Source organism: Corythoichthys intestinalis, chromosome 2 (genome assembly GCF_030265065.1).
Source record: "Corythoichthys intestinalis isolate RoL2023-P3 chromosome 2, ASM3026506v1, whole genome shotgun sequence".
NCBI classification, from domain to species: Eukaryota; Metazoa; Chordata; class Actinopteri; order Syngnathiformes; family Syngnathidae; genus Corythoichthys; species Corythoichthys intestinalis.
Window position 1 is genome coordinate 56,495,677 of NC_080396.1, and position 144,179 is coordinate 56,639,855.

The 144,179-nt window shown below is 39.1% G+C and overlaps 5 protein-coding genes across 15 annotated transcripts in view; 4 read left to right on the forward strand and 1 right to left on the reverse strand.

Annotated features, from left to right (window-relative positions):
- The window catches only part of commd7 (COMM domain containing 7), a 19,077-nt gene extending 13,290 nt beyond the window's left edge, over positions 1-5,787 (reverse strand). For both annotated transcript variants that reach the window (XM_057829749.1, XM_057829748.1), the window contains exon 1: positions 5,622-5,787. In XM_057829749.1, coding sequence (XP_057685732.1) covers positions 5,622-5,705 — 84 coding nt within the window. In that variant the 5' untranslated portion in view covers positions 5,706-5,787. The remainder of the gene's footprint in view (positions 1-5,621) is intronic.
- Positions 5,788-11,417: 5,630 nt separating this feature from the next.
- On the forward strand, positions 11,418-68,905 carry LOC130911890 (DNA (cytosine-5)-methyltransferase 3B). 6 transcript variants are annotated; one of them, XM_057829533.1, is made up of 23 exons: positions 11,420-11,539; positions 32,144-32,235; positions 32,708-32,807; positions 43,833-43,977; positions 47,536-47,618; positions 47,718-47,837; positions 51,153-51,293; positions 51,450-51,608; positions 51,687-51,794; positions 54,988-55,129; positions 55,219-55,341; positions 56,442-56,486; positions 56,570-56,649; positions 58,628-58,740; positions 60,282-60,465; positions 60,615-60,699; positions 62,519-62,664; positions 62,744-62,834; positions 63,489-63,637; positions 64,058-64,143; positions 66,920-66,989; positions 67,080-67,198; positions 67,305-68,905. In XM_057829533.1, the coding sequence occupies exons 2-23, from the start codon at positions 32,204-32,206 to the stop codon at positions 67,444-67,446; spliced, it is 2,463 nt and encodes an 820-aa protein (XP_057685516.1). In that variant the 5' UTR covers positions 11,420-11,539; positions 32,144-32,203; the 3' UTR covers positions 67,447-68,905. The 6 variants fall into 6 exon arrangements, with proteins under 6 accessions (XP_057685518.1, XP_057685516.1, XP_057685519.1 ...); XM_057829536.1 differs by lacking the exon at positions 32,144-32,235 and adding an exon at positions 38,526-38,609 and having other exon boundaries at positions 11,512-11,539; positions 38,717-43,977; positions 47,536-47,626; positions 67,305-68,904; XM_057829535.1 differs by lacking the exon at positions 32,144-32,235 and having other exon boundaries at positions 11,418-11,539.
- A 4,951-nt stretch (positions 68,906-73,856) lies between these two features.
- On the forward strand, positions 73,857-97,564 carry LOC130910264 (DNA (cytosine-5)-methyltransferase 3C-like). Its single transcript, XM_057827401.1, has 18 exons — positions 73,857-73,985; positions 78,056-78,221; positions 79,054-79,122; positions 79,266-79,367; positions 80,386-80,460; positions 80,570-81,088; positions 83,678-83,722; positions 83,862-83,941; positions 84,363-84,475; positions 84,548-84,731; positions 85,056-85,140; positions 89,796-89,941; positions 90,477-90,567; positions 90,659-90,807; positions 90,878-90,963; positions 93,535-93,604; positions 95,068-95,189; positions 95,562-97,564. Exons 1-18 carry the CDS (start codon positions 73,983-73,985, stop codon positions 95,755-95,757), a joined length of 2,301 nt encoding a protein of 766 aa, XP_057683384.1. The 5' UTR covers positions 73,857-73,982; the 3' UTR covers positions 95,758-97,564.
- Positions 97,565-98,713: 1,149 nt separating this feature from the next.
- Positions 98,714-116,008, forward strand: LOC130912528 (microtubule-associated protein RP/EB family member 1-like). 2 transcript variants are annotated; one of them, XM_057830669.1, is made up of 7 exons: positions 98,714-98,767; positions 106,650-106,792; positions 107,431-107,576; positions 112,176-112,377; positions 113,940-114,049; positions 114,129-114,281; positions 115,156-116,008. In XM_057830669.1, exons 2-7 carry the CDS (start codon positions 106,672-106,674, stop codon positions 115,198-115,200), a joined length of 777 nt encoding a protein of 258 aa, XP_057686652.1. In that variant the 5' UTR covers positions 98,714-98,767; positions 106,650-106,671; the 3' UTR covers positions 115,201-116,008. The 2 variants fall into 2 exon arrangements, with proteins under 2 accessions (XP_057686652.1, XP_057686651.1); XM_057830668.1 differs by lacking the exon at positions 98,714-98,767 and adding an exon at positions 102,361-102,512.
- Positions 116,009-118,069: 2,061 nt separating this feature from the next.
- acss2 (acyl-CoA synthetase short chain family member 2) overlaps positions 118,070-144,179 on the forward strand; it is a 43,258-nt gene continuing 17,148 nt past the window's right edge. Inside the window, exons 1-17 of one of the 4 annotated variants that reach the window (XM_057824694.1) lie at positions 118,070-118,086; positions 118,879-119,026; positions 125,118-125,313; positions 129,901-129,992; positions 130,075-130,178; positions 130,247-130,319; positions 131,878-131,953; positions 133,196-133,301; positions 134,670-134,717; positions 137,471-137,608; positions 139,276-139,446; positions 140,869-141,002; positions 141,087-141,219; positions 141,289-141,345; positions 142,249-142,329; positions 142,412-142,520; positions 142,598-142,666. In XM_057824694.1, the coding sequence (XP_057680677.1) occupies positions 118,900-119,026; positions 125,118-125,313; positions 129,901-129,992; positions 130,075-130,178; positions 130,247-130,319; positions 131,878-131,953; positions 133,196-133,301; positions 134,670-134,717; positions 137,471-137,608; positions 139,276-139,446; positions 140,869-141,002; positions 141,087-141,219; positions 141,289-141,345; positions 142,249-142,329; positions 142,412-142,520; positions 142,598-142,666 (1,714 nt within the window). In that variant the 5' untranslated portion in view covers positions 118,070-118,086; positions 118,879-118,899. Of the gene's footprint in view, positions 118,087-118,445; positions 119,027-125,117; positions 125,314-129,900; positions 129,993-130,074; positions 130,179-130,246; positions 130,320-131,877; positions 131,954-133,195; positions 133,302-134,669; positions 134,718-137,470; positions 137,609-139,275; positions 139,447-140,868; positions 141,003-141,086; positions 141,220-141,288; positions 141,346-142,248; positions 142,330-142,411; positions 142,521-142,597; positions 142,667-144,179 lie in introns of those variants that run through there. The other 3 variants (XM_057824685.1, XM_057824703.1, XM_057824709.1) reach the window with 3 other exon arrangements.

Consider the following 144,179-nt stretch of genomic DNA (forward strand, 5'->3'; position numbering starts at 1 on the left):
ACTCCAATATTTCCTGACTGTAGCCGACAGCCTACAATCTACGCCTAGATATCACATGCATATAAAACTACATGTGATATGACAGACTAGGCGGCGTTGGTAAACAGCCGCCATTTTAAAGCAGTAGACTTCTCAGAAAGGCTCTGTTGTAGTGAACCTTCCTAGCGAAGCTAAGTAACTTTTTATCTAAAATACTCCTAAATCGGCAAAATCTGGACTTGAATCTATCTTTAAATGATGAAACAGTTTTAAAACTCACGTGTCGAAAGTACACAGAAGGGAACTAATGCAAAAACAGGAGCAATTTTAACAACTTTAACAGTTGATTCACAAAATTAAATGACTTCCAAACATAGCAAAGGTTACTATGTTTTTTTTGTTTTTTTGGGTTTTTTTTTTGTTTGTTTTGTTTTGTTTTTAAATGAAAAAAAAAAAAACATGAAAGGTAACACCAGTTACGTTGCCAAGTAACTAATTACTCTTACATTCGGGTAACTGTGTTATTAACTCAATAACTTTTTGGGAGAAGTAATTTGTAACAGTAATTAATTACTTTTTAAAAGTAAGATTAACAACACTGGTCATAAAGATGAAGTCTGCAGAATGAAAAGTGACGAAAGCAGAGATTTTATTCTGCCAATTTGTTGCCGAACACAATTTGCCCGCAACTATTGATCACTTCTCAGAATTAGCAAAAGAAATGTTCCCTAACTCAAAGACTGCATTAGTAAGTTAATTTTATCAATTAACCTTTTTAATTTATAATTGGACACACTAACAAACTACCTTCAAGTCAAACTGAATTGCGAGCTGAAGTGCCATGAAGTGCAGCCATCAAAAGACATGATAGAAATTGCCAAAAGTGCTACATACAATTATAATAAAAGTCACTGTTAAATTTTAGTAATCATGATGACCCTTGTGAGGAAAAGCGGCATGGAAAATGAATGAATGAATGAATGATGTAGCTAAAGATATTGATTGTTCTTTGATTGCACCAGGGCATAGGTCACTATTTGTAAGATTGCCAACGGCCTCGGGTTGACAGGTATGCAGCCACCCATTCCAAGTGAGCCTTCTTCACTCAGCCGGAAACACCTGACAGCCTATCAAGCAGATGGATGGCAACTCTTGTTCAAGCCTATCCCTTACCTGTCTCGCTGGCCTCCCACCTCCTCCCCAGTGCAGCTCCAGGTCCACAACTGGAGTAAATAGCTATACCTAGCCCTGCCTCCTCCCTCCAAAACCTATTGAGAAAGCACCATTTACCACCCTTGCCAGAAGTGGGTAGTAACACATTTTATTTACTCCGTTACATTTACTTGCATATGTTTATGAGAATAATGTACTTCTAAGAGTAGTTTTACAAAGCCATACGTTTTACTTGAGTAGATTTGGGAAGACGAAACGCTACTCTTACTCCACTACTTCGGGCTATACTGGTCGTTATATTTTTCCCCTTTATTGTACATATTAGATTTTACAGTATATTTTTTGCTAGCGACGCCTACACTGGTGCTACCAGTTTCACCAATGAGAAGTCGCAACAAGAATCACATGACTCCATTATACCAATCACACTCAAGTTTGCCGTTCTATGATCACGACGGCCTGTTCAATCACGTGGCATTTTTAAAGCACCGTAAGTATTTGGTATTTGACATGGAGCGCTGCCGTCAACATGACTCAAAAGCGCAGATTTTAACCTCTCTGTGTTTTTTGTTGGGCACCGACTGACCACGGAAAACCGGAGATATGATCCTTTTAGTTTCATTAGAGAAAATATGTTTTCTCCACGAGAAGGCACTCATGCTCTTTGGACAAATGCTGCTTCATTTCTTTATTTTTCTCTCCCGCCGGAACTCAATCCTTTTTTAAAAAAATAATTTCTTTGGCTTAACCCTTCACACTCCGTGCTGTACAAAGGGGGACGCCGGCGTCCCCTTGATTTCTGTGGGCCACAACGTCTGTTGTAGTCGTCATAAAGACGTTATTTTTATAGAGGAATGGCAGCTCTTTCATTCAACACCAGATAGCAGCATTGTCGCATGGTTACTAAATGAGTTTTCCTGAGGTGACTTTAAGTTAATGAGTTGAACTTAACTTCAGTGGCACATCATCAATTTTCTAGCAATTACATCAACAAAATGGAATCATAAGATAAGGCAGGGGTAGAATAGGGTGTAGAACACCAATAGAAGAGCATCCAGTCCTTAGGAGGCGAGTAGAAGCAGTGAATAATGCCAAGTCTGAAGAGGAGTCCACAGAAAGAGAGGACATAGATTCAGAGGAAGAAGATTTGATCAACGTTGTTGTCATTGATCCCCTCCAAGAAGGTAATAATAGGAAAAAAATATAGCCATTTATCATAAACATATCAAACATCAACATTAGACAAGATTTGAGCCCTCCAGGCCTACTTTGAAGAGTTACCCTCACTGCTGAATCAATAACATCTTGTATTATTGCCCATGAAAAATGAAAAAAATGTGTTTTTGCTATGTGTAAACTGCTAAATTCCATTATACACCTAATAGTTAGATAATACAGTGTTTCCCACAGGATTTTAGGAGACTGTGGTGGGAGGGTCTCTGACCATAGGATTTTTTGAAACTGTGGTGGTGGGCTGCATCGGAGTCGGACAGCCACACCATGTCATGCCACGGCGAATTTTTTTTTTTTTTCATTATTTTTTTCCCCCAAGAAGAACCATAACAACGATATATTTGAAATATTTCATTAGCTAGGCTAATGTTATAGCTCTCAGCTACGGTACATGTATGTAAAATGCATTGCTGAGTACAGCTACGTTACCCTATGTAATAATGCGCCTTTTTTTCTCGTAGCAATAGTACGACTTACATCTCGTAGTGACTCAGGGTTGGCAAGAGCCATATTTGACCCCCCCCCCCAAAAAAAAAAAAAAAAACCCTGATACAGTATGTCTGGAGCAGCAAAAAATTAAAAGCCTTGTACAAGCCTTATAATTATCAATACTAGCTATATTAGCCTACTATAAAAATGACTAAGTTGGCTAGAAATACATAATTAGCCTTCATGATTAAATGTTTATTTTCCCTGCAGTGGATCCTATAGCGCACCACGTGACTACTCTGTTGTACGATGACACCACAAGTTTAACTTCATTACAATATTAATGAATTGAAAGAATGTTTGTATCATGTTTGTCCTCCTAGAAATCCTATTAAAACAAAAAATATATTTCCCTCCCTCAACTTTTTCCATTTAAAAAAAAAAAAAAAAAAAAAAAAAAAGCTCCGAAGCAGCACTAAAGAGCCGCATGCGGCCCAAGAGCCGCGGGTTTCAGACCGCCGTCGTAGCCCTCCTTTTTTCTTTTTATTTGACCCTCATAAGTACTACATTACCACAACAATAACAGTCCTTCTGTCAACTGACCCATTTACAGGACAGGGGGAATTCTAATGGCCGTGTAAAGAGTTTTTCTTGATTCGGTGAGAAGGTGAATAGTTTTTTCCCCGTTGTTCGTGAACTAAATTTCCACACAAACGCACATCGAGGTACCATTAACTTAGCAAGGAGAGGTAAGAGAGTCATTTTTCGAGTGTCCTAGAGCTCGCGAAATTTGGGGGGGGGGGGGGGGGGGGCGCATTTATCCAACTTTCGTCAGCCATAATTGTCTGAAGTTGGCGCGTCGGTGTTGTGCCGAAAAATAGCCACTCCACGCGAAATGTCCCCCCGACGGGAGCCCCCACACGTCACTCGTACAAACAGCCTTTTCTTACCAATCGATGGACACGGAAACGACGTTCTTGTACCGTGAATATGTATCATTTTACTCTGCTTGAACTATTAAATACTTTACTGTGACCAACGCTCTGAAAATAGAGCAAGGCTTTATTTTGGGCCCCGCCTCTCCGCGCAAGTTCAATCAAAGTTTGCTTTCCGTCCAAGACGGCCGTCCACCGCTCACTTTCGCCGAAAAGTCCGATCGAAACTATTGTAATGCCCCGGATATGAGGAAGAAGGAGAGAAGTCTGTATTTGCTTACCCACTCGATTGTGGTAACAATAATAAAGAAAAACAATAACAAAATAACAGCGGGCTGCTACGACATGCGACCGCTATCTCTCGCTATCTCGCTCGTTCTCCCATTCTTCCTACTCGTTCCCCTTGCGTCTCTTAAATAAATAAATTAATTAAATAAAATACTACTCTAAAATGCTGCTCTCGCTGGCGCGGGTAGTAGAGTGGAGTGGGCTACAGCTGTGTAATCGGCTGACTGACGCATCTGATTGGTATCTTTTTTTTTTCGGGGGGGGGTGGGGGGGCGCCCAAACGAGACTGTGGCGGGCCGCCACAGTCTCGTCCATTAGTGGGAAACACTGTAATAGATTAAATGATTATATTTTACTTTTACATGATACTCATGTAGGAATTTAAAAATACGGTGTGAAAATGGCTATTCGTAAACAATAGAATATACAGTTGCAGTATACAGTATATATATGTTGTTGTTTTTTTTTTTTTTTCATTTTTCAGCTCGACCACCTGCCAGAGGTCCAAGGGCTGAGAGGGTGAGAGGTAGAGCCAGAGGCATGAACAAACACTTCCTAGATGTAAAAGATGAAGTTTTGTTTCATTAGAATGAATAGAAAACGCGATTGTTCAAGTTCCATGACAATAATGTTTATGGTTTACAAACTATTGTCAAAAGTTTTTGAGATGTAAATTACTCTGTGCTCAGTTGCTCAACCTCAATGTGCAATATGTCAAAACCTTACTGAGATTTATAGTATTTCAGTAACCAAGCAATGTGTGTTATTTTACATATTTGGCTTTGAAATTCTTCAATTTTAGCTGGTTATGACACTTTCAAAAATGTAAAAAAACAAAAAAATTTGAAAAAAGTTTCAATCATTTGATGATTTAGGAATAAAACATGTGCAACGAGGCATGTTTGAAGTGTTTTTTTGGTTTGTAAATACTCATTGAAAAATCAACCCCTAATTTCATAAAGGGTAGTAAATGTGTTTATGTAGTAGGTTATAGTCTTCCTCTTCAAAGTATAATAATAACAGTTCATAAAAATAACTTTGTACTGAGAAAAAAAAATACCATTTAAAAAAATAAAAAATAAATCAAAAATCGTAAGTAGTTACTCACAATCTTACTCATTGACTATTCTTTTTACCAAATACTTTTTTACTTGTGCTTGAATACATTTTTTGGATAATTATTTTTTACTTGAGAAATATTATTTTGAAGTAACGCTACATTTAAGTAAAATGTTTGGCTTCTCTACCCACCTCTGTCCCCTGCTACCAGCACTCCTCCATCAAAGATTCCTCCGGGTGACCAGGCACCTAGCCTGCCGTTTTGGCAATATACAGTACTGAAGTGGAAGCTTCAGCCTACACAACCTTATTAGTGGTATTTCCCCTACCTCTACCAACAACGCTGGAATTGATGACGTGCGATGCGCCCAACGACACACCGTGACTGCCATCATCTCTCTCACATACAGTTTAACCAGTGCACCCTGCGCTGCTCTCCCGTATGTCAAATTACAGTATTTGACGTCCTCCGCTAGCTTTGTTTGGGAAAAAGAGCAAGACGTCCGATAACATGTCGTGCTTTACCTCCTCGTTGAATTTGTTAAGGTTGTTGAAGTCTCCGCTGACAGAATGTGGTAAAGCATCTTTAGTAAAGTGAAGCTGCATCATTTTAAGATATTATAAAACTCTGACCGAACCCAGAAACATATTGAAATAGCTTCGTAGATACCACTTCCGGGTGCACGCAGACATAAGCACAGCCTCCGGCTTTGAATACTACGTCAACTGCCTTGCCCTTTTGGATGTGGCACAGTCGGCGCGTGGAGAGGAGAAATATGAATCTAAATGACAGTTTGGGGGATTCGGAATTTGGAAGAAATGTGAAAAAGGCGTTTCACCAGGGGGAGCCCAAAAAATTTAATAATTAAAAAATAATAATAATAAACAAACGGAAAATATATATATATATATATTAGGGCTGTCAAACGATTACAATTTTTAATCGAGTTAATTACAGCTTAAAAATTAATTAATCGTAATTAATCGCAATAATCGCAATTCAAACCATCTATAAAATATGCCATATTTTTCTGTATATTATTGTTGGAATGGAAAGATAAGACACAAGATGGATATATACATTCAACATACGGTACACAAGTACTGTATTTGTTTACAATAAATCAACAAGATGGCAATAACATTATTAACATTCTGTTAAAGTGATCCATGGATAGAAAGACTTGTAGTTGTTAAAGATGAATATTAGTATAGTATAGTATAGTTATAGAAATTTTATATTAAAACCCGTCTTAATGTTTTCGTTTTAATAAAATTTGTAAAATTTTCAATCCAAAAATAAACTAGTAGCCCGCCATTGTTGACGTCAATAACTACTTACACAATGGTAATGGATGCTGAAGCCAATGAAAGCAGTCGCACCCGAGCGCCAGCAGAGGGCGGAAAAACTCCATAAAACACAATTGACAAGTTGGCCTTTCACTATACTGACATTTAAATCTGTCTGAGCGGGGCTAGTGCGTTAATTGCGTCAAATATTTTAACGTGATTAATTTAAAAAATTAATTACCGCCCGTTATCGCGATAATTTTGACAGCCCTAATATATATATGTATACACACACATATATATGATCAATTATAATTATACATTGTTGTATATTATTATCGTATGGATTTTACATTGTTTTTTAAAATCAATTTATAGATATTTATTTTATGAATCAAATGAATTTATAAATAAATAAAATGTAATGAAAACAACATTAACACAATTGAAAGAAATTAAAACTCAAATACACACTAGGAATGGACCTCAAAGACGCTCTAAACTTTATTTATTTTAATGTCATGGTATTTTACACATTGCTTGCCATTGACGCTGATAGTCGTCCAATTGGGATGTGAATATTCATGTTTTATTATTGACTGGAGTAGACATCCAACTCATATTTAATGGGAGGGCTCGCATGGCAGCGATTATTCGTTGCCAGCGTCTCCCAGTTAAAATGGATTTGATGTCTTTCGACATCAATGGCAACCTTTGAGTTAAATGAATGCCCTATAAAGGGTTAAAGAGACAACAGGAACGCAAATGGTTGCCCTTTCCCTTCACCTGAAGCCAGATGGAATAGACTTCAACACCCAGTAATCCTTATTAGGATAAGCAATGTTGAAAACGGTTTGATGGTAATTGTCTTGCGGTTTCTTCAGTGCTATCATATTATCATTGTGTTGATTTTCAGAGAGGCAGCTAGAACACTCGGTACAGTCATTAATCACTATGCCAGAACCCAATACAGTGATCCCTTGCTACTTCGCGCTTCAAACTTCGCCCCTTCAGTCCATCGCAGATTTTTTTTTTCAATCAATCAATCAATCAATCAATCAATCAATCAATCAATGAATAAATAAATACAGATGATGCAGATAGTCTCCCTCTCCATCCTGCTGCTTTTCTTGGTCTGGCAGTGCACTGGAGTTGCTTGTTGAAGTTAAAGATGATTGACAGACATTAAGGTTTGCTCTTGCCAGAGATACTTGGAAGCCGAAACTTCAAAGCGCCGTATGCGTCAATCATCGTTTTGCTTGTTAAACAGTTGCTGTGGCAATTCATTGTGTGGAAGTGAGCAGCTTGAGTGGATTTGAGTGGACTCACTCAATGAAGCATTTAATACAGACAAACACTGTTCTACTTTATTCTTGTTTAAAAATAATTCGGTGGAACAGTAACTCATTTAAAACTTATCATAATTATTACATTCGAAGTGATTAAAACCATTTATCAAAATGTATATACATAAAAGTTTGTTTTAATTATACTTTTTGAGGGGAGTGATAAAATGTCTTAAGCGTATCTCTTTCCAATGCTAAATCTGAATAAATACATTGAACACACTCACACACACACAAGAAAAAAAAAACATTTTTGGGGGATGGGGCGCTACTTTGCGGTTTTTCACTTATCACTGCGGGTTCTGGTCCCCATTAACCGCGCAAATTGAGCTGTGCGTACATGCCCTCAACTGGAAAATTCCTAACCTACAGAAGGCTGCCCTCTACTGGCCAACTCCGATCTATAATTCAACTATGGGACTGGTTTTGTTGCCTGGTACACCAGACTCACCGCTGTTCCAGCTATTGAGTCTGGCCGCCATTCACGCGGATACAATTTCCAGGGCGGAGCAAGCCACAGCAAACAGACAGCGGAGTGGACCAATAAGCGACGGGCAGACATGACGTTAGTAAAATGGCGAGGGCAGGACGAGGGACTTGTGCGCGGAAGTAAACATACGAAGAGAGCGGAGTTTATTCAACATGGCTAGCACGAGACAGACTGTTGTCAATGACTCGTGTCGATGTGTTTTTGGTAATTTAAAACTGATTTTACCGTGGATTGGAACATATTCTCGGCTCTCCCGTTCACCATCTGTGAGACGACTTTCGACGCGCAAGAGTGACGTTGCTCGTGAAGAACACGTCACGCAAATAAACGAACCTGATTTGTCGATTGTTTTTGTACCTGCTCGAAAGGCCGTTAATGGGATGGTTCCCAGACTATTTCTCTCAGTGTTTGAAAAATACAGGGAGAATAGTCTGGCAGAGCCAGGCAACTGGTTTTGCATAAATCAGTACCAAAACACAACAAATGTGTTTTTTACTGGTGCATAAGTACCAAAACACAATAAATCCAGCAAGGTTTTGTTTGATATGTTGTGTTTTGGTACTGGTTTTGTAGGTAAAGGAACCAGCCGATGCTGGATTTCTTGAGGAATGATAGATACTGGCCCATGTTATGTGAACATACTAGGTTTAAAGACAATCTGTCAAATGGCAAAGGAGTGCGAATTCAAAGTTAGGTTCTACTCTTATAATAGGAAGAAGAACAACAACTACTTGAGTGCCACCTTGACAGGCCTTCATCCTATAAAAAGAGCTATAAGGACCACCGATAAAATATAATAGCCGGAATACATTAATTCATTCTTTGTAAAGTTATTTCAATAACGGTAAACACACAATATCAAACAGCACAAAGATAAGCAATATTTTTAGATCTAAGTGCTTCTTCTTAGGTATTGAAATTAATGTGACGGTCTACCAGAAGGATACACACTTATGAAAGGACAATTTTGCTCAAATTACCAAGGATCGTGTCATCAATAGTTATAGTCAATTATAGCTATTGTTATTGCAGTATTAATCTGTTTTAAGACTTTGATAATACTGAGACATCTAAATAGTAATTAGCAACAATGATTTAACAAAGTAATAATACATTTCAATGAGCAGGGTTTCACCCAATGCTTCACAATCCTGGGGGTCCACCAAGCTTTTCTTGCTAGCTGGTCTAAAATAGAGTTACGAAAAAAGTATACAAACGAATGCAGATTTTAACTGTGTCCGGTGATACGGTTGAAATATGTTGACCGTTTATGGTTATATGTAAACAAACTGCACAGCTCTATGCCATTGCGCAACATTTTTTTGACCTAGTGAGTGAGTTACCAATTTTTATTCCTTGGCCATGTTTGCACTTTTTTACTTTAATCTATTTTAGTTTTACAATTGACCACAAATGGATAGTTTTGAGATTTACTAGTGTTTAGGTTTAGTGAAAACTATTTATATAAATTATTATTATTAATTTGCCTGGAGAGAGCACAGTGGATGAGTGAATACTAATGGTATGTTTTTGTCTGTCAAAACTGTACTCATTCATCTGCTGTACTGTTTATCCTCACATGGGTTATTGGTTGCCTGCATACCAGACTCACCGCTGTTCCGGCGACTGAGTCTGGCGACCGTCCGGCGGATCAAATTCCCAGGGCGGAGCAAGCCCCAGCAAACAGACAGCGGAGTGGACCAATAAGCGACGGGCAGACATGACGTTGTTAAAGCGACAAGTAACTAGCGTGAGCGGAGAATGGAGGATTTTATTCAACATGGCTAGCACGAGTCATGTCGAGTCATGTTGACTTTTGTCAATGACTTGTGTCGAATTGTTTTTGGTCATTTAAAACTGATTTTACCGCGGATTGGAACATCAAATTGGAATATTCTCGGCTCTCCCGTTCGCCATCTGTGTTGTTGTAGAGACGACTTTCGGCGCGCAAGAGTGACGTTACTCATTAACAACACGTCACGCAAATCAACGAATCTGATTGGACGGTTGATTTTCTGCTTGCTCGAGAGGCCGTTAATGGGCTGGGTCCCACACTATTCTCACAGTGTTTGAAAAATACAGGGAGAATAGTCTGGCGGTGCCAGGCAAGGTTATTGGGATGCTGGAGCTCATCCCAGCTAACTATGGAGCAGAAGGTGCGATACACCATGAAATGATTGCCAGCCAATCGAATGGCAAAAGGAGAAAAAAAAACAATCATGCACAGACTCAAACCAGAGGACATTTTGAAGTGGTGAATCAGCCTTCCGTGGGAGTTTTTGGGATGTGGGAGAAAACTGGAGTACCCGTAGAAAACTCACGCAGGCACAGTGAGAACATGCAAACGCGACACAGGAAGGTCAGAGCCCAGACTGAACTCTTGATCTCAGAACTGTGAGGCAGACGTGCTAACCAATCATCCACAGTGATATATAACACTGTATTTTTATTTTTTCCCGAAAAAACTTGGTCTGCTGGTGGACTTCTCTCCCACCAGGCTTTGCACGAATACCTGATTTCAATAATGTCGGCAAGTTTTTACATTTTCAAATAGTCATTATAACATTCCTAGTTCAAACAGTAACAGTAACAAATATGCAATAGCAGTTTCTTGTTTTCCTCAGTTTTATGTATGTATGTATGTATGTATTTAATTTTAAAGGGGGGGGGGGCAATTTACAGTGTGAAATGGATAAAACTCCTGCCGCACATTATTATTATTTTTTTGATAGAGCCTGATTGATGTGTAGTGTTTATATGTAATATGTTTAAAACGTGCAAACGTGTCCAGTACATTGGGGAATTACTTCAGAATATAATTTGGTTAGTCTGTAGTTCATTACTACTTTTAACTATATTACAAACAACCCGCCTACTGGTCATATTCAGTCGGGATAGGCTCCAAAATCCCAGCCAACCTCATGTGGATGGTACACAAGATGAATGAATGAATGAATTAATGAATGAATATTAATAGACACAATTTACCTTCCTTTTTTCCTAACCTCAACTACTTCCTTGTCTATCTGTCAAATGTGGAGTTTAGTTAGCACACAAATTGTGCCACACCTGATGTAACCTGAGGACTGAAGTTCACCTGCGGACTAACTTTTCAAGTAAGAAAGACGCCCCGCCCCACACATAGGAGGCGGCCGAGATGAAGTTGAGGGGAAGGCAAGGCATTCAAAGAGAGCGAGCACGGATCTGCGGCAGCACGTTTTCGCTGCGTGATCGACTCGTGCGCGAAAGTATCCTACTCAACTTCTGGAAGTCTTCCACCGCGGGAAAGTGAAATTATTTCCCAGCTGGATGCTTATGTAAGTTATTTTCCACTCGTTTTTAAATATACCTTCAAATTGACTGCTGTAATATAATTGACTGGTTATGACGGTGTGGCGTGTTATATGCATGCGTGCATTACAGCACACGCGTGTTTAGAAAGTTGTTTTGCTCGAAGTTTGTTGCACTTGTTGCTTTTCTGATATCGGCAAGTGAATTAATTCAACGTTTATATTAAAACCTAGGTGGAAATTAAGATGCTGCTTTACCTCATTTTTGCTTTTTCACGCTGTTTGTGCACAGTCGCACAGGCGTGGGCCAACTTTTGAAACCTTACAGACTGATGGGCCCCGTGTATCCACATTGTATTCTCTTTTTCAAGAAGCTCGGTAAAAGCACTGATTTTAGTATGTGATGAAAGTATGGTGCCCTACTATAAGTTGTGACGGCATTGATTTAGTAAGGCCAAAGAAAAGAGCGTGAGAGACAATAACGAAGCTGTCATTGTCACTTTATCAGAAATAAATAAAACTATTTATGTATTTGTATAATCTAAGGGTAATTCAAATTCATTATAATAGGAAAATATTTTTTTAGTATCGTGAAAAACAGCCTAAAATGAAAACCAGAAAATAATATCATTTTCTTTCTTTTTTTTTTATTTTTTTTTTTTAACCAAAACATACATGTTCAAATATCTGTTTTAGGGCTGCAGCTATCGAATATTTTAGTAATTGAGTAATCGACTGAAAATTCTATCGATTAATCAAGTAATGGATAATTTTTTTTTTTTTTTTAAGGTAAAGAGCAGTTATAAATATACATGAGAAAAAAAACATTTGATCCAATATTGAACCATTTTCAGTCAATCAATGTCTTTATTTTCGATGTACATTGTTGAAAACACCCAACAATTTGGATTTAAGATGTGACTAGAATAAAAAAATTAACTGCTTTCACTCAAAAAACTTCTAGATCTTATTAAAAAAAACAAACAAACATATTTCTTACCTAAAAAAGTAATTACGCTTGATAACACACATCACTTGAAATCTACGTGTTTTTCCCACGTGTTTCGATTTAATTTCCATTTGTGTCAAGCTATTTTTAAGTTCTAGTTAAGTTATAAGTTAGTCTAAACTGTAAGTACTGATAGGATTTTGAGTTTTTGCAGTGTTCAAAAGAAATGTATGATACCTGCTGTATTGGAGCACATTAGGGACCAGTGCTGCTTGGTGTTTTATTCAGCAATGACTACTGAGCTAAAACTGACAGTTAGCTTTATTATGTTTTAATTTTACACCCTCATCACTGTACAGCGCTGTGTTTTTACAGATTAAATAAAGCCTGTATGTAAGACACGTAAGCCACGCATCGACAGTGGTCATAATCAATAGAAACCTAGCACTCCGAAGGGCTAACGTTACGTTAGCGAGTGACAGTAACGTTATATTCATTAGCGATGAGAAGTCTACTGCTTAAAGATGGCGACTGTTTACTAACTCTGCCCAGAAGCGGCTGAGTCTGTCAATTTGCATCTAGTCCTAAAGGCATGCGATATCTATGAGACGCGTCGGACATGACCTGCTACTAGGATCATGCGGGCGTAGTTTTTAGCAACGTCGGCGTAGTTTGTAGCGGCTGTCGGCTGCGGTAAGTTTTTTTTGTGCGTGTTTTATTGCTTCTTCTTCTACGCATGTGGCGTCAGCGCGTTGGTCCGCATTAAAAGTAGTCCGGGCAAAACGTGATGCTTAGAGCTGGCAAAATTAAACGATTCCTCGAGGTGAAATTACTCGGATCAGTTTTTAAACTCGAGTTGCTCGAGTATTCGTTTCAGCTCTAATCTGTTTTTTTGAATAATATATATTTGCCCACCTGTAATATAGCTCTGCGGTATCCATTCAAGACACACCGTCTTTCCACGCAGGCTGTCAAGTGGATGCCACGGCAACAGGTGGCACTACAACCGCCAACTAAAATTAAATGTGCACATTTACTCCTCAAAATGTAATCGCGTAATAATCCAATAATTGTTTACTACGTTGTAGACTTGTAACAATTAGTTCTATTGTTTACATTGTTCAAAATAAAAGCACTTAAAGTCATTTTTCCTGCCATTTTTAGACGGAAAATTATATGAATTTAGCACTTCAAAAAACTAACTGAATCGAAATTACATTTTAGTGTACCGTTACATTGCTAGTGACATAACATTAATCTGGATTAGGGCAGCAGCTATCGATTATTTTAGTAGTCGATTAATCGAGGAACTACTTAGTTCGGATAATCGAGTAATCGGATAAGGAACATAAAGAAAATTAAAATACCTGACCTGAGCCTCAAACGGTATCAAACAATGAATAAATGAGGATATATGTCCAACAAAAGAACAATTGGCTAATTTACATATCAAAAGTCCGCGATCTTAAATGCTGTAAAATGCCAACTTTTTTTTTTACAATGCTCTAAATAAATACAGTTCAAACTCATATTCCCACAAAAAATAGCTGAATATACCTTTACACTAAATTACGAATGCATTAAAAAAAAACAACAACAAAAAAAACATTAGCTCAAACAAAAACTTAGCTTATCCTGGTCTTAACGGGGAGAAGCTGCATTCTGCCATGTGAAATGAGGCAGACTAGTGGGCAGTGTATCCCTCTAAATGAATACCCAAATCAATAAAACTAAATGCAAACACTTTCAAAACAAACCATTGCAACGCCACTTTAATTAAACGAATACTCGAAGCAGCAAAATTAAAACTGAATATTTTTTTTCTAATCAAATACTCGAGTTAATCGATTAATCGTTGCAGCACTAATCTGGATAGATATATAAATCGAAGGCCCTTCTGTCAGATGGAATTGTGGAAGATTTGTGATATCAGATATGCAAAATCGTACCATTGTCCAAAGAATCGATATTGTGTCGTATTGTAATGAAATGTGTTCAAACTGAGGGTTTAGGGTCACTGTCTGTGTAGTGGTTGATTTGCCCAAGGGCGTAGGTTTGGTCTCAACATTGGTAGGGGACGATATAACAGCATAACCTGCATGTACACTTTTTTCTGGGGACGCAACATGATTAAGACCAAAGAGATTGGTTGAACGGGCGGCAGGGCTACATTTCTCACAAATATGAACCTAATTAATTGATAGCCTAATATGCAAAATAAATCTGTATTGACTTCGACTTTCATGTGTATTGGTTCAGGTGATACACCGTTCGATTCAAACCTATGTTTTCAAAAACTACTAAGAAACATTTTGAAAACTTGCAACTCGAAATTGCAATATTTGAACATAAATTATAATAACATAGAAATAAAAACAAACTTGTTAATAATCTCTATCTCAAGTATTAATCCAAGAATGCAAAAAATAAACCTTGGTCTTAAAATCCACTCAACATTGTTTGTCTAAATAATTAAGTTAAATATATTTGAAAAAAATTCTTAGAAACACAAAACATAAAAAAACATAAAATACATAAAACATAAAAATGGAGCCTTCCTTCAGGTAAATAAAACACTACTGCTTTTGTCCACAAGCACAGCCAAACTCAACAAAAAATGAAAACTTTTTACCTTAATTTTTTAGGATTAATGTGTAATCATCGAAAAAAATGTCTTAATGTAGAAAATAAATTAAAACACTTCAAATAAATGCAAGTCATCAGCCAATCAAACGTGTGTTTGAGGAGAAAAAACTAACCAGCACTTTCAGCGAATGAAAAGGGGTAAATGTAAGTCTAAACATAATGAAAAAAATTCACTAAATAATGATAGAGTCAATCCTATCCTTACAACATATGGGAAGACAATCTAAATTACCTATTCAACTGAACTCCTTATATAATGTAAATAAGTTTGCCTAAAAGGTGGTGGGGACAGTTTGAGCACCCTGAAAAGATGGTAGTGTTACAGTATGTCCCTACCGTTCCTATGCAAACCTACGCCCTTGGATTCGCCGGACTTCGGCGCAGGCAGTGCGGGATCGATTCTCATTTAGTGGTGGTGGGTTGTGAATGTGAATGGTCGTCTGTCTATGCGTGTACCCGACAACTGACTCGTCACCAGTTTAGGGTGTAGTCTGGCTTTCACCCAAAGTCAACTGGAATATGCTCCAACACCCCGGAACGCTGACAAGGAAAAGTGGTGTTGAAAATCGGTAGATGGATGGAACAAGGAATGTACTGTTACAGAGATCTGGATCAGTACATTGATTGGTTAAGCAACAATCCAATTAAATTGATTGAAACGCAAAACATCGATCAACATAGTCATCTTTTATACATGCCTTTTTGTTAAAAAAAAAATTTCAAATGTCTGAAATGTTTCAGCAACAAAATTGTGAAATACAGTGGTACCTTGACATACGATTGCATTAACATACAATCCTTTTGACAGCCGACGTAAAATTTGACTCCTCCTTTATCTTGACATATGACGACATGCTTTAAATACGACGATTTACAACAATTTCAGCTATTTACAGCTATTTCATTGTTTTTCTGCAAAACGGTAGCACGGCAGATTTTCTCCAATGTTCGTTGGCCAGTCTTTAGAAGTTAAGGTGACAATTATTATTATTGTAACATTGGCAAGGAAGTCGCCAGCTTCGTCAGGTTTTTAATAATTTATTTCAAAACTTGTGCTGCACAACATGGCTACTGTCTGCCGTAGCCGATGCCAACAACAACAGAACATGAAAAGTGAAAGTAAAAACATTAACGCACCTCTCATTCTCTCGTCATTCACAGGGTACGTTTAAGAACAACATGCAAAACACAACAGCCACATTAGAACCCGATTTGTTAGATTATCATTGTTATTATTATTCCAATTTGTATATTTTTTGTAATTTTTTGTTTTGCAATGTTTAATTGCTATTTATAATTGTCCCTGCAGTATTTATTAAGGATTTGGTATGTCTATAGTTATACAAGCCTATAAACACAGCCTATATTCAAGCAAAGTGTTTATAATCAAACTGCGTAATGTTACCTAAAACAATTATAGCTACAATCTTAGGAATAAAAATCATAATGGTGTTACATGGAGATCGAACGATTTATTTTTTTAGGTTGTATTTTATGTAACAGTTTGAGAAACACTAGATGTGGAAACTAACCCTGAACCCCGATATTTGTCAACCTTAAAGCAAATTTGAAAATGTACAAAGGGGATGGAGGCTCTCCATTTGTCACAGATGCAGGAAGTACATTTTGTTTGGCAGTCACGTGACACGCCCATTTAAAGAATGTCTGCCATTTTGTGGAGTTGACCGAGCATAAAGTGATCCAAAAGTACATGACTGACAAGGAATGTGACCCCTAGAGAGATCCAGAGCCCCCACCTCGACAATCACGCACACACATTTAGGAAGTGAACAATCACCTCCATAATCTCCAGCAACTTTGATGTGGACCCCCTTCCTTTAATTCCTCCTACCCTGTGATGGGCCCCTCTGGTTTTGTCCTCCATCCTTCCTTCAGACCCACCGATACATTGTTGTTGTGCCCGTTGCATTTCTTAGATTAAACATATATGTAATAAGGTTTCAGAAGTGAAATACTGTATGATTACACTGCTATTTAATCTATCATATGCTAGTGAGGACCGATGCTGGATTTGTTGTGATTTGGTGCTGGTCTTGCAAGTAAAGGTGCAAGACCAGCACCAAAACATAAGAAATTCAGCATATGTTGAATTAAATTGCAAGGAATGGAAGCCAGACTTTGGCTACAACTACACTAGGAAGGATAACGGCCTTAACGTTCAATTTATTATACTATACGGCATGTCGCTACACTAATGTACCTCTTGTCCAGATATTTTATTACATGAGCAAAGGAGCCAGCTAAAACTGCGAATGGTTTAGCCGCCGGCTACCAGTGTAAAAATCGGAGCCAACGGAAGTGACGTCATGAAGGAGGCCATTGCTGTCTTTTTGTGTGGCATTATGACATCGTAAACAATGAAGGCAAATGGTACAGATGCAGATTTTCTGCCCCTCTTTTTACAACTGAAAGAGCTTGTAAATTTTACTCTTGAATATTTCCGGAGAATACTTCGATCAACGGCGAAAAATAATAAGCTTCTGGTCCAGAGGTGACCCGCGCAGACGATGACGTCACACGGGAGGCTGCTCCTTTCGCTTTCGCTGCATATCTCATATTGCTAAAGCTTGGGATCCAAATCTTTACTGTGTTGTACTGTATTCTCTGTGCTTGTTTTTTCTTCCCAAGGCTGTGCTACATCATCATACCCTACCAATGATATCACTGGTGTATTTTCGGTGGCGACATGAATTTTTAAATATTGCAGTAGTTATGATGCAGTGATATAATGTCGTCAGACACACACACGTTCCTCCTATATACAACAATTTTGAAGAGTAGCACAACATTGACTTTGCCTTTCAAAAGAGTATTTTGCAGGGATGCACCAAAAAGTTTGAGCCAAGAACTTGAGATCGTTCTCCAGCGACTGTGAATCAGTGCAGACTTTCAAGACAATTGTATGTGTGTCAAATGGGTGAAACATCCGGACATAGTTCACGATGCACCCTTTAAAGCATATGCCTTCCTTGGAAGGTGTTAAGTTCTTGTGCTTAAAAATCAATGGCCACTTAAATTACAGTAGTATGCTGGCTTCCTCTAGCTGTTTGTCAAAAACTATTTTACTCTACATATTATACAGTGCTGGCCAAAAATTAAATCATTATCATTTTACACAAAACTCCAAAAAAGGTATTCGCACCCATTGTAAAATCATGTGATGCGTCTCTAATTTGGGTAATTAACAGCCCCTGTTACTTACCTGTGGCACATACAGTAACAGGTGAGGGCAATAACTAAATCACACGTGCAGCCAGTTAAAATGGATTAAAGTTGACTAAACCTCTGTCCTGTGTCCTTGTGTGTACCACTTTGAACATGGAGAAAAGAAAGACAAAAGAACTGTCTGGGGACTTGAGAAGCAAGTTGTGAGGAAGCATGGAAAATCTCAAGGCTACAAGTCCATCTCCAAAGACCTGAATGTTCCCGTGTCTACCGTGCGCAGTGTCATCAATAAGTGTAAAGCCCATGGCACTGTGGCTAACCTCGCTAGATGTGGACGAAAAAGAAAAATTGACGAGAGATTTCAACGAAAGATTGTGTGAACGGTGGATGAAGAACCTCGACTAACATTAGAGGCGTGCAAAATTTCTGATTCTTAGATTATTCGCAATTCGGCCGCGGAAGATTCGACAACGATTCACAAACATCCAAATTCCGATTATTGAATTATACCAGGTAAAGCAGAACTAAAACACAGTCAGCGCGGTCTTTAGGACGCAATGAGGAACGGACCAAGAGCAAATATCATGTTCAACTCATGCCGCTAGATAAAAAAACAAAAATACCTCACTGCGGCCGACAGCTGGTTCAAACAACGCCCAGTTGCTAGTCGCTACAAACATACGGCCACATACGGCAGTCGTAGATATCAAATATATGCAGAATTGGATGCAAAATAACAGACGACTGCAGTGTTAGAACATATAAAAAGAACTAGATGCAAAACGACAGGCTTGCCGTTTTGTAGTTACTTAGTAGTAACAGCCGCCATCTTAAAGCAGTAGACTTCTCTAGACAGCTCTGTTGTAGCGAACCTAAGTAACTTTTTATCTGAAATACTCCTAAATCAGCAAAATCTTGACTTGAATCTATCTTTAAATAATGAAACAGCTTTAAAACTTAGACATGTTGTAAGTAGGCAGAAGGGAAATTGTGGAATAACGGGAGAAATTTTATCAACTTTAACAGTTGATTCACATCATTAAATTAATTGAATGTAGTTTAAAGCTGCTGATACAGAATGGGGACTTGAGTATTTTATTTAATGTTTTTAACTGTTAACTTGATACTTAAATATTAGTTTGGTTTAGCCTAATATGATTTTTAAACTATTTTGGAACTAATGTACAAAACATTAAAAGGGGGGGTTTGGGTAACACCAATAATCGATTTATAATCGAATCGGAGCCTCTGAATCGTAATCGAATTGTTAGGTACCCAAAGATTCCCACCTCTTACTAACATCCAAACAAATTCAAGCTGTCCTGCAGTCCGAGGGTACAACAGTGTCAACCTGTACTGTCCTTCGGCGTCTGAATGAAAAGGGACTCTATGGTAGGATACCCAGGAAGACCCCACTTCTGACCGAGAGACATAAAAAAGCCAGGCTAGAGTTTGCCAAAACTTACCTGAGAGAGCCAAAAACGTTTTGGAAGAAAAAAGTAGCACTTTTTCGGAAAAGACATCAGCATAGAGTTTAAAAAGAAAAAACGAGTCCTTCAAAGAAAAGAACACGGTCCCCACAGTCAAACATGGCAGAGGTTCCCAGATGTTTTGGGGTTGCTTTGCTGCCTCTGGCACTACACTGCTTGACCATGTGCATGGCATTATGAAGTCTGAAGACGACCAACAAACTTAACAGCATAATGAAGTGTGAGAAAGCTGGGTCTCCCTCAGAGGTCATGGTTCTCCAGCAGGACAATGACCCAAAACACACTTCAAAAGCACTGGAAAATGGTTTGAGAGAAAGCATTGGAGACTTCTAAAGTGCCAGCAATGAGTCCAGACCTGTATCCCATAGAACACCTGTGGAGAGATCTGAAAATGGCAGTTTGGAGAAGGCACCCTTCACATCTCAAAGACCTGGAGGAGTTGGCCAAAGAAGAATGGTCTAAAATTCCAGCAGAGCATTGTAAGAATCTCATTGATGGATACCGGAAGCGGTTGTTCGCAGTTATTTGGCTAAAGGTTGTGCTACCAAGTATTAGGCTGAGGGTACCGATGCTTTTGTCCGGCCCAGTTTTGGAGTTTTGTATAAAATGATAATGATTTTTTTTCCCATTCTCTTTTGTGTTTTTTCACTGCAAGCGAGATAAATGAAGATATAACTACCAAAACATTTGTAATTGCAATCATTTTCTGGGAGAAATTGAACATTATCTGACAGAATTGCTTGGGTGCCAATACTTTGGCCAGCACTGTATATATTTTTTATATTACTGAGGAGGCAGTGCCATCTATAGACTCCACTCACCAACGTCACACAATGACGTGTCGCTGTATCCGGCCGCCATATTGTCCGTCATTGTTTATCCGTATTCTCAATGGTTTCAATTTGTCGCCCAATTTATAGTGCAATTCACGGAAGCCCCCGTGCTTTCAGATGCTGTAAACTCATTGGATGCGTTGCATAAAAGGAGTTATGTGGAAAAGCTTCAGTCTACCCATTCGCCAGATCCATATTTGATGCCTAAATCGATATTTTTCGACCCGCTGTCTTGCCTGACATCTGCTACCCTGATATCTACAACTATCTTGTCCACAGAAACTCAGCCTATTCTCACGAAACTTTGAAAAACGTTAAGAGCAGCACTCTAAGCAACATTACCCCGTGTGACCCTTTACTTCCAATTTTCTAAAATGGCGACAATCAATTTAAAAAAAAGTTGACTGCGATGGCCGACGCTTCAAGGATAGGTGGATATTGGACTATTTCTTCAATAAAATACGCAACATCTGTGTCTGCCTCATTTGCAAAGAGACAGTCGCTGTTTTCAAAGAGTTCGATGTGACGCGATATTACTAAACAAGACATGCTGATATGTACAACATTACAGGGAAGATATGCAGCGAGAAATTATAGCAACTTGAAGCTAGTTTAATTTCACAGCAGCATTATTTCGCAAGAGCCCGAGTGTCGAAAGAGAACGCCACAAAGGTGAGATTGTTGAAATTATGAATTAAAAAAATAATAATAAAGCAAATGTGACACACAGAAGGGCTTGCTAAAATTTGTTTAAATATATTGTTGTACGTAAATTAGCCAAGGTAGCCCCCACATTTTTACCACACCAAATCTGGCCCCCTCTGCAAAAAGTTTGGACACCTCTGTTTAACTGATGATTCGGAGACGAGGCCAGCTTCTTTCACTTGGTACCAGCTAAATATTATTCAAAAAATAATGATGGCGTTAGAAATAAACATCTTGAATTTGAAACTCTTATGTTGTCGCCGATTAGCCTCGCAATGATCTTAATTGTGGTTGTCAGCCCAAAACCCTCTAAATATATATTAAATGCATCTTACCAGATATAAAATGACTACTACATAATCTGTGGTGATCGTTTGGTGCCCAGTTTTCTCGTCGAATTGCAGCAGTTCATCTCGCTCTCTTCTCCGGGTCTCTCGGAATACGGTAGAACTTCAAGTCTCTCCGTCTATCTTCTCTGTTACTGCAACCAACCGCCACACACGCCATCACCATTTTGATTATTACTGTTAACGAGCAGAAAAACACGCCATAATAGGATGAATTTACGTAGCGGTAATGCTTAAACACGACGTGCTGACGGACAATATGGCGCGGAGGTGTGGCTGTGACGTCATGTGAGTGGGGTCTATAGGTGAAGTTTCCCCAGTATCCCTAATTATGCTGCAATGACAGGCTTTATACAGTATTTTATGCTCTACTTAACCCTTTAACAATGGATGTGTCGCCAGTGACACATTTCCTCATGCGTACTTTAAACTGCTGTAACTCCTAAACGGTTTGCGCTACCGAAAAAAATTCAACGGATCCTGAAAGCTGAGACGTTGCGCTTGACAGCCAAACGGGTGTCATTGCTGTGATCTCACTCTCCTACCGCCAGGAAACCAGTGAATCAGCTCTTTTATTCTCTGACGTGCTGTCAGTGGCACATTTACGGATGCGACCCGCAACAGACACATAGAAGAAAAGTCAGGAGAGTGGTAAAAAACAGCAAAGAACGATAGGTTTTATAATTTAAAATAACAGCAAGACGGTCATCCAGGACAATAAAACCTCCACAGAGATTTAGAGAAGAGTTTGGGAGCAAGGGGGCAACGGGATGAGCAAAGTTTGGTGAAGAAAGGTATCGATTGTTTCTCTGTAGTTGAACCTCTCTCTGTACTTTTCTCAAGCTCATTTTTACTTTGTTCATGGTATTTTACGTATACACCATGTTTGTATTGTGCGTTGACTTACAGTACAATATACAGAGTGTAAATGCGCAGATGTGCGCATGGCAATCCACTATGTATGATGCGTGCCTCGTTGGCATAGCATCCGTATTTGAACAGTGTAACATTGTCAGTCTTGTTGAAAGCATATATTTAAAAAATTATGTTCATGTATGTGCAGTAATCCATACATTTTTGGTACTATACAGCGTCTGTGACTACTACTACTTTGCTACAGTTTGTGTTGTGATGAGGAACAGCTATACTGTGTATACATACATACATCATGTATGTGTATATATTCACTATTTTGCACTCTTGGTCTCCTGTATGTAACCTGTTTTGACAATAATATGTAGAAAGGACAAAAAAGCCTATGACCATATCTGCTTTTGGTTTTTCTTTTTTTCAAAATGATCAAATATAAAACATTTCAGTCTCATATTTTTCTGTTTAATGTTAATCCCATTCCCAAAAAGTTGAATAAATATTATCATGCTTCAAAATGTTTCGTCGAGCATTTTTGGTTGTCAATGGGACATCAATATTAATTTTTTTTTTTTTTTGGGTCCAAATTGTTGATTATAGTTGGTCAGTGAAGAAAACACCAATTTGGACATGAAGGTTATGGTGTGAACAATTTTTTCTTTGAAATATAAAGGCAACATCAAAGTCATTCAAATTCGGCCAAAATTCAGCCAAAATAGGCTTAGGTGTGAATGGATTAATTTAACTTTTTTTAAAAGATGTAGGCAAATCCATGAACGTATTAAACCTTACAATGACATGGATACTCTACAAGTTGATGTCAAAGTAATACCTTAATCTATTTGTCCTGAGCACAAAAAGAGATATTTAGTGAATAAGGGAGTCTGTGTTAAAAGAAAAAAATATGTGAGGATCACTGCACAGATAAACCTGATCATTCTGGTCACTATCAATGCCAATTGATTTTTTTATAGCATTTCATACCCACTTCGGAAAAATGTTTATTTATTCATTCATTCATCTTCTGAACGATCATCCTCACAAGCTTACTCCGGGCAGGAGGCAGGGTACACCCTGAACTGGTTGCCAGGCAATCACAAGGTACCTATACACAAACAACAATTCATGCATACACTCACACTTATGGACAATTTGGAGTGTTCAATCAGCCTATTATACATGTTTTTGCAATGTGGGAGGAAGGCGGAGTACCTGGAGAAACCCCACACAAACAGACAAACTCCACTCAGGAAGACCTGGACTGGGAGGGAAAAAAATTGTGTGTATTTGGGATGTGTTTTTGTCTCTGAACATAAGATAATGGCTCCTTAAGGCCTGCTGGGCAGGCCTGCAAACACACAGGTGCGCACGAACTAAGACACACACTAACACAGAGTCACGTGTTGACATATGCTACTCATGTGCATGCAGGCTGAACAAAATTAATCCTCAAACAATGCAAAGAAGAATGTGGCGAGAACACACTGCATATCCTTTTTTTGTGTGTTATTGCAAGTTCCTTTCAGCGTGTCAGTACTTGTTTTTTGTAGTTTCTTCAAGAAAACATGTCACTTTTATCAAGAGATAGTGGACACACTACTGCCACAAATCTAGCATGGCTTTTTACAGAAATTATCACCAATAAATATAAAAATGAGAATGTTAGTTAAGAATGTTAATAATGTTAATGCCATCTTGTGGATTTATTGTTATAATAAACAAATACAGTACTTATGTACAGTATGTTGCATATAAATATCCATCTTGTGTCTTATCTTTCCATTCCAACAATAATTTACAGAAAAATATGGCATATTTTAGAGATGGTTTGAATTGCGATTAATTACGACTAATTAATTTTTAAGCTGTGATTAACTTGATTAAAAATTTTAATCGTTTGACAGCTCAAATTTATCGTGTTAACGGGCGGTAATTAATTTTTTAAATTAATCACGTTAAAATATTTGACGCATTTAATGCATGTGCGGAATGACCTGCTCATGCATTGCCTCAAACAGATTACAATGATGCCGTTTTTTTGCACATTGAGAGCTAAGAGGCAGGGAAAGGCGAGTGAACACAGGCGTTCATTGGACCGTGCCATCTATTGGCATAAGCTCTGGCAACTCCTTCAAACAAACATAAGTATTATTTAGTGAAAGCACAGCAAAAATAATATTCCTATCTCTCAAATAAATCTTCACAAAAAGAAAAGCGCTTCAATCTGTATTAATGAGGCTCAGACTTTGGACAAACAATTCAAACATTTCATTTAGCTGTCATTTATCTCGACAAATACACTGGATGGCAATATTTAGTCACAATATACAAACTACCAGAGGTCTCGTACGTTTTGAAGCAAGCACTCAAATGACCGTGAAGTACAATGGATGGAAAAGTAAACAGGGAACTACGGCGTCAGTCGAGGGACAAAACACACTCATTGGCTGGATTTCTAAGTATTTTAAAACTCGCCATTGACACCTTGTGGTGTGTTTCAATCACTACCTTACGTCTGTCAGTGTTTCCCCTAGGATTTTTTGAAGCTGTGGTGGTGGGCTGCATCGGAGTCGGACAGCCTCACCATGTCGTGCCACAGCGAATTTTTTTTCCTTCATTTTTCCCCCAAGAAGAACCATAACAAAGATATATTTGAAATATTTCATTAGCCAGGCTAATGTTGTACCTCTCAGCTACAGTACATGTATGTAAAATGCGTAGCTGATTACAGCTACGTTACCCGATGTACTAATGCGACTTTTTTTCTCGTGGCAATAGTACGACTTACATCTCGTAGTGACTCAGGGTTGGCAACCCAAACTGTTGAAAGAGCCATATTTGACCCCCAAAAAAACACACAAAAACTGATACAGTATGTCTGGAGCCACAAAAAATTAAAAGCCTTTTACAAGCCTTATAATTATCGATACTAGCTATATTAGCCTACTATAGAAATACGTAATTAGCCTTCATGATTAAATGTTTGTTTTCCCTGCAGTGGATCCTATAGAGAATGACGCACCACGTGACTACTCTGTTGTACTATGCCACCACAAGTTTAACTTCATTACAATATTAATGAATTGAAAGAATGTTTGTGTCATGTTTGTCCTCCTAGAAATCCTATTAAAACAAAAAAATATATTTCCCTCCCCCATCTTTTTCCATTAAAAAAAAAAAAAAGCTCCGAAGCATCGCTAAAGAGCCGCATGCGGCCCGAGAGCCGCGGGTTGCAGACCACCGTCGTAGTCCTCCTTTTTCCTTTTATTTGACCCTCATAAGTACTACATTACCACAACAATAACAGTCCTTCTGTCAACTGACCCATTTAGAGCACTGGGGGAATTCTAATAGCCGTGTAAAGAGTTTTACTTGATTCGGTGAGAAGGTGAATAGTTTTTTCCCCGTTGTTCGTAAACTAAATTTCCACACAAAGGCACGTCGAGGTACCATTAACTTAGCAAGGAGAGGTATGAGAGTCATTTTTCGAGTGTCCCAGAGCTCGCGAAATTTGGGTGGGGGGCGCATTTATCAAAGTTTCGTCAGCCGTAATTGTCTGAAGTTGGCGCGCCGGTGTTGTGCCGAAAAATAGCCACTCCACGTGAAATGTCCCCCCTGACGGGAGCGCCCACACGTCACTCGTACAAACAGCCTTTTCTTACCAATCGATGGACACAGAAACGACGTTCTTGTACCGTGAATATGTATTATTTTACTCTGCTTGAACTGATAAATCGTTTACTGTGACCAACGCTCTGAAAATAGAGCAAGGCTTTATTTTGGGCCCCGCCTCTACGCGCAAGTTCAATCAAAGTTTGCTTTACGTCCAAGACGGCCGTCCACCGCTCACTTTCGCCGAAAAGTCCGATCCAAATTATTGTAATGCCCCGGATATGGGCAAGAAGGAGAGAAGTCTGTATTTGCTTACCCACTTTATTGTGGTAACAATAATAAAGAAAAACAATAACAAGATAACAGCGGGCTGCTACAACATGCGACCGCTATCTCTCGCTATCTCGCTCGTTCTCCCATTCTTCCTACTCGTTCCCCTTGCGTCTCTTAAGGGGGGGCCTGCATAGTTACGAACATTAGGCTACAATACACAATGAATAGGTGTCCGCTGAACTCCTCCCACTCGGCTGCCGCTAGTTTGAAGCGGCCTTAAAAAAAAAATTTTTTTTATTTAAATAAATAAATAAAATACATCTCATTTGCCAGGCGTGGCGGCTTTCATTTTAGTGTGGCGGTGCGCCACAATCTGTTGAATATAGGGGAATCCCTGTCTGTGTTTCCCCTAGGATTTTTTGAAGCTGCAGTGGTGGGCTGCATTGGAGTCGGACTGCTTCACCAAGTCGTGCCACGGCAAAATTGCGTCATATCATGACATTTTTTTTTCACATTTTGCTTCCCAAAAAGAACCATAACAAAGATCTATTTGAAATATGTCATGAGCCAGCCTAATGTCATAACTCTCAGCTACGGTTCATGTACGTAAAATGCATAGCTGATTACAGTTACATTACCCTACGTAATAATCAGTGTTGTTAATTTTACTTTAAAAAAGTAATTAATTACAGTTACAAATTACTTCTCCCAAAAAGTAATTGCGTTAGTAACTCAGTTACCTGAATTTAAGAGTAATTAGTTACTTGGCAAAGTAACTAGTGATAATTTTCATGTTTTTTTTTTTCTCCAAAAAAAAACAAAAAAAGGTCACACAATGTGAAGTTTAAAGGGTTTTCGGGACAATTGGCCCTAGCCCAATTCTTTACCCTCCACTTAACTAGACACAAGGGTATTGCGATAACTAGATAGTAACCTTTGCTATGTGTGGAAGTCATTTAAAGTTGTGAATCAACCGTTAAAGTTGTTAAAATTGCTCCCGCGATTGCATTAGTTCCCTTCTGTCTACTTTCAACATGTGTAAGTTTTAAAACTGTTTCATCATTTAAAGATAGATTTAAGTCAAGATTTTGCCGATTTAGGACCATTTTAGCTTTAAAAAAAAAAAAAAAAAAGTAGGTTCGCTAGGAAGGATCTCTACAATAGAGCCTTCCTGAGAGGTCTACTGCTTTAAGATGGCGGCTGTTTACTAACGTATCATGTTGCCAGTGCTGCCGTGTCTATCATTTGCATCTAGTTCATATGTGATATCTACCGTATCATGTGGGCGTAGTTTGTAGGCTACAGTCAGGTATTATTGGATCCACCTAGCATCGCGTTTGCAACGGCGTCTTCCCCACTCCTGCTCTGCTCTGTCGTCTCCGTGAGTACGTCTCTCTGACTTTTTTTCTTCAACCAACTTAGTAACGCATAGTAACGCACGCTTTTCCCGCCTCAGTAACGGTAACGGCGTTGCCAAGATGAGAAAAGTAATTCATTAGATTACTCACTACTGAAAAAAATAACGCCGTTATATTGTAACGCCGTTATTAACAACACTGTTAATAACTAATTAACAATAGACTTTTTTTTCTCGTAGCAATAGCATGAATTACATTTCATAGTCCTTTTACTTTTATCTGGCCTATATGTACTACATTAACACAACAATAATAGTACAGTGGTACCTCTACATACGATCGCTTCGACACAGGAACTTTTCGACATCCGACGTAAAATTTGACTCGCCATTTGTTTCTACATCCGACGACATGCTAGAAATACGACGACAATGGCAGCACCGCAGACGAATGCACGGCGGATTTTCTTGTGTGACAAATCAACACTGGTTTAAGAAAAGGTTGGTACAGGTGGTGAAACAAGGAAAAAGTTGACGCTTACCTTCTAAATGAAGATGCAAATGACAGAAAAATATGAGCGTAGGGTGGGCATCCGTGAAATGGCTCAACAATACATCTCCACGGTCCTCCTCCAACCATCGTTCGCCAGTCTTTATAAGTTAAGCTGACAATTCTTATTGTGGTAACATCTCCAGAGAAATCGCCAACTTCGCCACGTTTTTATCATTTATTTCACAACTTATTCAAAACAAAAACCTTCTGTCTGCCGCAATTGACGGTGTTCTCAAGAAAACATTCAAAGTGAAAGTGAAACTCAAGCTCACCGGTCTGTCTCTGGCACGTCAGCCCCGCGGAGCGTTCAGGGTCAGCAAAAAACGTCCGCCACATTAGAACCCGATTCGTTACATTAATACAGGAATTATTATTATTATTATTATTCCGATTTTGATTTATATTTTATTTGTTTTGCTATGTGTAATTGCCATTTGTAATAGTACCAGCAGTATTTTTTAAGGATTTAGTGAATGTTTTTGGGCTGTGGAACGAATTAATGGAATTATAATGTATTCCTATGAGAAAATCCTGCTCGGCATACGACCATTTCGACTTACAAACAAGGTCCTGGAACGGATTAACTTCGTATGTAGAGGTACCACTGTACTTCTGTTAATGGACCAATGGCATAGGTTTGCATAGGGACGTTAGGGATATAACACTAGGAACTTTTCAGGATGCTCAAATTGTCCCCACCAAATGTTAAGCAACCTTTTGCATTATATAATGAGTTCAGTTATAGAGGTCATTTAGATTGTCTTCACATATTTTGTAGGATAGAATTGATCCTACCATTAAGTGAATTACTTTCATTATGTTCAGACTTACACTGACACAATTTGTTCCCCCTCAAATGCACGTTTGATTGGCAGATTACTAATTTCCCTTGTTTTCAATCTACTAGAAATAATTGAAATTATCTGCCAGTGCTTTAAGTAAATTTTACTCAGATTTCTTGAAATACGATTATGTTCATACAGCTATTTTAACACACTTATTTTAAGCAAAAAAAAAAAAACAAAAAAAAAGCTTTTTTTTCCCGTCAGGAATGTTCTTAATTCAACAAGTGATATTGTTCAAAACAATATTTGAAAGCATTTTCCCCTTGATTTTGGTGAAAAATGACCAACCTTTAGATGTATAGGCTTAATAAGAACAAATGGTAATATTTACCTAAAGTCAATTGAATAATCTGCCCCATTAATCTGTTAACTAGTCTTTAACACTCAAAACAAGATGGGGAAAATTATTCGAACAGATTTTTAAAAAATCATCGAATTAAAACGTTCTAAATTTGCAGTGTGAAAGTTGGTACATCAATACAGATTTATTTTTGCATTGACCATTTAGCCTGTCAAATAATTAGGTTCAAATTGGTGGTGAGAAATGTAGCCCTGACCCCCGTTCACCCAATCTGTTGGGTCTTATTACGGTAATGTCCGTCGACAGCAAAAAGTGTACATGCAGGCTATGCTGTTATATCGTCCCCACCAATGTTGAGACCAAACCTACGTCCTTGTAATGGACCCATTTCAAGGAGTAGGGGGACATTCTTATAGCCGTGTAAAGAAATTTACGAGTTTTGGTGAGAAGGTGAATAGTTTTTTTTTTTGTTTTTTTTGTTTTGTTCGTGAACTACATTTCCACACAAACGCACATCGAGGTAGCATTTAGCTCAGGAAGGAGAAGTATGGGAGTCATTTTTCGAGTGTCCCAGAGCTCGCAAAACTTTGATTAAAAAAAAGCGCATTTATCAAGGTTTCGTCAGCCGCGATTGCGTATATCCGTCTGCCGAAACAGCCTGATAGCAGATATAATAAGTATGCCTGCCCCTGTGCTATTGAACGCGTTGTTGATATTAGCGCGGCGGCGCTCTCTCCGCCTCTTGCCGCAATTTCATTCCAACTTGCTGTTCAGTCCAAGACGGCTGTCCATTGCTTACTTTCGCCGAAAAGTCCGATCCAAAATACTGTAATGCCCCGGCTGGGGGGAAGAAGGACAGGAGTCTGTATTGGCTTACCCACTTTATTGTGGCATCAATAATACAGAAAAACAATAACAAAATAAAAGCGGGCTTCCGTGACATGTGACCGCTATCTCGCTTCCCGCTACGTCACAGCTCCTCGTCCGAATGTCTCTTAAGGGGGCCTTGCAGAGTTACGGACATTAAAATACACAATGAATAGGTTGCCGCTGAACCCTTCACACTAGGCTGCCGCTAGTTTGAAACAGCCTTAATTTTTTTTTTTTTTTTTAAACATGTCTTTTGTACGGCGTGGCGGCTTTTATTTTGGTGTGGCGGTGCGCCACAATAATTCATATGTAGGGGAAACCCTGTACGTAGTTAAAGACACTGTGGAAGAACGGCAGGGAGCCCATGTGACGTCACCGCTCGGCGACATCAACAATGGCGAGCTACTAGTTTATTTTTTTGATTGAAAATTTTACAATTTTTTTAAGACGGAAACATTAAGAGGGGTTTTAATACAAAATGTCTATAACTTGTACTAACGTTTATCTTTTAAGAACTACAAGTCTTTCTATCTGTGGATTCCTTCCACAGAAAGAATTTTATAATGTTAATGCCATCTTGTGAATTTACTGTTATAATAAACAAATACAGTACCTTTGTACAGTATGTATAATATGTATGTAATATGTATAATAGGAAAGTCAATTACATGCAATGACATTTTAAGCCACTGGGGGAGGCAGTGTTCCGCCTGCGTCCCCCAATCTCCTCCCATGAAAATAAATATACATCAATTTATTCCTGAAACCTCATACACTTTCATTATAACATTTTCTCGTTTTTTAGTCCAAACCTGCATAAGTCTAAACCTTCTAAAATGCAGGATTCTAAATATTCTATGCTTCGTTTTTGTAGTAAAAGCCAAAATGAGCCGAAATTTCAAACTTATAAAAGCACTAATAAGTGCAAAATGACCAGAGGTATCTCATGCGCCATTGCTGAGGTGTGCCGCCTGCATCACATCTCCAACAGCAGCTAATGTTACTGTTTACATTGAGTGACGCTGGGCTGCAATAGGTGTGTAAACACCCCAGTTATGACGAGCAACCACTAGAGGGTGACATACAGGTAGTATTAGTCTAAAGGCCTTTACACACTAGCGTCAGCTCAGTGTGAAGACTGAAGAGCGGTCAACGGCAAGCGCAAAACGGGAGGACCAACGTTGCCTTACGTAGACGCTGTCAGGAAGTGAAAAGTGGCAAGCATATTTACTATAGTATTTTTCATTGTTGCAGAAAAAGACAGCAACTTTTCCTATATCAAGGAGTAGGGGGCATTATATTAGCCGTGTAAAGAGTTTTACTAGTTTCGGTGAGAAGGTGAGTAGCTTTTTTTGTTGTTTGTGAACTACATTTCCACACAAACGCACATTGAGGTACCATTTAGCTTAGCAAGGTGAAGTATGAGAGTCATTTCTCGAGTGTCCCACAGCTCGCGAAACTTTTAAAAAACACATTTATGAAGGTTTTCAAGATTTGCATATATCCGTCTGCCAAAACAGCCTGACAGCACAGATATAAGTATGCCTACCCCTCTGCTATTGGAATCGTTCTTGAAGTAAGCGCAGCGGCGCTCTAAAAAATAGAGCAAGGCTCTATTTTAGGCCCCGCCTCTCGACACAAATTAATTCAAACTTGCCTTTCCGCCCAAAACTGTGGTCCACAGCATACTTTCGCCGAGAAGTCAGCTCCCAAGTACACATTGAATGGGTTGCCGCTGAACCCTTTACACTACGCTGCCGCTAGTTTGAAACACCCTTTTTGTTGTTACTTCAGCAGGCTGCAGGGCAATGCTGCTGCGCGCTGCCAACTACTGAACAGGAGTAGAAGTCAGCCATGGATTGTTTATTTCCACCAAAAACACACATGTAAGGATCAATACAGACAGATTTTGAATTGATACGAGAATTGTGTGACGCAGTATCGCGATATATCTCAAAACTAATTTTTTTAACACCCCTATTAGTCAGAAATTATAACATTATTAATCTGTTCATTTCACTAAATAGTTGAGTGCTTCATGCTATTTATTCCAAGATAAAAAATGAAATTAAGCAGCAACGATTTCAATCCTATTCTTAATGTGTTGCTGTGAAGAAGTGACAAATTTATAAATCCTCCATGAAGTCAATAAAATGGTCATGAAATGAAGACAGAAATATATTGCTCATGTCCTATGCATAGATAATAACCACCATATTAATTGTTGGATGAGCTATTTGATCATCATTTCATTTATTTAGTTTGACAACTTTTTTTTATACATAATGGACAAAAAATACTTACACAATGCTTTTAAAAGGCATCACCAGTTTGAATGTTTGATTGATTTATTGACAGGTTTGTGAAGGGATCATCACCAGCAGCCACGGCAACAGCGATGCCCTCTGATCAGTACACTGCTGTTGCCATGGAGACGAACAACAACATGACCTCCATGGTGAGTCTCGTATATGGCCATGTTGTCGAAACTGCATCCAGGGAACATTAATGTACATGATAAACTGAATGTTACACAATATAAGATATTCTTTGTATGAAGATATACTCTAAATGTGAACAACACAAAGAATAGCTAGTCATTAAAGGTGCACTTGACTTGAATATTTTTACTCTATTTTTCATATCATTGGATGCATCTTACCTGGTTCGCAGCACAAATAAGATGTCATTTTCTAAGCCGTTTTGGATTGTCCTATTCTGGCTCCTCAGCAAAATCCTGTTTCTCATTAATATGCAGCTGACTTGAGTTAATTTGTACACTCTTTACTCTTATTGGCTATCGTTGGAGAACGTGTGTCGGTCGGAAGCTTGTGGGCATTAGGAATTTTTACACACCACGGAGACAGACTACAGTCTTCAAAAAAATGACACCAATCTTCGCTATAACAGAATTATACAAAAATAAAGCATTTACTCGATCCTCCGGGCTTCAACGGAGTTCTGTGTTTGCAGAGAGGTGTTTCCGTCAGGAGGAAAGCTTTTGCAAAGGCCTCCTGGTTACAAATGCACTATTTCTACTCAAAACATTCAGTCACTTGATGGCGACACTCACGCAATGCATGGAATTCATTGTCATTTTCTTGCAAATGTCGGGAGACAAAGCACAGGAGATGTGGGGGTTAAACTCGGATCAGATGAGTACGATGACGTTTGGCAGCAAACAAGCTGGTGGAAGTGCCTCTGGGCTGGCTAGACGGCAAGGAGCATTATGGAGGAAGTTTGTCGAGCGAGAACTTTTGAAATCCTAGCGCCTGCAGGTGCATTCAACGTCCAAACGTGATTGCAATCAAAGGAAAAACACTTGGATAACACACTTCAACCAAGGGCACACTTCCCGAGGAGCCGTCCCGACAAGTCCACGTAGTCGAGGACGTAAATGCGTCGACGAGCACAACATTCCGTCAACAGTTAAAGGCGAGTTAAAAAAATGTATACAGTATATGTATATGTATATATACTGGTCCTTCTCAAAAAAATTGCATATTGTGATAAAATTCATTATTTTCTGTAATGTACTGATAAACATTAGATTTTCATATACAGTGATCCCTTGCTACTTCGCGCTTCGAATTTCGCGGTTTCAGTCTATCGCAGCTTTTTTTTCAGTCAAAAAAAATACATATACAGTACATGCATAAAAAATTAAAATAATGGAGAAAATTTGTTGTAAAATCTGCCCGTTCCCTAACAGAAGGCAAGGAGAGCCCACCCAACTCATATTCCACCGCTCTGATTCGCTGGCCAGCATCACTCGGGAATATCGCAAGCTGATTGGCCGAGATGTTTAACCTTGCTGCTATCGAAGGAAAATGGCTCCAAAGTGTCCTCCGCCTGCTCAATCCTCTAGCGAACCCAAGAAGAAAAGAAAAATGATGACGGTGCACGAGAAAGTTCAATTACTGGACAAGCTTAAAGTTGGCCACAGCTATGTGTCTGTTGCACGCCATTATGGACTAAACTAATCAACCGTTCGTTACATAAAAAAAGACGGGGCGAAAATCTGAAAGACCGCCTCAATGTCGTTTTCTAGGCACACTAGGCGAGTGTGACTCCTCGCAACAAGACGATTGTAAAAATGGAAAATGCACTAACAGTGTGGATATTGGACTGTCGGGAAAAGAAGGTGAGTCTCGACACAAACACGAAAATCCAAAGCGCTGCATGATAGCTTCATTCCTGAAGGACAGTTGAATGAAGGTGGCGGTGATGCCAACTACGACAAAGATGAACCACAGCCTTGTACCAGTGCTTCAAGTGAAGAAAATTGTGGTTTTGTTGCCAGCAAGGGCTGGTTCGAAAAATTCAAAAAGAGGTTTGGACTTCGCAGCGTTACGTTGCATGGGGAGGCCTCCTCGGACGCAGCTGGTCATTACGTTGAGGACCAATTTACCAAATAACTTGAAGAGGGTGGCTATCTCCCGGAGCAGGTGTTTAACATGGACAAGACTGGCCTTTTTTGGACGAGGATGCCATCTAGGACGTTCCTTTACAAGGAAGAAGTGAAGAGGCGAGGCTTTAAGGCCCACAAAGATCGCGTGACTCTCAAGATTCTCAATAAATCATCTTTACCTTCATATCCATTGTTCTGGAGTTTTTTCTTCATTTATCAAGATCATCAGTGTGGTGAGTACATTTTATTCATCTTATGCATGTTATTGTATATTAATATTGCATGTACTTTTCTAACTAGTATACTGTATACACAAATATATATATATATATATATATATATATATATATATATATATATATATATATATATATATATATATACAGTGCCTTGCAAAAGTATTCGGCCCCCTTGAATCTTGCAACCTTTCGCCACATTTCAGGCTTCAAACATAAAGACATGAAATTTAATTTTTTTGTCAAGAATCAACAACAAGTGGGACACAATCGTGAAGTGGAACAACATTTATTGGATAATTTAAACTTTTTTAACAAATAAAAAACTGAAAAGTGGGGCGTGCAATATTATTCGGCCCCTTTACTTTCAGTGCAGCAAACTCACTCCAGAAGTTCAGTGAGGATCTCTGAATGATCCAATGTTGTCCTAGTCAAGTCTCCGTATAAATGCACCTGCTCTGTGATAGTCTCAGGGTTCTGTTTAAAGTGCAGAGAGCATTATGAAAACCAAGGAACACACCAGGCAGGTCCGAGATACTGTTGTGGAGAAGTTTAAAGCCGGATTTGGATACAAAAAGATTTCCCAAGCTTTAAACATCTCAAGGAGCACTGTGCAAGCCATCATATTGAAATGGAAGGAGCATCAGACCACTGCAAATCTACCAAGACCCGGCCGTCCTTCCAAACTTTCTTCTCAAACAAGGAGAAAACTGATCAGAGATGCAGCCAAGAGGCCCATGATCACTCTGGATGAACTGCAGAGATCTACAGCTGAGGTGGGAGAGTCTGTCCATAGGACAACAATCAGTTGTACACTGAACAAATCTGGCCTTTATGGAAGAGTGGCAAGAAGAAAGCCATTTCTCAAAGATATCCATAAAAAGTCTCGTTTAAAGTTTGCCACAAGCCACCTGGGAGACACACCAAACATGTGGAAGAAGGTGCTCTGGTCAGATGAAACCAAAATTGAACTTTTTGGCCACAATGCAAAACGATATGTTTGGCGTAAAAGCAACACAGCTCATCACCCTGTACACACCATCCCCACTGTCAAACATGGTGGTGGCAGCATCATGGTTTGGGCCTGCTTTTCTTCAGCAGGGACAGGGAAGATGGTTAAAATTGACGGGAAGATGGATGCAGCCAAATACAGGAACATTCTGGAAGAAAACCTGTTGGTATCTGCACAAGACCTGAGACTGGGACGGAGATTTATCTTCCAACAGGACAATGATCCAAAACATAAAGCCAAATCTACAATGGAATGGTTAAAAAATAAACGTATCCAGGTGTTAAAATGGCCAAGTCAAAGTCCAGACCTGAATCCAATCAAGAATCTGTGGAAAGAGCTGAAGACTGCTGTTCACAAACACTCTCCATCCAACCTCACTGAGCTCGAGCTGTTTTGCAAGGAAGAATGGGCAAGAATGTCAGTCTCTCGATGTGCAAAACTGATAGAAACATACCCCAAGCGACTTGCAGCTATCATTGGAGCAAAAGGTGGCGCTACAAAGTATTAACGCAAGGGGGCCGAATAATATTGCACGCCCCACTTTTCAGTTTTTTATTTGTTAAAAAAGTTTAAATTATCCAATAAATTTTGTTCTACTTCACGATTGTGTCCCACTTGTTGTTGATTCTTGACAAAAAATTTAAATTTTATATCTTTATGTTTGAAGCCTGAAATGTGGCGAAAGGTTGCAAGGTTCAAGGGGGCCAAATACTTTTGCAAGGCACTGTATATATATATATAAATACTTTTGCAAGGCACTGTATATATATATATATATATATATATATATATATATATATATATATATATATATATATATATATATATAAAGAATGTAATATACATTAAACAAAATTATCCTGTATCCAAGCAGCTGAACAGGACAGGTTTTAAAAAAAAAAAATGGGTGGGGGTCGCTACTTCGAGGTTTTTCACTTATCGCGGTGGGTTCTGGTCCCCATTAACCGCAAAAAACGAGGGATCACTGTATTTTACATTCATTACACACAACTGAAGTAGTTCAAGCCTTTTATTGTTTTAATATTGATGATTTTGGCAAAAAAGTCAAGAAAAACCAAAAATCCATATCTAAAAAAATTAACATATCATGAAAAGGTACTCTAAAGCTACTAACCTAATCATCTGAATCAACGAATTAACTCAAAACCCCTGTGAAACATTCCTGAGGCTTTTAAAAAATCCCAACCTGGTTCATTACTCAAAACCGCAATCATGGGCAAGACTGCCGACCTGGCTGCTGTCCAGAAGGCCATCACTGGCACCCTCAAGCAAGAGGCTAAGACACAGAAAGAAATTTCTGAGCGAATAGGCTGTTCCCAGAGTGCTGTATTAAGGCACCTCAGTAGGAAGTCTGTGGGAAGTAAAAAGTGTGGCAGGAAACGCTGCACAACCAGAAGAATGACCGCACCCTGAGAAAGATTGTGGAGAAGGGCCGATTCCAGACCTTGGGGGACCTGCAGAAACAGTGGACCGAGTCTGGAGTAGAAACATCCAGAGCTACCGTGCACAGGCGTGTGCTGGAAATGGGTTACAGGTGCCGCATTCCCTAGGTCAAGCCACTTTTGAACCTGAAACAGCGGCAGAAGCGCCTGACCTGGGCTACAGAGAAGCAGCACTGGACTGTTGCTCAGTGGTCCAAAGTACTTTTTTCAGATGAAAGCAAATTTTGCATGTCATTCGGAAATCAAGGTGCCAGAGTTTGGAGGAAGACTGGGGAGAAGGAAATACCAAAATGCCTGAAGTCCAGTGTCAAGTACCCACAGTCAGTGATGGTCTGGGGTGCCATGTCAGCTGCTGGTGTTGGTCTACTGTGTTTTATCAAGGGCAGGGTCAATGCAGCTAGCTATCAGGAGATTTTGGAGCACTTCATGCTTCCATCTGCTGAAAAGCTTTATGGAGATGAAGATTTCATTTTTCAGCACGACCTGGCACCTGCTCACAGTGCCAAAACTCCTGATAAATGGTTTACTGACCATGGCATTACTGTGCTCAATTTGCCTGCCAACTCTCCTGACCTGAACCCCATAGAGAATCCGTGGGATATTGTGAAAAGGAAGTTGAGAGACACCAGACCCAACAATGTGGATGAGCTTAACGCCGCTATCGAAGCATCCTGGGCCTCCATAACACCTCAACAGTGCCACAGGCTGATTGCCTCCATGCCACGCCGCATTGAAGCAGTCATTTCTGCAAAAGGATTCTCGACCAAGTATTGAGTGCGCAGCTGATATAATTAATTGAAGGTTGACTTTTTTGTATTGGTCAGATGAAATATGCAATTTTTTTTAGATAGGAATGTTTTCCTTGACTTTTTTGCCAAAATCATCAATATTAAAACAACAAAAAGCTTTGAACTACTTCAGTTTTGTGTAATAAATCTAAAATATATCAAAGTCTAATGTTTATCAGTACATTACAGAAAATAATGAACTTCAGCACAATATGCTAATTTTTTGAGAAGGACTAAAAGGACTATATATATATATTTATATATAGTGACCGCACACGAGGTAGGCCTGGCCAGAAAGGAGCTCGGGACGCCAAGGTTTCCAACATACAGCTTCTTTATTCAACAAAAAGGTGGGTTTCCCCAAAAGAAAGTGGCCGAAATGTGGCACAATAAAACAACAACTTAAACATCTCCAAAAAAGTCAACTTAGGTTTGTTCTCAAAATAATTTCTTCCAGGTCTTTCTGTCCTTCTTCTTCCACGCCTCTCCTCTCTGCATCTGGTCGTCTCTTATATACTCCAGGCCGACTGCAATTAAGTGGCTTAAGCAGCCATGCAGCATGCTGGGAAGCGTAGTCTTTGGGCTGGTGGCCATTTTGACAGGATTCTTCAGCTCTGGTAAAATAATGTAACGGCCCTCCACTACCTGCCTCCGCATGATGTCATAATGTGTGTGCGGAAGGTTGAGAAGAGCAGACACTCGGGATGTAAGCTGAGAAAGCGGTAAAAAGCCCAAAAAGCAGACCAGAGTAGCCAATACATGGATTTGAGTGCATGTGTCACTATCATGTGCAGCCTCTGCAATGCCAAGCTTGCATACTGCGGCAGCACGTCGGCCATGAATGAACACCTGAAGCTCTGTCACCCAGGTATAATTTTGGAAGACGACAGGAGACAACAAGCTGGCGGATAGTAAGTCCATATAACGACATTTTTTATTGAAGACCGACAATTAGGGGCTAATGTCAGTATGTCAGGGTAATGTCGCTAAATAAGCAGCTACGTATTTACGTAGCACGTTGACGCCTCCGTTAAAATCAACAATATTGAAAGCATCTTGTGTTTTAGGATCGGTTTTGCAAATAAGGAAGTCCTTATTATTTTGCTTAATTTCCATTAAATTAAAATCAATAAAATAATTTATACTAATGCTTCATTGTAGCTCCCAGCTAAGGTACATTTATGTAAAGTGCGTAGCAGCTCACAGCTACATTACCCTTACGTAATAATGCGACATTTTTTTTCTCGTAGCAATAGTACAACTTAAATCTCGTAGTCCTTTTTTTTATATGTATATATTTGCCCATAGTACTCCGTTGTAGTGTCGTATCAACGAGCCTCATTAAAGGGGAAGCTCAGAATTTTTTACATTAGGCTTAATCTTCGAGTTCGCGGGGTTTAATTAGTCGGTGGAGTTGATTTCACCAAATTCCGTGCAGTTAGTTAGTTATTTATTAGTTTCAGGGCTCCGGAGTGGCTAAGCTACAGCAAGTCCATTGGCCCGTCCTAGCATGCCAATAAAAAACAACATATACATGCATGAAAATCACCGATGACCCATGCAGTCAATAGTGATGGCTATGTTTTCACGATGAAGTTATTAAAATTTACCATTACATGTCAACAACTGTGGTATGAACAGCAACATTTGTAATCCAGCAGCTCTGTAGGTAACAGGTTGCACAGCTGAGTGATATATTTTTTCCACCAGTGTATTTGTGTAGTAGCCAGCAGCAAGTATCCACAGTTTGTATTGTTCCTCGTTCTTCACAGGGATTTGTGGAACCTTTCATTTGCCCATTTCTTCTGTCTGTTTCTACAGCCTCTAAATGAACGTTTCACTATGTTGCCGTTCTTCAGTCAAGACCGTAGACTGATGCTGTATTGGAGGAAGGTGGTTTTCCAACCTCCGACCCGAAAAAATATAATTGGATTGCCACTCGAACTGGGAGGCCCTAGTTGCGGTGTCAGAAAAATAAGTACCCCGACTTTACAAGTTGCTTCAATCAGACGTCACTCGACAAACTGCGCTGCCCGTCGATAAGCAGACCGTCAATAGTAAAACTAAAGAAGGCAGTTTACAGTGTGGCCTATTAACCTTAGCCATAGACTTCACTGGACACCCCTGCCATGCATACTCCCCCTTTTTGCCACATTGCCCCAAGGCCTTGGCCAATTGGGCTTGGGATGCAAGCTCAAGGCTGATCATCCTGCAGCTGGCCACCTCTGGAGAGGGTGTATAGTGTGAAAGGTCGAAACACTCCATGACCCAGTGGAACACTACTGATGATGTGTACCCACAAATTAATTCCCTTATGTTTACCACCAACATTCATCAAGAAGTTTTTTGCCTGTGCCCCCACAGGAATTTTAACATCCGGTTCTGTGTTTTCTGGAAACATGACCTATTGACTTGACACGGGAAACGGGGCGAATTCATAGGGGGCCTATTTTCAAAAACTTAAAATTGAAATATTTACAAAGTCAAAGCTGCTAATGACCTAAAACCAAAACAGTCTCCATGAGCAGCGGCATCAAAAAATTCAAAGTCGTTCCCTTATAAAATCCCGATTAATTTTTTTTTTTTATATAAGTATAACACAACTTAAAATGGCTATAAAAGTCTCAGATTTTACACTAGATGCACAAAAATCACCAAATGCAGAGATAATCACCTATGTTTTCAGGATCAATAGCAATATTTAACATATCATATACGTTTTTGACCAAAATAGCAACTTTTTAAAAATTTATTTACTGCAAGTTTTCAACAGCTAATAAATGACTCAATTGACATTAGAAACGTAATACTTGCAGAACATACTTGCAAAACATGCAGAATCAATAACAAATAATATGTAAATAGATTATAAATAAATTTGATATACAATCACAACTTATTATAGAATAGAATAGCCCTTTATTATCATTATACACTATATACTGTTTGCGAAAGAGGCTAATGGCCGCCTGGCATAACAGGAGCTTTTCTGGGAAAAATTCTTGTGAATAAATGCTTAAATCCCCGAATTCTTCATAGATATGGACGTAAAACAGTTTCGATTCTTGGTTAAAAGCAAAGAAACCATGCAGTTAGCGTTTATTTTACGTACATTGACGGAGTACAATAATATCGGCAAATACGGTATTGTATCGTTGTCCAAAGAATCGATATCGAATCATATCATCATTAAATTGGTGATTTAAACACCCAATGTGCAAATTTTTCTATCAGCCTTTAATGAGGCTTTGCTTTCTGGTAGCGTGAATAATAAATCCTCAGAAAAAGGCTACTCCTTTTATGATTGCAAAACTGAACGCTCATGAGCTCCCCAGGAATCTTTTAGCAGGAAAGCTCCCCACAATGAAATGTTGTCGTGGCCGTTAGGGCTTGTTCCTCTTTTTCGCTCTCATAAATCACTTCAGTCTGGAGAGGGAACTGAGGGAGGGGGTTGTCTTCCTTCCTTTCACCATCTGTTCTTATTTGTTTTCGATTTTCAACGCCCCCGAAAATGTAAAATACAAATTATATACAATAGTCTGTCACTTTGCATTTAGCCTCTTGTAACAGAACAGCAAGTTGGCATTTCTGTGAACAAGTATTTATTCTGTGCACACTATACAAATATCCATCTATCTCTTCAGGGTCAGCGTGTGCTGGAACCTAGTCAGGTGACTGTACCACTACACCATCAGCGGTTGGTTTTCCAGGTTGAGGCCACTGATACTTCTTTTCCGTTCATCTCTTTTAGCTGATTTTTACTTACTGACTTTCTACTGATGTAGTTTTTCATTTAGGTTGATCAGCATCTCTGTTGATAGCACGGTGCAGTACCTGCAACCTACAGAGGTTGCACAAGTTGTCAATCTCTTCAAGATGGCACATCAATGCATGCCGTTGCATGAAGGTTTGCTGTGTCTTCAAGCACAGTGTTAAGTGCATGGAGGAGATTCCAGGAGACAAGTAGCTACGGTATCTGCTCCTTTGTGCAAGGAGAAATGGCCTCCAACAAGCCACTGTTGTGAATGTTTCTGACCTAGCAATCAGAAACAGAGTTCATTTGGGTGGCCTGAGTGCCCAGCGTCTTGTAATGGGCCCTTGTAATATCTTGATAACAATAAATGATGATCAAATCGACCATGCGGACTTGTAGAATTTGAAAATCTGAATGAATGCATGAAATACAAATTAAGCATTTCGCTAATTGATTCATTTACCAGCTTTCAATTTAACATAGTTAACAATTGTGCATTCAGTGTAAATGTTAAGTATCTAAAAATCTCTTGTCAACGATAAACATTCAAGTATAAACACTTAAAACGGCTTGTATGGCTTGAACGATGTACAACATTGTAAATATTGCGATGGCCACTGTGCAAAAATGTCATTGCAACACAAATTACTTACAGCAAGAGGGGCTTCATAGGACCGAGTATCAGACATCTTATTGTTAAAGACTGCTGTGACATGATCACTCAACAGTGTTTAATGCAAGTTCCTACTGCGAAAAACTAGCATGTTAACCATTTCGTTTGATTTTTTTTTTTTTTTTTTTTTTTTTTTTTTTTTTTTAAGAGCATTTCTGAAATGCAAACACACATTAAGCTATACTGCTCTAACTCGTATCGTATGCCAATGAAACATTTAAGATTTTAGGATGGCAGTAATGGCACAGAATAAAACAAGCACATACAGAATAATAGCTGTGGCCATTAAATGGTCGTATTAAAGGCTACACTTTTGGATTATACTTTATGCTGAATGCTGAACTAATCCACTGTAAATAGTATGCTCACTTAAAGGACTGCATTTGTTTAGATTTTATTTAGAATAATTCAGTAATTTTGTTTTATTTTTAAAATGTATTTTTTACTTAACATTGTACTTATGTTCCTTATGTCCCCCCACCCCCCATTTACAGTTTTCGAACTGCTTTTGAACTACCGGTAATTTTTTTGAGCAGCGTACATGTAGTAATTATCTTGACAGACCTATGGTATCACATCTCAAGATTGCAATCTCATCTCTGTCTTGCCGTGAGAGATTGTCCAAGCGTCCCTGTCAAATTCGAAAATGACTGCTCAAATATTCTCTGTTGTGCTCCTCAAAAAATGCGTCTTTTTTACCTTTTCACACGTCAAACACTGCAAAGATTGTTATCCTATTCAGTATAGCACACAACCATTGGCAATCAAAGGTGCTATCACACATTGAGCCAAACTAAATGTTTCTGTTCGGCTTCCTCGACTCACATTCCTTGCTCGCAGGTCTTCCTTAATGTGCCACTCCTCAAACTAAAACATGTTTTTTAATTTTTTTTTTTTTACTTTGTCTCTTATGTCCACTAATGCTATAGCTATTACAAAATTTAGAAAATATTCCATTAATGCTCAAAAGCTATCAATAACAATGACAGCAGTACATCAATATTAACCTTGTGCAATGAATACATTTGTGGATGTGAAACAGCAGCGTTAAATGTATGAATTGCTGCTTTTCGTGTATATATTATAACGTATATTGCAGAGGTCATGCTGCAGTTCATTTACTTCTGCTTGTGCTAAATTCACAAGGTGGAGGTGAGCCCACCACCGCCTGAAAGCTTGTCAGAAAATGACAGTGGCGTGGAGTTGACGAATGAGAGCAGCCCACTGGCAGCGGCCGAGCCACCATCACCTTTCAGCCCTAAACAGAATGGGGATGCCGCGTCACCTCGAGGTAAACCCCTTTTACTTCCGTTTTTTAGCTTTACTGAATTAATTATTTCATTCCTAATTTTATTTTTTTGTACAAATTTTAAAATATTCATTAAAAATGTCTTTCTCAACTACTTGGTTCTTTTGAATGTCTTTATTTATTTAGTATGGTTTACAATATGGAATTTATATTTTATTTACATTTGTACAAAATCTAAGTTCAGTTATGTTTATTATTTTATACTTAGTAATGTAATGTTGATTGTTTTTTTTTTTTTTAATTAATTTTATAAAACAAAATATGTTCCTTGCTTCGATTAAGTGGTCTCAAACCAAACACACAAAGGGCAGCAGTGGGTGCGGGTTTTCGTTCAAACCCATCAAGGGGACACCTTTTAACCAATCTGGTGTCTTAAAAAGGGCAATAGTTGATTGCAGTCCGGTGCTGCTTGTTTCAGCAAAAAACTCATTAGTTAAATTGTCTGTGCTGGATCTGTTGGAATGAATATCCGTAACCACTGCGGCTCTTTGTGGAATCGGTTTGAGACCGCTACTTAAATTCCTTATACGTTCTTATCAGACATAACAGTAAAAAACATTGCAATTTTAATCCCAAAAACAATTTTCATAATTGAGAACTTAATTTATATTTGAGGGCATGATTCAACCCCTAGGAAGTCTTGTGAGGGGTACTCCGGAAGTATGGTGCACAACTTTTATGTCTGCACTTGACCATGGCGATGTCCTTCATTGGCATTCATCTGCTCATTGTCTTCATGCATTGGATACAGTCTACAATGAAGCATTGAAATTTATTACAAACCTGAGATCTCTTACCAATGCTCTTTAGAGAAACTCACTTGTAGAAACTCACTTGTTTCTATTGACTGTACCAAAGGTACGCACTAGGGATGTCCCGATCTGATCACGTTATTGAAAATCGGGCTGATCGCGTCATTTTTCAGAGGATCGGAATCGGGTGAAAAGTATGGGGTTTGTAATTTAAAAAATATACAGTATTTATGTTTTCTGCTTCATGCTCGTACAGCCTCTCACTCTTCCTCCTGCTGCTTTTCTTGGTCAGCAGTGCCCTGGAGTTAGCTATTTAAAGTTAAAGATGATTGACTGTGGTATAGCTTTGATCTTGTCAGAGAAGCTTGGTAGCTCTGCCATCAAAGGCCATAAATGTGTCAGTCATCGTTTAGCTTGTTAAACACCAGCGGTAGTGTGCTGTGGCAACTCATTGAGTAAGTGAGAGGCTGTGTCCCAAGCATTTTTCTACATTGTTCTTGTTTAAAAATAATTCACATTATGAAGTCAGCACGGCGGGACATTAACATGTTTAAAACTTTTAGTTTTTTTATTTTGAACAACACTTTTTTCATTATTGGATCGGGACTCGGTCTCGGCAGATTCTCTAAATCAGGTGATGAAATATGTGATCGGGACATCCCTAGTCCCTACTGCACTATGTAGCCGGGTTTTTAGCTATACTGTCCCTTCTGCATGGAATGAGCTGCAAAAAAACTTAAAATTACAGGATCTGTTGTCACTTGATACTTATAAGCAGGGGTGAAAGTGGCTAGAATTTCTTCCCGGAACTCCCTAACATAAAGTTTGGCACAGAGCCCTTTTTTTTTAAACCTCCTAAAACCACAGAAATGCTAAAACTGCTTTTGGCACAGTTATAACACACAATAAACAGAACAGGTTTAACAGTGGTTAGCACATTCCCCTCAAAGTTCTGAGATCAAGGGTTTAATCCCGGGCTCCGGCCTTCCAGTGTGGAGTTTGCATGTTGTCACCATGCCTGCGTTGGGTTTCTCCTAGTGTGCGTGAAAGCAGGCGTTAAATTCCCGGGTCACAACACGATGGTTGATGACATAAATACAGTATCAGGACGGGCTGGCTCGTCACTTCCTCCCTCTTCGCAGTAAGACGAAAAGCGGTAAACAAACATCGCAATTATAAACAGGGCAAGCTGGAAATGAATAAATTAAACTGAAAACATAACAAAATTAAAATGTCAGTTATTACGTTCGGGTCGGGCCGGGGTTCTCCCTCGCTAACTCTTTAAAATAAATATATATTTATATATAAATGTATACTAAAACGACGTATGGATGTTTAAGGAATACTTGTTATCAAATAAATAATTTGGATAAAAAAGAAAAGGCGCTCTATGGTCATTGCAGAGCCAGAGCGTGCCATGCGCCCTCTTTTTAATCTTCCCCTCTGCGATGCAAAACCACATCTGTTTATTCATATTGAACAAACTTTTCCAGCGTTATTTCGTTGTGTAAATGCATTTATAATGATCATAAAAATATGTAGACTATTTAAACATTAAGAAAAGTTGTGTTTTTTTTTCTGCCAACTGAGAATTCGTTACAAAAGGCAGGCTTTTATGCACAGGCATTGTCACTAAATGTGATCACACGGTCCGTTTTTCCAAGCAGCAAGCAGTGCTCTGTCCAGGTCTGACTGGCACATCCCTTCCCTCTCCTCCTCCTCCTGAGTCCTCACAAATAATACATAGAATTTTATGTTTTTTTTTCGGGCTCGGGCCTACGAATAAAATATAAAATTTCATTTTTTTCCAGGCTTGGGCCTACAAATAAAACATAACATTTAGAGTTTTTCAAATCAAGTTAATTGATCGGGCTCGGGCCAGGTCGGGCTTTAATACCCGCGGACCCGGGTCGGGTCGGGCTGAATTTTTTTAGGCCTGGTCTTAACTCTTGATGACCTTAAATTGGTTGCAGTTACACGCTCCCTCCGGAACTAAACACGACACGATTTGACCAACATTGTGACAGCCAATGCTGACCAAAAATGATGTAATGTCCAGGTTATAAAATCGCACCAGCAGCCCTCCTCGCACAGAGAGCGCCAGTGGGCAACACGGGACAAGTCTGTGAAAGCGTCCAACCCACTTCATTCTTGGGACATCTTTTCATGCGTGAAAGCAATGACGAGAGTAAATCCCGCGTCACCTTACACGGGAATTTCGCTGGATATCAGTATGTGTGAAAAGGGCTACAGGCAACGCGACTTGTCAGATAGAGACGCTGGGAAGAACTACGTAGAATGAATGAATAATAAAAATCAGTGGAAACGGATGATGCTAAACAAGCTCTTTATTAGGCTTGTTGTTAACACTTGTGTAAATCTGACTGTAGTAGATTGTTCTTATTGAAGATGCGTGCGTGGCAGATTTTTTTTAACATTGGGTTTTGACAGTTGGCGATGGTGGAACGGCGGAACCATCGTATTTCATGGCGGATAGCCGATCCGGTACGGCAATCCCACTTTCACCCCTGCTTATAAGGCTTTTCTGAAAGACTTGGAAGCAAGTAGATTTGTCTTTTTTTTTTTTTTTTTTTTTTTTAATTTTACGAACTGTTTTTTGTGCTTGGCTTTTAACTGTTTTTGTTAATGCAACTCTATGTTTCTGCTGCTGCCTGTGTTGGCCAGGACTCTCTGTAAAAGAGATTTTTTATCTCAATGAGACTTTTCCTGGTTAAACAAAGATTAAATAATATACATATATATGGTTGGACTTCCATTTCCTTTTCAGATGGTAACTTGTGTCTGGAAGAAAGGGCCAGGACCAGGAAGCGGCCCGGGGGCCAGGACAAGGCCTGGGACCCGTATAGTAAAGTATGGGTGTGGGTGTAAGCTGATAGTACGATAGACTTAACCAAAACAAAAGATAACACTTCTTGTTTGTTCTGTATGTGTATATGCACGTGTGTTCAGGACAAGTCTCAGCTGGCTTTAAGGCCACGGCCGCGCACCCGAACCATTTTCCAGGCCAATCTGAAGCCTCACGCAAAACCTCGCAGACAGACACGCAAACATCAGCCTGCTGCTACCATGGTAATGATTAAAAAAAAGACCATAAAACGCCCCTTATTTGTCTTACACTTGGCAAAAAAAAACAAAACTAAACGATAGCGTGATACATAGTCAGGATGCATGAAATTGATGTCAAATCGATATTAATAGCCAAGAAATTCCTGCTTTTCAAGACCCATACCGATAACTGATGATCTCGTACTGTATTCTTACAATTTGGAAGGTATTAAAGATTAGTTAATGTGTGCTAAACATGTCCCCGGTCGTATCAAGTGATAGGAAATCATGTCAGGTCACATCTTTTCAGAGGGTTGGAATAAAGTGAAAAAGATTTTCAAAAAAGGTTTTCTCAGCAAGATGGAAGGTAATAATTAATTAAATTATTCATCAATTACCCAGATACATATTACCGTAATTTCCCGAATATAATAATAATATATATTAAATTATTATTATATAATAATATTTTAATATAAAATTTTTTCCCCCAAATCATCTTGTAAAATCATGGTGCGCATTATAAACAGGTACATGGATGGAGACATATAAATATATATATATACATATATATTTTTTTTTAATTATTAAATTTATTAGGATCATGGAAGCTTCCACTTGGGGAAAATATATACATGCAGTATATCCTGTATATACATAATATAATAAAAATATACAGTACTGTATATATATATATATATATATATATATATATATATATATATATATATATATATATATATATGTGTGTGTGTGTGTGTGTGTGTGTGTGTGTGTGTGTGTGTGTATGTATATATGTATATATATATATATATGTGTGTATGTATATATGTATATATATATTAGGGCTGTCAAAATTATCGCGTTAACGGGCGTTAATTAATTTTTTTAATTAATCACGTTAAAATATTTGACGCAATTAACACAGAGGCCCCGCTCAGACAGATTTAAATGACAGTACAGTGAAACGCTCACTTGTTGTGTTTTATGGAGTTTTGCCGCCCTCTGCTGGCGCTTGGGTGCGACTGATTTTGTATGCTTCAGCACCCATGAGCATTGTGGAAGTAATTATTGACATCAACAATGGTGGGCTACTAGTTTATTTTTTGATTGAAAATTTTACAAATTTTATTAAAACGAAAACATTAAGAGGGGTTTTAATATAAAATTTCTCTAACTTGTACTTACATTTTTCTTTTAAGAACTACAAGTCCCTCTATCCATGGATCGCTTTAACAGAATGTTAATAATGTTAATGCCATCTTGTTGATTTATTGTTATAATAAACAAATACAGTCCTTATGTACCGAATGTCGAATGTATATATCCGTCTTGTGTCTTATCTTTCCATTCCAACAATAACTTACAGAAAAATATGGCATATTTTATTGATGAGTTTGAATTGCGATTAATTGCGATTAATTACGATTATTTAATTTTTAAGCTGTAATTAACTCGATTAAAAATTTTAATCGTTTGACAGCCCTAATAGATATGTATGTATATATATATATATATATATATATATATATATGTATATGTGTGTATGTGTGTATATATATGTATAAATATATATATATAGATATATGTATATATATATATATATATATATATATATATATATATATATATATATATATATATATATATATATATATATATATATATATATATATATATACAACTGTTTAATTACTCCCGTTATTCCATAATTTCCCTTCTTTCTACTTTCGACGTGAAAATTTTAAAACTGTTTTGAAGATAGATTCAAGTCAAGATTTTTCCGATATAGGAGTATTTTAGATAAAAAGTTAATTAGGTTCGCTTGGAAGGTTCACATTGTACTCAACTAGGATTAGTCAAGAGGCACAGGCCAGATTGCAGTCGTTAACAAATTATTTATTTTTCTGTAACAAATGCGCCACGGACCGGTGGATAGGGATCCCTGCTATAAAACACTATCCAGTTGGGGATGTTTTTTTTTAGCTTGCCTCTGAAGAATTGTCTTTAGTAATCAGAAAATGCTTAATTTCGCCCCCTGTCGCAGAAATGCCAGCTTGATCTGGAGAAGTGGGGACTGGTTGTAACTTTTTATTGAATCATCCAAAACTCCTGTTTTAGCCTTGTTACTTTGGCAAACGCTACTAAGCATAAGCTGACTTTTAGTCACATTTCAGCTGAAAGTTTTTGGCGGACAACTTTTCAGTTTTTGGTTACGATACTGCTTCAATGCCAATGGGCAAGCATTGGGCAATGGAATTGTATCTTTACATAAATTGCAAAAAGTGTTTCACCTGACCCATTTTTCTTACCCTTAAACAATTGCTATATATCTGAATAACAATATATATCAAGCTGGATACAATGGTTTTAGTACATCAGAAATGTTGTAATGTCACACAAGGTAAACAGGTCAACACCGCTTGACTGCAACACCATGGCGGACTCCAATGCGGCATCGCAATCTGATCGCAAATCAGTTGATATTCTTGCAATAATTTGAACTTTTCGGAAATTTTCCCAGTGACAATGAGAAAGATGTTGTGGATTTTTTGAAACGTTGTGTAGTGTTTTCAAATCAGACTACAACGATTTAGTATAGCTATGCAAAGGGCATGTATATACCATCATACCCAGTCTTTTGTGGAAAAAAACTGAAATGGGTGGAAGGATGGACTTGTGAAAAAAGCAAGAAGGTGTGGCCTCAAGACAGTGTAAGCACCTCGTGTGATATCACGCCCAAAGCTCTTTTAGCTCAGTGAGGCAGGCACACTTTCAATGGGGACTGTGTCAAAACTACTGGACAAAATGGGACTAATGGTTGCTAGTATGTTTGAAGTGATTACAGAGAGTATGTTTGGGCTAGTAAACTAAACATGACCATTTTGTCCTGAGTCCACCTTAACATGTCAAATGCTCCTGTTTGTCTAAATTGTTCCTAAAAAAATAGAAGAAAAATTGTACATGGGGATTTTTGGGACACTGTATAATTGATAACCAATTATTTGATGAAACTGATGAAAATTCAAATATTGTAAATCAATACATTTTAATAAACACATTTTATTTTTGCAAAAAAGGCTAAATTGATGTAACCAATATTGTTCAGTGTATTAAATGATGGAGTAGGCCTTATGTTGGTTTGTACATGTATATGTTATGTTCTACAATGTGCTTTTGGTTCAATTGGGCCATTGTGTAAGTTTGCAGATGCTGGATTTGTTTGGTTGTCTTGTGACTTCAACGTCTGATTGTGCCCCATTACTCTTGTCCATTTGGCATTGCTGTGCTTGCGTGTGAGAAGCTTGCGGACGTCTTACTCCTGTCTTCCTCTGTCAGTATGGCGGAACTTCTCTGGCGGTCTCGTCCAACGGAGTTCCTGAGGCTCCTTGTCTGGAGCTGCTCGAGCACGATTCCAAAGACTCGGCCCAAAGCAGTGGCACCATTGTGTCCAGTTGCGATGCCCATGTCGAATACAACGTAAGGACCAGCTTGTTATGAATGACCTCTGGAAAACCGTCCTCGTACTGAGTGTGTGTGTGTGTGTGTGTGGGGGGGGGGGGGGGGGGGGTTAACAGGCTACAGGGGCATTGTTTTGTGTATCTTATACTGTACTGTACATCTGGGTGTTTACAGGACAAAAAGGGCTTCAGCGTGGGTGAGCTGGTGTGGGGAAAGATCAAGGGCTTTTCCTGGTGGCCTGGCATGGTTGTGACCTGGCGGGCTACCGGGAAACGGCAGGCAAGCCATGGCATGAGGTGGCTGCAGTGGTTCGGGGACGGGAAGTTCTCGGAGGTAAGGAGCCGAAGCGACAGAGCGAGGTCCGCACTAGGCGTTACATTAGCCGACCAACAGTGAATGTCCTTATCACAGGTATCTGCTGACAAAATGGATTCCATCACGGCATTTGCGAAGTTTTTCAGTCAGGCGTCATACACCAAACTGGCGTCGTACCGCAGGGCCATCTTCCAAGTTCTGGAGGTAAACCTACGCCTTAAAATTCTAAATTTCCACCTGCATTCCAAAAACATTCATTGAATACAGGCATGATTGTGTATGTGATTTATATATATACATATATATATATATATGCTTGGCAAGGGCGACCAATCAAAAATGTACACTGCCACTCACATAAAGTCAGCGGGGATAGCTAATCAGTGGCTCCTTTTATATGCAGACAATTACGGATCATGTCAATATTCTGGTTTTGTAGAAACAGGTCTTATATGTATCTGTTTCCAACGCTAAATCTGAATAAATAGGTTTACAACACCCAAAAAAAAAAAAAAAATGTTCTTGCTACGTCGTGTTTTTTTTTCACTTATCGCGGCAGGTTCTGGTCCCCATTAACCGTGAAAAATGAGGGATTATTATTCATCATTTTTCATTATTATTATTATGAATAAAATGAAGTAAATTTTTTTATAATAGTTCCCTTTGGTAACACCGATCACACCATAATTCTTCTTACAACTGACATTTAGGAATTTGTCACCGTTCAACACACTATTAGAAAATGAAGTACAATAATGACAAAGAGCACACAATAATGCTATAAACCAAGTAAACCAATAGAGACATATTTACTCACAAAAACATACCTTAATGGCTGCACAATGATACCGAGGGAAATAAAGTCCAAATCTTGGGCAATTCAACAAGGAAAACGACAGCTATTAGTAGCACCGGTCCAACGGTGAAAACGAACACTGCTTAAAAGCTAGTGGGCTAATAGCCAGCTAACAGGCGATGGCATCACCAAGCCCGCGCCGTTTACTGTTTCTCTCTCTTCTTGAAATGTTAACTGGCGTTCACCCACACTTCTCAATGTAAAAGCAAGGCTCGAAACTAACAGAAAATAGCGCTGGCATGACATTAAATGTGACGTCGGCCACTGACGTGAACTTTGACTGGATTTTTCCAGTCGCTTTGGGAAAGCTTGTTTTAGTTACAATATGACAGTGCTACTTACTTAGCAATTTAGCAAGGAGCGGTATGAGACTCATTTTTCGAGTGTCCCAGAGCTCGCAAAACTTGAAAAAAACGCATTTATAAAAGTTTCGTCAGCAGTGATTGTGTATATCCGTCTGCCGAAACAGCCTGATAGCACAGGTATAATAAGTACGCCTGCCCCTCGTTGTCGAAGTTAGTGCGGCGGCACACCCCGCCTCTCTCGGCGCAAATTCATTCAAACTTTGCCTTCCGTCCAAGACGGCCGTCCACCGCTCACTTTCGCCGAAAAGTCCGATCCACACTACTGTAAGGCCCTGGATACGGGGAAGAAGCTAGGAGAGGAGTCGGTATTGGCTTACCCACTTTATTGTGGTATCAATAATAAAGAAAAACAATAACAAAATAACAGCGGGGTGCCTCGACCTGCGACCGCCATCTCTCGCTATCTCGCCCGTTCTCCCATTCTTCCTACTCTCTTCCCCCTGCGTCACAGTTACCCAATCCAATCGTATCTTAAGGTGGTTGCGCATATACGGACATCACAATACACAATGAATAGGTTGCCGCCGCTGAACTCTTCACACTAGGCTGCCACTAGTTTGAAACAGCCTTAATTTTTTTAAAAAAATGATAATAACAAAATATATGTATCTCATTTGCAAGGCTTGGCGGCTTTTATTTTGATGTGGCGGTGCGCCACAATCTCTTGTATGTAGGGGAATCCCATCAAGGGGTAACGAGACAATGAAGGACAGATGGGTGATATAAGAGGCAGCAGAATGGTCAATACACAAGGAGTAGGCAAAACAGGTGAAATCAATGGGTAATCACATGGGCAAGACATACTAAGGCAGAGAACCAACTCAAAGCATGACATACAGGAAGTAAGCTCTCTGACACTTTTGTCTCTGTCATCTGTATGTGAGCTAATGTCGTTGCTTTTTTTCAACCTAGATCCTGATTAATGTGGATGCTACACTAAGATGGAGACAATTTTTCTTGTTGTCTTCCTTTTTTTCCTTTTTTAGTCCACAATTAAGCTATTCGAAACAAATGTCTCTGCCATCTATTTGTTAGGTAATGTACTTTGTCTGCTGTTGTCTACCTAGAATGTGATTGATAAAGCTATTTAAATGCTAAAATCTAGGGCTACGCGTAAGTGGACGTTATTTGCTAATGCTATTCGCTAGCATCAACTGCAAATGTTAAGGTTAATCGTCATGCCACTCGTTGGATTTTGTGAGAACTACTGTATGTTGTATTTTGAGTGCGCATTGTGAATCTCGCATTTTTAGAAGAAATACATGGACGGATGGGGGGTTGGTGAACACACCAAACCTGTGGAGTCATTTTGTGAATTTACTGAGTTCACTTCTTAAATTGTTAAAAAAAAAATAGTATAAACAGAGTAATTGCTCTAAAACATTTGTCACTGAGGTTACTGTTTTGACTTTGTTGTCCATTGTTTATTGTTGTTTTTGTTTTTTTCAACTACTCCCTACAAATTCGGTACTTGTTTTACTTGGTCAAGCAAAGTTATGGTTAAAGTTCAATAACTGTTCTGTATATGCATAAATATATATTTATTAAAAAAATATATAAATGTATAAATCAGTGTATTTAATTTCTAATCTATACATTTATATAGTGAATGTTTCAATTGACTTTCATGGTCATCATGCATTAAAAAAAAAATATCAGCTTACAAAATTGGCTTTAGACAGCATTGACTGATTTTTTTATTTTTTATTTTAATCGGTTTCAGCTTTTAACAATTCCATATTGGTTGACCTCTAATACTGTAACTTCCTACAGCTGAAAAAAAACAGTTGGAAGTTTTTCTCTACACTAATGAAGTGATTTCCTCATGATTCCAAAATTATTCTGTTGCTTTTTGCTATTTATAACACAACGACAATCTGCACTCGAGTGACCATTTCGAAAGGAACATGCACCGAACACAATTGAATGCTTCCTTAAAAGGGAATAACCCGATAGCAGGTTACTTGGCCCTAACATAACATTTCCAGTGTGATGTTTAGAAGAGAAATGATCCATAACCGACGGATGTTTGATACGAGATAGAAATTATATAAAACTCTTATGGTATCATATTTTGCAATATATTTGCCATTTAAACCAATGCCCAGCTAAATCAGCGTACACTGTAGTTTGCGATCATTGAATAATTTGTGCTGTGTCATCTCCTTATGTCCAGATGGCCAGCATCCGGGCAGAAAAGGAGTTCCCTCCCTGTGAGTCCGACAACCCCGATGAGCAAGTAAAGCCCATGCTGGACTGGGCACAAGGAGGCTTCCTGCCCAAAGGCCAAGAGGGACTCAAACCCAAAGGTGGCACCGGTGAGCAGATGCCAATTGTCTACTGCCATTCCATATGTGCTGATTGCTTGACTCTGCATGCTGCTATGTGTGTGTGTGCGCATGTGTAGACGGTGCCTTGCTTGAACTGCAAGCCCTAGAAGTGTCGCTGCCTGAATATCCACCAAGTGCCAAGCAGCCCAGATTAAGTCTAAGCAAGAATAAGGTTGGCCCTGAGGAATCATACAGCAGAGGTAGGGTTACCATCCATCCCTTTCCGCTTTTCCCTTCAGGAGTCCCCACAGTGAAACAATCAATTGACTAGACCTTTTCAGCATCATACTGTATGTACTAATAGGTTAATGTAGTTTGGAAAACACCATCTTTGGGTCCACATGGTTAAAATCCGCAGCCAAACTAAAAAAGGCCTCTGGGGGATCTGTCTGCTGTTCCTTGATGTACTGGTACAGTTCATTTAGTGCCTCACTTCTGTTTTAGCTGTTGGAGCTAGGAGGGATAAAAACAACAACAAGTAGTATAGCTGTAAATTCTCTCGGCAGGTAGAAAGGTTATTTACGATCAACAGTGTTTGCAGATAACAGCAGCGTCACGACACAAGGCGTTGTTTATGTAGACGTAGAGCCCCCTGCCACAGGTCTTTCATCCCTCGATGAGAGCTCTGTCTGTTAGATAGCATCCAATATGCTGGTATTAGCTCTAATTTTATAGGCAAGATTATGCTCTTAGTGTAGGGAGTGATTTGGAGGCCTATATTTCTACGGGTTTAACAATTTAGATAAAACATTGTTACCTTGACCTACAATCTTTTGGACATCCGACGTAAAATTTGACTCGTTATTTGTCTCGACATATGACGACATGCTCGAAATACGCCGACTCATGACAGCGTCGCAATTTCAATGTTTCTCACAATGACGGACACACAGCAGATTTTCTTGTGAGAGAAATCAACATGGGTCCCGCATTAGTACCAAATTCGTTACATTGTTATTATTATTGCCATTTGTATTTATTAATTTATTTGTTTTGCTATCTTTAATTGTTATTTATAATTGTACCAGCAGTATTTATAAATGATTTGGCGTAAGTTTTTGGGCTGTGAATGGAATTAATTGGATTATAATGTGTTCTTATTCAACATACGACCATTTTGACATACAAACCAAGTCCTGGAACGAATTTGTAAATTAGTATGTAGGGGTACCACTGTATGACCCTGTGGGTCTCAGTGCTCAGAGCATTCCCTGCTTATGCGGTTCTGGTGGTCCTGCCCAGACCTAAGTTTCCTAGTGCGTCAGCGAAGTTGATGTGGTTGTGTTTGTGCTTCTTCTAGAACAAATGGTCAATGAAGTCCTGAAGAATAACAGAAGTATAGAAGGTAAACTCTTCTCTTAACTACGCACACTTTCTACACACTTTCTGTGCTGTCAGGTACTCATTTAGGGATTGTGTGTGTGTCAGAGTTCTGTCTCTCATGTGGCAAGATGGGGGCAGCAACTTTCCACCCACTTTTTGAAGGAGGCCTGTGCCAGACCTGCAAGGTAACAATGCAACAGTGACCAATCAAAACAGGGTAGTCAGTCAGGGTAGCAGATAGACAGCATAGAAGGACTCATATATGTACAACACACTTTTCCCAAATTCCCAATCAGTCATGTTTACAAAAAGATGGTAAATACCAACTGCTAGCTTGCCAAGCTGACTTACAGTGTATCACAAACGTGAGTACACCCCTCGCATTTCTGCAGATATTTAAGTATATCTTTTCATGGAACAACACTGACAAAATGACACTTTGACACAATGGAAAGTAGTCTATGTGCAGCTTATATAAGTTAATTTATTTCCCCCTCAAAATATAGCCATTAATATCTTAACCCCTGGCAACAAAAGTGAGTACACCCCTTTGTGAAAGTTGTCAATATTAACATACAACATGTCAACTGTCAATATTTTGTGTGGCCACCACTATTATCCAGAACTGCCTTTACTCTCTTGGGCATGGAGTTGACCAGAGCTTCACAGGTTGCTGCTGCTCTTCCACTCCTCCATGACGACGTTGTGGAGCTGTCGGATATTTGAGACTTTGCGCACCTCCACCTTCCGCTTGAGCATCCCCCAAAGAGGTTCTATTGGGTTCAAGTCTGGAGACATGCTTGGCCAGTTCATCACCTTTACCCTCATTCTCTTCAGTAAAGCAGTGGTCATCTTGGAGGAGTATTTGGGGTCATTGTCATGTTGGAACACTGCCCTGCGACCCAGTTTCTAGAGGGAGGGGATCATGTTGTGCTGCAGTATTTCACAGTACATGTTTCCCTCAATAGAATATAAGTGCTGCAGTATTTCACAGTACATGTTTCCCTCAATAGAATATAACTCTCCAACACCTGCAGCACTCATGCAGCCCCAGACATTCCCACCACTGTGGTTGACTGTAGGCATGACACACTTATCTTTGTACTCCTCACCTGCTCGCAGGCATTGATGCTTGAGACCATCGGAACCAAACAAATTAATCTACATCTCATCAGACCATAGGACATGGTTCCACTAATCCATATGCTTTGCTGACATATCTTTAGCAAACTGTTTGCGGGCTTCCTTGTGTGAAGAGGCTTCCTCCTGGGGTGACAGCCATGCACACCAATTTGATGTAGAGTGCGGCGTATGGTCCGAGCACTAACAGGCCGACCCCCCCACCTCTTCAGTCTCTGCAGCATTGTTGACAGCACTCTTGCGACAATCTTTCAAAGAAAGCATTTTGATGTGACGCTCAGCATGTGCGCTCAGCTTCTTTGGACGACCAACCCGAGGCCTGTTCTGAGTGGACCCTGCTCTTTTAAAATGCTGGATGATCTCAGCCACTGTGCTGCAGCTCAGTTTCAGGGTGTTGGCGATCTTTTTGTAGCCTTGTCCATCTTCATGTAGCGCAACAATATGTCTTTAAAGATCCTCAGAGAGTTCTTTGCCATGTGGTGCCATGTTGGAAATTTCAGTGACCAGTATCAGAGAGTGTGAGGGCCGCACTACAAATTTGAACACACCTGCTCCCTATGCACACCTAGACCAAGTAACACTAACGAGTCACATGACATTTTGGAGGGAAAATGACAAGCACTACTAAATTTGGACATTTAGGGATGTAGTTTCTAAGGGGTGTACTCACTTTTATTCCTAGGGGTTTGATATTAATGGCTATATTTTCAGTTATTTGGGGGGGGAATAAATTAACTGTTATATAAGCTGCACACAGACTACTTTTCATTGTGTCAGTGTCATTTTGTCAGTGTTGTCCAATGAAAAGATATACTTAAATATCTGCAGAAATGCGAGGGATGTACTCACTTTTGTGATACACTTTGGCTGTCTACATTTTGCTCAGTGCTCCTTAATGACAAAAAAACAGTTGGATTCCAATGTAGCACATACGATGGCACATGATCCCAGTAAAAATCTTGTCATCACCAGCTGCAAGCTACCTTTCCAACAAACCTGTTATAACAGTCAACTCCCATATAGGACGTGTATTTGGAGACATCCTACATGTATGACGATGACGGCTACCAGTCCTACTGCACAGTCTGCTGCGGCGGCCGTGAGGTTCTGCTGTGCGGAAACGCCAACTGCTGCAGGTAGGCCACATCCATTAAACTACTATATCCACACATTATAACATGCTACACTGATTTATATTAACTGAGTGTGGAAATGAAGGAGATTGAGGTATGAGGCAGAATACTGACTATTGTCGAAAACACGGAAGTACCCGCAATTCCGCACTACGCTACCATCTTGTGCACAACCATTCAATTCAATTCAATTTTATTTGTATAGCCCTAAATCACAACAAGGTTGTCTCAAAAGGCTTTGCAGAGGCAATATGATGCACAGTCAGAAACAGCAGATGAAATAAATAGAGATGAAGTAAATAAAGGTCAAGTCCTGGGCATCCCCCATCCTTCAACCCTCCATGTCGGCAAGGAAAAACTCCAAAACTCTCAGGGAGAAATGAGAAATCTTGGGGAGTACCACAGTCAGGAGAGATCCACTCCCAGGACGGATAGACAGGATGCACCCAGACTGCCAATGGGAATTAGCAGACGGAGTTACAGTTTGTAAAGACGCAATAGAGTAAAGGAGCAAGAAGAGGTCCATCTAACCACATCAGACGGAGGTTGCGACGAGGACGACCATCCAGCCAGGGGTCCGGATAGTCAGGAGGCTGCAGCTGAGAAAATAGCCCCTCCTCAGAGGGGAGGGGGGAAAGAGGACACCGGGTGACTAGTGATGAAGAGACTGGTCAACTAGATATTAACATTGGAAAATAGAAATAAAGTAAGACAAGTGGTAGGTAGAGTGAGAAAAAGGAGATAGAACTCAGTGGCTGTACTTCCCCCAGCATTATAGCTTCTAGTGCAGCTTAGACTTAACTGTGAGTCTAGTCCGACTTCAACTAGCCTGACCATAAGCTTTGTCGAATAGGAACGTTTTTAGTCGAATCTTAAATGTACAGACTGTCTCGGCTTCTTTAATACTAGCTAGAAGCTGATTCCATAAAACGGGCTTGGTGGCTAAAGGCTCTAGCTCCGACAGTACTTTTAGAAACCCTGGGAACTACCAGTAGACCTGCATTCTGTGTGGGAATTATGTTGTACCACCACAAAGGTTATTTGCCAAACCCTTCACTTTCTCATTCAAACATAAATGAGACTTAACAAATTAAACAAGCTAGCCAGTAATTGATAAATTTAATTTATTAGGAAATTTTAATCAGTCATGGTCTCTGGCTCATTACAATGAAATCCTGATAAATGATCAAAACATTTCTAACCATCGCAGCAACGTTTAAAGTTTTCAAGACATACAGGAGCTTCAAAGCAACAAAATAACTAAAATTGTGCATTTTTTCATCCAGAAGATGAATTTGACACCGTTATTGATTATTGTTAAAATAAAAAAGTCAATTAGTTAAAAGATTAAGTCTTGTCTATGTAGTGTATTCAAGTAAATATACTGTAGGTTGAACATGATTTGCAAATCATTGTAATGTTTTCTTTTGTTTAATGCAACATTTCAACTCCATTGGAATTGCTTATTAAAATACAACTACCTATACATTCCGACATAAAAACAACAAATAATGCGATGAGCATCCCATGCGTGCACTCAACAGGTGTTTCTGTGTGGACTGTCTGGACATCCTTGTGTGCCGTGGAGCATCAAACAATGCACGCTTCCTGGACCCTTGGCGCTGCTACATGTGCCAGCCACTGCTTACAAACGGTGCCCTGAAGCGCCGTCATGATTGGAGTGTCAAACTGCAGGAGTTCTTTGCCAATGACAATGGACAGGAGTTTGTGAGTTTCATTTCCTCAGATAATATGGGTTATATCAAGCCACATGTATTCAGTAATCAGCACAGATATAATTTCTCACCAGCAAACGGCAAACCTTCCACTTGACATAAGAAACCCAACATTTTTCTATTTGCTGACTATCCTTCCAGGAAACACCAAAGATTTACCCGGCAATCCCAGCAGAGCAAAGGCAACCAGTCCGAGTCCTCTCACTGTTCGACGGCATCGCCACGGGTAAGTGAGAGACAGGAGACCTCTACAGAAAGGTGTGCTCATCCAGAAGCGTATTCTTACTACCCCTAAAATAAAAATGTTAAGTATTATACAAAAACTTAATGTTTAAGAGTGCAATGAACAGAATATTCAATGAGGTGAAAGATAAATGAGTCACCATTCGATGAGGTGCCGCCATCAGGGAGAGAAGCTATAAGAGCTATTCCCTTGTCCATTTGAATGGATGCCTTCAACTCTTTGATGCGCCTCAAGACACAGAGCTGGATGGTGTCCATCTTGAGCACATGCGCTTTATGGTGTTATGGTGTTACAGTAAAGAATATGCCAATGACTGTAATTTTTAACATGATGTTCTGAACAAAATTACTCATAGCTGTAATCTTTTTGTATTCTGACAAAAAAAACAAAAAAAAATCAAGAAATGACACCCATCACCCTCTTTCCTTTTGGTCACCCGGAATTAGCAAGGACCGCTCTGCAGCCACAGAATGTGAATCAGCAGCAGAAAGGGGTCTTCAGTTGCCTGGCTCTGCCAGACTATTCTCCCTGTATTTTTCAAACACTGAGAGTATAGTCTGGGAACCCGCCCATTAACAGCCTCTCGAGCAGGTACAAAATCAATCGACATATCAGATTCGTTTATTTGCGTGACGTGTTCTTAACGAGCAACGTCACTCTTGCGCGTCGAAAGTCGTCTCCGCAACACAGATGGTGAATGGGAGAGCCGAGAATATGTTCCAATCCACGGTAAAATCAGTTTTAAATTACCAAAAACACATCGACACGAGTCATTGACAACAGTCTGTCTCGCGCTAGCCATGTTGAATAAACTCCGCTCACTCCGTATGTTTACTTCCGTGCGCAAGTCCCTCGTCCTTCCCTCGTCATTTTACTAACGTCACATCTGCCCGTCGCTGATTGGTCCACTCCGCTGTCTGTTTGCTGTGGCTTGCTCCGCCCTGGAAATTGTATCCGCGTGAATGGTGGCCAGACTCAATAGCTGGAACAGCGGTGAGTCTGGTGTACCAGGCAAGGTCCTCAGGGTCATGGCAAAGCAAACTTGGGGAAAGCAAATAATGGCCTTATTGTGCCAAATTTATTATAGAACTATGGGTAATGCCTTGTTTTCTGTTTTAAATTGACCAATTAGGAATCAGGAAACCAAAGACTATGTATTCCCCGTTTTTTGTTGTGGAATGAGTATTAAACGGAAATAGGCTTTTTTTTTTTTTTTTTTTTTTTTTTTTGAAATTAGAAGGAAAAATGAATGGCCAAGAGGTATACAGATTGAAAAGGCCTTAAAATTATGATGCACATGTCCTATTCCTAATGCAAGCCTTTGTAACCACGCCTGCCAACACCTTGGTTTTAAAGGGACTTAAAACCTCTGGTTTAAAAAAAATACATTTTACAAAAGAGCACAGCACACACCTTCAAATCAAATGGTACAAATGTGGACTCAACTTAAACTTGCATTGAACGGTTTGGGCGGTTCTCAGAAACCATTCTACCCCTAACACCTACTGTGCTTAGCACACTGCCAGTATCTTGAAACAGCTGAAATTGTTTTGCCGAATGCAAATGTTAAATTTTACAACATTTTTAACATGACATTAAAATGTCAGACTTATCACATTAAAATGTCGACTATACTGCATCCTCTTAACGAGGTACCCATATTTCATTTTAACCTGAAATTGAAAAATGTTATAAAAGTTAAATTTTCCACATTTGGTGTGATGCTGAAATTTTCTGTTGCAACAGCAATACTTTCACATGTCATCAGTTATTCGCATCAGTAATGTGTTTGTGCTTGTAGGCTACCTAGTCCTAAGAGAACTGGGTTTTAAGGTGGATCAGTATGTGGCGTCTGAGGTGTGTGAGGATTCCATCTCTGTTGGCGTGGTCCGACATGAAGGAAAGATCCAATATGTCCATGATGTGCGCAACATTACCAGGAAAAATGTAAGGCCAAAATGTTAACAGTACTATTTTCTAACATGGCATGCCATGTTAGACTTTAAAACTGTTCCTACATCCTCAGATTCAGGAATGGGGTCCATTTGATCTAGTGATTGGAGGAAGTCCATGCAATGACCTGTCCATTGTCAACCCAGCCAGGAAGGGACTCTTTGGTAAGTCCTGACAATGTATGAATATGGTGCAGTTGATGCACAGTTACCCCAAAGCAGAGAGTGGCGCTTCCCAAAACAAAAGAAAAATACACATGTAATCGACGCCCACCCTACAGGGGTGTATAACTGCCTAGATACAAAACAGAGGCTGAATAGGTGGTTGTCGTATCATGTCTCCAGGGGTTCAGATCTTCTGCGCTGAGAGGTACAGAGTTAAAGAACAGATGCTGGTATTCCTATTGCATTAACGTATTTACTTTGGCGTTTAAGAACAGTTTAGCCTGTAAGAACGCATTAAGGACAATGCATCTAGCATGTACATAATCATAAACTCTTGTTATCAAACAAATTTATTCAGTTGTTAAATTATCCACAAAAAAAAACATCTTGATATCAGGCTGATCAATAATATTAACTAGCATAGTAGCCTAAATATGTTGCGTGACATATGGGGAAAAAAATATGAACACTAGCACAAACATCAATTAAACATAGTACAGTGTGAATGTAAATGTACACCCGGGGTGTTTTGTGACTTTTCACCATTCAGTTGAAATGAGGAGGAGTCTCAAAACCTTTGACCAAGGGTGTATATAGAGCTGAAATGGGATGCTGATATGGTACCTAGATTCTCACATGGGTTTGTCATTCCAGAGGGCACAGGAAGGTTGTTCTTCGAATTTTACCGTCTACTCAGCGAGGCAAAGCCAAAAGAAGGAGAGAATCGTCCATTTTTCTGGATGTTCGAGAATGTTGTCGCCATGGGTGTAAACGACAAGAGGGACATCTCACGATATCTGGAGGTGGGTGATAGCATTGGTGACCGACCATCCAACGTGTACATATTCTCACCATTTACCTTTCATCTTAAAATAGTCTTGAAAGTAGTATGTTCACTTTTCTGATCAACCAAAACAAATCAACACTGTCACACAAATTAACAAGCATTTTTCTTGGCTACAATGAGGACCAACCAAGCAAGGAAACAAACATGCCAAAAATTACACGCATATAGACAATTTTTACAATCAAATGGACACTATTCCTTGACAGCAAATAGATGCCACCTGTAACCAGGACCTAACAATTACCTGTTAATAGATAATACCTGTCTGTCACTATTGCTAACACTGTGTGTCATTAAAAAAAGGTAAAATTTACTGTTTTTCAGTCAACACATTTGGAGGCGCTTATTAGAAATGAAATGTATACATTTGTTGCAGTGTAACCCTGTGATGATTGATGCCATCGAAGTCTCTGCAGCCCACCGGGCTCGATACTTTTGGGGAAACCTGCCGGGTATGAACAGGTGCGCAACAAGGTCTTGTTGTCCAAACACATGCAATATACTTAAATGATATTTTTTTCGCAAAAAAATACTACACATAATTATCAATTCCACCCATGTTGTGAGAATACAATACAGACGTCTATGTAAGCCTATCGTGATATGCAATAAGTCCATTTATCGCACGGTAAATAAAAAGGAGGGTGTTAATTTTCACGGCTGCGTTTTATCGCCGCGTGCGTGTACACGTGCGTGTTGATGGCATATGAGACTTCAGTTCCATCTAAGCCTGTCGCAATATGCAATAATTCCATTTATCGCGCGATAAATTAAAATGAAGGCGGTAATTTTTCCGCTGCGATTTATCGCCTCGCGTGCACGTGCGCGCGTGCGGCTGACGTGCTGTTAAAAGTTCGTTACCAACTGCGCAAAATGCATCTTCCTTCCAGGTCTGGCAAAAACTAGCGCCGGAGCCAATAGTTCCCATTATATCCTATTGTTCAACGTATGCCGGCCGCGTCAGTGCTCCGGAGTGACTGTGGACCATCTACGGCGCGCCGGTGTTGTTGACGTGTGGGCGCTCCCGTCAGGAGTGACATTTCACGCGGGCCGGCTACTTTTCGCACAACGCCGGATATTTACAACGAAGTCCGCCAAAACATTGTTACCGACTTGGCTGCTGCGAACAACCTCGCTTTGACACCGAACAGCTGAATGAAATTAAGAGCGCTGTGCTTCAAACTCGTCCTGTTTATGAAAGTCTGGTGTTGTGTAGTAATGAGCAGACTTGACTTCGGTGGTGCTTGCAAACTTTTTTAATGCGCCCACACACTAGATATCATGAAATGGCAAACTAGATGTGCCTCGTCCCATGCCATTGGCTACGTGAGCCCAGAGTGATTATGGGACACGTAGTCCATATACTACATATATGAATTCTAAACTATCATGACTGAATGGAAGTTAAGAAGGCCAAATCCATACCAGTGACTATAGATAATGTTGCAAATATTGTTAATTCAGTACGTGACACAGATGGATTCGGACCACAAATAGGATGTCTTGCTCATGTAGTAAACCTAGCTGCTAACAGAGCTGTAGCAGTCAACAGTGTGCCCTGCCTCACTTTACAAACAGTAAAGATTGTTCTCAGCACTTTTATACAAACTTTTTCCAGATCAGTAAGAAGTAAGCACATAAATATTATGCACTAAAATGCATGTTTATATGATGGCAATTTAATTTTTGCTCGTTAGCAAAAAATAATAATAATAATAATAATTGTTTTTTTTTTTTGTTTTTTTTTTTTACAGTGCATTAAATGTATTGAATCGGATCGAAAATCGTGTCCCTCGTATCGAAAATCGTACCGAACTGTGACTTAACTGTATCGTTGCATCCCTATGGAACACTGCTGCAGAGGCTGTGACAGGAAAAGTTTTCATTTGCCTAAATGCTGAAGTTATTAAGTGCCTTTTTTTTTTTTAAACACATTTTATTTATTCTGTGTTTTTGTGCGGAATCAATATTGTTGTTTTTTACTTAAGAGGCATGGTCTATTGTTTTTAATGATTTCTTAAAAAGTATTTTTGAATTTAGTCAATATCTATCGCGTTTAAATGGGTGAACTTGATCTATTAATATATAATGTATTCTCATTGTGTTATTGTAAATTAGTTTTTAAAAAATTGGGGGGCGCAATAATATCGCATATCGCAATAATTTATGAGAATAATTATCACACACTAAAATTTGTTATCGCGACAGGTCTAGTTCCATCCACAAATGTTTATTGGTCATCAACACGCCATAGAATTAAAAGTTCAGACATACAAAATAAGAAAACACATCTACTGTATATTAAACACTGTAAAACGTTAGCATTGCTACATTGAGTCTAATGGGGAAAAAAGGCAATGTACTAACGACTTTAGCCTGCTATAAAACATTGGCAGTCTTCTCCAAAACGCAAACTTGCGGTTAAAAGGTGACACTTGAAACATGGACAATCGACAATCGCTGGTTAAGAGCATTTGCGAACGAAAAAAAAAAAATCTATTACCGACACCACATGCATGACGAAAAGAGAAGTGCACTTTTTTTACGGAGTGTAACGCTTACGGTTAGTGGCTTAGCGAACATACTTCCAGTGAACGTTGCAAAATAAAAGCACGTCATGTTAAACATAAATAATGATTTCTCACATACGTCAGATTTTACACCTAAAATAGCTTTAAATGACACCTTTTATGAAAAATCTGATTGGCAATGAATAGTTTGGTTTCAAAGTTGCTAACGTACACTTTGCAGAACAAGATGACAGTCATTTTGGATCAATTACTGTGTAAACACTTTTGATGGACTTTAATCAATCAATCAATCAATCAATCAAATTCAGCGCTTAGCTAGCTTTCAAATGGCTCGTTATGCATTGTGTATGTTTTTTTTGTTTGTTTTTTTTTAGTATTATTTTTAATATAGTGTTTTATTTAAGAATAACAATTTATTGCATTTGAACGGGTGATTTATTAGGATGTATTTTCACTACATTAGTGGTTGAATTGTTTAAGAAAATTTACAATAATATTGCATATTGGCAATAATTTATGAGACAATATATTGCCTACTAAAATTTGTTATTGCGACAGGCCTATGTCTACGGATTTTAGTCCAGTGAGATTAATATATGAATAAATACAGTCTTCGTATCAACTTTGGTGGGTGTGATGTATAGTCTGGTGCGCCTAGTAGTCCAAAAATCACAGTAAATGAGTGTGTTCAATATCTTTTATTCCAGACCTCTATGTGCTTCCGGGATGGACAAGCTTGAACTGCAAGACTGTCTAGAACATGGACGAGTTGCAAAGGTGACTGAAGTGAAAGGATGGTGGCATTTTGAAATATTGTGACTATTTCAAAAATGAAAAATTTACAATGAAAACATTTTTTTTTTTTAGTTCGGGAAGGTGCGCACCATCACTACTCGTTCCAACTCCATCAAACAGGGGAAAGACCAGCACTTCCCGGTTTTGATGAATGGAAAGGAAGACATTTTATGGTGCACTGAGCTTGAGAGGTAAACACATTGGTAGATTGTATTGTATTGCATTGTAATCCTAGTCTTCGTCGCACCTTCTAGGAGCCACCATTTACACTTCTAACTGTGACAAAAACTTTTTCAGGATCTTCGGCTTCCCAGTCCACTACACAGACGTGTCTAACATGGGAAGAGGTGCTCGGCAGAGACTTCTAGGCCGGTCCTGGAGCGTTCCTGTCATAAGACATCTTTTTGCACCTCTCAAAGACTTCTTTGCCTGCGATTAGATGCCAACTCTCACCATCTAAAAGACCCAACTTATGACCTGCAAATGGACACCAACTTGACAAACACATTATACCTTGTCATCATCAAATCAAGGCTTCAACAACTAAACAGGCAATCTCAAATCAGGAAACAGACATTGTACTGTAACACAACATAACCAGTTACCAGCAAATGCAGTATACAGTGGGGAGAACAAGTATTTGATACACTGCCAATGGGTTTTCCCATTGGCAGTGTATCAAATACTTGTTCTCCCCACTGTATACACTGTCACCAACATTCTATATTTTTGCAATGACCAGCCAATAGACAGTGCCTCTTACTAGGACAGATAGCACTTGTAACCAGCAAATGCATACAGTTATCAACAAATACTCTGACACCAAAAAAGTCAAGCACACACCCAGAAAACTGTGACACCTATCATATTGGTTAGAGATTTCTCATCATAAAACAGCTGGAGATGCTACTGATGGTCTTGTCCCTGCTTTGGCCAGTTTGCCATTGTTTCATGTTTTATAGTTGATAGTAAGAATATAGAAGGAGGATTTTGCAAGAGCTTTGTAGAATACACTGATTGCGACTGGAAGATGGCGAGTTTGAGGTTTCGTAATATTTTATTACTACTTTGGCTGTTCCTTATGCTATACTTTTGTTGTAGTAGCTTGGATAAGACATGTTGACAGTTTTTATTAACTGCAGAAGTCTTAATGGTTGGACATTTTGGGGGGTATACTATTATCATGTTTAACAGTTAGTGCGTCTCCCCCAAAGTTCCAGGTGTGATAAAAATACTTGAAACAAGCCAATGCAAACAAAATAACAAAATCCAAGGGGCTATTTTTTGTGTTTTCTATTTTTTTCTAGAAGTCTTAACTGTTAAGAAGTATCTTGAAGCGATCGTCTGTTTACGTTAACGTGCAGTATTTTGCACCAAGTAGCACTAATAACCTAAAATGTTTGTGCTTAATCTTTTATTACTTATATTACTACTTTCATATTTTCAATTGTCATCACTGATTTTTTTTTTTTTTTTTTTTTTGTGGCTGTCACCAAAGGTTAACGTGCATTACCTCAAAGAAACCTTTGGTTTCTATTGTGTTTAATCACTGGAACTGTAGAACATTGTTTTTGCGATCATAGAACAGGTTTGTTCTTTGTGTGCTTTTTCTCATGTCATCAAGGGACCATAAGAACTGTTTACATGTTTCATTAATGTACCTCTTGTGTGTTCCTACCTGCTCTGTTTTTATGGGTTCTTGTTTTTAAGTACTGACGTCAGTTTTAGAGCATATTAATCCATATAGGTATCATAGCTTTTAGATTCTGATTGTTGATTGTTTGATTCATGTAAAAGAAAAAGATTTTTGCATTTTTATAACTTCATTGTAAGATGTAAAACAAGTTATTTTTTATATGTTGTGTTTATACTTAATAAAAGGTGGCTTTGTAGCTGTGTCAAAGCTAGTTTGTTGTATTAATAGATTATCTCTTAACACAGTTGTATCCCTCCACCTCTTTCTATACAGCTTTTTGGGGCTACACAATATGAAGGGCTTAAAAAACTGACAACGCCGTGCAAAAAATGCATGCATTCATTTTCATATATGCTATGTGGAACACTTATGTCAACCCCCCCAACCAAGTTTGACCAGTCATAATCAACCCTTGTGTTGGCATTCACCCTTCTAGATACTTGACTCCTTTTGGCTCCTGCAATTACATGGTTGTTAGTTACTTTATTGCCTTTTTTGTTTTTAAATAAAATAATTGAGACATTAGCCTCAATTACTGTTAGATAAGAATACATATAGCCATGTGTCAGGCAAATATACAGATGGGTTAGGATTAAGCCAATAATATGGCCAAAGTTTTTAAGTGTCTCCAAAAGCTTTGTTGTTTATCAGTTCAATGTAAGACAGTCAATAGTGGAGAAAGTTCTACTCTGTAACTGAGTTTGAAACTAACGTTTTAGTGCATTTAAGTAATCACAACTCACAGTTAATACACAGTTAATCAGTCAATACTAAATCTAAATCCAAGCATGGTTTTACATGTGTCGATTTGATTTTTAGAACTGACACTATGTGTGGGCAGCACAGTGGAAGAGTGGTTAGCATGTCCGCCTCACAGTTTTGAGGTTGTGGAATCAATCCCAGCCTCCCTGTGTGAAGCTTGTATGATCTGCCCGCACCTGCATGCGTGGGTTATTACTGGGCTGATTGAACACTCCAAATTTTCCCTTCGTGTGCGAGTGAATGTTTTTTTTTTTGTCTCCCTGTGCCCTGTGATTGGCTGGCAACCAGTGTCAGGGTGTACTTTGCCTACTGCCCATAGTTAGCTAGGACATGACTCCAGCACCCCTGATGTATACATGTATTATATAGCTTCTTATACGTGTAAAACTGGAGAAATGGCCTGTAAGCAGGATACATTGCCAGCAAATATGGGACCACTTCTCAACAGGTTGCATTTTATTGTTCCTCCTTTATAGCTTTGAAACAAATGACCACAATTACCAAATTTAAAAGATTTGTCTGTTGTTCTTCATCAGCCAATCATCAATCAATCTTTGATTTAAATGAATTATTAAAAATACAAGAAGGCAGTCACTTATGACATTCAATTACAATGAAACCAGAGATCTGAGCACTCACACACCCCTCTGCCATTTGTTTGGGGAAAAAAAAAAACACTTGACAGTGTGCCAACTTATGCATGTGATCACAAGTATCCACTATTCTGATGATATGGGTATACAGTATTGCAAACAACCTACAATACGTACTACACGAATTGCCGACATAGAAACTAATGAAAAAAACAACAAGAATCAGGTTAAAAACTGACCTATTTTAGTAGAGTGCAAAATATACAAATTACAAATCACGGCCAAAAAAGCACACAGCCCTTCCATACGGCCTGGATTTTAAGCTGCAAACAAAAAACAATCAAGCTGACGTGACATTGTGGTGGTCCTTGCCAAGACTCCCCTCTACTTTGACTTTTATTGTTGTAACACTTCCTTTTTTTTTTTTACGTGTAGCATTAGTACAACCTTGGCAGGCTGGGTGTGGCAGACCTGGGAATGCACCTGCAACTCATCAGCAATCCCCACTGCTTTTAAGGAGCGGCCTGGGCAGCAAGCAGGTGCCAGGTGATTCTGCCTGTCATCACTGGTACATCGGCCAACTAAACCTGCAGTTTTTGACTCTTGTTTTTGAACCCTTGGATAATTCTGTTTTTACCTTCAGGACTCATACCCAACTAAGCCTCCTATTTAGACAAAGCCACCTGCCACAGCCATTTACTGACCCATCACCCCCAACACCACAATGTCTTTGGATAATATCACTTCACACTCTGTTTCCTGGTCACACTTTGGTCTGCATTGGCTCCGCCTACCCTACCTGAACGGATGTGTTATATTTAGTAGCATTCTTATTGACTAAAATGAAAAAATTAAAAGAACACAATTGCGCTACTGTACTTAAATAATTACACTAAACTTTTAATCAAAAAAATATTTATATTAGTTAGGACCGCAGTGGGTGCCAGATTTTGTTCTAATCCATCAATCTGGTGTTTTACAAGTGCAATCAGTTGATTGCTGTCAGTTGCTTCTTAATTCCCCAGAAACCTCGTTGGCTAAACCAAGCGTTGGCAACCTTTAAAAAGAGCCATTTCGACCATGTTCCCACAGAAATGACAACACTGGGAGCCGCACGCAAATATTTACACTTGAAATGATTGTGTCAGCTTGACTTTATGTATATACCGTATATATACCTACATACTAGGGGTGTGATAAAATATCGAAACGGTGATATATCATGATACATTGTATCCCAAAAGGTTATCGATATGCTCCTGCCAAGAACCGATATATCGTTGGGGCGCTTGCAGGTCACTTTTTGTTCATTTTAGGGCATTTACAGGTCAGTTTCTGTTGAGTTTGAGTCATTGCCTATTCATTTGGGGAGATTCTTGGGTCAGTTCCTGTTCTGTAACCCAAAATAGACTGAAAGTGACCCATGAATAGAATAGAATAGAATAGAATAGAATAGAATAGAATAGAATAGAATAGAATAGAATAGAATAGAATAGAATAGAATAGCCCTTTATTGTCATTATACAGTTGTACAATGAAATTGTGGAGCTTCTCCCTTTACAGTGCAGGACAAGTCAAAATCTCGAAAGTGGCTTGCAAGAATAAAAGTATAAAATTTAAATAAATATAAAATATGTATGAGGTAGTCCTATGTTCAGGTGCCCCAAAATCAACACGAAGTGACCAAAAATCAACAGCAAATGGCCTGAAATGCGTACAAATTAAACTCATTGGTTGCCATTCACCGCCATGGAGGTTCAATTCGTTTGAAGTGGTAGGGCATTCGCTGCCACCCTCCCATCTTATACGGATTGGACGTCTACTAGTGATAAACTCATTCCAATTCACAGCAGAAGGATGAAAATAGCTTGTTTTTCTGTTTATTAGTTGTTTTGTAGAATATCCTAGAATGATTTTCTGACCAATGTATTGATAATCATCGTATCGCCATATTGTGAGTTCATCGTTATCGTGAGCTTTGTATCGTATCGTATCGTGAGGTACCAATAGGTTCCCCCCTCTAATAAGTATACATACTCTGCATAGGAATTCTTTGGTCCATGTTTCACCTAGCGGGTGTAGACATTTTCAAATGCCCATACTGTTTAGCCAATCAAATTAAAGTATCCTTGTGATGTCAGTTGTACCCAGTCTTGCATGCTGATGTCACGCTATTCATGCATGGCCATAGACAGATTTTACTCCAAAATAAAAATAGTAAAAACAAACAGGCTTTGCCAGTATTCCACAATGCTACTGTAGGCTTTGGGCTACAAGAACAGGAAAGGTAAATAGAATACAAATACAATAATCCACCAAACGTTTCTTTTCGCTCTTTCAAGTTTCTGAACAAGGCTTAGTGAAGACATGGCTGCACACAGTTGGGGAGTCAATCGTTCACACCTAAGAACGCATGAAAACTATTCGGCACGTTTTCTGGCTAACTGCTTAATGGCGGATGTGTTTGAGAAGTACAGGTTAGAAAGCAAAGAAACACAACAAGAAATAAGACGCTTCTTAAAGGATGGCACTGTGCCAAAAGAATCCGTCCACTGCCCAGCAGTTGAAACGGATGTGCTTGTCTGTGAGTCTGTGACAGAGTAAAGTGAAAGGCTAGCAGATTAATCGCTAACATTAGCCTATACAAAGCGTGGGTGCCTTTTTTAAGCTTCTTTATTACGGCTGTGTTTAAGTCAAGCAGCGTTTACGTGCTTCCCATCTTCAGTGCCTGCTGTATTCGTTTTATCGCGAAGACTAACAAACAATCAGTGCATTTCCCAATGAAAATGTTAAATCTTTTTCCAGTGTTCACCTTAGCTCGAAATGATAAGTCTGACGCCCACCCTGGCTTATTAACACAAAGTACTTGTAACTAACAACTTAGAAAAGATTTGTCAGTGGAACTATCTGATTCCACCATTTTGTTTTGCCGGGCAACCTTTGCATTAACTCCAGTACAAAAGAGGGTGGGCATGACTGATGTCACAAAATGGCTGGGCTCATAAGTGAAGTGCTTAAACAATATTTTCTCCATTATCAGGGGTCTGAGAAATGTGCGATTAAATACTTTGAGCAACTTTCTTTCACATCAAGGTCGTTAATACTAGGTGTTTTCTGTCCCTATAGCACTGTTTAAAAGTCATTTTGACCATTGAGCAGCTTATCAATTTATCAGTTGTCACTCAATAAATCTACTTAGTTTTAATACAATCAACTGTGAATATATACTTTGTATGTCCATTAAAAAACGTACAAATGGTTCCTTGGAAATAGTTTCGGCTGATCAGATCACGTTGTACGACCAATATACTCGGAAATCCAGGTTTTTTACGAGCGTGCTGTGGCTAAACAGAATGAAATGACTTGTCTTCAAACTTATTTGAATGAAACCTAACCTGCCTTTAATCCACGATCCCAGCCGGCTTTGTGGACATTTAAATATTAAATTCAGTGCAAAATGATCGAACAGATGTATTTGTGTCGACACAAAACATTGGTTTTGGGAGAACAGCGTTTGTCTTTTCTTGTGGAAAATCACTTCAGATGAAATCACATTTTCCGGCCAAATCTAACCAATTCCAAAAGGTTGTCGTTCTTTTTCTTGCAAATCTTTAGCACGTAAACATGCATTTACGTCGAAGCTATCTGCTGCTAGTGAGCATTATTTTCGCGAGCTTTTGGTTAACAATATCGACTTTTGGACATTTCGGCCTGAACAAATATAGAAATGATTAAAATGTTCCTAACATGTCAGGCGGAGATTTTTAATAGATAAAATGAAAGTGGCACAATCTGAAGTTTTTACGACTACTGGGGTTGAGGGGTGGGTTTATTGTTTGGGGGAAGGTGGGAAGGATTGGAGGTATCGAGGCCCCTCAGCATTGTGCTGGTTTAAATGTCCAGTCCACGCGGAGAGAAGCAGCCATGGTAAGCACAACAAAATGCATTTTCCTAATAAGTTTTTGAACTCGAGGATGTCGCCAGCCACATTGTATGGAGCGCACTATAAAACCAGTAAAAGTAAAAAAAAAAAAGTGTTTAAGCAAATATTTCACAATACTGCTAAGTTTTTAGTTGTTTTGCCGAAAAAACGCTGGAATTTATTTCGACGGATAACTGAAGATAAACGCTCACATTGATGGGTGTGATGCCATTTCAAGAAGTGTCTAGCGATATTTTACATTAGTTTAGCGTTTTTACGTAATCTGCGAAGAACGCTCATTGTTGACCATCTTATTTCAATCGATTGTTTACATTCGATTTTAGTTGCATGAGAACCACGTGCCTTTTTAGGCATCTGTTGTGTTGGTTATCCACGTTTGCCATCCGAATCGCGTATTTATAAGCATGTCGTTACAAGCATTTACTCTATTTTCTGCAAATAGTGTGCTTTTTGCCTTGGTGTTTTTCGGCGTGGACAACATCAGTGGCTATCTGACCTGGGTTCCGGTGACGTACTTTACACTCCATACAAGTGTGAATAAATTCTGACCGTGGATCAGTTTATCGAAGAAGCGTAAATCTTATTGATTCTATTGGTCGCAATGATACCCGCGCGATTGTGATTGGTCAGAAAACTCACTTCCGGTCGTCATCTTATATACAGTATACGTGTACAGAAAAATAAAGGGTTATAACATTTTGTACAAAAAAAAAAAAAATAAAATAAAAAAAGCACACACGCGAAGAACACACATTAATGTACCAACTTTCAATATTTCCCATCTATTTCCCACATAAACGCTCACACCCACACGACACCCCCCCCCCCCCCACACACACACACACAGGGTTTACAAAAGTAGTATTACTTTTTTGAAATACTGAAATTAGTTTTTTTTTCTTGTTTTTTTTTTTTTTTTTTTTTTTTAATTTGTTACTGACCAACTTTGAAGATCTATACCAGATAAGAAACTCTTCCATCCAATGTTTAAAACAAGGTTTTGAGCATGAAAGTTCGTGCAGGAATTAAGTTTTGGTTGTGCTGTCACCCTGTCATTTACACACTGGGCATGAATACCATCATTTCACAGTGATGGATGAAGTACTTACCTTTGTTCTCACTTAAGTAAAAGTTCAGATAGCCTACAGGTGCAAAAATGACTTAAGTAAAAGTAAAAGTTCAGCTCGCCAACAGGTGCAAAAATTACTTGAGTAAAAACACAAGTATCTGAGAAAAATGTAATCAAGTAAAAGTACAAAAGTTCTTGCTGTAAAATTTACTTTACAAGTTAAAAGTAAAGGTATTTCCTTCCGATCCAAAAATGTAATATACATAAATCTATCTATATACTTTACATTTCAATACACATACATACCGGTACATATATAAATACATACGTACAGTGTATCACAAAAGTGAGTACACCCCTCGGATTTCTGCAGATATTTAAGTATATTTTTTCATGGGACAACACTGACAAAATGGCACTTTGACACAATGAAAAGTAGTCTGTGTGCAGCTTCTATAATAGTTCATTTATTTTCCCCTCAAAATAACTCAAAATATAGCCATTAATATCTAAACCCCTGGCAACAAAAGTGAGTACACCCCGTAGACACTACGTAATCCCTAAATGTCCAAATTGAGTACTGCTTGTCATTTTCCCTCCAAAATGTCACGTGACTCTTTACAGGAGTGCTGTCAGCATTGCTGCAGAGATTGAAGAGGTGGGGGGTCAGCCTGTTAGTGCTCAGACCATACGCCACACTCTACATCAAATTGGTGTGCATGACTGTCACCCCAGGAGGAAGCCTCTTCTGAGGACTGTACACAAGAAAGCCCGCCCGTCTCATCAGACCATAGGACATGGTTCCAGTAATCCATGTGCTTTGTTGACATGTCTTCAGCAAACTGTTTGCGGGCTTTCTTGTGTACCGTCTTCAGAAGTGGCTTCCTCCTGGTGTGACAGTCATGCACACCAATTTGATGTAGAGTGCAGGGTATGGCCTGAGCGCTAACAGGCTGACCCCCCCCCACCTTTTCAATCTCTGCAGCAGTGCTGACAGCACTCCTGTAACGAGTCACATGACATTTTGGAGGGAAAATGACAAGCAGTACGCAATTTGGACATTTAGGGATGTACGAAGTTTGTAATGGGTGTACTCATTTTAGTTGCCAGGGGTTTAGATAGTAATGGCTATATTTTGAGGGGAAAATAAATTAACTGTATTATATAAGCTGCACACAGACTACTTTTCATTGTGTCAAAGTGTCATTTTGTCAGTGTCATCCCATGAAAAGTGAATGACCTACAGAGAGCTGGGACCACAGTAACAAAGGCTACTCTCAGTAACACAATGCGCCGCCAGGAACACAAATCCTGCACTGCCAGACGTGTCCCCCTGCTGAAGAAAGTACACGTCCAGGCCCGTCTGCGGTTTGCTAGAGAGCCTTTGGATGATCCAGAAGAGGACTGGGAGAATGTGTTATGGTCAAATGAAACCAAAATAGAACTTTTTGGTAGAAACACGGGTTCTCGTGTTTGGAGGAGAAAGAATACTGAATTGCAGCCGAAGAACACCATACCCACTGTGAAGCATGGGGGTGGAAACATCATGCTTTGGGGCTGTTTTTCTGCAAAGGGACCAGGACGACTGATCTGTGTAAAGGAAAGAATGAATGGGGCCATGTATCGAGAGATTTTGAGTGAAAATCTCCCTCCATCAGAAAGGGCATTGAAGATGAGACGTGGCTGGATCTTTCAGCATGACAATGATTCCAAACACACAGCCAGGGCAACAAAGGAGTGGCTTCATAACAAGCATTTCAAGGTCCTGGAGTGGCCTAGCCAGTCTCCAGATCTCAACCCCATAGAAAATCTGTGGAGGGAGTTGAAAGTCCGTGTTGACCAACGACAGCCCCAAAACGTCACTGTTCTAGAGGAGATCTGCATGGAGGAATGGACCAAAATACCAGTGAAAGTGTGTGAAAAGCTTGTGAAGAGTTACAGAAAATGTTTGGCCTCCGTTATTGCCAACAAAGGGTACATAAAAAAGTATTGAGATGAACTTTTGGTATTGACCAAATACTTATTTTCCACCATGATTGCAAATAAATTATTTAAAAATCAAACAATGTGATTTTCTGTTTTTTTTCCCACATTCTGTCTCTCATGGTTGAGGTTTACCCATGTTGACGTTACAGGCCTCTCTAATATTTTCAAGTGGGAGAACTTGCACAATTAGTGGTTGAATAAATACTTATTAGCCCCACTGTACATACATACACACATACATACATACATACATACATACATACATACATACATACAGAGATTTGAGTCAATATTCAAAGAAAGTATCAGAAAATTCATTGACTGCTCAGTTTTCTTTGAAAATGTGCAGAATGGGGGGAAAAAAAGCAATGTATAAAGCAGAAACAAAATAAGTGTGGTCATGCACACATTAATGGTTGATTGATCATAAAATGGTTTGCAATGGAAAGTAGATTATGAAATTTAACCCCTATACAAAATATCATTCAGATCTAACGTGTCGGGGGCGTTTATTAATGGATCCCTGTGAGTCCTTACCTAACTAAAGACTATTCTTTCTCGGGTCAGTGATAATGGTATATTTAAAATATTGCAAAAACACAACAGTCCATATGCAATACAAGAAATAAACTCGTGTGTATTTGTGTGAAATTTAGATTTAACCAATTTCATTTTTTTCTTTTTTTTTTTTGTTCAAATGCATTTATGCTTTTTTTGTCAGATTTCCATCCTTACCTCAACCAAATCCCCGTAGCAGCTGGTAAAATCTCAGCCTGAGCTAACTTCAAATTTTGAGAGCTCTATAGTGTGTGGTCTGTGTATCTTACTGTAAAGAAAACAGCTCTGCTGATTCATAAAAGCCTGTCACTGCCTTTTTCTTGACAAAGTATTTTATTTTCTTAATCTGATTCATCCTAATGAGCTCAATCTGGAGCAGGTCCCTGTAGCCAGTGTTTGTCTGTTTTTGACTTTTTTTTTTTTTCTTTCTCCAATTTGAAGGTTTTCATAGATGTCTGGGCTTTGTCAGGCAGTCAAGAAGAAGCAACAACTAGAACGGTATCTCCTGCACATAAACTGCCCCTCAAGAATGAACAAAAAGAGCCTGAAGAATCTACATGGGTCTTATGTGATTCCGACTCCTCAGGTTACACGGACCATTCGTCTGGTGGGATTTTTTTTTTTTTGCAATGACGCTATTCAAAGGCGTTTCAGAGCCGCACGTGAATGTGAACAAATAACTACACTACTAGGGGAAAAAAATATTTTCAGGAAATAAAGTCAATGTGTACATTAACATACAGCCATTACACAGGTTGAGGTCAATATTTAGTTTTTGTTCTGCAAAATTTGGAATCATTCTTACATGTGCAAGCATATATACTTGTTAATCAATCAGGATATTCCTGTCAAAACTGAGACATACTGAAACAAATCACATGCATGGCTCCAACCTCCACATCTCGATAACTTTTCACTCACCTTCATGTAAATCTAGTTATCTATGTACTTTCTATCACCAGTAAAATATTTTTTTCCTTCAAAAGAATAAATATTTAATCTCATAGGAGTATGACATTATCCTAAAAACACATTTTGAGCTCAGAATATGAGGACTTTTTTTCTAGAAAAAAAGTCACTTTATGCTTATAAAAGTGACTTTTTTTTTTTTAAAGAAGAAAATCCTGTCGTAATCGTCCTTTCCCCCAGAAATTACAAGACTACAGTGATATAAGACTGTGAATTTAATTCTTTATACAATATGGTTTTAATGTCCGATTTTTCTTTCCTAGAAAAATGACTTAAATATTGGAAAGTTAAACTCTTACTGTTGTCAAAAAAATACAACCTTAACCTTGTAATATTAAGCCTTTTCCAAAGACATTTCTCACAGGATTAATGTTGTTTTTGGGGGGAGGTGGGATACATCTTTAATCATGTTTTCTTGTTTGTTTGTTGGTTGGTTTATTTGTCTTTTTTTGTTTTGTTTTTATGGTCAGATGTGATCGAAGTCGAAGAAGAAGCAGAAGCAGAACAGATTCATATTGGCAATCGTCTCAAATCTGAAAGTAAGGTCTCATAAATCCAATAGTTATAGTATAGTATAGTATAGTAGTAGTATACTATAGTAATAGTTATTGTTTTATTCTTAAGAAAATTGGGTATTTACAATATCTACTTGGTACTTCAGCTTTCTTGTCTTTGTTTGCAGATGTCATAACCGCAAATGAACCTGTGGCGGAGATCATATATGTCATAGACAGTGACGATGCAAATGACGTCAGCGCCTCCGGTGCTATGGCTTGTGAGAATGGTATGACCTGTATACTGTTGTATTGTTTACAATGGACTTCAAGAGCATAGGCACATGATAATTGCTAAAAAATTTATCAAGGCACACCATTCGGGAAGTTCATGATGGTAACACTTTGACTTTGGTTGCCAGATAATGCTGAAGTGAAATTTGTTCTTCCGTAGCAACAGTCAATTTAAAATTTCCTGCTGTGCTCATTAAAAACTTATAACGGGTAAGTAGCAATACTCGTACAAACTTCGGTCTCAAGGTTGCATCACAGTGACGCCAATTTCACAGTTTTTCATTGAACATATCTATTTGACATTTTAGATGGGATATAATTGTTTAAAAAAACAAATCTACTGTAAACTACATCAATCGTACATCAGCAATTTACTAGTCAAAGACTTCTTACTGGTTACAAACAATTTTATTAAAGCTGGCTGTGCATTATTTTATTTGAATTATTTTCATTACGTTTTATGTCATTTTATCGGTTTTCCCAGACAATTTGCATTGAAATGCTAAGAGTGCCCTTTTTCAAGCTATTTTTGTTGGTCATTTTTGTAGACCTGAAACCTCACATCATGTTTGCTTGGTGAAAATTCTGGATTGTAAATAAACCCCCTCCAAATTTCAGGGCGTCTCTCTATTGGATTATTTCTAGTTAATCCTCACAGTTTCAAACAATACTAAATGGTCACTGTAATTCCCTAAACAAAACTGTGATAGTATAAATTAAGAAAGAATTATCAACTGCTTCGATGCAATTGTAATGTGTATTGTAGATTCAAGCCCTGAACCTCTGAACTCTGAGGTGTAAGTGCTTACCACTCACTACCACGCTGATTATAGTTAAAAGTACATAAATCTATCAATTTTTTAAAGTAATTACCCATACTATGGGAGCAAGCTGGGTGGAGGATGGAGGCTCGATCACAGAACTGGTATAGAAATATGGCATTCATACTAAAATTTGCGGCTATGGACAGTTTTCAATCTTCAATTTATCTGACATGTTTTGGGAATATGGCAGGAAACTGGACTACCAAGCACACAAACTATAAACGGGAAGACTCAAGCCAAGATTCAGGCCCGGAACTTCAGAACTGTGAGTCACAGTCCTCGTACACAGTTCGACACACAAATGACAAGCCACTTTTGCAGGGTCAACAGGCTAGTCAGTTTTAACAGATGATATCATGTTGCTTTTCATGAAGGTGGGACCGCATCAAACATTCGACAAAAAAAGAAACTTATAAAGAGAGCGAGTCACATCTCCTCAAGCGAACGGTCGGAAGCCTTGCAGAGCACAGCCAAACGGAAACGCAAGAAACGCGGCCCGAAGAAAGGATTCAAAACTGAAGCGGTATATTGTAAGCAAGAGGAGAAATATGACCATGAGAAAGGCAAAGGTGAGCGGAGGAGGTCCAAGGGAGGGAGCATTTCATGTGGCCTTGGATCAGATGGCAACCAAACACCTGATCTGCAAAAGAGGAAGTCCATCACCAAGGGATACAACAAAACTGAAGCGGTATATTGTAAGCAAGAGGAGAAATACGACCATGAGAAAGGCAAAGGTGAGCGGAGGAGGTCCAAGGGAGGGAGCATTTCATGTGGCCTTGGATCAGATGGCAACCAAACACCTGATCTGCAAAAGAGGAAGTCCATCACCAGGGGATACAACAAAGTCACCCCGTGCAGCGCCATCTACACACAGCCAGACCAGGCACGCCGAAGTAAGTTGTTTCTTACTCAAAGTACAGAGCATAGCCAAACATTGTTATTTCTACATACAGAAGTTGTGCAATGTGCTGTTTTTACGTAGGTTTCACAATATTTAAAACAGCTTTCACATGAATTCTTATACTTCTATTAATCTATTACAATAATTTTCAGACGATAGTTCCCCCCCCCCCCCCCCCCCCCCCCCCCGCTTTGAACCCTGTGGCTCATAGTTCATGGCGACTTGCATTTAGATTTTTGCAAGTTAATGAGCTGCATGTCTTTTGACGTAACTATTCTATAATACGTACAATGTGGATACCTGTGGTTTATACTCCAGTGTGGCTTATATATGAACAAATGTGATTATCTTGTAGAATTTGGTGGGTGCGGCTTATAGTCAGGCGTGCCTAGCAGTCCAAAAATCACAGTGCATTACTAATTAACTATCTGTACTTGCGCATTGTCTTAAATGTGCTTTTTGTCATAGATTCTCTTATTACAGGAGAGAAATTCCTGCTGTCCTTCTAACATACTGTACTTAGTTGGCCATGAAAGATGATTCTGCTTACGAAAAGAAAACTAACTGTGTCAATGGAAAGCCACTTATTCACACATATAATGGGTCCCCTGGTTTTCACCACGTTTAGGGACCTTGAATAGCGGAAATCTGTGAATAATAGGGAATGAAAATGTTGTTTTAACCCAAAGCATTTTTTAAAATACAATAAACATTTAAAAAAAAAAAAAAAAATCTAAATTCAAAGACATTAAAAAAAAAAAAAAGCATATCCACAAATTCATGGGTCCTACTTAAATAGTGCCCGGTCAATTTAAATTTGAAAAAAATACATATATACATTTTTTGTTTTATTTTAACATTTTTCCTTTTTTTTGATTAAATAAATATGTTTTAACATAAATATTTTTGGGTAAAAATCAACCAAATATTTATCTATTAAAAACACATAATGGTAAATTCAACATAGAAATACACCATTGGAGATCGCTTGCGAAATTGTTTGTTTTCTGAACCAAGTAAAGCCTGTATATTTGTTTTTCTTTTTCTAGATTAAATATATTTACAAAAAGTACGAAACGAAATTTAATGAAAAAAACAATTTAAAAAATATTAATAGAATATAAATACAGTGGGGCTAATAAGTATTTAGTCAACCACTAATTGTGCAAGTTCCCCTACTTGAAAATATTAGAGGCCTGTAATTGTCAACATGGGTAAACCTCAACCATAAGAGACAGAATGTGAAAAAAAAACTGAAAATCACGTTGTTTGATTTTTAAATAATTTATTTGCAAATCATGGTGGAAAATAATTATTTGGTCAATACCAAAAGTTCATCTCAATACTTTGTTATGTACCCTTTGTTGGCAATAACGGAGGCCAAACGTTTTCTGTAACTCTTCACAAGCTTTTCATACACTGTTGCTGGTATTTTGGCCCATTCCTCCATGCAGATCTCCTCCAGAGCAGTGATGTTTTGGCGCTGTCGTTGGGCAACACGGACTTTCAACTCCCTCCACAGATTTTCTATGGGGTTGAGATCTGGAGACTGGTCAGGCCACTCCAGGACCTTGAAATACTTCTTACGAAGCCACTCCTTTGTTGCCCTGGCTGTGTGTTTGGGATCATTGTCATGCTGAAAGACCCAGCCACGTCTCATCTTCAATGCCTTTGCTGATGGAAGGAGATTTTCATTCACGATCTCTCGCTACATGGCCCCATTCATTCTTTCCTTTTCACAAATCAGTCGTCCTGGTCCCTTTGCAGAAAAACAGCCCCAAAGCATGATGTTTCCCCCCCCATGCTTCACAGTGGGTATGGTGTTCTTCGGATGCAATTCAGTATTCTGTCTCCTCCAGACACGGGAACCTGTGTTTCTACCAAAGGAGTTTGGAGTGTGGCTGACTGAGTTTGTGGACAGGTGTCTTTTATACCAATAGTGAGTTAAAACAGGTGCTATTAATACAGGTAACGAGTGGAGCCTCGTTAGACCTCGTTAGAAGAAGTTAGACCTCTTTGACAGCCAGAAATCTTGCTTGTTTGTAGATGACCAAATACTTATTTTCCACTCCAATTTGGAAATAAATTCTTTAAAAATCAAACAATGTGATTTTCGGTTCTTTTTCCACATTCTGTCTCTCATGGTTGAGGTTTACCCATGTTGACAATTGCAGGCCTCTCTAATCTTTTCAAGTAGGAAAACTTGCACAATTGGTGGTTGACTAAATACTTATTTGCCCCACTGTAGGTGATAAAATACAAAAGGTAATTATTCATCCATCTTCTTTTGCGTTATCTGAGTTCTGGTCTTTACAAAACATTTATAGCATAGATAGAGAAGCAGAAAAAGAAAAAGGGAATTAGACAGTAGGGTTGGGCTTGATGGGGTCGTGATTAAAAACATGTTTCGAAGTAGTTATTTTATTTGATTTTACTAAATTTAATTAAAAACACAAAAAGGCAATAAAAAAATATGGAGTCTTTTGATGATATTTTGTACTGTAACTTCAGCAATGTAGCCTAACCTCTTTTGTCATCTGATGTTCATGTTGCTAGTAACCTAATGTGTCTCTGTGTGCAGAGGAGACTATTGAGAGGATTATGAATGGGAAACTGGACATTGAAGGTTTGTGTGTTCTGTCAAGAAATTCTTCACTGAAATCCGATCAGTACTTTACATGCACACGTTTTAATTTCAGCAAAGTCGAATCAGATGTCCTAGTTTGTGCTGTGTGGTAATGTGACATTAATCATTGCATTCGCAGGCTTCTGTTTGTGTTGCGGGAGTGACGAGGTGGAGATTTTCCACCCTCTCTTCAAAGGAGGTCTCTGCTTAAAATGCAAAGTAAGAAAGCCTTAACTAGCCTAGTTGCCAAATAATGGACTGGAAAACACAGTTTAGGAGTGGTTGTTACAGTTACTGTATGTGCATTAATATTCGCCAGATAACATCATTTCATACTTGAAGGTCGTCAGGCACGCGAGACACACAACATTTTTAAAAATAAAAAATTAAGTCACTTTCTACATTATTTTTCCAAACTGCTACCCGAAGCAGGATTGAGACCACTGACTACAGGGCACATACAGTATACACACATAGTGGATGAGTCACCAGCCAATGACAGAGCACATGTAGACCACGATGTAGACTCAGGAGCACAGGAGGGCCTGAACTGACATTTTAACCCTTGGATTCAAAGCCTGAAATAATCTTGTGATTTCATCCAAATGAAATGATCGAAGTCCACCATGCTTTGTTGCAGGACAACTTCACAGAGACCTTGTATCGCTATGATGAAGACGGCTATCAGTCCTACTGCACCATCTGCTGCTACGGCCTAGAGGTCATCCTATGTGGAAATGACGGCTGCTGCAGGTCCGAGTACTGTTCAACTTTCACTGCCATTCAAGATCATTTCCCCTTCAACATTTTATCTCTTCTCCCTAGGTCCTACTGTAATGACTGTCTCAACATCCTGGCAGGCCACGGGACTTTTGACTCGCTCAAGGATCTGGACCCGTGGATCTGCTACCTGTGTCAAGACCACCAAGACCACCGCGCTCTCATCCCCAGAGAGGACTGGAGCATTCGTGTACAGCAGTATTTTGCGAACAACAGTGGAATGGAGTTTGTGAGTCTTCACTTGACATCGTTTTGGCCCTTTTGTCGCCTTCTACTATATAGTTTTAATGCAATTTTCACTCAAAAGTCTTTTCCTCAGTGTTCATAAAGTATCTTCACATGTGCATACTGTTGTCATGGCCTTGCAAATGGCTGGCAAACAATTCTGGGTGTACCCTGTCTGCTGCCCATTGTTAGCTGGGATAGGCTAAAGCACCCTCACGACCCTCGGATAAGAGGGACGGAAGACGAATGGATTAATGAATATGTATGCATGTGAGTGCGAGATAAAGCAAGATTAAATGCTTTCATTATTTCTGATCTTCCTCTGTAGGAGCCTCACCGTGTTTACCCATCCATCCCCACTAATCTACGAAGACCTATCCGAGTTCTCTCACTTTTTGACGGCATTGCAACAGGTCAGCTCACACACACACTCATGTTGTAATAGTGGTCTTGAGCTAGGTGATATCCGATGTTAGTATGTTTTAATATCAGGTTTGAATATATTTCAATAACATTTGTGAGCTTCTTTCAACATCAGACGTTTTATGATCAGGTGTGTACTCTATGTGTTTCAGTGTCAGTTTTGAACATGTTTCTGTAACAGGCATGAACAAGTTAATATCAGAAGTGGATAGTGTACAGTGGTATGAAAAGGTATCTGAACCTTTTGGAATTTCTCACAGTTCTGCATGTAATCACCATCAAATGTGATCTGATCTTAGTCAAAATCACACAAATGAAAAAACAGTGTATACTTTAACTAAAACCACCCAAACATTTATTGGTTTTCATATTTTAATGAGGATAGTATGCAAGCAATGACAGAAGCGGGAAAGTAAGTAAGTGTTTAATATTTTGTGGCCCCCACTTTGGCAGCAATACCTTCAACCAGACGCTCCCTGTAGCTCCAGATCACTCTGGCACATCGATCAGGACTAATCTTGGAACATTCTTCTCTACAAAACTGCTGTAGTTCAGTCAGATTCCTGGGATTTCTGGCATGAATCGCTGTCTTTAGGTCATGCCACAGCATCTCAATAGGGTTCAAGTCTGGACTTTGAATTGGCCACTCCAGAATGTATATTTTGTTCTTCTGAAACCATTCTGAAGTTTTTTTTACTTCTGTGTTTTGGTCATTGTCTTGTTACAGCATCCATCCTCCTTGAGCTTAAACTGTCTGACAGATAACTGCAAAACATCCTTATAAACTTTTGAATTCATTCTTCCATGAATGATTACAAGTTGTCCAGGCCTTGAGGCATGAAAAAAGTCCCAAATCAGGATGCTCCCTCCACCATGCTTCAAGGTGGGGATGAGGTGTTGATGTTGGTGAGCCGTTCCATTTTTTCCTCCACACATGACGTTGTGTGGTACTCCCAAACAATTCAACTTTGGTTTCATCAGTCTACAAAATATTTTGCCAAAACCTATGTGGCATGTTCTAGTGCCTTTTTGCGAACATTAAACGAGCAACAATGTTTTTTTTAGACAGCAGTGGCTTCCTCCGTAGAACATGAACACCATTCTTGGCAATAGTTTTACATATAGTTGATGTGTGCACAGAAATATTGGACTGTGCCAGTGATTTCTGTAAGTCTTTAGCAGACACTTGAGGAATCTTTTTTACCTCTCTGAGTATTCTGCGCTAAAATATTGGCGTCGTCTTTGGTGGATGGCCACAGTGCCAAACTCTCTCCATTTGTAGACAACTTCTCTGACTGCCGATTGATGAACATCCAGACTTTTAGAGATGGTTTGGTATCCTTTCCCAGCTTTATACAACGGTAAACGGTGTTATACTTATATAGCGCTTTTCCACCTTTCAAGGCAAATAGACAATCGTTGATCGCAGGTCTTCAGACAGCTCTTTTGACCGTGCCATGATGCACATCAGACAGTGCTTCTCATCGAGACAATTCTTACCAGGTGTGTGTTTCATAGTGGGCAGGGCAGCTTTAAACCACTCATCAGTGATTGGGCGCACACCTGACTTAAATTGTTTGGTAAAAATTGGTTTCAATTGCTCTTTCGGTCTCCTTAGGCAGAGGGTTCACTTACTTATTTTTCCCCCTTCTGTCATTGTTTGCATGCTGTCCTCATTAAAATATGAGAATCTATAAATATTTAGGTGGTTTTAGTTAAAGCAGAAACTGTTTTTACATCTGTGTGATTTTGAGAAAGATCAGATAACATTTGATGGTGATTTTATGTAGAAATGTGAGAAATTCCAAAAGGTTCATATACTTTTTCATACCACTGTATGTTACAGTAACAGGTTTAACACATTTGGATATTAGGTGTGAACTTATGTACCGTAATTTTTGGACTATAAGCCACCAATTCTTTCTTCATTTTGAATCCTGCATCTTATAGTCCAGTGCGGCTTATTTGTTGATTTGTTTGGGTTACTAGGTAACACTTTATTTAACAGCAGCGTCATAAGACTGTCATGAGAGATGTCATTAAGTGTCGTTCAGTAAATTATGTCACTAACTCCATTTATGTCCAGGTTGGATTTTTACATCCATTGAAAAGTGAGATAATTTGCTACTAAATGACATCTTTTATAAGCATTCATTAATGCTCATGACAGTGTAATATCATAATTATGATTGTCTAATGGTGCAACTGTCAAATCAAGTGTTACCAAATACCATAACAACCTATGAATGAAACAGGCGGAACAGTAATTGAAGAAATAATTAGCACAGAACATGAATTTTGATTGTTCTTAACATCTGTAGCTCTGCAATGCATGCTAAGGGGCATGTTGGATGGATGAACAGTGTTGACAGCAGGTGGCAGCCGAGATTGACTGTCTCCCCCAAGGGAGCAGTGATGACCAAATGAAGCTTTTTGAAGCACTGAAGCTTTGCAGCCAATTGATTCAAAGCTTCATGGTGGTTCATTTGGTCTTATGACAGTCGTATGATGTTGCTGTCGAATAAAGTGTTACCGGTTAATGTCTCTTGGTGTAAATATCCCATAATACAGTGAGGACAGCAGCGGCTTATAGTCCAGAGCGGCTTATCTATGAACAAATGTCGTTTTCGTGCCAAATTTGGTGGGTGGTGGCTTATAGTCAGGTGCGCCTTATAGTGCGAAAATTACGGTACTTCATTATCATTTTTCATTATAGTGTATATATACAGTATTTCATGCGTAAACAACAGGTGTTGGCTACAAAGATTGTATTATTTTTGGATTTTTCATTATAATGTGGTTTTCTTTTTCATTATAGTGTAGTTTTCTTTTATTTATTTGGATTTTTTTTCCTTCTCGGATTAAATTAGTTTTTAGAGTGGATATGGGTCAGGTTCATGATTCACATAAAATAAAACAATATAATCTAATTTTATATATTTTTTTAATTTATTCATGTTTTGATTTTGAGTTGCAAATGATGGGTTGGGCGGTATTATTGTGAACACATAATACAGTCTCAGGTCTTTATTGTTTTTTATTTTCAACAGTATTTATTTATTTCTCTTAACAGAAATGTTTTTTTCAATTCTACTTTTCGTCATTACATCCATTTTCATTTACAGTAATAACTTTGCATACTTACGATAAAAAAGGAGAAAACATGACGATACACAACAATAATAATAAATTCCCTGTTGACAAGCTCACATTTTGAAACATTGGTTTTAAAATGTTAACATGTTGCGCCCTCTATAGGCACATTAGCACCATCTCCTCTGCTTTTCTGGACATGTTTTAAATAAGCAAACAGTTGCCTGGCACCGCCAGAAAGCGCCAGACTATATACTGTATTCTTCAAACACTGTGAGAATAGTCTGGGACCCAGCTCCTAAATGGCCTCTCGAGGCGAACGAAATCATCAGTCCAATCAGATTCGATTATTTACGTGACGTGTTCTTAACGACCAACGTCACTCTTGCGGGTCGCAAGTCGTCTCAACAATACAGATGACGAACGGGAGAGCTGAAAATATGTTCCAATACGCCGTAAAATCAGTTTTAAATTACCAAAAACACATCGACACAAGTCATTGACAACAGTCTGTCTCGCACTATCCATGTTGAATAAACTTCTCCATTCTCCGCTCGCGCTAGTTTCTTGTCGCTTTATCAGCGTCATGTCCACCCATCAATGATTCGTCCACTCTGCTGTCTCTTTGCTGTGGCTTGCTCCGCCCTGGAAATTTCCCGGTACGGTCGCCAGTAGGAGTGGGAACCTCTTGGTACCTCACGATACGATACGATTTGCGATACAAAGCTCACGATAACGATGATCTGACGATATAGCGATGCAACAATTTTCGATACATTGGTCAGGAAATCATTCTAGGATATTCTACAAAAACACTAATAAACAGAAAAACAAGCTTCTGCTGTGAATTGGAATGAGTTTATCACTAGTAGACGTCCAATCCATTTGAACTGGGAGGGTGCAGCGAATGAACGTCATTCGCTGCCATCCCTCCCACTTCAAACGGATTGAACATCTATGGTCGTCAGTGGCAGCCAATGTCAGGCAATGAGTAATTTTGGGCCATTTAAGGTAATTTACTTGTTGATTTTCAGTTACTTCCTGTTGATTTTGGGGTATTTTATGGGTCACTTGCTGTTTATTTAGCATTACAGAACAGGAAGTGACCTGGGAATCACCCAAATGAATAGGCAGTGACTCAAACTCAACAGGAAATGACCTGTAAATGCCCTAAAACGAAAAGCAAGTGACCTGTAAATGCCACGAAAATCGGACCGAATGACTGTGAATGCTCTGGTTTTGAATGAACGAACGTTCCCAGTCTAAATGGATTGGGTAATCGAGCACCGTCAATGGCAGCCTTTTTTTTTTTTTTTTTTTTAATTGACACCTTTTAAAACGATATATCGATTCTTGACAGGAGCATATCGATAACCTTTTGGGATACAAAGTATCACGATATATCACCATTTCGATATTTTGTCACACCCCTAGTCGCCAGACTGTACCGGGCAATTCAAACCATTTAAACTTCAGACTAAGTATAAATGTTTTACCATCCACTGAGTTTTTAGCTCCTTTAGTTACCTATCAAGTGGCCGCTCTGTTGCAGGATACCAAGTACTGAAGGACCTTGGCTTTAAAATCCAAAGGTACATCGCCTCTGAGATTTGTGAGGATTCCATCGCAGTAGGGGTCATCAACCACGATGGGAAGATAATCCATGTTGGCGACACTCGCTGCATCACCAAGGAACTAGTACGAGCACATGCATGCATGCATGCACCGCCGCTACACACGCACATACACGCAAGCATACATGCATTCATGCTATTTTTTTTTTTTTTTTTTTGAGAAATTGTTTATTTATCATTATATGGCAGCCTACAGACAAAACTGAATACTCCATCATACTAAGCAAACCGCATTAAATGTACTAATGTACTATATACTTTACAAAGAAGTAAATGTGATTAACTACAAGAATAGTCCCCGGTTCTGGAAACTAGTCACATTGTAGGTCGACAACGGTATATATGAAGCCCCGTCCAGACTTTTATCCGGCTAAGTTCCTGTGTAATGCCATCCGGGATTTAACCGTGTCGAAGCTTTCAGGCATTGGGTTATGTGCCAGGAATTACCCGCGTAGGACACTTTCAGATATGTACTGGAAATTGCTTTCAGACATTAGGGCTACCTGTTTAAATACAGGGACATAGCTGGAGTTCATTGTATGTCTGAAACGGGCAATAATAAAAGCAATTATATCTAAATTCCCTGTTTTGCCTTGTAGGTGGAGGAGTGGGGTCCTTTTGACCTACTTATTGGTGGAAGCCCCTGCAATGACCTGTCCATTGTTAATCCTATCAGAAAAGGACTCTACGGTCTGTGATTTGTTGGCTGCTGTGACCCATTGTTTATTGTGATGATGAACAAGATCATTGATGTCTTAACTGTGTACTCTTCTTTTCTCAGAGGGTTCAGGCAGGCTCTTCTTCGACTTCTACCGCATTCTACAGTTGCTCAAACCCAGAGAGGAAGATCACCGGCCATTCTTCTGGCTGTTTGAAAACGTTGTCTTCATGAACATACACGACAAAGTTAACATATGCCGCTTCCTCGAGGTTCGTCTTCGCCCCAGTCATCCGTTCTTTTGCCCCTATGTTAGCTTACTCATATTTTCTTTATTGACAGTGCAACCCAGTTCTGGTGGATGCCGTCAAAGTGAGCCCCGCCCACAGAGCGCGATACTTCTGGGGGAACATCCCAGGAATGAGCAGGTGACTCACATGACTCACGTAATAGGGTGGGAGAAATATATTCATAAACTTGTTTTCTCACCCAAAATAATTCTCTTAAATCTTGAAGTGTAAAAGAAACAAACCATACTCTTGGAAAAAAATACAGCTCTAATCTTTTCTATTCTTTTACTTCTAAGACTTCTAAAAAAAACTTGGATTTTACATAACGGATTTTCCTTTATATTGTAATATGAGGGGCTGTATGAGCATGAAGCAGAAAAACATAAATATATATTTTTTTAATTAAAAAAGCCGATCCTTTTCACCCGATTCCAATCCTCTGAAAAATGACGCGGTCAGCCCGACTTCCGATCACGTGATCGGATCGGGGACATCACTAATTTATATAATATGTTGCTTGCTGTATATAAAAAGGATCCAGGATCTTAACACTAAAAAGTCGTGGGACGCGTCCAGTGCGCATGTCATCTTTGAAGCTTCGTCACGTTGTAATTACGTCACCCACGTGCCGGTGGTTTGTTTCGTTGTTAAGTGCGGAAGTTGAAGTCAATCGAGCAAGTAAAACGGGATATAAAATCTTTTGAGTTTTATTGTTTTATTGCGCTCATAAATAAACATTAAATCACTGCACGGATCGCATATATATTGCCATATTTCCATTTTTTCTTATCCCTTTTTCAAAACCGAAAGCACCACGAAAAACTACATATCCCAGGAGCCATTGTGAAGTCACAAAAGACGGACGTAATGTGAACATTTTTAATAAATTGCCGGGCGAGGCGCCACCTAAGGAGAGGTAGGCGAGGTAGCGAGCGACGGCCGGTTGGATTGAGCGAGCAATTTGCGAACAAACGTGCAGAATTAATCAAAAACTAAATTTTGCGCAAGCTGATGCATTATTTCATCAACTCGAGGAAGAGGATGGACCACATTTTTCGTCGTTTTCTTCGGATGACTCGGAGAGTTGGGAAGAGTTGAGAAGAGCTGATCTGACAGCGCAAACGGCGGAAGAGTGGGCTGTGTGATGTATTGTATAACGTAACCCTTTGTCTTGTTCCAGGGGGAACTAAGTGGCATGCCTAAAAAAATTGAACTGAAGTAGTTTATTGTCAATATTTTTGAAAGACTTTTTTTCAATGTTATATTCGATTTTTTCCCCCCACTATCAATCTTTTCAATTTGTGTATGGATGTGTGTGTTCGAGAAGCTTGATTGTATGTATATACTTTTTATAAAGTATCTTTGAGATATTTATATTTTTTTTCTCCACTATTTTGCACTGTTGGTTTACTTTATATAACCTGTTTTGACCATAGTATGTGTAAAGGCCAAAACGCCTATCACCAAACATGCTGTTTCTGTTGAATTATCAAATATAAAACAGTCTTATTTTTTCTGTTGAATGTTTATCCTAACAAGTTGAATAAATATCAAGCTTCAAAACAGTTCGTCGAGCATGTTTGGTTGTCAATGGGACATCAATATTACAAATTTGACAAGTTTTGGGGATTTTTTTGTCTTTTTGAGTCCAAAATGTTGATTATAATTGGTCGTTGCAGAAAACAACACTTTGGACATGAATATTATGGTGTCCTGAAAGAAGTGACTCAACCAGACCATTATGAACAGTTTTTTCTTTGAAATATAAAGGCAACATCAAAGGCGTCGGACAAAATAGGGTTAACAAAAAGGGTTAACACTTGCTGCCTTTATGAAGTTAAACAAAAGTTTACATGTTAAAAAAATAATACAAAAAAACAATTAGACGTCCTGCAATGTGACTATTGCGCATATAGTGATGGCGATGTTCAAATGACAAATTGTGCAGGCCTAGTATGGACTGGACACCCGTAAATCGTGATGAGTAACGCCGCCCAAGATGGTGGAAAATGAGAGAGCTAAGATCCTGTGGGACTCCAGGATAAGGACTGATAAGATGGTGATCATGGATAAGCAGCAGAGGAAAGCTGTTGTGATCGATGTCCCCAATGATGGCTATATCATGAAAAAAGGAACACAAAAAAATAAAGAAATACAAAGGGCTCAGGGAAGAGTAGGAGAGAGCCTGGAAGGTGAAAGCAACATTGGTGCCCGTGGTCATCGGAGCACTGGGGGCCGTGTCCCCCACACTAGAGAAGTGGCTCCAGCAGATACCTGGAGAAACATCAGACATCTCCGTCCAGAAGAGCGCAAGTCCTAGGAACAGCAAAGACACGGCACAGGACCTCAAGCTCCCAGGCCACTGTTAGAGGACTCGAGCTTGAGATGAACAGCCACCCACCCTACCTGGGGGAGATGGGGGAAGGGTGAAGGAAGAGTTTTTTTGTTATATACACACACAAATACTGTATGTGTGATTAGAAATGAGTCCTCTCCTATTAGTACGTCTGATATTACAACACAACATAACTTAGTGATTTTAGGTACACAATTGTTTTTTTTGGGGGGGGGGGGGGTTGGGATGTGGACATTACAAAACAACGTGGAAGAAGGCATCTAAAAGCCTGGTACCCTTGAAAGGGTGTCATTCAATTTTAGATGTTTCTTTTCATTTTCATTTGACTGCATAAATGATCCTTTGTATCCCAGGCCCATCACAGCTTCCCAGAGTGACAAGTTGAGTCTGCAGGACTGTTTGGAGCTCGGCAGGGAAGCCAGGGTTAGTAACTTCTCAAGTATGGTGCTTGCCACGCAAACTGCTTTGTTGTTTCAATCAATTTCTTGTCCATCATGTTAGAAAGCCAAGAGATTGTTGAAAACATTGTATAGGGGTGGGTGGAAGTGCAAAACAAGTCTCGATAATGTATGTGGAAGAAATGCAGTTAATCATAACAAGTCAATGCTACTGTTGCAAAAGTGAGGCAAGTCTATTAAATTATCCTCTAACACTTTGCATTTGCTCCAGACTTTCTTTTCTTTTCTTTCGAGCAAAGTTGGCCCTAACCTAAAATTTTATTTAGGGACACACACTGTAAGTCCACTTGCATTGAAAATATTAACATTTTATTCTATCAAATAACTTCATTCCTGATAATATGGAGTCACACATACCAAAAATGAAATATGCTGACGGTTTCCATTACTGTCTCCACATGTAGCAACTTGGACACATTTTAATTTTCAAAGGTTTACTGGGAAGAGAATAAACTCTGCTAGTCATGTTTACCTTGGTTATATGTTTACTGAAGGAGGAAGTTTGCCCAATCGGACCAAGACTCACGTCATTTTGCACATTAGACAATCACAAAAGAGCTATACAATAATGGCCTTAAAACAACCTCCCTGACACCTTCTTAAACACTCTAAAAAGAAATGTCGAATTTTAATGTATTTTTCCCCTCAGTACGAAGGAAAATGACAATTAAAGTATTCCAAACACTAAGAAGCCATTTTACAACATTTTGCAACCTTTCATTTTAACAAAACATGTGACTAGACTTCTTGTCGATTTAAAAACATTGTGAAATACCGTAATTATGCTCAGGTTGTCTGGTTTTAGTTTTTCCTAACATAATATGCAAAGAGCAACACTTGCTGCTATCCGTCAAGGTTTTGATGTTGAAATAATTCATTTGTGCTACTTGCTTCGGTTTCAACAACCTTTTGCAGTGGAGTACTTGTTGCTCGCTGTCTCACTTTGCAAACCCCCCAAAAATTCCAAATGACCGACAAAAACCAGACCGTTTCAGTTAATGAACTCCTTTCTGTTTACTTCCATAAACAACGGCAAATCAGCTGACACCTGGAGTGAATGTTAGTGGGTAGATAACATTTTTTAATAACAATGATTTAAAGAATTGCTACATTTTCAGGTCACACGTGCATAAGTACACAAAGAAAGGTAGAAGACGAACAAATTCCACCGTCTCCGATGTGAGGGCAAAATGCAATCCTTTACAGTCTAAAGACCTGAATTAATATGTAGTTGCCTTATTTAGTTTTACAAAATTTTCTAAAAATTCAAATGAAAAAACAAATGTCCCCAACGTGTATCTGTATTATCTAATTGTTTTTGTTTCTTTTTTAGATGTAATAGTATAACTGTCAAGAAGTTGTTTGACAAACCACTGGTTAGCTAAACTGTAAATTTAACATAGCTGTTGTTTTTGTGTTCCCTTTCAGGTCACTAAAGTGAGAACCATAACCACAAACCCAAACTCACTGAAGCAGGGCAAAAATGTCTCGCTACTTCCAGTCCTTCACCGGGGAAAAGAAGACAACCTCTGGATCACGGAACTTGAAAAGTAAAAACTCTCAATAGAAATACAAACAGCAGATCACATGGACAGTGCACACACAAGAACTGCACATATATACAATATAATTTCTCTCAACTTCAAAATATATCTATTGTTGATTTTGTAAATATAACTCATTCACTAGCTTTGTCTCATAATAGTATTGACGTAAGAATTAATTCCACCAATCAAATCCAGTCCTAAAAGTTTTAACGTTTTGTCATGAGAAAAATAACCACACATGAATCACAAGTTTTTGTAGGAAACAAAGAACTTTATTTTTATCACAACTATAGTCAACATCATTTTTCTGATGTGGCGAATGTTTGCAGGTGACATTCTCAGTAAAGTTTTCTGTCCCTTGTGATCCCTCATCAGGATCTTTGGCTTTCCGAAACATTACACAGATGTGAGGAACATGAACCGTCAGCAAAGGCAGAAGGTTCTGGGCAAGGCGTGGAGCATTCCCGTCATTCGGCACCTCTTCGCCCCTCTCAAAGACTATTTTGCCTGCGAGGAGCTCCCCACTGTCAGCATGTCCTGCCCGGCTGCTGCCTCAAACACTCCTCTGTAGGTGCACAAGCTCAGCTAGAAAGAGATTTATGTTTTTTTTTTTTTTTTAATAGGATAACATTGGTTGTAGTCGCTAAAGTCTTTTAAAATACTTTTTTCAACAGGAACTTGAAGATATAGTAGGCCTAATAGAACAGCGTAACAGCTTTTTGTGTGATTTTACATTTTTTAACTCAGGGAAAAATAATGTTTTTATAGAGAAATATACAGTATATTTAGATACACAGAGAAATGCAAGGAACGAATTGCTACATGAATAGTTCATAAAATGTGATGTGATCTTCACAAAAGTCACAACAATGGGAACTGTAATACCTTAAAAAAATATGTATTCAAGTGTTTTACTGAGGACAGCTTGTTTTGCAAATGTCACAATGCAGTCTAGAAATAATGTGTTGAACCTTTGAAATAATAAGTAGTAGCAATTCCTTTGAAAGCAGCAATCTAAACCAAAACATTTTCCAGAGAGCAGATCTGCACGATCTTTAGGAGGAATATTGAACCATTTCTTTACAACTTGTTTCAAATCAGCATCACAAAGCATCACAATTGTGTTGAGGTCAGGACACTGGATGGAGCAATCCAGAGGGTATATTTTCATTAAATCACTTGTGTCACCCACCTTCTGTTAAGCTTGGTGAGATTTTACTCTTTTAACAAACTAATGCCCTGACTTTCTGAGGATTCTGTGCAGTATCTTAGCTGTTCCTAGGACTGAGGCTCCAGATGTTTTTCCTGGGATATCTTGGAGCCAGTCTCCCAGTTTGGGGCTTACTGCCTCAAGTGCTCCCACTACCACGGGAACCACGTTAGCCTCACCTGCTTTTTCAGCCCTTGGTACTCCTCCACCTTATCGTCTTCCTTCTTCCTGATGTTGGAATCATCTGGTATTGCCACATCTATCACCATCACTGTTTTCTGCTCTTTGTCCACCATTACAATGTCCAGTTGGTTAGCATGAAGTTTTTTGTTAGTCTGGAAGCTTGACTTTGACCTTGTTGTTACAGCCACGCTCTGTGGTGTGGCCCATTGGGATCTGAACGCTTCTATTCTATACTGGTTACAGATGTTCCTGTACTATCCCAGCCACTTGGTTGTGCCTTCCCATGTACACTGATCCAGCTAGCATCTTACACCTTGCTACGATGTCTCCGGAGCATCTTTGCATAGCCTGCACATTGGGTGTAATCTGCCATAGTAGATCTTGGCCTCTAAGGCCCTTGTACTTAGGGCCTGTTGTTCTCTGGGCCAGCAGAGACAGGATATTGGCCAGTAGTTGGAAGGGATTGGTCCTTTTTGGGGGACAATCTCTCTCTCTACCTTGTATTGTGCTCTCTCATGTACTGAAGTAATAGTAGTTCCCTCACTGGAAGGTGATGTTGCTCCTGGCCGGGATATGAAACCCTGACCGCCCGTACAAATCAAGTGCCACTAACCATTGTACTATCTAGCTGCTAAAATATATATTTATATATAAACAAAAAGGGGTTTTAGTTTCTTTTGTTAAAAGAAAGATCTATAAGCATTTGTTTTATACATTATACTGTATATAGTTTATTAATTTACCCAAATCTTGTGCAAATCCCATTAACTGGTTTGTAATACAAATTGTGTTATGTAAATGTCTAACTGGAATATTTTATGAGAGCGGTTGCGTGGGTAATTTACAAAAAAAAAAAGATGCTGTTGTTTTTGTCCCATGTGTCAAGAACAATCCTGTAAGAACTGAGTGCAGGCTAATACGATCCCCAAAAAGTCAAAATAAGTGAAAAAGCCTGAAATATAAGTAAAATACGTTTGTTGTTGAGTTTTTTTTCCTAGTTTAAAAACATGTATTTTTCATGAGTTGCCTGTTGATTTTATGCTTGAAATAAACAAATAAAGGTACTAAACCAGCATCTCTTGGGTACTTTCTTCCTGTGCAGCAAATCTGCTGGAAATAGTATGTTAAAGATACTAAACCAGCATCTCTTGGGTACTTTCTTCCTGGGCAGCAAATCTGCTGGAAATAGTATGGTTTAAACATGAACTGTAAGTTGAGATACACCACACACACACACACACACTCTTGTACCCGCTTTCTTGGTGCAGAATTGAAGGCCTGTAGAATTTGCTAATTGTTATTGACAAGGGACTTCCGAATATAAAAAACAGTAAATTCCATAGGTACACCCTTCTATAAAAAGTGAGTACTCTTAAAGGCATAGGCAAGTCAAATTTATTTAACACAAGGTCATTCAAAGTACTTTACATCACATTAAAATCAGCAAGACACAATTGAGAAATAAAAATGAAAACACAAATAAAATGATACATAAAAGTCTGATCCAATTCATCCAATCCTAGCAACAATCTACAGACCACCCAAATACGATGCAAGGTTTTTTGAGAAGTTTTCCAAAATATTGTCTTTTGTCTGTATGGTCTTTGATTGTGTTGTTTTCTACACCAGGTGACTTTAACAGTCATGTTGACAATCCTGAAGAAGGGTATGCTGGAGAACCTTTAAATAACTTATGGATACATTCGGTCTATCTCAGCTTGTCACAGTTCCAACACATAACAGAGGACACATACTGGATCTAATAATATCCAATGGTCTTAACGTTCCTGAGGTTACGGTGAATGATGTTGCCCTTTTCCAATCATTACTCTATTCTGTTTAGAATGACCACCCCTGTCTATTTTCGGAAAAGAGAAGCAGAGGTATTAGGAAGTGTAAATTGTGTTTCAGTTCGAGTGTTATGATGGTTTTTGACACTATTGCCCCAGTTAAGACAAAACAAGAAAGAATACGTATGTCATGTGTGTGTTCTAAGTTCCTTTTTTTTCATTCAGCACCTAATTGAGCCGGATGGGCAGGGCCATGTGACACACCTGTGGCGCATTAGGAATGCTTAATATTTAAGGATTCCTATGACCATCTGCGGGTGTCAGACTATTGCTTGCTATTTACCTTGCTTACTGCTGTGTGTACCTCATCATCCTTCGTGCTTCCCAACGTTTCTAAGGTCGTGTCCTGGTTTGATCATTTTTACTTGCTCTTTTGGACTTTGTAGTTAGATTTTTGTACTCTCTTATATTTGCGTCGTCTAGCAAGCTCCCTTAGTTGTACTTTGGTATACTCGCATTTTTGGGCGTTCTCCCTTAGTTATACTTTGTTATACTCGCATTTTTTGGTGTGCTACGTTTGTTACACTTTTTAAATACAAACATTTACTATTCCTGGTCTCCGGGTCTGATTGGGATCCACATCAACAGCTTGCCGTTCATAACAGAATAGGCAGGGGTGAAAGTGGGCCAGAACGGTCAGGAACGCAGTTCCAGTATAAGATTTAGGGCCAGAACGCAGTTCCGGTATAAGATTGAGGGCCGGAATGCTGTTCCGGTATAAGATTCAGGGCCGGAATGCTGTTCCTGTACACGGTGCTTTGATTCCGAAAATATGACGGCAACTGTCAAAACGCTATGTAAAAAAAAAAAAAGATGCTAAGCTGCCACACATGCATTTCATCTCCAAGAAGAAAACAATCTACCAACATCAGATTTACATACACAAGTGTTAACAACAAGCATAATAAAGTGCTTGTGTAGCGTAATCCGTTTCCACGTATATTTATTATTTATTTTATTCCACGGACGGCATGGAGGTTTCCCTAGCTGCTGCAGTTATCTGAGTCTGACGATGATGAGTCACATAAATGTGCGAATGCACGCAGCAAAGCAAAACGCCTGGACTCATTGATGGTAAATGGTAAATGGTGTTATACTTATATAGCGCTGACATACTGACATGTGATCAGCAGAGATAGTTAGCTCTGATTGGTTCAAATGTGCATGTTTTCTGGAACAGCAAAAAAAAAAAAAAAAAGGTTGAATTGATGCGACAACAAAAGGGCAATACAACATAAAATGGATCAAATCTTTAAGAGCAACGAAAGAGCTGAGGAGGCTTATTTATCATATTTATTTTTATTTGCTCTGATGGGGAAGTTCAGAACATAGCTGTCAATGTGCACTTTGGACTTACTGTATATTTGTTATTTATGTTAGGCTACTTATTCATTTCCTTATGATTTAAAAAAGTCAATGTTTGCGCGATCTTCAAACTATATTCCATTTCACTCTACATAATATAAGTCATTTGTACTTGTTTTTCTGAATGTATGTTACTTATGTCTTTATTTTAAAAAAAAGTAAATGTTTACATTAACTTCAATTTTAATATACAACCTATGTTCTTAAGTAGTTAAAATTGAGATTTGGCATTTTGTATGTGAGGAAATGAGGGAAAATAAAAATTAGGAGATGGAGGTTGGGGTTATTGCTGTTTTTGTTAACTTTTACTTTGAAAAAATACAATTTTGAATGAAAATCAGTTTTAGTATGTGTTATAGAAATAACTGTGCTAAAACAGTTTTATTTGCATTTCAGTAGTTTAAGAGGTTTGACAGACATTGTGCTTTCAAAGTCCTAAATGATATTCGTTGGAACAACAGCACAGACAAATAATTTGTTCTGGTATTACTGGATCTCAATGCAGCTTTCGACGCGGTTGATCTACATCGATCCTACTAAGCAGACTGGAACAGTGAGTGGGGCTCACTGACACTGTTCTACAGTTCTCTTATTGACATGATAGGGATGTCTGTGTCAATCAGAAACCATGAGTGTGAACGAATCAAAGTTACGTGGGGTTCCTCAAGGGTCCATTTTCGGACCGCTTCTATTCAACATCTACAGTATATGCTCAGATTTTGGAACCGTACAACACCTCCTATCACACCTATGCAGATGACACACAACTCTACATTTCAGTGTCCTCACATGATTGCAGTCCCTAAGTCTCACTGAGTAAATGTATTTATCAAATCAATGAATGAATGTGCCAGAATCTTCTCCGGCTAAATGTGGGAAAGACAGAGGTGATCATTTTTTGGCTAAAAAAGGAAAGCTCAAAGATCACCACTCACCTTAGCACAATGTCACGTACAGCTACAAATCAAGCCAGAAATCTTGGCATAATTATTGACTCAGACCTAAACTTCACCAGCCATCTAAAATTCGTCACTATATCGGCCTATTACCACCTAAAAAATATTGCCAGGATTGCCAGGGGCTTTTGTCTGAACAACACATGGGAAAATGTATCCATACAATTATTTTTAGTAGATTGGACAATTGTAATGGTGCATTTATAGATCTTAACAAAAAAAAAAATCAATCAATGTGATGCAAAGCACTTTGAATTACCTTGTGTTCTATACAAATAAATTTGCCTTGCCATTTTGACCCCCTCCCAGTCAAAATGGATTGGACATCTAGCACCGTCAATGGCACAGAAATGGTAAATGGTGTTATATAGCGCTTTTACATGAACATTTGAAGCCAATCTTCCCGGTTTAAATGAGTTGGACGTCTCTGGCCCTGAATGGCATGCAATGAGTTAAATACTATGAAAAAATGTCTACTGTAGAGTGTTACTGGTGGTAACCAGTGTGCATTTCAGTTTTTATTTGTTTTAATTTCATTAATTTAGTTTTTGTTGACATTGTATAAATCTACAGGTTCATTTATAGTTTAAAATAACCAATAAAACATTTTAAAAATACATTAATGATGAATTGAAAAAATAAATACATGAATATACAGGGTGTTCCAAAATGGTTGACCCCATTCTAAATGCTCATATCTCGGAAACTACTTGATGGATCTTAATGAAACTAAATACACTTTAAGTTGAATGTCATAAGTTTTATTGGTTAAATTTACACAGAAAACTACAAATATTTGTTAGATCTATGACAGATTTTCATAAATGTCCAATAGGAGTGCCGCCTGTGACTGCACACGTCGAGTCGGTATTCGAACTTGGGCCAAACTCGCTGAAATTTCTTGAAATTTTTTGGTGCCAAGTCCTATTTTGTTTTGTAGTTGGTGCCTTCTTTGCAAAATTTGTGAAGAAGGCCCGCTGCGCTGTCTTCGGTGACTGCGTCCGAGCATTCGCTAACACGCAAAATGCCTTTTCATTTCTTAACCTGAAAAGATAAAAATGCCAAACATTACACACAAAAACTTGAAACGTTTCTACACAAGCTATGAAAATTTGAGGTCATTCCAACGGAAATTGTCAAAATTATTGGCCTACGAAATGGGGTCAAAACATTTTGAAACACCCTGTATATACAGTATAACTGCTTATATTTAACCTTCAATTGATGAACAAAAATAGTCAGTAGCTCTATAAATGGTTAAAGGTTTAAAGTGTAAAATAAATGAACAAAATAGATAAATAATTACCAAAAAATATAGTCACTTTCTCTGAAAAGGGTGAAAGGTCTTTTTTAAGTGTCAACTTTTGAATCTCTCTCCACTGTAATTACCACGGTCCCTGAAAGAGTTAATATGTTAAGAATGTCTCAACTACCATCTGATGCCTTTTGGAGATTGTCTCCATATTTTCCTGCCTTCTTTGTGCAAATTAATATATCCGTGTGCACAAACTTTCAGTTGTATCTGCACTCTCTCCAAAATTTCAATCCACACTGTAATGCCAAGTATCACCAGAAAAAGGCGGCAATGAGCCACACTGGAGTCTAGTCTCTCGAAAATTAGAAGAAGAAGAAAAAAAGACGGAGAAGAAGAAAAAAAATCGTGTGTGGACACGAATTTTCCTTCCGCTACCGGTGGACTTTTTGTTGGGACCGAACCGCTACAGTACAGCAAATTAACACAGCAAAACCTTTGGACGTCGAGGTGGGTCCTTCATTTTCGCTGAATAATCCGCTGTCTGCTGCACAAGATTACAGTTTGTGACAGTGAAAAAAAGCTCTGATTCTGTTTCATTTCCCTGTTAAAAAACTAGAAACGACAAATATTACTCCACTTACACGCAATGAGTAATTCTTAACTTAAGTTGAGATAAATTTTGAGCGTGTTAGTTCGTTAAAAATATAAAGTTTAGTCAGTGTCACCTAATTGGGCGGTGGCAAACGGCGTCTCGAGCAAAGGGGTCTGGTGTTGCATTGTCCAGCTAACCGGTTAGCAACAGCGGCCCTGTTGTATCAAGGCCGCGGGTGTTTTTCCGTGTTAGGTGGGTAAATATATGAATGTTGGGATTGGGAACAACGCGGTCAGACAATCAGCGTTATGCATGTCTTCAGTTTCTGATCTGATGTAATATACTGCCCCACACGTTTATGCTATTCACTACATCAATCCAATTTTACAACTTTGCATATCTATACGTAATTGAATTCGACACACCAGATCAATAGGCATGACAGGCGTTGACTATTATTCGTTGAGAAAAACACTCTCGCGGAGATTGGGAGGCCTAGGGGGGATTAGGCCTGGGCGATATGACAAAAATAGTTATCACGATAAGAAATTTCTTATCAGTCTATAGCGACAGTAATCACATCTTTTTTATTTCAAATTTAAAGTCTGTGATTTTTGCCCCTGAGTGAAAGCTGACAAAACCAGGTTATGCTTTACCCAGTCTTTAATGTCAGAACAAAAGCTTGGTGAAAAACTACTAAACAACATTTAATTAAAAGTTAACAAAATGCACAAAATTGCACACGAGGCAATCAAAAAGCACGGCATTGCACAAAATCTGAGTTAGACATGTAATACCCAAAAAGTAAATAACTATAAATAGACAAACTTTAAGAACAAAATTCAATTTACTCTCAGCAACATGTTAAAGCCTTTTGTGCGTGAAGTCTTGAGGTGTCTGACAATGTCAATGAAATAAATTGGGAAAAAAAAAAAGTTACAAATAAAAAAAACAAAAACAAAACACAGCCAGTGCTTTGATGGTCACAGGCCAGAAAAATGTCTGTCCAATAGTATCAGGCTTTAATGCTACTCGGTGATAGGTCATGATGTTCCCCCCTGTACTGAATACACTCTCGGTGCTAGCGTTCACGTCGTATCAGTGCTCCCCTTTTCTCTGGTGGTCGGGTGGTGTGATTATAGTTTAAATCTATCGAATTTACATGTTTTTATTATTTATGTTGACAAAAATTATATGACGATAATTATCGTTATCGTTTTATCACCCAGCTTTAGATGAATGTCGCTACTATAAACTCTGAAATCACTGCTGAGTTTTTAGAGGAGTTAATTTTAGTGTGATGATAATCCCTAATCAAAGGTCCCATTTCTGCGACCACTGTTGGTTCTTCTTTCATTAGCGTATAAATGTTACCAACACTTTTGTGCACTCTGTACAGGGTTCCCCCCATAGGATTTTTTGAACCTGTGGTGGTGGTGGTGGGCTGCATCGAAGTCTGACAGACCCACATGTTGTGCCCCGGTGAAATTGCTTCATTTCATGACTATTGAGAATTTTTTTTAAACTTTTGTTTTTTCCATGAAGAACCATAACAAAGATCTATTTGAAATATTTCATTAGCCAGGCAAATGAAATACATTGGTACCTCTACATACGAAGTTAATTTGTTCCAGGACCTTGTTTGAAAGTTGAAATGGTCGTATGTCGAGCAGGATTTTCCTATAAGAATACATTATAATTCCATTAATTCGTTCCACGGCCCAAAAACCTACACTAAATCCTTAATAAATACTATTACTATTGCAAATAGCAATTACAAAGAGCAAAACAAATACATTATGAATAAAAATTAAAATAACAATAATATAATAATGTAACGAATCGGGTTCTAATGTGGCAGACTTTTTTTGCTGCACCTGAATGCACCGTGGGGTTTACGTGACGATGAGCAACAGAGCGTGGTTATGTTTTACTTTCTGTTTTGATCATGGCGTCAACAGCAGTGGACACGAGGCGAGTTGATGGAATAAATGATTAGAAACCTGACAAAGCTGGCGATTTCTTTGGCGATGTTACCACAATAAGAATTGTCACCTTAACTTATAAAGACTGGCGAACAGAGGAGGACCGCCGGCTGAGATCGACATTCTATGGCCCTCTTGTCAACCCAGTTCAGGGATGCACACACCATGCTTATATTTTGCTATCATTCACATATTCATTTCAATCATAAGCGTCACCTTTTTTTTCTCCATCTGCCCTAACTTTTTTGGATCCAGTGTTGATTCCTCTCACAAGAAAATCAGCCGTGCGTCCAACTTCCGGTAAAACAAACTGCGGCGCTGTCAAAAATCGTCCTATTTCGAGCATGTTGTCGGATGTAGAAACAAATGGCGAGTCATATTTTACGTTGGATGTCGAAAAGATCGTGTGTCGAAGCGATCGTATGTCGAGGAACCACTGTTTTTCAAAACTTGATGGTCTACATTTACGATGGAGTATTGGGGCCAAACAATAAATAATTAAATAAAATGACTACGAGATTAAATTTGCTACGAGAGGGGAAAAAGTATTATTACGTAGGGGTAATGTAGCTCTAAACCACTTCGCACTTTACCTACATTTACCTTAGCTAGGAGCTACGACGAAGCGTTAGCATAAATCATTCTATGGATAATAATTTGATGTAGATGAGGCAAGAGAAAAAAAGTTGAACTATTACTACGAGAATGAACGTCGAATTAATAGAAATTGTATTATTATTAGTAACTCTGGCAGGACTCTTCGTTCTGCCGGCCAGCTTCTTTTGCAAGTTCCGAGGTCGAAACTGAAACAGTGGGGAGACCGATCTTTTGCGGTCACTGCCCCCAAGTTGTGGAATAGCCTTCCCCCCTGAAATCCGCACCACTACGAGTCTAGACCTTTGTAAGTTTCTGTTGAAGACAGACCTTTTTAGACTCTCCTTTTCCCCAGATTAGGGTAGCTTGGTTTTATTTCGTAAAAGTTTTTCATGTTTTCAGATTTGATCTGTTTTATTGTTTTATTTGCGGTCTGACTTTTATCGCGATGCGCTGTTCTTGTTTCATTAATTTTTTTCTTAATGTCATTGTATAATACTTTTCTGCCTTTTATTTATCATGAGCCATGTTTTTTGTAAAGCACTTTGAGGACCTTTCGGATTTTGTAAAGGGCTATTTAGATAAATTTGATTGATTGATTGATCATGAAGGGCTAATGTAGCTGAATAAGCAGCTACGTACTTCACGTAGCATGTTGCCGCCTCAGTTAAAATCAACAATATTGAAAGCATCTTGTGTTTTAGAATCTTTTAACATACTAGTGTGAGGAAATCCTTAATATTTTGACTCATCTTCATCAAATTATAACCAATAGAATGATTTACACAAAAGTACGATTTACATCTCTTTTCTTTTTTTTTGCCCTAACATGCACTAAATTACCACTGCAATAATACTTCTTCTGTTAACGGACCATCGTCTTTGTATTGACAACTTAAATACTTCAAAATACTCATTTGAAATTACGACCAGTGACATCAGCAATGAACAAATGCTATGCTAGGACACAATGATTCGGGTAATACGCCAAAAAGAACCTAAATGTCATTTCAATACTAAGGTCGATATCACAGGTTAAAACCATAATTACACTAATTAACTTGAAATACCTTTCTGTTTCTGTAGATTTTTCTCCCAACTCTGTGCCAACATAGTCAGACGCATGCTTGCAACAGGAGAACCTATGTGATTTTCAAAATAAGCATGTAAAGGAACCATTTGTATTTGACGTGCTATTTCAGACGACTTCTGGCAAATAGTGCGTGAATAATGAGGTATAGATATTAATTTAGACATACTGTTAAATTATATAAATTATAAATTAGAATGTATCTAAAAGAAAAAAAAAAGGCAAGACATGGTAGCTTTTATTTTGGTGTGGCTGTGCTCCACAATCTTTTTTATGAATGGGAAACCCTGCTGTATGTCCAAACAGTAACAGTATTACCGGTATTCTCAGCTATATTTCATAATCTATCTTTTAATGTTGTTTAATTTCTCCGTGCCTTGCAGGGATCATTACTTTGGACAAACAATGGCTGTGAATGTCTACTCCACCTCGGTGACGAGTGACAACTTGAGTCGCCATGACATGCTAGTGTGGATCAACGATTCCCTCAAGATGAATCTTACGAAGATCGAGATGTTGTGTTCTGGTGAGAAATGTTTGAAGAGTTTTTCATTGTGCTGATAAAAGATAGCTTAATGGGTTATGATTATTATTGGTTACAGATGCATCTTGAATCCCCCAGTGTGACCACTTTGTAAAACACATTTGTAATGATCTATACAGTGTAACTGTCATTAAGTCCAATGAACAACTGGAACAGACAAGAGCTTCACGTGCAGACTACTATCAAACGGTGTGGGCAGTCTTCAAACACAGTTGAACCTGACTAGTAAGCCCCCCCCCCCCCCCCCCCCGCCCAAAAAAAAGAAAAAAAAACAATATTTGTTGCAGGTATTAGGGTGAAATACTTGAAGCAAGCAACTATCAACAAGAAGAAATTTTGTCCCGAGCTACTTGTCAAGACAGTTAAGATGAAGGCCTTTAGGGCTGTTGCCTTTTTCGGGAGGGTCGATTTGTCCTGGACAATTTGTTGAGGTTTAGGACTTAGAGTATATGTGCTGTGTCACGAACAATTACTCCGATGCTTATGAAAATGGCAAAATATTAGAGTATAGTGTATCCAAAGTTCTATTACGTTTTCCAGCAGTAGTCCAAACAGGTTCTGAACCCATTTGATGTTGGGCCAGTTGACACAATTTTGTTGTTGTTGTACTTTGTGTGTAGGTGCTGCTTACTGTCAATTCATGGACCTGTTGTTCCCGGGCTGTTTGATTTTGAAGAGAGTGAAATTTGGGGCCAAGCTGGAGCACGAGTACATCCACAACTTCAAGCTACTCCAGTCTGCCTTTAAAAAGATGTCCATTGACAAAGTGAGTGATGATTTACTATAGGGCTGGGCGATATATCAGTTGTAACAAATAATAATAATTTTTTTATTGCCATGGTGACAAAAAAAACCCGTATACGTCACACCATGAATAAATTCGCTCTTTATATTTAACCTTTTATTCAACTTTATGAGGGATGTTTCTGAGTCTAGGAAATTCAGGTACTTCTGGAGGTCTTATTTTTCATGTTTGAGATTCAATTAGAGCTGTCCCGACTAGTCGACGTCATCGATGACGTAAATGCGTTGACGGGCAAAACATACCGTCGACGGGTAATGACGGGTTAAAAAAAAAAAAATTACATGCGGATAAAGTTTAGAATGGCGGGCGCTCGCGATGCAAGCGGTGAAAGCAGCATAAAGCCAAAAAAGCGGACAAGAATGGCCAGAGCATGGAATTATTTCAAGGAAAATATGGAGGGTGCCACTGTGTGTACTCTTTGCTAAGCTGAGCTCGCATACCACGGTAGCACGTCGGCTATGAACAAACACTTGAAGCGCCGTCACCCAGGTGTAATTTTGGAAGACGACAAGAAACAACAAGCTAGCGGATTGTAAGTCCATACAACTTTCTAACGATTTTTTAAAAATTGAAGTTGCAGTTATGTGCGTCGTATTAACATCCATCACTGTTTTTTTTTACCCACGTACTTCATGTTTTTAATCTACTCTGCTGCTGCTCCCGAAAGCTGTACAGTGGGGCAAATAATTATTTAGCCAACCACCAATTGTGCAAGTTCTCCTACTTGAAAAGGTTAGCGAGGCCTGTAATTGTCAACATGCGTATACCTCAACCATGAAAGACAGAATGTAGAAAAAAAAACAGAAAATCACATTGTTTGATTTTTAAAGAATTTATTAAGTATTTGATCACCTACGAACAAGCAATGTTTCTGGCTGTCAAAGAGGTCTAAGTTCTTCTAACGAGGTCTAATGAGGCTCCGCTCGTTACCTGTATTAATGCCACCTGTTTAAACTCATTATTGTTATAAAAGACACCTGACCACAACCTCAGTCAGTCACACTCCAAACTCCACTATGGCCAAGACCAAAGAGCTATCGAAGGACACCAGAGACAAAATTGTAGACCTGCCCCAGGCTGGGAAGACTGAATCTGCAACAGGTAAAATGCTTGGTGTAAAGAAATCAACTGTGGGAGCAATTATTAGAAAATGGAAGACATACAAGACCACTGATAATCTCCCTCGATCTGGGGCTCCATGCAAGATCTCACCCCATGTCGTCAAAATGATAACAAGAACGGTGAGCAAAAATCCCAGAACCACACGGGGTACCTAGTGAATGACCTACAGAGAGCTGGGACCACGGTAACAAAGGCTACCATCAGTAACACAATGTGCCGCCAGGGACTCAAATTCTGCACTGCCAGACGTGTCCCCCTTCTGAAGAAAGTACACGTCCAGGCCCGTCTGCTGTTCGCTAGAGAGCATTTGGATGATCCAGAAGAAGACTGGGAGAATGTGTTATGGTCAGATGAAACCAAAATAGAACTTTTTGGTAGAAACACAGGTTCTCGTGTTTGGAGGAGAATGAATACTGAATTGCATCCGAAGAACACCATACCCACTGTGAAGCATGGGGGTGGAAACATCATGCGTTGGGGCCGTTTTTCTGCAAAGGGACCAGAACGACTGATCTGCGTAAAGGAAAGAATGAATGGGGCCATGTATCGAGAGATTTTGAGTGAAAATCTCCTTCCATCAGCAAGGGCATTGAAGATGAGACGTGGCTGGGTCTTTCAGCATGACAATGATTTCAAACTCACAGCCAGGGCAACAAAGGAGTAGCTTCGTATGAAGCATTTCAAGGTGCTGGAGTGGCCTAGCCAGTCTCTAGAGCTCAACCCTATAGAAAATTTGTGGAGGGAGTGGAAAGTCCGTGTTGCCCAACGACAGCCCCAAAACATCACTGCTGTAGAAGAGATCTGCATGGAGGAATGGGCCAAAATACCAGCAACAGTGTGTGAAAAGCTTGTGAAGAGTTACAGAAAACTTTTGGCCTCCGTTATTGCCAACAAAGGGTACATAACAAAGTATTGAGATGAACTTTTGGTATTGACTAAATACTTATTTTCCACCATGATTTGCAAATAAACTCTTTAAAAATCAAACAATGTGATTCTCTTTTTTTTTCCACATTCTGTCTCTCATGGTTGAGGTTTACCCATGTTGACAATTACAGGCCTCTCTAATATTTTCAAGTGGGAGAACTTGTACAATTAGCAGTTGACTAAATACTTATTAGCCCCACTGTACTTTGTTCTTTCCATAGTTGAATGTGCTGATAACAAAGTCTCACAAAAATTATCCATTAAAATCAAATGAGGAAGGAATTCCTCATTTGGAGTTATACTCAAAATAAAGTGGGAAAAAAAGCACTACAGGCTGATTCAACTTTGATGTAGTGTGTGTGGCCTCCGCGTGCCTTTATGGGCTCCCTACAATGCCTGGGCTTGCTCCTAATGAGGTGGTGGATTTTCTATTGAGGAATCTCCTCCCAGATCTGGACCAGGGCATAACTGAGCTCCTTGACAGTCTGAAGAGCAACATGGCTCTGCTAGATGTAACTAAAATAATGTCCCAGAGGTGTTCTATTGGATTTAGGTCAGGCGAATGTGTGCACCAGTCAATGTTATCAATTCCTTCTTCCTCCAGGAACTGCTTGCATACTCCAGCCACATGAGGTTGGGCAGTGTCTTGGACCAGGAGAAACCCAGGTCCCATTGCACAAGCGTAGCTTATGACAATGGGACTATTTTGGTTGTTATGTTGATGTTCCTTACTTTTTCCATTGTCGCTGGACATTTTGTTTTGAAAAGTTTGTTTTTGTGTTGGTTGTCTCTGAGTTATCGTTGCTGCAGTAAACTTAGAGTGCAGTGCAAAATTTTTGATTTTGGTAGTGTATTGAAATGGCATGAACTTAAATGTTTGAGTCATGAAAAATTATGTATACTTGATGGTGAAAAACAACTTAATTTTTTTTTAACGATTTGTTTAGATTTACATCTATTTCGAATTGTGAACGGACATGTGACTGCAGTCCTAGAGGTGATGTCAGAGAGAGGCAAACTTGTTGTTTAAGAGTACAATTACAAACAGTGGTTTACATCAAATGTAGTATATATGTATCGAACAGTTAATGCCAATTCAGTAGCCGAGCCTTTTTACAGCGACAGAAGTGAAGGGGACCTCTTAGCAGCAGACAGTTCCTTCTGCGTTGGCATCAATGAATGTTTTTCATAGACGCACAATCGACCATGACAATGTAAAGATCCCAATCACGTTATCTACCTTGTCAGTTCGATTTTCACTTTTTTAAAAATTTCACATTGGCTTGAACTGGAAAGCCTGAGTTATTCTTCTGCGTTGCGGTGACGGTGTAGCGGCTATGGCGTCGGTGAGCATTTGATAGTTCAGCGGCCAGGGAATGCGTTGCTCTGTAATTCACCGCCAAGCCACTAGAGGGGTGTGGCGTTGTGTTTGTACGGTTTTTGGGGACTCTTGTTGACTTACTCTAGTTTTCTTCCGGTTACACAACAATGCCAACGGAAATGGAACGCTTGAATGTAGATCTTCAGCTCATCAATATTGAACAAAAAGTGTTGATCATACAAATGTTGAGGTGCAGGCGACGCAGAAGACTGTCGCGGAGATTGTCTGTCCGGCTGTTGATGCCGCACTGAGGTTGTCGTACTTGCGGACCTCTTCGATGATGCTCTGGTCGGCTTGGTCCATTTTTGCGAGTAGCACAACAATGTTTGAAAATGGCAGTGATTTCGCACAGAACCGGAAACAACAGTCTGAGTGGACCAAACGCTGTCCATTTCCGTCACGTTACCACGTGTTGACGTGACGCCCAGCCAGGATTCTGTGGAGGTGCACATAAGGCTACGGCGGAGAGTCGCGAATCGGGTCTGCCTTGACGGCATAGGTCTGCTGCAGAAGCATAAGTCAGCCTGAAAGGTTGAGCAGTTGAGCTCATTGCTGCACATAGCTACTAGAGCTGGTGTCAGCATTTTATTACATCACTACCCAAAACACATTGCGTCGTAAACAACAGTGGCAACTTACATCAAAATAAAGTTTTTAATAGTATTTTGAATAGTGAGTTACCTTTTCAAAGTTGTATATTTTAGATGAGTTAAGATAAATAAGAAAAAAAGCATATAGAACCAACATGTCACTTCAGTTGGGGTTCCTTTTAAATGTTTTGGTGAATTTGCCGTTTATGCAGTATGTTCCTCACTTTGAATTATCAGTGCATGTTGTTTTGCGACCTGTCAGGCAGAGACACGAGCTGCTCTGTGAAATATTTGTAAAATGCCCTGACCAAATAATCACATTTCTTTTGGTTTTTCATTCTGTTGAGCACTTTGTAAGTCACATTTGGATTTTCAAATATTAAAAAAGTGCATCATTTAACGCTTACAATTTGTATGTGTGAAAGTATCTGCACCGGACATGGGCATGTAAATGGTTAAAAGTGGCATGAATAAGCATTAAATTAAATAATACTTGCTGATACATGCAGAAACCCTGTTTTAACCAGGTTCCTCTTTCAGATTATTCCAGTGGACAAGTTGGTGAAGGGGAAGTTTCAAGACAACTTTGAGTTTGTGCAATGGTTCAAGAAGTTTTTCGATGCCAACTACAACGAGAGAGAGTACGACCCCGTTGAGGCCCGGCAGGGCCAGGATACTGCACCTTTGCCAAACGCCAGCACATCAGCATTTAACAAGGCTCCGAAGAAGGCCTTCAGCCGGGGTCAGTGCACCGCACGTCAAACATGGATGTGTCCCAACCGGTTGCTTGCAATCCATCTAGAGTGCACATCATGAATAAGTACAAACCAACTGATATTTCAGAAAACCTTTATTTTACTTTCAGTAGCATTTTTTTCATAGTCACTTATTTACATTCAGGTTGGGTCCGACTTCTCTCTCGCTAACTTTTTTAAATAAATATACATTTATATATGTATGATAAAACGATGTATGGATGTTGAACTATGGAACGCTTGTTATAAAATAAATAATTTGGATAAAACTGAGAAGGCGCTGTGCATGCCTAGCACGTTAACGCCGTGGCCCTGCCCTCTTTTTAATCTTCCCCTCCCACCCTGGCGCCCTCCGCGAGTCCACATCCTGGTATTTCCTTTTGGATATGGAGCAGCAGGAAGTGAAAAACAATCTAAAGACGGGGGAATTGAAAAGGCAAACATGCACTATGAGTGGGGTATGGAAAGGCTTCAAATTGATTGTTGAAGATGCCATACCTGTGTCAGCTTCACTAAATGTAAACGAATGTGGCGCTGTCCTCTCATACGAGAAATATATGAAACAAACTTTTCAGCGTCATTTCATTGTGTAAATGCATTTATAATGATCATAAAAATATGTAGACTATTTAAACATTGAGAAAATTTGCGTTTTTTTCTGCCAGCTTGAAGAGATTAAAATGTCAAATCCACTATCCACCTGATCGAACAGACACACAAATATAAAAGATTATTATATGCATCTTAATATTGTTTAACTGGGAGAATTCGTTACAAAAAGACAGGCTTTAATTTGTTATCATTATGCACAGGCATAGTCACAAATGTGGTCACAGAAAAAGCGCAACCACACATAGCATCCCCACATTTCCTCCTCCTCCTGAGTCCTCTCAAATAAAACATAAGATTTTGGGGTTTTGGGGGGCTCCGGCCTACAAATATAACATTAAATTTCGGGGTTTTTTTGGGCTCGGGCTTGCATATCAAATTAATTGATCGTTGATACCCGCGGGCCGGGTCGGGTCGGGCCGGGCTGGATTTTTTAGGCCCGAGCTCATCTCTTACCCCAAGCACACAGCCAAGGCCACAGTAGCATTTCTTAAGACGAACAGGGTCAGAGTAATTTAGTGGCAAAATATGTCTCCTGATCTAAACCTGACTGTCACTCTCCATCCAACGTCAAGACCTTGAACCAGGTCATTCTTGAAGAATTCAAAGAGATATACTCTGTGTTGTAATTTTCCAGAAACATTTTCACTCAATGCCTCAAAGACTTGGTGTCCTTCAAAGTCATATGGGTCAGACAAAATACTAGATATGACAGTTTTTGTTAGAGGTATACTTATTTCTCCACCAACCAATTTTTCGTAAAAATTGTTGTCTAGGTTCTATCAATACTCTAAATGTTATCATATGAGTCAAACAAGCATTGTATAAAAGTTTTGAAATTGTGAGAAAAAAAAACCTTGTCAGATGATTAAAACCTTACTTTCCAAAGAGAGTGTACTTAATTATGATATGCATTGTTTATTGTCTGTTTTCTTTTCAGCTCCTGGGAAGCCGCCAGTTGCCACAGTCGCCCCCAAGGTGATGCCAATTGCAAGCAGGAAGTCCCCGAGTGCCACTGGCAACAGGGATGAGGCAGAAGTCCTCTCAGAAGTACTAAAAAAAAATCTGGATCTTTAGCACAGGTGTGTGGTCAGTCTATGAATAATTTTGGTTGCTTGCCGGTCCACAGATGGAAGATCTGAGGTGTACCATTCAGGACATAGAGAAGGAGAGAGATTTTTACTTCGGAAAGCTGCGGAACATTGAACTAATTTGCCTGGAAAATGAAGGGCAGGGCGATCCTGCACTGCAGAAGATAGTGAAAATCCTCTATGCTGTAGATGTAAGTGTTTTTTTATGATATTGATTATTAACTAGATCACAGATGCCTAACTCAAGACTTGGGGGCTAGATCTGGTCCACCATAACATTTTGTGCGGCCCAGGAAAGCAAATCATGTGCATTAACTTTGTTGCTTGCTAAAATACCAAGATTGCAGGATGTTTCTTTTCAAATGTTCAGCTACAATGGTATGAAAGTTTGGGCATCCCTGACAATTTTCTCGATTTTCTTTTATAAATAATTGGTTGTTTTATAAATAATTGGTTGTACTGATCAGCAGTTTCAGTTAAAAATCATGTAGCTGACACACACAAAAATATTTAAGTGGGAAAAAAAAACGTTTATAGGAGTTCTGGGAAATGCAGTAATTATTTAAACAAAAGAAGCCAGGTGCATAATAATAATATTTTTTTAAAATTCCGGCAATATTTAATGGATCCTCCTTTTGCAAAAATACTAGCCTTTAAACCAGGAGTGCCCATAAAAGTGCTCATGGCCTAGTTTTTATTGGCCGGCAGCAAACAATGAAAATTAAATTTCAGAATCTTAAGTTCAGCCTACATTCAATTGTACCTGTCAGCTTCAATACTAAAATGGAGGTAGTCACATAAATAGTGCCAAAACTTTACATGTTGAAATCAAGGTCAGAAACCGTAGAATTTCAGTTGTTGAATGTTTTGTATTGTGCAATATCAGTATTGAAATGATCAGAATTGCGCCAAAACTGAATCTAAATTGTTGTTAATGTAGAGTAACACGCATTCATCCTTAAATTTTACCTGAAAACCTGAGATCATGAAAATGTGTAGCTTTTCCTTTCAAGACTGACATTAGATTTTGTTGGTGCTCACTTTGCTCTCTTTGGCCTTCTCCAGGAGGGTTTTGAGATCCCTGATGTCGAAGAGCCAGAGGAGTTTTAGCAACGGTAGACCACATTTTTTTTTTTTTTTTTTTAACATCCCTTTCCCAAAAACGTCGACGCAGTGACCGCTCTTCGACATCCTCGCCTGAGTCCTGTGTGAGTGGGTCTGTGCTATAGCCGCCGGACTCCTGACTCCTCAATCAACAAGTCCTCTTACTTCATGCGTACATGTACTTAAATGTTCTGTACATGTTCTACAATCCATTCTCAGTGACATCTTCTGAAGTCCAGCCTTTCATTTGATAGGAAAAACAGGTGCCACATTTGTTTGTCATGTTTGTCAAGTCACACAGCCGCAGCCACTGTGCCTCTCTCTCTCTCACTTTTATTTTAACATTCCCAACTGGTCATAATTATTCCAAAATCCACTGGTTTAAAAAACAAATTGGCTGTTTTTTGTTGGCTATTTACTCATGGCAAATTCTTTGGGAAGCACTGGTCCATTCAGGTGAAGTATCATTTTGATCTTCACTTGTACTCAATAGTCATAAACGGACAGAGCGAAATCATTGGTTGATATGAGTTCAACCAGGTTCAATGTTGTGTGGTATTTGTAATACGTGTGTGTTTGTGTGTGTGGAGATGTTTGTGTCATTTAAAATGATCCTTTGGACGCCTTGCCAACAACTGGCGTTTGGTTGCTGGAAAGACACAAAAATTTGATTGCGTGGATTGCCAAATCCTTGAGTCTTGCAGCAGCCTCGTGCTTTTACGGCCTTTAACAAAGTGAATGTTGCACACAATCAAACTGTGCCTGCATTCTTTTTTGCCTTCTTTTGAATAAATAGACTGTTTTAAAATCATTTAATGTTCTGTGTTTGTTTTCTTTGGTGATTTTACATACATCAGGTATCCCTCGTGGATCTGTTAAGATTAATTTGACTTTGCATGACAAGTACAGTGGCTGTTTCCAAATCACCAAAAAAGAGGACACAAGTGGCATTTGAGGGAAGAAAAATAACGATATTGAAGTCATGCGAACTCCACATAGCAATACAATTTACTACATGAAAACATTCATTTTCCATACCACTTATACTCACAAGGATCACAGAGGTGCTAGGGCCTATCCCAGTTGACATTACACCAAAGGCGGACTTCACCCTGAACTGGTCGTGTCACAGTCACTTATATTATAACTATGGTATCATAATACAGTGATTATAAGAATTGTTCATTACCAGATAAAATACCTATCATTTACGAAGTCAAGATTTAGGTCTATGCGTGTGTTAACATAATATCCATCTATTATCAACACCCCTTATCCTTGTCAGTGTTGCTATCCTATTCAACCTGACCTTGGGCGAATAGCAGACTACACCGTTAACTGGTCACCCATCAGTTGTAGAGTACACAGTAATGCAACCATTCACACCCACTTTCACACAGTCACTGGGCGGACGCATCATTACGCCATCAGTGACTAACACAATGGGAAAAAATATGTGAATTTTATTTGTGGGCGGCATGTTGGAAGAGTGGTTTGTACGTTCACCTCTCAGTTCAGTTCTGTTCAATCCCGGGCTCAGACCTTGCTGTGTGGAGTTAGCATGTTCTGCGCTTGTGTGAGTTTTCTCTGAGTACTCTGGCTTCCTCGCACATGCCAAAAACATGCATGCTGATTGAAAGCTCTAAATTCCCCATAGGTGGGATTGTGAGGGAATGGTTGTTTGTCTATATGTGCTCTGCAATTGGCTGCCAACCAGTTCTGGAGCTACCACGCCTCCTGCCATAGTTAGCTGAGATAGGTTCCACAACCCCTGCGACCCATATGGGGATAGCGGGTACAGAACATGGATGAATGAATGAATTTTTAGACAGTAATTTTGCCAGTGCATGTCTCTTGCAAAGTGCAGTGCCACAATGCAGAAAATGTATGGCTTTAAGGGAAGGCTCCGCTGACAGTTTCCATGGTGAAGAACATATTGAGAAATGGAAGGAGTACAATTCTTATTAAGGCCAGAAGTGGCAGGCCAAGAAAAACATCAGATGCGAAGGATTTTGTGAATGTAAATGGTCAAAGACCAGTGACCAATTTAGCGACTTTCTCGTTAAATCTGCAGATTTTCCAAAGCCTCTCGTCGACTTTTTTTTTTTGGTCGAAAGCGACTTTCTTGGGGGGTGTTTTGCTCACTTTTAGCTTGTCTTACGACGTCATTCCTCTCTCCCACAGCATCCATTAAAAGTGCATGCAAATTGACAACTATGCAGATAGCGTGGTGACGTAATCTAGCGACTTTTAGGCCAGCCAGTAGTTACTTTCCTTACTGGGGAGTTTGCAACACTGTCAAAGACATACCACAGACCACCATCAAAGAACTAACATGATTTTTGCTGCAGATGGTGTTACCACACACCGTTTAACAATTCAGCACACTTTTCACAAAAAGAAACTGTACGAGAGAGTTATGTTGAAACCTTTACTGCACATATGCCACAAATAATTATATAATTATCTGGGTTTTTGCCTTGCAAAGGCCAAGATAGTGTTGTTCTGCAACTTTATCCTTGATATTTATTATTATTCAACATATTTGGTGATGAAATTGGTGTCACTTCTAAAAGATGACTGTCTCTTATCTTATATAAAAATGAAGTTGCTTATCCAAATGATTTATTAATGAAAATATGTACATTTTCAGGAGAGCTGGTGTCAGAGCGCCATAAAATTAGTTCACGGCTGAGCAAGAGAAGGAAATGTACAGTACATGTATTCGCTGCTTTCAGATTGGTCAGATACTCTCCGTGACCGTGTGTGTCTGACTGGTTGTTGGGAGGCACTATAAATATCATATACAAAGAACTAGTTGGAAGGTAGATGGCGTTAGTTACCAGCGGCCATCTTAAAGCAGTAAACTTGGCGGGATCTTTTGCAGCGTGGGTGAGTTTTCACATGTGAAATCTTTTTTTCCGTATGTTCAAATTATTATTTTTCTAATCAAACAAAGCATTTTAATGTGGCCATGATTCCGGTTGGATGGTAATAAGAAATATGAGTTTTAGTATGGATTCAGTTTACTGCATCTATGGCGTTTATGAAACACTAAACTGTTTCAAAGGGTTGAGGAATTTTATAGCTATCTCAAATTTCACGCTCCAGTGTTATTTTTATCGAACTGCACTGACACAGAGCACATCTGACTTTATTGGACGTATGAGAGTTTTTTGATTTCGGTGTTTTCACGAACGCATCGCGCCTCTGATTGGCTGCTGGTAGCGGGTAAACGGAGGTCAGTGCCGCTCATTGTGCTTGTCAAAAGAGGGGGCGAGGGGGAAGTGGACTTTACAACTACCTAGGCACACTCAAGGACTCGGTTACTACTCTTCCTCCCCTTGCTCCTCAAGGAACCAGTCGTCCACTTGAAATTTCTCTGTGACTTTAACAGTTATCCAACTTGGTGATCAAAAGACGGGACTTCAGCTTGCTTGCGTAAATACGTTTCGGTCTTCTTTTTCTTCTTAGCTCCTTAGCTTAGCGGCGCTTGCTTCCTGCACGTAAAATTTCCTTCCAGACCTTGTCTCTTTTCTTCAAGCATCGCCAAACCGCGGGGACTCAAATCAGCCAACTAAGGATTTTTTTTTTTTTTTTTTGGGTGAAATATAACATTTGTGAAAGCGCCGAGTGCAGCAGAGCTAACAGCTTATTGCTGTTACTCATTGTGATTTTTGTTAGCATCCAAAGCATCATTCGAACATGATTCCCGACAAAGCGCCAAAGGACGACGTCTTTCACGGGGCTGAGGAGATTCGGAGCGGAGCACACGTTCCCACCTTTGAGAAGTATAAAGAAATGTACATGCAGTCCGTCCAGGACCCTGACAGTAAGTGTGTTAGTTTCGCCAACTACTGGCTCGCTAATGATCGATTGTGTTCAATTGATTAGTCATGTCTTGACTCATTTGAGGATAATGCTGCAATTACTGCTACTATTTATCCCACATGATAAAATAGGTTTTGGTTGCACACGATAAAAATAGAACTAATAAATGAACGTGGTAAATTTAGCGAAATATTGTAATCAATTAAGCCAAGTGCCATTTTCCAAGGTTTGTCTGAGATTCCCTGGAGGAGTTTCTTCAAACATAATATTTCAATATATTTCAAACCCATTATCAGACACCATCTGGTCTAGCCCAAGGGCAAATACCAAAGAAGCAAACACAGCAGTGTTATGTATGCAGTGCAGTTAGGATAGGACTACTTGTGTTGGGAATCTTTGGCATGAGGCCAATTCGATATGTATCTGGATCAGTGGTTCTTTACCTTGCTAAAGGTACCGAAACCCATTAGTTTCACGTGAGGATTCACCAAACTCTTTGGAATTAGATATATATTTTTTCAAATTTCAAAACCGATATAGCTAAGCTAGAAAGCTAATAATTTAGCAAATTCCTGTTCAAATTCTTCTCATTTTAAAAACGTGTTTTTTAAACAGGTCAAAATTTGATACCTGCTCATTGGTCTGTTGAATTCCCTCTTACCAAGTGCGAGTCAACCTCCCACTGAGCAAACCAGTTCCTCCTCCCATCAAATCGAGGACCAGCAGTTAAAGGAAATGGATTAAGCCTGTAAATTGGGAGCAAAACAGTCCATGATCTGGTCTAAAAAGCTACTTTGCCTAAATTTAATCAGCATATGAAAATAGGGCTCTAACTTTCTTAACCTTCGCCCGAACCCCTTTGACTTACTGACAGAACCCCTGGGGTTTGATCGAACCCAGGTTAAGAACCACTGATCTAGTTACACGGGTTGTAATTTGATACCATAATGATCTTTTTTAAGTCCATAACCGTAGAGGTGCAACAATTAATCAACAACCAATCGATTAGCAAATTTATCGACAACTATTTTGATAACCAATTAATCGTTTAGGACCTTGTTCGCCTTAAATGTGTAATTCACATTTCTGCCATTTTTTAGGGGGAGATTTTACTTTCTAAACTAGCTTCTGAATAAGGTTTCAGCAATTAATGATTAAATTGATTACTAAATTAGTTGCCAACGAATTTCATAATCGATACAGTTGTAGACTTCAGCTAAGTCAGGAAGATGTAATAAAAGTCCTTTTTTGTCTTCATATTTTCTTTCAACATGCCTAAAACAACTTTAAGGTAAATTGTGAAGGTGAAAAAAGTGACATTTATCCTATTAATCGTTTAATTTAACGTCTGATTAATCGATAATAAAAATATTCGTTAGTTACAGCCTTACACAACTGCTCAATTACGATTTGGTAAAGTTTAGAAAGGATTAGATTTGACATGATATAGGGAAACAAAGTGGTATTGTTCGATACCACATAGAAAGCGATTAAAAAAAATATTGACATCAATGTTTAAGAAGCCAATTCTAAAATCTACCCCCCCACCCAAAAATGAAAATCTTGAAGTAGTTCCTAACAGGTAAAAGGTAATTTATTTATGGTCTTGTAAGGAACATCACAATCTTAAATACCACATGTTTGTTTTTCCACCCTATTTAACCCAAATATTTGGTATTGCTGATGAAAGAGAACTGTTTAGAAGGCAATAGTTTTTATGTTTGACCCGTTTTCCAAAAACGGAGGTTAAAACAAACAGTTTCGAACATCCGTACCTCTTCTATTTCACAAAGACTGAGCTCCCACCTCCAACTTCAAGGTCCTGCCTTCCCTCCCTCCACCCATATCGCCAAACCCACCCTCCAGCCCCGCACTGACATGTTGAACTTTGGCCGCAGTTGCTTTCTTCTGATTGGTTGAACCTTCTCCAGAGACTCTTCCTTCTTAAGGGGTCAATTAAGGATGGGACGATACACTTGAACTCGCAATACGATGAACCTTGATATGCCAGGGTCACAATACGATACGTCAAGATACGAAATAAAAAAATAAAAAAATGTAAAAACAAACAAACAAAAAAAACAACTGTGTAATTAAAACTCATTTATTTTTGTCTGAGCTGCGCACAAGGAAACTCAAACAAGTACGGTGCAGCTCCAAACCCTTGGTTAGGTTATCTCAGTGGCAGTGTTGTTAATAAAGGCGTTACAATATAACGGCGTTACTAACGGCGTTATTTTTTTCAGTAGTGGGTAATCTAATTAATTACTTTTCTCATCTTGGCAACGCCGTTACCGTTACTGAGTACGGAAAGGCATGCGTTACTATGCGTTATTATATTGGTCGAAAAGTCTGAGGGAGACGGACTCACCGAGACGACAGAGCAGAGCAGGAGTGGGGAGGAGGCAAGAAAGTTGTGACGCTGAGCAAACGCGATGCTAGGTAGCTCCAATAATACATGTTGTAGCCGATAGCCTACAAACTACGCCCGCATGTTATGGTAGATATGGTAGACATGGTAGATATCACATATACTGTATATAGATATGTTATGGTAGATATGGTAGACATGGTAGATATCAAATATACTGTATATAGATATAATTAGATGCAAAATGACAGATACGGCACTAGATGCGTTTGTAAACAGCCGCCATCTTAAAGCAGTAGACTTTTTAGGACGGCTCTGTTGTAGAGAACCTTCCTAGCGAACCTAAGTAACTTTTTATCTAAAATACTTCTAAATCGGCAAAATCTTGACTTGAATCTATCTTTAAATGATGAAACGGTTTTAAAACTTTCATATGTCGAAAGTAGAGAGAAGGGAACTAATGCAATAATGGGAGCAATTTTAACAACTTTTAACAGTTGATTCAGGGTAAAGGGTAAAATAGGGTAAAGAATTGGGCTCGGTCCAATTTTACCAAAAACCTTCACAAAAAACCACATCGTGTGGCCAATGTTTTTTTTTTTTTTTTTTTTTTTTTTTTTTGAGGAAAAAAAAAAGTAATTATCACCAATTACTTTGCCAAGTAACTAATTACTCTTACATTCAGGTAATTGAGTTACTAACGCAATTACTTTTTGGGAGAAGTAATTTGTAACTATAATTAATTACTTTTTTTCAGTAAGATTAACAACACTGCTCAGTGGTCTAGAACATAGGTTCCTCTTAAAAAAAAAAAACTAACATGTCAACATGTTCTGGTGTAATCAGTGACCTTTGAGCAGACACGATGTCGCCCGCCGTGGAAAGAACACGCTCACTAGAGACTGATGCAGATGGAATAAAAAGGTATGCAGATGGAATAAAAAGGTATGCTTTGGCAAGTGGGGCAAGTATGGAGTAAGCACATGCATTCTCTTTCCACCACTCAAGTGGCTTGACTGGGATAGTATTCCCATTTTTGTAGGAAAGTACTGTGGTGTATATCCATTTCAAACCTTCTGCTGGACTGCACTGCCTGAACAGTACTGTAGGTGCTCCGACGGGCCGGCGTTAACGCTAAGCCATGTGCCAGTATAAAGGCTTTGGGCATTGGCTTCCCAGTTGTTCAGTACTTTCTGAAATACCCAGACAAGCCTGTCTAGCACCAACAATGATACCACGCATTAGAAATGTGAGGTAACGTGTAGTTGGCAAGGTGTGCCTAATAAAGTGGCCGGTTCAATATATACTGCAGAGGTGCTCATTGCTTTTTCCTTCAAGAGCTACTTTTCACGGAGAGAACTTCCCGCGAGTTACCTTAACAGCGGAGGTGGGAGAGTGGGGGGTGGGGTCCAGGAAAAAAAACAACAACATGGGGTAATGTTGCCCACACAACGTAATTAACTATATGCATTAAAAAAAACAACCAAAGAACAAGAAAAAAAAAACCATTGATGCCGCAAGCTACCCACACTAGTGTTGCGATCCACGTAACACAGTGTTTCCCCTTGAATTTTTTGAAGCTGTGGTGGTGGGCTGCTTCGGAGTCGGACAGCCTCACCATGTCGTGCCACGGCGAATTTTTTTTTCATTATTTTTTCCCCCTAATAAGAACCATAGCAAAGATATATTTGAAATATTTCATTATCTAGGCTAATGTCGTAGCTCTCAGCTACGGTACATGTACGTAAAATTTGTAGCTGATTACAGCTACGTTACCCTACGTAATAATACGACTTTTTTTCTCGTAGCAATAGTATGACTTACATCTCGTAGTGACTCAAGGGTCGGCGACCCAAAAATGTTGAAAGAGCCATATTTGACCAAAAAATAAAAAATGGAAAACTGATATAGTATGTATGGAGCTGCAAAAAATTAAAAGCCTTGTATAAGCCTTATAATGATAGCAACACTAGCTGTATTTATCGAATCTAGCTATATTAGCCTGCTACCGAAGTTTGCTAGAAATACATAATTAGCCTTCATGATTAAATGTTTATTTTCCCTGCAATGGATCCTATAGAGAATGACGCACCACGTGACTACTCTGCTGTACGATGCCACCTCAAGTTTAACTTCATTACAATTTTAATGAATTGAAATAATGTTTGTGTCATGTTTGTACTCCTAGAAATCCTATTAAAACAAAAAGTATGTTTCCCTCTCCCATCTTTCCATTTTCCTAAAAAAAAAAAAAAATAATAATAATAAAAAGTAAAGCTCCGGAGCAGCACTAAAGAGCCGCACGCGGCCCTAGAGCCACAGGTTGCAGACCACCGTCGTAGTCCTTCTTTTTCCTTTTATTTGGCCCTTATAAGTACTACATTACCACTACAATAACAGTCCTTCTGTCAACGGACCCATTTCAAGGGGTGGGGGCGATTCTAATTGCCGTGTAAAGAGTTTTACTAGATTCGGTGAGTAGGTTTTTTTTCGTTGTTCGTGAACTAAATTTCCATGCAAACGCACATCGAGGTACCATTAACATAGCAAGGAGCGGTATGAGAGTCATTTTTCGAGTGTCCCAGAGCTCGCGAAACTTGGGGGGGGGGGGGGGGCACATTTATCAAAGTTTTATCAACTGTAATTGCGTATATCCGTCAGCCGAAACAGCACAGATAAAGTACACCTGCCCCTCGTTGTCGAAGTTGGCGAGCCGATGTTGTGCCGAAAAATAGCCACTCCGCGTGAAATGTCCCCCCCTAACGGGAGTGCCCACACGTCATTCATACAAACAGCTTTTTCTTACCAATCGATGGACATGGAAACGACTTTCTTGTACCGTGAATATGTATCAATTTACTCTGCTTGAACTTATAAATCTTTTACTGTGACCGGCGCTCTGAAAATAGAGCAAGGCTTTATTTTGGGCCCCGCCTCTGAGCGCAAATTCAGTCAAACTTTGCTTTCCGTCCAAGACGGCCGTCCACTGCTCACTTTCGCCGAAAAGTCCGATCCAAACTATTGTAATGCCCCGGATATGGGGAAGAAGGAGAGAAGTCTGTATTGGCTTACCCACTTTATTGTAGTAACAATAATAAAGAAAAACAATTACAAAATAACAGCGGGCTGCCACGACATGCGACCGCTATCTCGCTCGTTCTCCCATTCTTCCTACTCATTCCCTTTGCGTCACAGCTCCCCAGTCCGATTGTCTCTTAAGGTGGCCCCGCATAGTTACGAACATTACAATACACAATGAATAGGTTTCCGCTGAACTCTTCACACTCGGCTGCTGCTAGTTTGAAACGGCCTTAAAAAATTAAATAAATAAAATGCATCTCATTTGCAAGGCGTGGCGGCTTTTATTTTGGTGTGGCGGTGCGCCACAATCTGTTGTATGTACGGGAATCCCTGTAACGGACACCCCTAATATACATGGTGTCCAGAAAAACCCTTTTATAGTTGATAACATGACATGTCCAAATTTTAACTGCATTTTAAAAGCTCATGTAGAATTTTAGAATTTCATTTCTTCAATGTTTTGGCTTAATGGTGCCTGTGCTACCTGTAATTTACAAGTTAGCCAGTACATGGCTGTGGTGTGCTGCTGGGGTACACTTGTGCTGTTTTTTTTTTTTTTGTAATCAAACAATGAGCTATTTCAATACGGTTCTAACATTCATTCAATACACATTTAATATTGTGTCTGGTTGGCTCGCAGAGTTCTGGGGGGACATGGCCAAGGAGTTTTTCTGGAAGACCAAACACAATGGCCGTTTCCTGGACTACAATTTTGACGTGACCAAAGGAGATATCTTCATCAAGTGCATGGAGGGTGCATCCACGAATGTGTGCTATAATGTGCTGGACCGCAATGTTCACGACAGAAAACTGGGCGACAAAGTGGCCTTCTTCTGGTCAGTATGAAACCCTCAATTCAGCAGTTGACACCTGCTCTGTGGATGATTGACCATTAAGTAATGATTAGTTGTTTATTTAAGGAGACATTCTATCACCTCCCGAATGTTTAATGCTTATTATTGGTCAAAATGAGTCTGTGATCTGGTTGATGGGTGTCATTTGTGCTAGTGGTCCACAACCTTTTTTGCACCACGGACCGGTGTGAAGTTGGCCTTATTTTCACAGCCCGGCAATGTGTGGCAGAAAATTACGTTAACATAAAATAACTTGACTGGGCTAAAAACGAACATTAAGTGCAAGGGAAATGTAACTCACAATACGCTGAATCAACCTTTTTTAACAGCGGCCTATCCTAAAACCTGACTGCAAATATCCTTGGTCGCAGGTATAATTGTGAAATCGTGAAAGGTTTCTTGACTTTAGCAATACGGGTCTCCACGAGGTATGACGCTCTCAGTGCATTCGCTTTTGTTGATTCGTTTGCCAGCTTTTAGCCACATATTATGTTGATGAATTTGATATGTAGGCTCTTCTTCTGGATTAGCAGGTGGCCTTTTTCCCGTAAAAAAGCTGTCCAAAGACATCTGTTTTTCAGTCATCTTTGCTAACGTGTGTGCTTATTATTTCTGGGAACAAATCTAATGCGCCTATGTCATAATGGAGAACAAGCACACATAGATATAAAAAAAATAGATGCTAGATGCCAGCTCCAATGGATTTCAAGGACTACTTCCTATCCAGTTTTATTATTTTATAACAAATCCAAGCAAAGTGACCAGAAGTACCCCATCCGCCATTGCAGAGGTGTACCGTACGCAGCACATAGCCAACAGCAGTTAACATTACTGTTTACATTGACTGACACTGGGCTGCTATAGATGTGCAAACACCCAGTAATGGCGGACAACCACTAGGGGGTGACGTACACAAATCTCTACTCCACTCCACTCAGAGTAGACAGGCATATTGATGTGTCAAGAGGCACAGGCCAGATTGCGGTCGTTAACAAATTATTTATTATTTCTCTGTGGCCCGGTAACAAATGTGCTACGGACTGGCACAGATCCCTGGCCCAGTGGTAGGGGCTCACTGTTATATGCGGTTCGTCAATCAATTGCTTTGACTTTTCATATCAAACCTCTCTGAAAATGAGCAAATTCGAAATAGGTGACTATGTGACATCACCGCTGCGGCTGCATTCATGTACAGTCGGCCAGCCCCAGACGGGTTTATAAATGATTTATTCATTTTGAAAGAAATCCATAAGCATTTCACAACAATGATTATGCTGTGTTAGGGCCCATGCAATAGTATGAAAATGCATATTTTTATTGTGTTTCACAACAATACTGTTTGTACTGTAACTGGAATAGTTCAGCTTGCAGACATTGATGCCCAGTGTAAAAGAGATATGGTCAAACAGTCATGAAACTAAATGTGTTTGTGAAATGTGAAGGTAATTGAATGTCCATCCCTCTTCATCTACATAGCCGATAATGGATTGCTGGGGCTACAGCATTAGCAAGGGAGCCCAAACTTGCATTCCCAACCTTCTTCATCAAGCTCTTCTGGGAGGACCTAGAGTCATTTACAGGCCAACCCAGAAACATAAGCCCCTTTCAGACATGTACTGAAGTCCTGTAATGTGGCGGTGTTTACCCAGTTCGTGCTCATGTGTGAACACATTATTGGGGTTTAGTTTACTTTGACTTTACACGGGCATTTAAGTGTTAGATCTGAATTCAGAATTTTCCATTTCTCAGTGCAGATGATAAAGTAGATACCGTAATAAGTGACAACAGCGCACTCTGCGCTGCATTTCCTTATTATTCACTGAAAGACAAAATTACATTTGATTAGCAGGAAACAAAGAACTTATACACTGTAGTTGGCAAACATGTTCTGACAAATGATTGACAACTGTTCACATTTGAATGGGATTGTGGCAATTTAAAATGCATAGAGTGGTGAGAAAACCACTGTCACCAATCATTAAGTATTCAGTGGCTGCGGAGGGAGTAATACTGAATTTTTTCTATTTTTTTATGGCTTCTGTTGCACACACGGGGAACCTTTCATATTAAAGAGCTGCATTTTAGTTCCAGTATATGTCCCCGTGGCCTATAAATGCGATTCAGACGTGTGGGCCCAATTTAACATTTTGACTAATTTATCCAAAGTCAGCGAATCACATCTTAAAGATTATCTTCAGCGATTTGTCCCGTTTTAAGAAGGATAGGCGCATACCAGTACGGTACATCCTTGTGAAAGGGAAAGACATGACGTAGCATGAATGACCTTCATGTAAAAGCTGGTTCCTCAAAGTACTGGACTGTCTCAGAAAATTAGAATACACAATATTCTAATTTTTTGAGACAGTCCTGTGTATATATACAGACTGTCTCAGGAAATTAGAATACACAATATTCTAATTTCCTGAGACAGTCAGGAAATTAGAATATTGTGTATTCTAATTTCCTGAGACAGTCCTGTATATATACACAGGACTGTCTCAAAAAATTAGAATATTGTGTATTCTAATTTCCTGAGACAGTCCAGTATTTAAGAATGAGAACCGCCAATTTCATAGGCCTCTGATAATTTGGAAAATGCTTAAACAAAAAATGTAACAGCCTACTAGCGCAACCATTGTGTGGCATCAGTTATATCCAGATACATCAGCATTGATAGTAGAGGTGTGCGAATTTCCGATTCTTAGATTATTCGCGATTCGGCCATGGAAGATTCGAGAACGATTCACAAACATTCAAATTCAGAATTTTGAAATATGCCAAGTAAAGCGGAACTAAAACACAGTCAGGGCGGTCTTCAGGACGTAATGAGGAACGGACCCAGAGTAAACATCATGCTCAACTCATGGCTCTGGCTCAGCTCATGCCGGTAGATAAAAAAAAAACAATAATACCTGACTGTGGCCGACAGCCACTACAAACTACACCCACATAATGCTACGGTAGATATCAGATGTATAAAGAACTAGATGCGAAATGACAGACTCGTCGGCGTTAGCACATGTATAGAAAACTAGATGCGAAATGACACTCCCCAGCATTAGTAAACAGCCGCCATCTTAAAATAGTAGACTTCTCTGGAAGGCTGTTGTACCAAACCACCCGAGCGGAAGTTATTAACTTTTTATCTAAAATACTCCTAAATCTGAAAAATCTTGGCTTGAATCTATCTTTTAAATGATGAAACAATTTTAAAACTTTCACATGTCGAAAGTTGATAGAAGGGAAATTATGGAATAACGGGGGCAACTACATTTATAACTTATTATTAAACAAGATTTCTGCTGGGATGCACATGATAAAGGTGTAAACCAATGATGGCTTTCGTGCAGGAACTGATTTTCTAAAAACTTTGGAGCGATTGATCAATTTTTTTTTTTTTTTAACTCAGTAATACATTTGTTTTAGGGATGTGCCGATCACATTTTTTGCACCCGAGTCACCTAATTTGGAGAATCTGCCGATACTGAGTCCCGATCAGATACTGAGAAAAAGTCTTTTTGCCCTATTTGTCTGTATATATTCTATATAAACATTGCCCTAAACATATTTCTATCCTTACCAACATGCGAAATTCCCACTTTGCACACATTGTAAGTCCTTCCCTGTTCAATGGTAAAATATTTTCCCACAGCAGACATTACCACTCTAGCAGGTACCCATTAAGTTCCCGCATTAGCTTTCACAATGTTCTCCTATTGGGGATTTTTACAGTATTTCCTCTTCCACTTTTTCCTCAATAAGTATATATATGAATATGAAATGTACTGGTATCTATTTTTTTTTTTTTTTTCGATACCATTGTATTTCTGGATATTTTTTTTTTTTACCTTTTAGTTGATCCTTTTCACCGAATTCCGATCCTCTGAAAAATGGCCCGATCGGCTCGATTTCCAACCACGTGATCGGATCGGGGACATCCTTAATTAATTTATTTAACTGTTATTTTCTGTCTATCAATTCAAACTTAATTTTGCACCTGCAGTGGCTGTTTTTTTAATTTGGTAAAAAGACAACGACGCTACCTAAAGAGCAAGACTGAACTTTGAAGACTGATCATTTCCACTTTGTGCATTCTGTTCATTGTAACAGGTGCCAATCTGTTGACAGCGAGCACACAATCTTAGTAAATTACACGCAACAAGTTTATTTAAAGCATGTACAATCTGTTAAAGCCCACACTATTTAGATTTTAGTAAACCAGGCCGTTTTAGTTCAGGAAATGTGATAAGTTTGGAAGAGTTCATTAAAGAACCCCCTCTGTGCTAAGGTTCCAAAAAAACGTGTTGAGTAATCGTTTGTGATGTAACAATTGAAGCACGCAGTATTTTTCAATTGTTGATTGAATTACATTCTGTGACCGATTTAATATATTTTATTAGATTAGTATCTCAAATATAAGTAATGTGAGGCAGACGTTCCAACTTCACTCAAAAAAACAAATGATTGTGAAGTAATTTTTCAACTTTGTGTGATTTGAAATCACTCTAGAGTTACTGTTGCTCTATGAGATTAAGAGCTAATCATTTATTTTTGTGCATTTCTTTTCAGGGAAGGCAACGAGCCAGGCGATGAGTTGACTGTGACGTACAGAGAGCTGCTGAACAGTGTTTGTCGCTTTGCTAATGTCTTGAAGTCACAGGGTACCATCAGAGCGCCTACTATTAATGAGTGTGTCTCTACTGAGTGAGTTCCGTAGTTTAAATGTATGTCTGTGTGCGGCAGGTGTGAAGAAAGGTGACCGTGTTGCCATATACATGCCCATGGTTGTGGAGCTGGTGGTAGCCATGTTGGCCTGCGCTCGCATTGGGGCTGTTCACTCGATTGTGGTACATTGGGAGTGGGAAGCACGGGTAGGAGAGTGAATGGGAAAGGATGTTAAGACGGCCTCTGACAGTTTGCAGGTTTTTCTGCGGAGTCTCTGTGTGAAAGGATTGTGGACTCTCAGTGTTCACTTCTCATAACTGCCGGTGAGTTCATATGCCTTGTGAATGGCTGATTCATAATTGGTTTTGTGTGTTTTTATATATGTGCGTGTGTATATACTGTATGTTTGTGGGAAAGATTTTATTGACAATTATTATTCTATTTGTTAAAAATATTAATAATTTAAAAAAATACAGCACACCTCAGAGTTTTTCCCACAAGGAGGTAAATCAATTCCAGATATAAATAGAATCAAACGTTAAAAAAAAAAAAAAAAAAAAATCCAAGTCCTATTTCCAATATTTAGCCGCTAGTTTGAAACCAAAAATTTCATATCGAAAATGTGTTTCACTAAATCATGAATATATTTTGAACAAGAAACCTTAAGAGCCACATATAAACATTCATGTTAATGAAAATGAAATAAATTATTTGTGTACAATATCATTTGTATTACAATTAAGAAGGACTCATTTACAGTGGTGTCCAAAATAAATCTGATTATAATGTATTTTTCTTGGACTTGAAACTTTCAGACCAATTAGTTTTCTCACATTGTACTTAAATTCAAAGTCATCGTTCCAATCTTGAATTTGGGATCGTGATTTGTTCTCAGAATCTTGGTACAAAAAAGGATGCTGACTCTAATTGTTTCATGTCAATTTCTCGGATTCAGTTTTCTGTATCTCCTTATCTACTATATATACTATCTTTACTTTAGTTTTTATGTTACCACATGAGCTGTGATCTCAGAAAGTTCTTGCTATTCCCTTACAACTCTTTTGAAATTTGACTCCCTCTGCCACAATTTTGTGCACCAGTCTTATAAAGAACTCTGTGTTTGTGCAAAATGAGAGCAACCTCGTCCAGTTGGCAAAAAGTATTTTGAAGCCGCCTATTGTGCAAGCAGTCTGACATTGGGGTGAACATATCTCTTGAGAAAACCGGAATAGTCTTGGAATTTTAATGTACCCATCAGAAATTTAAGACATTCTGTGCCTCATATAGGGGTGGCGTGGCTTAGTGGTATTGTTCCCCAACCCAGACGTTGTGGGTTCGATTCTCCACCCTGATGAACTTGTCTAAGTATCCTTGAGCAAGATACTGAACCCTACGTTGCTCCTGGTGCTGCGTCACCAGTAGGAGGATGGGGATGTAGTGTAAAGGGCTTTGAGGGCTTTGAAGGGGAATACAACAAAGCAGCACTTGAACATAACTGTTTCTCTTCCATATTTTATAGTACGCACAGTGTACATATCTGTAACCGCTGTGAATTAAACTGAGGGGTAGGATTTGCAAGAAACTAGATGTATTTTTATTTTTGGTATCTGGACTAGAAGGCACTTTTAAATGGTTTGCATTTCCTTCAGTGTTCACCCAATTTGGATATAAATGCTCTCAAAGCGGAAAGTCTGCAGAGCATATCCTGTTAATTGATTTTCATATCCATTCTCGTAATGTTAGGAGATAAAAGAAGTGTCAATCTCCCAGTTTTTATTGCCATAACCGTATGGGCCTATACAGTAACTCACCAATATTTATTGTATTGGGTGTGAATCATTTTCAGTGTTACTTATTTTTGTAATTGATGTCCTCCTTTAGATGGCTTCTACCGAGGGGATAAACTCATCAACCTGAAACTGTTAGCAGATGAAGCTGTACAGAAATGCAGAGACAAGTACGACATACCCACCCACCACACACGCACGCACGAACCCCCCCACCCCACCCCAACATGCCTGCTGGAATGGCTAATCGGGAGGACCGGGACAAATCTCGGTGGTTCGGCCTGGCATTTGGGCCAGGAGGGCCAGTGTTAATATACATTTAAAAAATATATTTAATAGTATGACAGTGTATGTTGTAAAAAATAATGGTTGAGATTTGCATGTAATTTGAAATATATTTACATTTTGAAACAACGTGCACTGAATTGGATTTTTTATTAGAAAAATACACTGAATTAAAAGGCTCCGGAGAACACTGTACTTGTACTTGACATGTAATGTTATAATTACATTATTTTTAAAACACATAGGCCATGATGTGGGTTTGTGAAGTGGGCATGAAATTCTTAGGTCTGAAAATGAGTCCCACACAAACACGCGCATGCTAAATTAATGACAGTAGCCATGTTTACATGCTGACTTTAATTCATACCGATTCAAATCATTCCGAATGGAAATTTCACATCAGCTGTTTACATGTCACTTCATCTATTCCGATCCAGCGTTTACATGTGACTGCCTTTATTCCGAAAGGACGTTTGACAACTGCCGTCTGACATGCGCAGATTAATCAAAACAAAGCGTAACGTTGCAAAACATGGAGATCGATCGTCAGATCAGCTGCTGTTTTAACTTTTCGAGTGGAAACAAAACTTCAGAATGATACGCCGTTCATCTAAAAAGTTGTGTGGGTGCGCTGTGCGTGTGCTTGGAAGCCATGTTGCAAGTGACGTTACTTACGTCACCGAGTGACGTCACCACGTCAGTACGGAGCATGCGCAGAAAGAACGCAACCAGACACCATTCCGCTTCCCTGTTTACATGATATAATTTTACTTCTAATCGGTTTGGGAAAAGGAATATTCCATTCGGTTTGGGCCTGTTCATTCCGAATGAGGTGTTTATATGGAACACATTTATTCGGTTTGAACAAATATTCCGATTGTAATTGGAATATTTGGCTCCATGTAAACGTGGCAAGTGTGTGCAACTGTTTTGCCTTTTTATATTAAAGACAGATTTTGTTGTTGTTGTTGATTTTCTGATAAAACAAGAACATGGACGTGCATATTTTTATTGGCCAGAAACAGCTTCCATTCATTGAATACCTGCCTTTTCACATTCATTTAACAACCATAAGGAATAATAAACTGAGTGGAAATGATGTAGTCTCCAACTTTTTTTGCTTTCAGAGGATTCTCACTTGAAACGTGCATCGTTTTGAAACATTTGTCGAAAGAAGCACCAGAGACCTCCCTCAGCTCTCCTCCCGCCAAAAGACCGTGTCCTGACCTCCAGGTGAACTCCTGTTTCGAACATTTACTGTATTTCTTCGCCAAAACTGTCCAAAGAGCAGTCGAACACTCATGGGCAGTCGACTACCTAATCATAATCATAATGGAGAATCCAATTTTCACATTTTAGAGATTTATTTCTCTTAGTGGCAATTACATGAATTACAAAAAGCAAGTTAGGCTACCAATATGAGTGAGAGTCATTATCCATTGTTCTAAATGCTTACCCAACTAAGGTAACAAGGCTACCAATGTTCTCCTGTTTGCAATCAATTGTCATGTTTAAAAAAATTAAAAAAAAAGTTACTTCTGTGAATAAGCAAATGTATTGGTCACTAGAGGCGTGTGAAATTTCCGATTGTTAGATTATTTGTGATTCGGCCGTGGAAGATTCGAGAATGATTCACAAACATTCAAATTCCGATTATTTAATAATACCAGATAAAGCGGAACTAAAACACAGTCAGTGCGGTCTTCGGGACGCAATGAAGAATGGACCGAGAGTAAATATCAACTTCAACTCATGCCGCTAGTTAAAAAAAAAAAAAAAAAAACCTGACTGCAGCCGACAGCCGCTACAAACAACGCCCAGTTGCTAGTTCCCACAAACATACGGCCGTGTAATGCTACGGTAGATATCACATATATATATATAGAACTATATAGAACTAGATGCGAAATGACAGACAACGGCGGCGTTCGAACATGTATAGAGAACTAGATGCGAAATGACAGACTTCCCGGCATTAGTAAACAGTCGCCATCTTAAAGCAGTAGACTTCTCTGGAAGGCTCTCTTGTAGTGAACCTAATTAACTTTTATCTAAAATACTCCTAAATCGGCAAAATCTTGACTTATATCTATCTTTAAATGATGAAACAGTTTTAAAACTTTCACATGTCGAAAGTAGACAGAAGAGACATAATGGAATAACGGGAGCAATTTTAACAACTTTAACGGTTGATTCACAACATTAAATGTATTTTAAAGCTGCTGATACAGAATGGGTCCTTGATTATTTTAATTCCTGTTTTGAACTGTTAACTTGATACTGAAATCGTAGTTGGGTTTAGCCTGAGAGGATTTTTGAACAATTTTGGAACTAATGTACGAAACATTAAAAGCATTTATAATTGAATCATAGCCTTTGAATCGTAATCGAATCGTTAGGTGCCCAAAGATTCAAACCTCTATTGGTCACTAACTATAACCGAATTTATATTTAATCTGATTCAGACTTTTACAACCTGACAACCTTTGGATGTTCGACAGGTTTCATGTGGTGACATTGTGTTATTGTTTTCGTTTTCATTTTGAAAATAACTCATCCGCTTCATGATCATCCCCTGCTTGCTATGTCTCCTCCTTCCAGCAGGAGACAGAAACAGGCAGAGTAAGAAAAACTCATCCTGTTCCACAGGTACATGTCTTCCCTTTGCCCAAACCCTTGCCACTTTGTGTTTTTGCTCACCCCCCAGCAGAGATGACTCACCAAAAATACTGCTGAAGGGTAAAAACAATCATGCTTGTGATTTTCGTCCATGTCCTCTATGTAACAGTGATGTTGAGATATTTACCAAGGGAGAAAAATCTTTTATAATCTTTAACATGCCCCAAAACTGTAAAATTATTGCAAGTAGGAAGGCTCCTGATGATATGCTCATATTTTAGTTGTCCCCAACATGACCCATCCAGGTGTGAAATTAGAGAGAGACAAAAAAAGGCACCTGTTACATTGATGGACAAGGAATTTGAACACATTCCAACCATTTTTGACATACTCTACAAACATTGTACACAACCGGAAGCAAAAAAGTTTTATATTACAATGCTTCGTGTTGTTTTTACCCCCAATAGCAGTACGTTAATTGTGTGATAGATACGTGCAAACATCTGATAACATGAGAATGTCTGCTTGGTCAGCTAACGAAGGAAGAGAAATTATTCGACCAAGTGTTGGGTACAAATCAATGTTTTCCTTGGAAATAAAACCCCAAAACCCTCAATTCTCCCCAAAATTGATAACTTTAAATCAGTCCAAAATAAAATCTTGACATAATGTTTCTTTAAGAAGGACATTTCTAAGTAACCCCTGCCCCCAAAAGTTTTTAAACTACTTGAAAATAAATAGGAGTCAACTAGCCTTGCCTAAGACAAAAATGTTCATATTCTCAGATATTTGCTCACTTTTGAAATAATCTAACACTTTTTCTCTTTTTGTCATCAGTCAAAACACACTCACATGTCCTACTTTGTTCTTGTCAGCATGAAGATAATGATGTTTTTGAGTCTTTTTATTTATTTATTTTTTCAAATTTTATTTTGGTTTCTTAACAAATAATGTTTCTTTTGTCTGCCTAACATTTCGATTCTGAGTGCTGATAATCACATTGCATACTTCCACAGTCTGCTGTCATTATTTGGCTGCCTAACTACCTTTTTATATTTACAGTCATTGAGACTAACATTTTTAGTGGCACACAATGGCCACTAACCTGCAAAGGTGGTTAGAGTAGCCAAAATTATCCCCCAGTTTGGGAGTGCAGTTTATAATCCAGTTCGCCTTATGTAAGAATTCTAGGCGTGCTTAATGACATCAAACCTCTTTTGTTGGAGCATAACTGTTATAATACGTACATATGGCGGAAAACACTCAGGTGACTTGAAATTCCGCTCTGAGACCCCCAATTTGGCCAAACTCAAAATTGTCCTATATGCATGTGTGATACATCATTGGAAAGCTTAAAATATCAATTTTCTGGGGGAAGAAAAATTCTGAACAGCAAAACCCTAAATCAGGGGCGGGCAAACCGGTCCTCGAGGGCCGCAGTGGGTCCTGGTCTTTGTTCCAACTGATCCAGCACAGAGCTTTTAACCAATGAGGTTTCAATGGAAACAAGAAGCACCTGACTGCAATCAACTGATTGCACTTACAACACACCAGATTGGTGAAAAGGTGTCCTCTTGATGGGTTGCAGCAAAAACCCGCACCCACAGCGGCCCATTCCGGAATAGTTTGCCCACCCCTGCCCTAAATGGAGGTGAGAGCATGCGAGAGCAGAATTAAAGACGCCGTGATTTTAATGAGATATTATCGTGTACTTACCTCTTTTCGATCCAAAAACTCCATGTAGCACGTATCACCGAGTGTCAAGGCATAGCTGTGAATGGCCATAGCCGGATTTTGGGGGGATTTTATGGGTGAAACATGGTAATATGACTAGGGTCGCGATGCAGAAATCGCAGACATCAAGGAGTGGTCGAGATTTTCATTTTCAGATATTTACCCTTTTAAATGTTTTTTTTTTCCAATGTTTGTTTGGATCGATTATTTATCATCTAAAATATTGGGGAAAATGCGACAGTAACGGAAAAAATACAATTAAGTGATAGTTATGAGGTAGATATCGTGACTTTTTTTACAGACACCATTTTTTTCATTGTGACGTAATATGTTTAAAAGTTTAAAATATGTGAGTGAATAATTTTTTCAAGTCAGTTTTTTTTTAAACTAAATATTAGACATCAATTAATGATTCTAAGCTAAAAATAAGACATTTCGAACAATACATACGGTTACTTACCTTCTGGCTAAGTTGAAACAAATGTGGTTGCGCGACGTCTGTAAATGGGGGTTTCCAGGGTAAAACGGACAAATTAAAAATAGGGGGTTAATGCGCCATGAATCTGCTATGGCAGCATATTGTTCTATCAAACAAAACAGTTGTTTTGGCTTAAAATATAGCAGTTTATTTTAAAGAGGGGTGCAAGAGCAGAAACGGCTTTTTCAGCCTTGTCTGTGTTTTCCGTGTAATATACAATTTATCCATTATTTTTCTCACTGACTTACTGTAATATACTCATCTACCGTCTGTAGTTGAGGTTTTTTTGCACAACTTTAGCTACGCTTCCAGCAGAACACAATTTTAATTTAGATATTGATACTGTATTGTGACATTTAAGACTGTAATTTGTTACAGTATTGGTGCATTAGCTATATTATTGTATATTTAAAAATTTATGTTGGTTGATCATTTTTCTCACACCAGTAAGCATGATAACGTTCACTTTACACGTTTTTTTTTTTCCTGAGAGTTTAATGATCAAAGACATTATCAGATGGGTTTTGTTGTGGAGAATTTGTAACATTGGATTTCTTACACCCCTCTTAAGGTGCCGTGGAACCCAAAAGTGGACAAGTGTTGGCATACACTAATGTGTGAAGTGTCAGATGAATGTGAACCAGAGTGGTGTGCATCTGAAGATCCACTCTTTATTCTCTATACCAGCGGCTCCACCGGCAAGCCAAAGGTGAATTGAACCAAGTCCTTAGATATGACACTCCCCCAAATTTCTCCCAGTGGGTTGAGTTTGTGAATGTGAGCTTCTAAAGCGCCAAGTGATAAATCCTATACATTCAATTTTTTTTATTTGCTATTCCTTATCATGCCCGTGGCTCATTTATATATAGTTAGAATAAAAAATAAATTAGTGCTGCAACCATTAATTGATTAAATCGAGTAATTCGATTAAAAAAAAAGCTTTGAATCAAATTTTGCCGCTTCAATGATTTGTTTAATTAGAGTGGCGTTGTATTGGTTTGTTTTGATAGTGTTGCATTTAATGTTATTGATTTGGGTGGATACACTGCTCTCTAGTTGAATATAACGTAGCTCATCTAACATGGCTAAATTCCGCTTCTCCCTCCCAACATAAGGTTGTAAGTTTTTGTTTGAGCTTATATTTCTATCGTAAAGTTTGGAGGTACATTTAGTAGTTTTTGTTTTTTTGCTATGCAAGTTAGCCAATTGTTCTTTAGTTGTACTTAGATCAGAGGTTGCGCTAGACTTTTTCGTTGTCTGTCATTTTGATTGACAGGGTCATAAAAATCCGGTCATAATCTATTTTTACCCGTCACTTAAATTTTTAAAATGATGATAATGACATTGTGGTGACCCTTTGTTTGGCATAATTCACCTTCCGTACTTGTGTGTCCATTTGGCCGAGCGCGTTAGCGGCTACGACACAGTCACGTGACAGTTTTCATTCATTTTAAATTGATATTCTGTCCGAACAAGCTTAACAGAGAATCCACACCGTGCCATCACACATCAAGCAGATGAATATGTAACTTTTTCTCCGCAGTGACAAAAACAGCTGACTGTGGCCCCAGTAGGTAGGTAGCCTACCATATGTAGCATATGGAACAATGAAATTAACAGTTCACCTGTTGTGGCCTGAACGTAGTTTTCACACCTTCCTCCTAGTGCGCATGGACTTGAACTGCGTGCCCGCTTGTGCAGTCCCTGTTTTTTTTTCTTTTATCAACACCATCGTCGTTTTGGGGCTTTTTGAAGAAACTTCGGACACTCAGTTGCCTTGACATTTTTCAGAGTAAGGCCAACGACGTCATGCATCAAGAGAGACAATAGCTAATTAATATGCTCACTCGCCACCCTGTGGTCTGGGGTGTGAATTGCAACCTGTCAAAATGACGGATGGACTTCAGTTTTTTCAGTCACCGTTTTAAAAAATCGGTCAACGACGGAAAATATTCGGTTAACGCGACCCCTGACTTAGATCCACATTTATTTATTTATTTTTATACTGTTTGAGGCTAATCTCAGGTATTTTAATTTTGTTTTGAATGCATTCATTGTTTGTAAAATGAAAGTGCAATTCTGCAGTTTGTAGAAACACTTAGATATTTTATTACGTATACCCATTCAATGCTCTTTAAAAGTGCAATGTTAGCAAGCCAAGGTAAAAGTTTCAAATTTCAGGCATAAACACTTGTTTCTTTCATTTTACATCTCCTAAAATTGATTCTGCAAAACATTAAATGTTTTTAATCCGATTGCTCGATTATTCGAACTAATCGATAGATTAATCGATTATGTAAATAATCGATAACTGCAGCCTTAAAATGAAGCCCTCTGAAAGTGGATTATTGTCATTAATGTAATGGTCCCCTGTAGGGCGTCCTTCATACTATCAGTGGGTACATGATCTACACTGCTGCCACCTTCAAGCTGGTGTTTGACCACCGGCCGGATGACATCTACTGGTGCACGGCTGACATCGGCTGGATCACCGGTCACTCGTACATCACTTACGGGCCACTGGCTAACGGAGCCACCAGTGTCTTGGTGAGCACAGTGTTGGGGGTGATATCATGTTGCACTTGTGTTTTTTTGGCAGCTATCATCAGACAACAGGTGGCAGTGCAGTGCTATTTATCTACTCTTACTGATATATTTTATTTCTAGGTGACTTTCAAGACACTCAGGTTCACCTTATAAAGCTTAAAACAAATAAAAATAAAGTTAAAATGCAAGCATTCAAATAAAAACGATGAGAGCATTAAAATGATAAAGTTAGTGATAACGAAATTATGAAGTAGAATTAGGCTGTCTGAATAAATATTTTGGTAACACTTTATAATAACTATCCGTTTTACTAGTTAATAGATCATTAGTAAACTGTTGACAAATGATTTATTGTTGATTTGTGAAGTATTTGTTAACAGTTTGTTAAGCATTTACAGGTTGTTCTTAACCTGAAACACAGTTTGTGTAGAAACGTTTCAAGTTTTTGTGTGTCACGTTTGGCATTTCTATCTTATGGTTAAGATAGCCGTTCACTTCAAAAGAAAAGGCATTTTAATAAGGCATTTCGCAGGCAGCGCACATGTTGCACATTTATGAAAATCTGCCATAGAACCAACAAATATTTGTACTTTTCTTTGTATATTTAACCAATAAAACATGACCTTCAACATAAAGTGTACATAGTTTTATTGAGATCCATCAACTAGCATGGGCATTTAGAATGGGGTCAACCATATTGGAACACCCTGTAAATGCTTAACAAACTGTTAACAAATACTTAACAAATCAACAATAAATCATTTGTCAACAGTTTACTAAAGATCTATTAACTAGTAAAACGGATAATTATTATAAAGTGTTACCAATATTTTAAATTAGAATCTGTATATAGTTGTTGAGATGCAAGGTGACCAATGGCGTGTGCCATTTTTCAAACCGCGAGACCTGAATAAAATTGAAGGAAACAGACTCTGTATCGGTAGATATGCTGATTCAGATATTGGGATCGGATTGGAAGTGAAAAAAAAATGGATCAGTGCATCCCTAATACAAATGTCTTTGTTTTCTATTGTTATAGAAGTAAATAAAATATCTTGTTTCAAACAACGCAGGAGTAATATAAATTATTGGGAAGTTATAATGGACCATTATCGCACGCAAAGCTGGGAAATTCCAATTTGTTGTAACTGTCAAACAACTTTTGAAGGGTCATTGTTGTCTATTCTCTGAAAATTCTAACTGAAGCAAACCAAAATTTTATCACAGAAATGAAACAAAACAATGAACCTTGTAGCTGTTTTGAATACATCCCTAGTCCCTACTATCTCTCGAACTATACCCCTCACTGAGATTTGAGCTGGTACTGTGAAGTGGCAAATAAGCAGAATTAACCTGGAACTGAAAGTAAGTCTTAACACCTGTATTTGATTGTGAATATTTACATGTGTGTGCGCTTTTCAGTTTGAGGGTCTTCCTACATACCCAGATGTGAGCAGAATGTGGCAGATTGTTGACAAGTACCACGTGAGCAAGTTTTATACTGCGCCAACTGCCATCAGGTTGCTTATGAAGTACGGCAGCGAGCCGGTGCACAAGTGAGCAACTGCACTTCTCTTTTGTCAAATCTCAAGTCATCAATTTACAACTTAAGTTTGATTCTTGTTTGTGTGTGTGAACAGGTACAAGCGAGACTCTTTAAAGGTTTTGGGAACGGTCGGCGAGCCTATCAACCCTGAGGCCTGGCAGTGGTACTTCACGGTCGTAGGTGACAGCAGATGTCCCATCGTCGACACATTCTGGCAGACTGAGACGGTGAATTCACTGTGTGCTGCTGTGCTCCCTGCTGGGCATGTTTCAATCACAATGCTTTGTGTCTTCCAGGGAGGACATGTGATGACACCTTTGCCAGCAGCTACACCTATGAAGCCAGGATCTGCTGTAAGTCAAACATAATGTAATGGTTCCTTCACACTATTGGATATTATGCTGTAGTACACTGCATTATTGAGCTGTATTACTAGGCTCTTAATAACCAGGACTGCTGGGCGAGTAATTAATCAATACCAGTATCACTTGTTTTCTCTGAGGCAGTCTGAAACTGGGGGGGAAAAATGTGACTTTAAAGAAGAGGTCAATCCATTAACACAAAAAAAAAAAAAAAAATCCTCTTTACCTTGCCTTCTAAGCATGAAAAGGGCGAAATCCTCTTAAAAATCCCCACAATAGCATCTCATATATTCAGGGTAAATGGCTATCGGCGGTAGTCATGGCAAGTTTTTAATATTTTTTTTCTAAACACCCTGTTCTTCTATGATTGGATTAAATATCACATGAAGCCTTCCTGGGAAAAAAAAATCTCTGAGCGTTGTTGAAAACGGCTAATTGTCCTAGAATTGCATCCTCTTGTCGTAACAAACAGTGGATATACACAGTTTTAAAATGATTCTTTTCTATCAGCACCAAGCATCAAATTTATTCCAATTTATCTGTAAAATTCCCAGATTTATTACAGAAATCTGACAAAGCTTCCCGCAAGCTTGCTTGGCGCCACTCTAGTAGCCAATAGCCATGTCAGGGCAAGATTTGCACATCCATTATTTCAAAATAAGTCTATCCATAATTTGATTTCATCACAATTCTCTCCTTGAATACATAAAACATGTCTTTTAATTGTAAAAAGTATTTTTTATTTAAATACTGTGTAGCAAAGAATTTTGCCTTAAGCCAAAAATGAATTCAAAATAACAAACACCTAACACAAGTTCACGCCCTAGAATTTATCCAAAGCGTTTGATGAAACCCCTTTCAGGTGCTGTTCACTAAAAAACTTTGTCATTTCAGACATTTCCGTTCTTTGGTGTAGTGCCAGCCATCTTGAACGAGTCGGGTGAGGAGTTGGAGGGCACAAGTGAAGGTTACCTGGTAGGAAGCGATGAAATTTGCACCTTTGCTTGGCTCAATGGCAGTAGGAATGGCGACATGTCTGGCTGGTTTCTCCAAACAGGTGTTCAAGCAGCCATGGCCTGGTGTGATGAGGACTGTGTACGGTAACCATGGCAGGTTTGAAAGCACCTACTTCAAGAAGTTTCCGGGATACTACGTGACTGGAGATGGTGAGCTAAAGCATCATGTGCAGAAGCTCTACAATGGTGTTCTGCTGGCGTGAATGTGTTTTACCACCCGTGTGCAGGCTGCCGTAGAGACGAAGATGGATACTATTGGATTACTGGGAGGATAGATGATATGCTAAACGTCTCAGGTATGGGCAACATGTGTATGTCTTGGGCCACAATTTTTGTTGTTTTGTTGATTTAGCCAGCAGAAGGCAGTGCAGACTTACAAATGTTGCCAGCAGGTTGTGAGTTATTTTTAAGACTGTGACACATGCTTATTTAATTTAAGGTTAGTTAGAGACACAAAACTACTAAATATGACACAGTGAACCTGGAATACACTGCTACTGTGCCATTTTTGGACCGTATATATATATATATGGGTGGCAATGGGAAAACCCATTGGCAGTGTATCAAATACTTGTTCTCCCCACTATATATATATGTTTATATAAAGTGATCTCAACCAAAGGGGCTGAACTACTTGAAGGCAACATAACTGATGTGCAGGACAGCTACAAATACCTGGGGATCCCACAGGCAAATAGGAACCATGAAGAAGCAACTAGGAGGTCTGCCACAACCAAATACTTACAGAGGGTGAGGCAGGTCCTCAAGAGTCAGCTGAATGGCAAGAATAAGATCCAGGCCATTAACAGCTATGCCCTACCAGTAATCAGATACTCTGCTGGCATCGTATCCTGGCCACTGGAAGAGATGCAGGCTACCGGCATCAAGACAAGGAAGCTCCTTACAATGCACGGAGGGGTTCACCCTAAGTCCAGCATCCTGAGGCTCTACACAAAGCGGAAAGAGGGAGGCCGAGGACTAGTGAGCATCAGAGCCACTATCCAGGAGGAAACTACATCCCTCCAAGAGTACGTCATGAAAATGGCCCCCAGTGATGACCTGCTCGGTGAATGCCTCAGGCAACAGAAGCCCAGTAAGGAGAGGAGATATCATGGAAGGACAAGCCCCTGCATGGTATGTACCACCGACAAATTGGGGGGGTAGCTGACATGGGAAAAACATACCAGTGGCTGGAAAAGGCCGGACTGAAAGACAGCACGGAGGCACTGATCATGGCAGCACAACAGGCCCTAAACACAAGATCAATAGAGGCCGCGGTCTATGACACCAGACAGGACCCCAGGTGCAGGCTATGCAAAGAGGCCCCTGAGACAGTCCAGCACATCACAGCACGGTGTAAGATAATGGCAGGCAAGGCATACATGGAAAGACATAACCAGGTAGCAGGCATAGTGTACAGGAACATCTGTGCCGAGTACGGACTGGAGACCCCAGAGTCAAGGTGGGCGACACCTCCAAAGGTGGTCGAGAGCAACCAAGCCTAGATCCTGTGGGACTTCCAGATCCAGACAGACAAACTGGTGATGGCCAACCAGCCTGACATAGTGGTGGTGGATAAACATCAGAAAACAGCAGTAGTGATAGATGTAGCCATCGCGAGCGATGGCAACATCAGGAAAAAAGAACACGAAAAGCTGGAGAAATATCAAGAGTTGTTTGTAGAGTTGGAGAAAATGTGGGGAGTGAAGACAACAGTGGTGCCCGTAGTGATCGGGACACTAGGGGCAGTAACCCCCAAGCTGGGTGCATGCCTTCAACAGATACCAGGAACAACGTCCGACACCTCCA

Coding starts and splice junctions, on each gene's coding strand:
- LOC130911890 (XM_057829533.1), top strand. CDS start 32,204: ATGGATTGTTTATTTCCACCAAAAACACACAT. Junction 47,838..51,152: donor ATCAGCCTGCTGCTACCATG/GTAATGATTAAA, acceptor TTCCTCTGTCAG/TATGGCGGAACTTCTCTGGC. Junction 62,665..62,743: donor GCAACATTACCAGGAAAAAT/GTAAGGCCAAAA, acceptor CTACATCCTCAG/ATTCAGGAATGGGGTCCATT.
- LOC130910264 (XM_057827401.1), top strand. Junction 85,141..89,795: donor TTTTGACGGCATTGCAACAG/GTCAGCTCACAC, acceptor GCTCTGTTGCAG/GATACCAAGTACTGAAGGAC. Junction 93,605..95,067: donor AGCTCGGCAGGGAAGCCAGG/GTTAGTAACTTC, acceptor GTTCCCTTTCAG/GTCACTAAAGTGAGAACCAT.
- LOC130912528 (XM_057830669.1), top strand. CDS start 106,672: ATGGCTGTGAATGTCTACTCCACCTCGGTGACGAGTGACAACTTGAGT. Junction 112,378..113,939: donor GAAGAAGGCCTTCAGCCGGG/GTCAGTGCACCG, acceptor TTTTCTTTTCAG/CTCCTGGGAAGCCGCCAGTT. Junction 114,282..115,155: donor AAATCCTCTATGCTGTAGAT/GTAAGTGTTTTT, acceptor GGCCTTCTCCAG/GAGGGTTTTGAGATCCCTGA.